Genomic DNA, 144,179 nt, shown 5'->3' on the forward strand with positions numbered 1-144,179 from the left:
TTGATACCAAAATGACATTAGAGGTGCACATTGTGGTTAATCAAATCAAAACAAAAACAATAAGGTTGTAATATGAACTCTGTAATAAGCTTATATATATTATTGGCAATACCAAGCTTAATTACGACTAGAGGAAATTTTAGTATCGAACAGTGGATGTTTATCGAGCCATGCCTCAACAGACGATACTCAAGAGTACTTATCTTGAATATACCGTGTGTGGGAATATACCAGTTAATGTCAAAAGAAGGTTTACCTGCATGTGCCATGGCACAAGACAGTAGTGCCCCGAGAAATGCGACGCGGATCATCATTTTGTATCTCGTTGATAAAAATTACATATGAAACCTGTATAAAAAAAAGAAAGAAGCCAAACAAAAATAAAATGCAGTTAAGCCTATTTGCAAACAATTGTAAGCTTATATTCAAAAGAACTAATGCTAAGAACTTGCACGAAATAAGTTCTGTTGTACATATGAGCGTCAACATAGCATACACGTACACAACTACACGAATGTTTGACAAATTTAATAAATTCCGATCACCGAACTGCCGGTCTCATATTTCAGAAAAATTAAGGTAAGTTTTACCATCAATGTTGCACACATTACAAAGTTAACAACGTACTACAGTGTACTCTTACCTGTCTAGTTGTTCAGTCCGTGTCTATTGATGTGATTGCAAAAAAATGAATCGAGTTATAAAGGACTGGGGGCTAAATTAAGATACCAAATATGATAATTTATGATCATAATTCACTGGTACTTAGATTTAATAATACTTTTATTTGCATTTTAAGAACTTGTTTGTCGTATACTTCACACACATCCCTTTCATGACCTTTACACGTTTGAGGGGTCATAAAATATCTTACGGGCTGGAAAACCTTACGTATTTTCCCTTACCTATGTATACACTACATTTCAGTACCTGTTTATAGCATTGAAAGGTTATCCAGTGCCATCTGTTCTATATTGATGTCTCTTTCTTTTCCGGTATCTATGCATCTGTTACATACCTCCAGTTTAATCATTTCAGTGCCTGTGTATTGTATTACAAAGGTTATTGCTAATTGAGAAGCATTGCTGAAATGTTACATAGCTATATCCCATACCTCAGACTCATGAAGTAAATGTTTATGTAAGTTTCTTAATATATTGGTGTTGCCATAGATTTCCATGTGATATTGAAACATTGATTTAAATCATTTGAAATTTGACATCTTGCATGTTTTGCCTAAATAATTCCCCTGACTTATTGTTTCTCATTGATGAGTGTACTCTTCGTGTGTGTGTTTTGTGTTTCCAGGGTGATGATTATCCTTTTACCTATTCCAGATATAGTATATTTTATGATTCTCAAACATTCAACTATATACGAATTATGAGTTTTGTTATGTACCAAATTATGTCGAATTTGATGTGTGCATTCTTATGATATGGTCAAATCACTAGGAATCATAAAGTATGCACATTACTTATTAATGTTCATTCGATGTTACCAAAATCTAATCAGTTCTTATGATCAGCATATGGAAGAATCGGTGCTGTAGTTTTGCGAATACTGTCAACAGACGGACAGACAGACAGACAGACAGACAGACAGAAAGACAGACAGACAGACAGACAGACAGACAGACAGACAGACAGACAGACAAAAGCATAACAAACCTTGCCCTTACGGGAGGTAATAACAAATAATTTCATGTATTTATTATACAATTAGTGCGTTAGACACACAAACTTGCTCTATGTTGTTTCTCATAAAAGAGAGTCAAGGAACATTAAACCCAAAATAGTTATTTCTCATCCATATGGCCACTTCAGCAGATACCACTTCTATTGTTATAATTCATTTCTTCCGGTGGCTATTACTCCAGTATATTTGTGATATACTTAGTTTATATTACCTAGCCTTTGATCCTTTCATATATAAATATATATATATATATATATATATATATATATATATATATATATATATATATATATATATGTGTGTGTGTGTGTGTGTGTGTGTGTGTGTGTGTGTGTGTGTGTGTAATATGTCTACCTTGTTTATATCATATTGATTTTGACATGGTGTGCATGAATGTCCTTTACATTTCAATGCAGTCTGGAATGCTGGTATAATTTCACTGGCATACCGTAGTTTACTGTGCACACATTGAATACATGGTGAATGCCTCCCCACCCAGTCTTGTTGCTAGGCACATTTACATACATTTTTTGAATATTTAGTCACTTGTCTATTAATCCCTGTTGTTATCTTTGCAATATGTGATCACTTGGCTGATGTCATGGGCGTGGTCTTGTTCCTGGGCATGTTTGCATACACTTTTTGAATGTTTGTTCAATTATTTAAGAATCCTTGTTTTTATAATTGTCAAATAAAGCACCATTTGGCTGTTGCCATGGGCGTGGTCATGGTTGCTAAGTATGTTTGCATACATACTTTGCCTACCAGATGATGTTAGTTGACCAAAATATACTGCCATTTGGTTGATAAAGGCATGGGTCATAGTTGCTGAGGCCAGTTGTGGCAAAAACCTTGAAGAAAATCTGCCGAAAAACACTTCCAGAAATATTTCACCAAGTGTCAGTCTCATTGACGAAGTACCTTTTGAGATGTAAGTTTTTGACCAAAATTCACATTTTGACACCTAATTTGCATATCACTGATGAGATCATTATATGCTTAATATTCATCTATACACCCAGATCCATCCCAATTAAATTTGAACCCAATCTGCTCAGAAATTTTGGAATGAAAGAATTTTGACCCAAAAAACACATGTTTAGCATTGATACTAATTTGCATATTACTGATGGAATCATCTTTATCTTGCGGGTATTTTCCCTTACCTACACATTAGTCATTCAGTTCAGTACCTATTTATTGCATTGAAAGGTTATCTGGGGTTAGCTATTCGATGTTGATGCTTCCTTTTCCTGCCTGGTATCCGTGCACATTTTACATACCTTCATTTTTAATCATTTCAGTGCCTGTGTATTGCATTACAAAGGTTATTGCTAATTGAGAAGCATTGCTGAAATGTTACATAGTTATAACCCATACCTCAGACTCATGAAGTAAATGTTTATACAAGATTCTTATTCAATTGTTGTTGTCGTAGATTTCCATGTGATATTTAAACATTGATTTAAATAATTTGAAATTTGACATCTTACACGTTTTGCCTAAATAATTGCTTTGTTTATCATTTCTCGTTGGTGACTTTATTGTTCGTGTGTGCTTCGCTTGTCCGGGGTTATGATTATCCTTTTACCTATCCCAGATTTGACTTAGTCTATTTTTAATTTGCATAATTAACTCTTTATAATCAGGACGCCGAAGTCCATAAGGTGGCTTAGAAAAATGTATAATTTTTGGCTATTGTTTGAACTTGAGATTAACTAATTTGACGTGACTTGATTGGTTATCTAAATTGCAGTTAGGAGCCTAAATCTGATTCAAGTTCGGTGTATATTCAAGCTCAGTGTATATTTCATTCCCGATACTTACTTACAAAGGTTTGTAACCAGGGCTATTATGGCCTGTGACTCGAAGTTAATATACTCAAAATGGTGTCGTCTCATGAATAATTCATATATCCATACCCCTTAAGCTTTATATACTAACCAGGTTCAAGACCGCTGAAGATTTGATAATCAGATCACAATTATAACCGATTTCTTTTTCCAGGTAACTTGAATAAAGTAATAAACTACAATTTAACGTAAACTTCAGTGTGTCAGGCTATATGTCTCATCTTGAAAACTACACAACATACATACCAAAATTTCCTCAAGAGACACGACAATATTCAAAATCTTCTCCATGATAGGAAATAACAAAAATGTTCGATTTTCCTCAATCTAATGAGGATTTTCCTAAGCATATGAAAAATGACTTTGGAAAGATAATGCATTTGAGATCGTTACCCTGCCACAGCACGGGGTAGTCATATTCAAAACAGGAAGGCGGTATAATTAGGAACAGTTTATGACTACCCCTTGCTGCGATAAATTTAACATGACAATTTCTAAAATTCATTATCTTTTCGAAGTCTACAGACATGCGATATGCACACTACTGACCCTAGCAGGTGGCGTCGCTGTCGTTCACCAATTTGACAACATTTTGATGACAGGTATATCAGGTTGTAATACATCACTACAGTCTCCGGTCCTGATCAGGGACACATAACTTTCCACGGGTAGATTTATGGTATTATTGTACCATGCAGGGTTTCCTAGATCACTAGTTACTGACTGTGTTTGATTGGGGACATATTTTTATCGTGCATGCGATGTGTTTATCTTGCCAGCCAGTGTCCATTACGGTACTGACTGCTGTATATGTAGGGATAGAGCTCGGCTGCATTTCCTATACTAATAATATTATCTCAGTCTACGAATGGTGGTGTGACAGACAGGGTCCATCAATCAGGTTCGTTGCTCGCTGTTCAGCCTGACTGTCGTAGTTCTCTTTGATCTAGCAACTTCACGAGCGCCTGTGGATATCGTCCAAGGAATTGTAGGATAACTTCACTTCTGCCGCCATTAAAATAAGTTTGCTGTGTGAAAAAAATATGTTGTCATGTCCAGAGAGAGTTTGTATACCTTCACAGAATAAATAGGCCAGTTGAAACTAAATTGCGCCCTCAGAGACAGAGTTGCACATATTGAAATTAAACGTAACTCATACCATCAAATTTAGTTTTGACTTGGAATTTCAAAAGTCTGTTCTTGGGATGTAAGATTTTTATACAAAGTATTTAAGTTTATCCTTGAAAAATAAAAGATTCCTTTAAAGAATTAAAAGTTTATTCTTGGAAAAAAAATTTGGGCCGCTAAGTAAAAGTCTTGTTATGCGAATAAATTTTCTGCTCTCAGTGGGAAAAAATGGGGCCTCACTAAGTAAAAATCTTGTTATGCGAATAGTTTTTTCTGCTCTGGGAGAAAAATTTGGGGCTCACTGAGTAAAAATCTTGTTATGCGAATTATTCTGCTCTGGGAAAAAAATTCGGGCCTCGATCATTAAGTAAAAATCTTGTTATGCGAATAAATTTTCTGCTCTGGAAAAATAAATTCCCAAATAGATCCCCTAGGAATTTGATTCTAATGGGCTACCGCTTTATATATAAACAACAACTCAGTCACCCACAACTACAATGCAGTCACCCACAACAACAACAACAACAACAACAACAACAACAACAACAACAACAACAACAACCATACAACCATCAACAGCTATGATCTTGTCACCAACAACCACAACCATGTCACCGACAACCACAACCCTACCACCCAGATTACCACCAACAATCACGACTTTCTCATCAACAACCACAATCCTACAACCCACAGTCGCAACTCTACCATCCCCACCACCACCAACTACAGCCCTATCACCCACAACCACGACTCTACCACATATAACCACAACCCTGTCACCAACAACATACATACATACATACATACATACATACATACATACATACATACATACATACATACATACATACGAGTGTTGTTATGCAGTGACTATATTCTCATGTTGAAATGACGAGGACCAATCAGGGGCATGAGGCAACAATTCTGGTGAAACCCGAAAATGATAATGATTGTTTAGGTAATAAAGGCCCAAGTTAGCTATGAGTCACATTTACATACTTACTTCTTTATTTGTAGTTTATTTTAATAAACTCATTATACACGTCTACACATATTTGTTATTTTGGGTATGTATTTGTACACTTTCTGGTCTTTTAAAAAATGAAACATTTTTTCATAATCACAGAAAAAGTTTATATAAATATGGAAGACTCCAAAAAAGAATAAAGGAAAAGAAAGTATACCGATAGATTTTGTCTGTAATGATTTAATGGAACATGATCATGGTGCATGCAAAATCGATGCTTAGTTCGCTCGCGACAGCTGACACGTCGATGCGTGACGCGCTGCTTGCCGTGCTGGAGCTCTTGCTTAAACTTGTAATACAGATAGAGGGGTAGGACACGGCATTGAATAAACCAATCAGGACGCTTCAGATCGAACATGTGACCCATGAATTTTCGCATGCGTGTAAAGTCTCTGAAAAGACGAGATGTGACTAGACTGTGTACTTCCAGCATGTGTTCGACGACGAAATGTGATGTGTCTCAGAGATGTCATAGTATCCTCTGATACTATCCATGAGAAGGGGGGAACGTTGTCATAAACTAGCGTAAGTGGTAAGAGTGCTCTCTCTATATATTTTTTATTATGCACATTTTACTGTATGTATGCTTGTAAATATTGCGATGCCTTTATAATGTACTCCACAGCAATGATGTAGAATCGCTATAAAATTAATAACCAAGAAATACGCCGTCCGTTCGCCACGCTAATACACTGTATGTTTAACATGTCCTTGAATTTGTATGTATTGTAACAATATCACATCACCGCTCTTGATTAATGTAGACATGGTGATAAGTTCGAAGACCTATGAATGCTGTGGACCAGCGACATGCATCCCGTACAATGGTACATCATTCATGGTATTATTTGGCAGTCGGCCAAAATATTACGTCATCAAGTAAGTTTTGATACTATATTTTTGCCGTCTGCGTTATTTGTATATTTTGGCTTAGGTTGAGTTCACTGGCGGGAACTCTTTTTTTTCTAAAATAGTTGAATTTTATATTGAACTGGACATCTTTTAGAGTGGTACTGGCAGAATTTTTTCATAGGTTATTATTTGGTAACGACTAACGTGTAGATTGTATTTCGCATAATCTATATTTTTAGGAAATGTAAGTTTTACAGTCAATATGTTTCCTTTGACAAAAGAACAGCAATCTGTTGTTAATCTGTGCAAATCATACAATATTTTCTTTACAGGCAGAGCTGGCACTGGTAAAACATTTTTACTCCGTTTTGTTATTGGCAATTTTGTTTCAATTTATGGTAGGAAGTTGCTGTAACTGCACCAACTGGAAAAGCAGTTTCACATATTAATGGCACCACTATTCATAGTTATTTTGATTTAGGTTCTGGCTCTCTGTCAGCATTTCACCTAGCAAGGGCAGCCTTTGCGAGAGCTGATGTAAGACAGAGACTCAATAATATTAAAAGTTTTAGTTATTGATGAAGTTTCTATGTTATCTATGTTTCAGAAAGTAGAATTTAATTGTAGGGAGTTTTAGCAGAATAAGTTTCCTTTTGGTGGTGTCCGTATTGTTGCATGTGGCGATTTTTTTTTCAGTTACCTCCAGTGAAAGGTGAGTTTGTTTTCAAATCTAATTTATGGAATGATGTGTTTGATTTATGTTTAAGATTAAGAAAAATTCACAGACAAGCGGATGTTAATTTAATTGATTTATTAGAGGATGCACGAATTGGGAACTTAAGTCAGAAATCAATGGATATTCTTCGATCTCTACAAAGACCTATCCAGGCTGAAAATCCAATACGGATATACACTAAACAAGATAGTGTAGCAATGCATAACAAAAAAATGATTAATGAGTTTCCAGGTGATAAGAAATTATTTAATGCCAATAATACTGGTTTAAATAAATCTGTCCATAGTGATTGTTCTGTCAGTAGCGTTTTGGAGTTCAAGTTGCATGCTCCTGTAGTTTTAGTAAGGAATTTATTTTTTAAGGATGAATCTTTAGTTAATGGGTTGTCTGGTTTTGTTAAGGGTTTTGTTGGGAATGAAAATTATCCTTTAGTTGATTTTGTAAATAGTAGGTATTTTGTTATTAAACCTTTCCTTTTCCAATACTATAATGAAAATGGGATAATGACTGCTTGTAGGCAACAAATTCAACTTCAGTTGGGTTTTTCAATCACAGCCCATAACTTAAGTTGGGTTTTTCAATCACAGCCCATAGATGTCAGGGGATGACACTAAAAGCCGTTGAATTATCCCTTAAGGAATTTTTTGCCCCAGGACAACTGTATGTTATGTTGTCCAGAGTCAAAGATTTTGATTCTCTCAGAGTGCTACCAGGGTATGCGGTAAGTGTTTTCCCTCTGTACCAGAAGAAGTCATTCTCTTTGATAGAGCAATTAAAGATGTATCTGTATGTACTGTACCAGAGTTATCAAAATCAACATCACAGATAACGAGTGCTAGTATACGTACTGGTACTGGAACTAGTGATGGAACAAGCGACATACACACACACATTGAAGACAATGATGAAATGAGTGAATTTTATTTTGTTTTTTCCACAGGATATACCACATCAAAGTTTACTTACATTTGCACAAGATGGTTGTCATGGAAATGTGAAAGATATCTTGTGTGATGTAAATAATGGTGAGAATACCAAGAGCAAGTACATTGCATTCTTGGGGTGGGTGCTAAGCAAGGTACACTCCTTTCTTATATGTACTACTCGCTCTGAAGAAACACGTATTGATAGGTCACCATGGCTAAAACAAAATTATGAGAGAACAAAACTTTTAAATGATGCAGACACCTTCAAAAGATGGAACTTTGTTGTAAATCATTACATAACTAAGTACAGCACTGAAAAGAGAAGAGTGTGTATGTTTTATATAATCAATATTGTTGATATGTTTATTTTACAATATCTTGTCAAACCAATCAGAGGTGACAGTGATGACAAAATAGATGAACTTCAAAATATAATTCCCGATGTTGACCTTGTGATTTCTAATCATGAATTGTCAGGTAATGTGAGATATGTGGCAGGTTGGGCTGTATTCAAGACCATATCACAGTCTAGTAGAGTTGTTAAACAGAAGAGTAAGAATGTCAATGACTTCATTTATGTTTGGGAAATTTTGAAATCTTTTGTTTGTCAGTTGCAGCATAATGTAAGTAGTTCATCATACCAATATTCACTCTCTCATATAGAACGTCAGAATGAAGGTGGTTTACTGCACATAAATGATAGTTTATTTGGTTTTTTTTTGCAAATGTTGAGAGTGTAGCAATGAATCTGTACCGTAAGGAATATTTGGAAATTTTCCAAGGAAAACTGACACAAATTGTGAGAAGTATTATGCTAAATCATCCATCTTTGCAATGTATGTGGTTTCAACTTGTTGAGCCTCTTGTAATTTCTCTTCCAGGTAATGGAGAGAGGGGTGGGGATGAGCAAGGTAAGTTGTGTGACAAGGTAAGTTGTGTCCAAGAAGGCAGTGAATTAGCCAGTGATCAGCCAAGTGTAAATGAATTAAATGACAATATTGACAGTGGTCTTCTTCAAGAACATGATAGTGATCTTGAAGAAAACCATAGTGATGATGATGGAGAGGGAGTCGACAACAAATTATTTTCGTACAGACTTTTAATTTCCCGGTATTTAAATATGAGAGATAAAGAGTTCAAGAAAGCTATACGACAACTACTTAATAAAAAGAAATCAATCCCACTAAGAAAAGAACTATCTGTTTCAGGGAAAAGAAAAGCGGCTGCCTGTAATGTGTCATATGTTTCCTTTCAGTCAATTATAGATGACAGTTCAACCAACAAAGAAGTGTCTCATTGTTTACTGAAAGCAGCTGCCCTGTCTGATATTAATAAATTACAGTCCCTTTCAAAGGTTGAGTTGCAACTCCTTGTTTTATCATTATGATACTCTTCAGAACAAAGATGTACGTATATCAATAATTAATTAACAAGGAAAAACTGTGTGTCTTGTTGAAGGCAAAGATTGTACATGAAGCAAAGATACATCACCCCTTTTTTAGCAGTTGAGCAAATTGAGCAAATCGAGCTCGTGTATATTGAATTTCGAAAATCCAGTACTTTTATGGACGGTTGCAAAGATTCGAATCATTCGCGATCGCGAGCGCGCGACAACACGGATAATTTATATGACCGTTGAGGGCGCTACTCAATCGGTACACTCCACACATGTTAGACTAGACACATGTGCATTACGCATGTTACGTCCCAGTCCGCCGTATTCTATTTATATTTCAGCGTGTTTCAAGTTACTGTATGTATTTTTCTGTGTATTTTAATTAAATATTGATTATTGATGAAAGATAATGAAGTAATAATAAACATAATTATTTATTCATGTTATTCAATTGTTGATAGACACCAGAATTGTTGCCTCATGCCCTTTGACCAATGTGACGACTGGTAGATAGACAGAATGTGATCAGGCAATAAGTGTTTTACAGCATATCACATTCTCAGACAGTTATGGATGGATAACATGTACAATTTCACAAATAAGTAGCTATTGAATAAGTGTTGAAAGTATTGAATCAATATTGAAATGAATGAATAAGAACAGGCAACACTGTATTAGGTATAATGACTTTCATTTTATTGAAGACAGTTGACTAACCCTTCACAATAAATGCACAAAAACGAAAGCAGAGTTGTTCAGCCAAATGACCTTAGATGGCGCTGTTGTCGTCGTTGTTGCTACTGCTAAACTGCTGCTGCTGCTGCTGTTGTTGTTGTTGTTATTTTTGTTGTTTTATGTTTTTTTTGTGTTTTTTAAAATGAATAACAATTAGAACCATAAATTAAACCTCATAGTCTGATTAGATTAACGGGTAATTTTTTATTGCACTGACAGAATTTTTGATTATTCATGATAATTCATCATTTCGAATAAATTTTTGATAATTCATCATTTCTTCAATAACCGACGTTGCCGTATTCACATCAAAATGGTAGAAGTCTAGACTCTATCCTGTGTGAAAGAAGATTGAAATATGTGTCATTTATGTAGGATATCTGACATAAGTAAACTATAGGAACACAATATGCCATGCCATGCCATGGTTTTGGGTGGTAGTAACCGTATTTTTAATTATCAAATTATCAAAACGCGCACAGTGAAAATAAGAATACTAACACCTATAGATGATTTTCAATGGTGTCATGAAACGCGTAGTTCAATTATGGGAAGGAATAGTCGCACAATGTCACACTCATTAACATGTTCGTTTGGGGGTGGAGGGGATCTGGTGCCAATGCAATTGCTGAACTTCATTTTTGCACGTCTAATGAAATTGCGAAATCTGTCACGCCTTCACACTGATAACAGGTTCTGTATTTACTAATGAGATGTTAGTAAGTTGATCAAAATTAACTTCTAAATGTGATGTACAATGCTGTGTTTTTAGTAATTTAATGTGTTTACAATCACGTTTTTTATATTATAGATCGATCGTAGTGGTGCGATTGCTAGAGTTGTCATCATGCTTTTCATCAATTCATATATAAACGTGTTGATGTCGCCCTTGTGAAAGTTTGTTTTGGGAAGGGGAGGGGGTTTGTCTTAAACTTAAACTTGTGCGACATTGTGCGATTGTCCCAAGGGGACTGGTGACATTACATTCTTGTGTATGCTATACAGTAGTTACATATCTAAACGCTGAAATTACGAATTTCTTCTCTTAGCTTTGAGAGATACACAAACCTGTGACGTGTATTCACTTGCTGGAGTAAAATTTAATTATTTGCAGCTCTAGAACTATTTGCAATGACTCTCACAAACGGATCTAAATAGAACTATTAACAACTGATAAAACTTTTAAGTCCCTCTCTCAGAAACGATTTACTACTTGAAAATAACCTTGCACTTGGAACCACATTTTTAGTTCCAAAGATCGTCAAGAGAAAATTGAATGAATTTCATAATATGAAATAATCCAGATAAGTATATTGCAATTAAGATCATGACATTTTCACCTGAAGTAAAACGGAACACAAAATTCCTTGTATTCAAATTTGTCAGGCCAAAAGTAGTGCCATTAGCCTTTACAACTGTTGACTCAAGTGTTCTGTAAGACTGCATTATCACACTATTAATTATCAATTAAAAGATTTGCTGTGCAATCAGTTTACAGCTTATTGTGTATTGGCATACAAACAACAATTATTTTTTAAATGCCTACCTTCACAAATAGCATTTTTACCATAACTACATGGGGTATCATCCATAAGCAAGTCTCTTGAGGCCCTTTGAAAAAAAAGACAATTTTATATTTCTCATCACCAAAACCTCATCTTCACCATGTATATCGAGTAATAGGTTGTTTGTGATATCATATTACGAATGCTTTGTATTATTCTTAATCATGTTATTTTGCTTGGCTTGAAGAAAGCTTCAATAAATATCTGGGCTAGGAAAAATGATAGATAATATTATATACCTTAATGTTACGTAATGTTAATGTCAGGTGACAACCTCTATCCAGGAACCCCATATTAAAACCCCGTATATGAATTACACTCGGTTACCCAGATTCTCGCCGCTGGGGACTCTGCCAACGATACTTCTTATCTGGGTGGTAGAAGAGACCCCAGTGGGGAGAGTCTGGGTAACCGAGACTATACAGGAATGAAAACTGCAATAAAACCGGTTGTTATTGCGCGCTTAAAACTGTTAGCATGCACAAGTGCTAATAGTAGTTTGAGACAAGGGTTACATGTATATTTAATTCCAATATATAGCTTAATTCTTGGTATCAATTTATTTCCCCGCTAAATGGGTCAGCAATGGGTCATTTTACATAGCTTGGACTCTAATTTTATTAAAGAGACACTTATTAAGATCATACACATTGGTAAAGGGAACATGGACAATTATAGCAGATACCCAAAATAATTAGATGTTTATGTCAGCACCAGTCGCTAGACGAGTAGTGACAACCCTTTGACAGGTCACGAGTAGTTTCCGGCTGAATGAAGCAAAATATTGGAGAATAAGATAATTATACCACCGCCTGTAATATCGCAGAAAAATCAGGGAAAGTAATGGCAATTTTGAAAATGTTGACTCATTTCGAACACAGCAGAACCAGTGACGTAGACACGTGTTTTTGTGACATAGTCATAGACGAGCATATATTGTCGTGACATAGAATGACCAGAGTATGTATTCCATGAACTTATCTTAAACCTGTAAGACCCAAAAGATTTATAAAAGCTAGGAAATTTGCGGACTGTATCTCATCTAACATTGTTGAACAAAGAGTTACTAACAACTCAAAGTGCTTTGAAATTGACAATTGTAAAACTGCTCAATACAAATAGTCATTCTTTGTGAAAACACTAGTAGACTGGAACCATCTGGACAATAGTACTGTGTGCGCTAAATCTTGTGACGCCTTTAAAATGGCAGTCACTGTCAAAAACCATTCTGACTAAATACTCTCCCCCGGTGTATTATTCCTTACCCAGGACCTATAGCTACACCGTAACTATGCAGATACATTTGTTGTTCAACTGGACTCGTGCATGATATCATCATCAACGATATGCTCGTAGATTTCAGTAAATCGTGATGTTTCCTTGAATAATTTTTTTACCAGACTAAACCAAAACAATTCAATGATTTAGTTTTAGTCTTGGACTCCAACGTCAGTAAAACAACACATTTCTGTAAATTATTTCAGCGGGAAACTGAAATGGTAGTAAAAACATTCATCACAAAGTTTCCTTTATTTCGATGGATGAGATGAATAAATTTTAGCATGCGCAGTGATAGGATACATACCACAGTTGGACGCATTGACCACTTCCATCAGGTTGACCACATACAAAGTTGTTGTATGGCAAAAGTGTCCCATCATTGGCCTCAAGGAAACCATTATCGCCTGTCTTTGCATCAATCCAGAATTCTTTCCCGGAAAGTCCCTGAGAATCAATGTATGCCAGCATGGAATCAAATTCACATCCCGTGGTTATTCTGGCAAGGGACAGTCCTTTATTTTGGCAGGCATCCACTGCATCAGCCATGTTAAAACCACCGGATATAATTGTGAAGTCTACAGGAAAAGCAATTAAAATAAGAATAGTAACTTGTACTTGTGCTATTGCGGGTAAGTTGCGGGTAGGTTTAAATACATGTATTGATTGGTTATTTTTTCAGATTTAATATATAGCCATACTCATTTAGTTGAGTTGATACCAAAATGACATTAGAGGTGCACATTGTGGTTAATCAAATCAAAACAAAAACAATAAGGTTGTAATATGAACTCTGTAATAAGCTTATATATATTATTGGCAATACCAAGCTTAATTACGACTAGAGGAAATTTTAGTATCGAACAGTGGATGTTTATCGAGCCATGCCTCAACAGACGATACTCAAGAGTACTTATCTTGAATATACCGTGTGTGGGAATATACCAGTTAATGTCAAAAGAAGGTTTACCTGCATGTGCCATGGCACAAGACAGTAGTGCCCCGAGAAATGCGACGCGGATCATCATTTTGTATCTCGTTGATAAAAATTACATATGAAACCTGTATAAAAAAAAGAAAGAAGCCAAACAAAAATAAAATGCAGTTAAGCCTATTTGCAAACAATTGTAAGCTTATATTCAAAAGAACTAATGCTAAGAACTTGCACGAAATAAGTTCTGTTGTACATATGAGCGTCAACATAGCATACACGTACACAACTACACGAATGTTTGACAAATTTAATAAATTCCGATCACCGAACTGCCGGTCTCATATTTCAGAAAAATTAAGGTAAGTTTTACCATCAATGTTGCACACATTACAAAGTTAACAACGTACTACAGTGTACTCTTACCTGTCTAGTTGTTCAGTCCGTGTCTATTGATGTGATTGCAAAAAAATGAATCGAGTTATAAAGGACTGGGGGCTAAATTAAGATACCAAATATGATAATTTATGATCATAATTCACTGGTACTTAGATTTAATAATACTTTTATTTGCATTTTAAGAACTTGTTTGTCGTATACTTCACACACATCCCTTTCATGACCTTTACACGTTTGAGGGGTCATAAAATATCTTACGGGCTGGAAAACCTTACGTATTTTCCCTTACCTATGTATACACTACATTTCAGTACCTGTTTATAGCATTGAAAGGTTATCCAGTGCCATCTGTTCTATATTGATGTCTCTTTCTTTTCCGGTATCTATGCATCTGTTACATACCTCCAGTTTAATCATTTCAGTGCCTGTGTATTGTATTACAAAGGTTATTGCTAATTGAGAAGCATTGCTGAAATGTTACATAGCTATATCCCATACCTCAGACTCATGAAGTAAATGTTTATGTAAGTTTCTTAATATATTGGTGTTGCCATAGATTTCCATGTGATATTGAAACATTGATTTAAATCATTTGAAATTTGACATCTTGCATGTTTTGCCTAAATAATTCCCCTGACTTATTGTTTCTCATTGATGAGTGTACTCTTCGTGTGTGTGTTTTGTGTTTCCAGGGTGATGATTATCCTTTTACCTATTCCAGATATAGTATATTTTATGATTCTCAAACATTCAACTATATACGAATTATGAGTTTTGTTATGTACCAAATTATGTCGAATTTGATGTGTGCATTCTTATGATATGGTCAAATCACTAGGAATCATAAAGTATGCACATTACTTATTAATGTTCATTCGATGTTACCAAAATCTAATCAGTTCTTATGATCAGCATATGGAAGAATCGGTGCTGTAGTTTTGCGAATACTGTCAACAGACGGACAGACAGACAGACAGACAGACAGACAGACAGAAAGACAGACAGACAGACAGACAGACAGACAGACAGACAAAAGCATAACAAACCTTGCCCTTACGGGAGGTAATAACAAATAATTTCATGTATTTATTATACAATTAGTGCGTTAGACACACAAACTTGCTCTATGTTGTTTCTCATAAAAGAGAGTCAAGGAACATTAAACCCAAAATAGTTATTTCTCATCCATATGGCCACTTCAGCAGATACCACTTCTATTGTTATAATTCATTTCTTCCGGTGGCTATTACTCCAGTATATTTGTGATATACTTAGTTTATATTACCTAGCCTTTGATCCTTTCATATATAAATATATATATATATATATATATATATATATATATATATATATATATATATATGTGTGTGTGTGTGTGTGTGTGTGTGTGTGTGTGTGTGTGTGTGTGTGTGTAATATGTCTACCTTGTTTATATCATATTGATTTTGACATGGTGTGCATGAATGTCCTTTACATTTCAATGCAGTCTGGAATGCTGGTATAATTTCACTGGCATACCGTAGTTTACTGTGCACACATTGAATACATGGTGAATGCCTCCCCACCCAGTCTTGTTGCTAGGCACATTTACATACATTTTTTGAATATTTAGTCACTTGTCTATTAATCCCTGTTGTTATCTTTGCAATATGTGATCACTTGGCTGATGTCATGGGCGTGGTCTTGTTCCTGGGCATGTTTGCATACACTTTTTGAATGTTTGTTCAATTATTTAAGAATCCTTGTTTTTATAATTGTCAAATAAAGCACCATTTGGCTGTTGCCATGGGCGTGGTCATGGTTGCTAAGTATGTTTGCATACATACTTTGCCTACCAGATGATGTTAGTTGACCAAAATATACTGCCATTTGGTTGATAAAGGCATGGGTCATAGTTGCTGAGGCCAGTTGTGGCAAAAACCTTGAAGAAAATCTGCCGAAAAACACTTCCAGAAATATTTCACCAAGTGTCAGTCTCATTGACGAAGTACCTTTTGAGATGTAAGTTTTTGACAAAAATTCACATTTTGACACCTAATTTGCATATCACTGATGAGATCATTATATGCTTAATATTCATCTATACACCCAGATCCATCCCAATTAAATTTGAACCCAATCTGCTCAGAAATTTTGGAATGAAAGAATTTTGACCCAAAAAACACATGTTTAGCATTGATACTAATTTGCATATTACTGATGGAATCATCTTTATCTTGCGGGTATTTTCCCTTACCTACACATTAGTCATTCAGTTCAGTACCTATTTATTGCATTGAAAGGTTATCTGGGGTTAGCTATTCGATGTTGATGCTTCCTTTTCCTGCCTGGTATCCGTGCACATTTTACATACCTTCATTTTTAATCATTTCAGTGCCTGTGTATTGCATTACAAAGGTTATTGCTAATTGAGAAGCATTGCTGAAATGTTACATAGTTATAACCCATACCTCAGACTCATGAAGTAAATGTTTATACAAGATTCTTATTCAATTGTTGTTGTCGTAGATTTCCATGTGATATTTAAACATTGATTTAAATAATTTGAAATTTGACATCTTACACGTTTTGCCTAAATAATTGCTTTGTTTATCATTTCTCGTTGGTGACTTTATTGTTCGTGTGTGCTTCGCTTGTCCGGGGTTATGATTATCCTTTTACCTATCCCAGATTTGACTTAGTCTATTTTTAATTTGCATAATTAACTCTTTATAATCAGGACGCCGAAGTCCATAAGGTGGCTTAGAAAAATGTATAATTTTTGGCTATTGTTTGAACTTGAGATTAACTAATTTGACGTGACTTGATTGGTTATCTAAATTGCAGTTAGGAGCCTAAATCTGATTCAAGTTCGGTGTATATTCAAGCTCAGTGTATATTTCATTCCCGATACTTACTTACAAAGGTTTGTAACCAGGGCTATTATGGCCTGTGACTCGAAGTTAATATATTCAAAATGGTGTCGTCTCATGAATAATTCATATATCCATACCCCTTAAGCTTTATATACTAACCAGGTTCAAGACCGCTGAAGATTTGATAATCAGATCACAATTATAACCGATTTCTTTTTCCAGGTAACTTGAATAAAGTAATAAACTACAATTTAACGTAAACTTCAGTGTGTCAGGCTATTATTCTCATCTTGAAAACTACACAACATACATACCAAAATTTCCTCAAGAGACACGACAATATTCAAAATCTTCTCCATGATAGGAAATGACAAAAATGTTCGATTTTCCTCAATCTAATGAGGATTTTCCTAAGCATATGAAAAATGACTTTGGAAAGATAATGCATTTGAGATCGTTACCCTGCCACAGCACGGGGTAGTCATATTAAAAACAGGAAGGCGGTATAATTAGGAACAGTTTATGACTACCCCTTGCTGCGATAAATTTAACATGACAATTTCTAAAATTCATTATCTTTTCGAAGTCTACAGACATGCGATATGCACACTACTGACCCTAGCAGGTGGCGTCGCTGTCGTTCACCAATTTGACAACATTTTGATGACAGGTGATATCAGGTTGTAATACATCACTACAGTCTCCGGTCCTGATCAGGGACACATAACTTTCCACGGGTAGATTTATGGTATTATTGTACCATGCAGGGTTTCCTAGATCACTAGTTACTGACTGTGTTTGATTGGGGACATATTTTTATCGTGCATGCGATGTGTTTATCTTGCCAGCCAGTGTCCATTACGGTACTGACTGCTGTATATGTAGGGATAGAGCTCGGCTGCATTTCCTATACTAATAATATTATCTCAGTCTACGAATGGTGGTGTGACAGACAGGGTCCATCAATCAGGTTCGTTGCTCGCTGTTCAGCCTGACTGTCGTAGTTCTCTTTGATCTAGCAACTTCACGAGCGCCTGTGGATATCGTCCAAGGAATTGTAGGATAACTTCACTTCTGCCGCCATTAAAATAAGTTTGCTGTGTGAAAAAAATATGTTGTCATGTCCAGAGAGAGTTTGTATACCTTCACAGAATAAATAGCCAGTTGAAACTAAATTGCGCCCTCAGAGACAGAGTTGCACATATTGAAATTAAACGTAACTCATACCATCAAATTTAGTTTTGACTTGGAATTTCAAAAGTCTGTTCTTGGGATGTAAGATTTTTATACAAAGTATTTAAGTTTATCCTTGAAAAATAAAAGATTCCTTTAAAGAATTAAAAGTTTATTCTTGGAAAAAAAATTTGGGCCGCTAAGTAAAAGTCTTGTTATGCGAATAAATTTTCTGCTCTCAGTGGGAAAAAATGGGGCCTCACTAAGTAAAAATCTTGTTATGCGAATAGTTTTTTCTGCTCTGGGAGAAAAATTTGGGGCTCACTGAGTAAAAATCTTGTTATGCGAATTATTCTGCTCTGGGAAAAAAATTCGGGCCTCGATCATTAAGTAAAAATCTTGTTATGCGAATAAATTTTCTGCTCTGGAAAAATAAATTCCCAAATAGATCCCCTAGGAATTTGATTCTAATGGGCTACCGCTTTATATATAAACAACAACTCAGTCACCCACAACTACAATGCAGTCACCCACAACAACAACAACAACAACAACAACAACAACAACAACAACAACCATACAACCATCAACAGCTATGATCTTGTCACCAACAACCACAACCATGTCACCGACAACCACAACCCTACCACCCAGATTACCACCAACAATCACGACTTTCTCATCAACAACCACAATCCTACAACCCACAGTCTCAACTCTACCATCCCCACCACCACCAACTACAGCCCTATCACCCACAACCACGACTCTACCACATATAACCACAACCCTGTCACCAACAACATACATACATACATACATACATACATACATACATACATACATACATACATACATACATACATACATACATACGAGTGTTGTTATGCAGTGACTATATTCTCATGTTGAAATGACGAGGACCAATCAGGGGCATGAGGCAACAATTCTGGTGAAACCCGAAAATGATAATGATTTTTTAGGTAATAAAGGCCCAAGTTAGCTATGAGTCACATTTACATACTTACTTCTTTATTTGTAGTTTATTTTAATAAACTCATTATACACGTCTACACATATTTGTTATTTTGGGTATGTATTTGTACACTTTCTGGTCTTTTAAAAAATGAAACATTTTTTCATAATCACAGAAAAATTTTATATAAATATGGAAGACTCCAAAAAAGAATAAAGGAAAAGAAAGTATACCGATAGATTTTGTCTGTAATGATTTAATGGAACATGATCATGGTGCATGCAAAATCGACGCTTAGTGAATTTTTGCTCGAAGCTCGATACCACCTGCTGCCCTCTTGTGGCAATTATTTGCGATCTCGAATACGTGTAAAGTCTCTGAAAAGACGAGATGTGACTAGACTGTGTACTTCCGGCATGTGTTCGACGACGAAATATGATGTGTCTCAGAGATGTCATAGTATCCTCTGATACTACCCATGAAAAGGGGAACATTTTACTGTATGTATGCTTGTAAATATTGCGATGCCTTTATAATGTACTCGACAGCAATGATGTAGAATCGCTATAAAATTAATACCCAAGAAATACGCCGTCCGTTCGCCACGCTAATACACTGTATGTTTAACATGTCCTTGAATTTGTATGTATTGTAACAATATCACATCACCGCTCTTGATTAATGTAGACATGGTGATAAGTTCGAAGACCTATGAATGCAGTGGACCAGCGACATGCATCCCGTACAATGGTACATCATTCATGGTATTATTTGGCAGTCGGCCAAAATATTACGTCATCAAGTAAGTTTTGATACTATATTTTGCCGTCTGCGTTATTTGTATATTTTGGCTTAGGCTGAGTTCACTGGCGGGAACTCTTTTTTTCTAAAACAGTTGAATTTTATATTGAAATGGACACCTTTTAGAGTGGTACTGGCATAATTTTTTCATAGGTTATTATTTGGTAACGACTAATGTGTTGATTTGTATTTCGCGTAATCTGTTTCTATATTTTCAGGTAAGGTAAGTTTTACAGTCAATATGTTTCCTTTGACAAAAGAACAGCAATCTGTTGTTAATCTGTGCAAATCATACAATATTTTCTTTACAGGCAGAGCTGGCACTGGTAAAACATTTTTGCTCCGTTCTGTTATTGGCAATTTTGTTTCAATTTATGGTAGGAAGTGTGTTGCTGTAACTGCACCAACTGGAAAAGCAGTTTCACATATTAATGGCACCACTATTCATAGTTATTTTGGTTTAGGTTCTGGCTCTCTGTCAGCATTTCACCTAGCAAGGGCAGCCTTTGCGAGAGCTGATGTAAGACAGAGACCCATTAATATTAAAGTTTTAGTTATTGATGAAGTTTCTATGTTATCTAAGGATTTGTTTCAGAAAGTAGAATTTAATTGTAGGGAGTTTAAGAAGAATAAGTTTCCTTTTGGTGGTGTCCGTATTGTTGCATGTGGCGATTTTTTTCAGTTACCTCCAGTGAAAGGTGAGTTTGTTTTCAAATCTAATTTATGGAATGATGTGTTTGATTTATGTTTAAGATTAAGAAAAATTCACAGACAAGCGGATGTTAATTTAATTGATTTATTAGAGGATGCACGAATTGGAAACTTAGGTCAGAAATCAATGGATATTCTTCGATCTCTAGAAAGACCTATCCAGACTGAAAATCCACTACGGATATACACTAAACAAGATAGTGTAGCAATGCATAACCAAAAAATGATTGATGAGTTTCCAGGTGATAAGAAATTATTTAATGCCAATGATACTGGTTTAAATAAATCTGTCCTTAGTGATTGTTCTGTCAGTAGTGTTTTAGAGTTGAAGTTGCATGCTCCTGTAGTTTTAGTAAGGAATTTATTTTTAAGGATGAATCTTTAGTTAATGGGTTGTCTGGTTTTGTTAGGGGTTTTGTTGGGAATGAAAATTATCCTTTAGTTGATTTTGAAAATGGTAAGTATTTTGTTATTAAACCTTTCCGTTTCCAATACTATAATGAAAATGGGATAATGACTGCTTGTAGGCAACAAATTCCACTTCAGTTGGGTTTTTCAATCACAGCCCATAGATGTCAGGGGATGACACTAAAAGCCGTTGAATTATCCCTTAAGGAAATTTTTGCCCCAGGACAACTGTATGTTATGTTGTCCAGAGTCAAAGATTTTGATACTCTCAGAGTGCTACCAGGGTATGTAAGTGTTTTCCCTCTGTACCAGGAGAAGTCATTCTCTTTGATAGAGCAATTAAAGATGTATCTGTATGTACTGTACCAGAGTTATCAAAATCAACATCACAGATAACGAGTGCTAGTATACGTACTGGAACTAGTGATGGAACAAGCGACATACACACACATTGAAGACAATGATGAAATGAGTGAATTTTATTTTGTTTTTTCCACAGGATATACCACATCAAAGTTTACTTACATTTGCACAAGATGGTTGTCATGGAAATGTGAAAGATATCTTGTGTGATGTAAATAATGATGAGAATACCAAGAGCAAGTACATTGCATTCTTGGGGTGGGTGCTAAGCAAGGTACGTTCCTTTCTTATATGTACTACTCGCTCTAAAGAAACACGTATTGATAGGTCATCATGGCTAAAACAAAAGTATGAGGGAACAAAACGTTTAAATGATGCAGACACCTTCAAAAGATGGAACTTTGTTGTAAATCATTACATAACTAAGTACAGCACTGAAAAGAGAAGAGTGTGTATGTTTTATATAATCAATGTTGTTGATATGTTTATTTTACAATATCTTGTTAAACCAATCAGAGGTGACAGTGATGACAAAATAGATGAACTTCAAAATATAATTCCCGATGTTGACCTTGTGATTTCTAATCATGAATTGTCAGGTAATGTGAGATATGTGGCAGGTTGGGCTGTATTCAAGACCATATCACAGTGTAGTAGAGTTGTTAAACAGAAAAGTAAGAATGTCAATGACTTCATTTATGTTTGGGAAATTTTGAAATCTTTTGTTTGTCAGTTGCAGCATAATGTATATAAATGATAGTTTATATGGCTTTTTTGCAAATGTAGAGAGTGTTGCAATGAATCTGTACCGTAAGGAATATTTGGAAATTTTCCAAGCAAAACTGACACAAATTGTGAGAAGTATTATGCTAAATCATCCATCTTTGCAATGCATGTGGTTTCAACTTGTTGAGCCTTTTGTAATTTCTCTTCCAGGTAATGGAGAGAGGGGTGGGGATGAGCAAGGTAAGTTGTGTGGCCGGGTAAGTTGTGTCCAAGAAGGCAGTGAATTAGCCAGTGGTCAGCCAAGTGTAAATGAATTAAATGACAATATTGACAGTGGTCTTCATCAAGAACATGATAGTGATCTTGAAGAAAATCATAGTGATGATGATGGAGAGGGAGTCGACAACAAATTATTTTCGTACAGACTTTTAATTTCCCGGTATTTAAATATGAGAGGTAAAGAGTTCAAGAAAGCCATGGGAAAGAAATTAATCCCACTTAGAAAAGAACTATCTGTTTCAGGGAAAAGAAACGCGGCTGCCTGTAATGTGTCATATGTTTCCTTTCAGTCAATTATGGATGACAGTTCAACCAACAAAGAAGTGTCTCATTGTCTACTGAAAGCAGCGACCCTGTCTGATATTAATAAATTAGAGTCCCTTTCAAAAGTTGAGTTGCAACTCCTTGTTTTATCATTATGATACTCTATTCAGAACAAAGATGTACGTATATCAATAATTAATTAACAAGGAAAAACTGTGTGTCTTGTTGAAGGCAAAGATTTTACATGAAGCAAAGATACATCGCCCCTTTTTTTAGCAATTAAGCAAATTGAGCAAATGTCGAGCTCGTGTATATTGAATTTCCAAAATCCAGTACTTTTATGGACGGTTGCAAAGATTCGAATCATTCGCGATCGCCAGCGCGCGACAAGACAGATAATGTATATGACCGTTGAGGGCGCTACTCAATCGGTACACTCCACACATGTTAGACTAGACACATGTGCATTACGCATGTTACGTCCCAGTCCGCCGTATTCTATTTATATTTCAGCGCGTTTCAAGTTACTGTATGTATTTTTCTGTGTATTTTAATTAAATATTAATTATTGATTAAAGATAATGAAATAATTATAAACATAATTATAAAATTGACGGAACTTTTTGATATTGTCTTTATTCATGGTATTGTTGCCTCATGCCCTTTGACCAATGTGACGACTGGTAGATAGACAGAATGTGACCAGGCAATAAGTGTTTTACAGCATATCACATTCTCAGACAGTTACTGATGGATAACATGTACAATTTCACAAACAAGTAGTTATTGAATAAGTGTTGAAAGTATTGATATTGAAATGAATGAATAAGAACAGACAACACTGTATTAGGTATAGTGACTTTCATTTTATTGAAGACAGTTGACTAACCCTTCACAATAAGGGCACAAAAACGAAAGCAGAGTTGTTCAGCCAAATGACCTTAGATGGCGCTGTTGTCGTCGTTGTTGCTACTGCTATACTGCTGCTGCTGCTGCTGTTGTTGTTGTTGTTGTTGTTTTATGTTTTTTGTGTGTTTTTTAAAATGAATAACAATTAGAGCCATCAATTAAACCTCATAGTCTGATTAGATTAACGGGTAATTTTTTATTGCACTGACAGAATCAAATTTTTGATTATTCATGATAATTCATCATCTCGAATAAATTTTTGACAATTCATCATTTCTTCAATAACCGACTTTGCCGTATTCACATCAAAATGGTAGAAGTATAGACTCTATCCTGTGTGAAAGAAGATTGAAATATGTGTCATTTATGTAGGATATCTGACATAAGTAAACTATAGGAAAACAATATATGTCATTTATGTAGGATATGGCATAAGTAAACTATAGGAACACAATATGCCATGCCATGGTTTTGGGTGGTAGTAACCGTATTTTTAATTATCAAATTATCAAAACGCGCACAGTGAAAATAAGAATACTAACACCTATAGATGATTTTCAATGGTGTCATGAAACGCGTAGTTCAATTATGGGAAGGAATAGTCGCACAATGTCACACTCATTAACATGTTCGTTTGGGGGTGGAGGGGATCTGGTGCCAATGCAATTGCTGAACTTCATTTTTGCACGTCTAATGAAATTGCGAAATCTGTCACGCCTTCACACTGATAACAGGTTCTGTATTTACTAATGAGATGTTAGTAAGTTGATCAAAATTAACTTCTAATGTGACATACAATGCTGTGTTTTTAGTAATTTAATGTGTTTACAATCACGTTTTTTATATTATAGATCGATCGTAGTGGTGCGATTGCTAGAGTTGTCATCATGGTTTTCATCACTTCATATATAAACGTGTTGATGTCGCCCTTGTGAAAGTTTGTTTTGGGAAGGGGGAGGGAGTCTGTCTAAAACTTAAACTTGTGAGACATTGTGCGACCGTCTCAAGAAATGGCAGTGCACGTGGACTTGGTTGCATTCTTTTGTATACTATATAGTATTAGTTACATAACTAAACTCTGAAATTACGAATTTTTTCTCTTAGCTTTGAGAGATACACAAACCTGTGACGTGTATTCACTTGCTGGAGTAAAATTTAATTATTTGCAGCTCTAGAACTATTTGCAATGACACTCACAAACGGATCTAAATAGAACTATTAACAACTGATAAAACTTTTAAGTCCCTCTCTCAGAAACGATTTACTACTTGAAAATAACCTTGCACTTGGAACCACATTTTTAGTTCCAAAGATCATCAAGAGAAAATTGAATGAATTTCATAATATGAAATAATCCAGATAAGTATATTGCAATTAAGATCATGACATTTTCACCTGAAGTAAAATTGAACACAAAATTCCTTGTATTCAAATTTGTCAGGAAGGCCAAAAGTAGTGCCATTAGCCTTTACAACTGTTGACTCAAGTAAGACTGCATTATCACACTATTAATTATCAATTAAAAGATTTGCTGTGCAATCAGTTTACAGCTTGTTGTGTATTGGCATACAAACAACAAATATTTTTTAAATGCCTACCTTCACAAATAGCATTTTTACCATAACTACATGGGGTATCATCCATAAGCAAGCCTCTCGCGGCCCTTTGAAAATAAAAGATAACATTATATTTCTTATTACCAAAACCTCATCTTCACCATGTATTTGAGTAATATGATGTTTGTGATGTCATATTACGAATGCTATGTATTATTCTTAATCGTGTTATTTTGCTTGGCTTGAAGAAAGCTTCCATAAAAATCAGGAAAGGTGATATGTAATACCTTAATGTTACGTAACGTTAATGTCAGGTGACAGCCTCTATCCAGGAACCCCATATTAAAACCCCGTATAAGAATTACACTCGGTTACCCAGATTCTCGTTGCCGGGGACTCTGCCAACGAGACTGGGTGGTCTCGTAGAAGAGACCCCAGCGGGGAGAGTCTGGGTAACCGAGACTATAGAGGAATGAAAACTGTAATAAAACCTGTTGTTATTGCGCGCTTACAACTGTTACCATGGACAAGTGCTAATAGTACATTTAATTCCAGTATATAGCTTAATTCCTGGTACAATTCATTTCCCCGCTAAATGTGTCAGCAATGGGTCATTTTTACATAGCTTGGACTCTAAATCCCTTTCATTTTTCTTAATAAAGAGGCACTTATTAAGATCATACACACGGGTAAAGGGAACGTGGACAATTATAGCAGGTACACAAAATATTTAGATGCTATTCCTAATGTATTTCTTCGTTCAACCAAGGAAAACATGTGTGACCTAAGGGACTTTTGTCAGCACGAGTTTGATAGGCCACGAGTAGTTTCCGGCTATATTGGAGAATAAAATAATTATACCGGCCAGTGCCTGTAATATCAAAGAAAATTCGGGGAAAGTAATGGCAATTTTGAAAATTTTGACTCATTTCGAACACAGCAAAACCAGTGACGTAGACACGTAATTTTGTGACATAGACGAGCATATATTGTCGTGACATAGAATGACCAGAGTATGTATTCCAAATTTTATGTTCAACTTGACTCGTGCATGATATCATCATCAATGATATACTCGTAGAGGTCACGTCGATTTCAGTGATGTTTCCTTGAATAATTTTTTCACCAGACTAAACCAAAACAATTCAGTGATTTAATTTTAGTCTTGGACTCCAACCTCAGTAAAACAACACATTTCTGTAAATTATTTCAGCGGGAAACTGAAACGGTAGTAAAAACATTCATCACAAAATTTCCTTTATTTCAGATGAATAAATTTTAGCAGTGATAGGATACATACCACAGTTGGACGCATGGACCACTTCCATCAGGTTGACCACAGTCAAAATTGTTGTATGGCAAAAGTGTCCCATCATTGGCCTCAAGGAAACCATTATCGCCTGTCTTTGCATCAATCCAGAATTCTTTCCCGGAAAGTCCCTGAGAATCAATGTATGCCAGCATGGAATCAAATTCACATCCTGTGGTTATTCTTGCAAGGGACAGTCCTTTACTTTGGCAGGCATCCACTGCACTAGCCATGTTAAAACCACCGGGTATGATTGTGAAGGCTACAGGAAAAGCAATTAAATAAGAATAGTGACTTTCACTTGTGGTATTGCAGGTTAATTTGCGGGTAGGTTTAAATATATGCATCAATTTCTTATTTTTTCAGACTTAGTATAGCCATACTCATTTAGTTGAGTTGATACCAAATGGGGTGGGCGTTAGAGGTGCACATTGTGGGCTGGTTAACCCAATCGAAACAAAAAAAGTAATAACAATTGTTTGATGCAGGGAAATAATTGGTTATCTCTCTGTGTCTCTGTCTGTCTATCTCTTTCTGTGTGTGTGCTCGCGCGCGCTGATATTGTCGAATACCAAAACTCATAATGGACAGCCAAACATGCACTCAGAAAGGCGAGTAAGCTATAAACCTAGCAAACTTAAATTTTACGGAATTTAACAATAATCAATGGTGTTTGCATTAAATGTTAACTATTCAAGACAAGGTCTATTATAACGTATTTGGCTCAACAAATATCACACCGATAAAGATTTAATGAACATTTAAAAATAACATCGTCTGCTAAAAAAATATCTCTTGATGCTTTCAAAATAAATCTCGCTAGATATTGATGATGAGCAAACATACAGACATGACGAATTATTATAACTTGTAAATTTACTTAGCAAAATATGAAAAACAACCAACGTTATCATCAACACCTGTGAGCAATTTTCAACTCGTAATTTCAAAGTCGCTGTGTGCCCATATTATTAAACCGTCTTGATAGGAGATATTCAAGTGTCATATTTTGAAAATCAAAAAAGTTAGAAATAGTTTACCTGCATTTGTCACTGCACAATACAGTACAACGGTGAGAACGACTATGCGAATCATATTGTACTTCGACTATTTAAATACAGATGAAAACTGCAAAGAAAAAATAAAAGTACAGGGCAGACACTATGAAAGACATTATCATTTCCAGTTAATGCTTAAAAGTGCACACCACTATATAGCTAGGAAATTGAGATCTTTTCATAAACGTTAGGTCCGGAAGAGTCATTACATGACTTCAAATCACATTACAGCTAAAAATGACTTAGTTTGGTGTTTCACTCATTCAGCATGACAGCATTACACGCCCTCAGACAACTTCTAATGCAAAAGAAACAATTACATAGGTTCCACACACAGTGGGGATGTAGAATAGTCAAATTTAAATGCTGATTATCAGTTATAAAATAAACAATCGAAGCCATTAAAATCACCAAATCCATGTGTAATATTTTCATTAGAAACCCGTTTTTACTGCATTGTGAGAGAATAACAATGCTTATCAGTGATTGGGCAAGTGATCCTGTTGTGTTTATTGTGCCTCTGTTATTGATAGTCTAGAGTTGAAATATGTCTAGCTCTGTGTCAAAACCGCCATGTCCCATCAGTGAAACACCAAGCCTACATCGTTTTAGCTGTAATTACATAGTCAGAAACACCAAACTGAACCTCCCTGTCAACTTCAATTTTCTAACATTGATTAATTGTTGCTTCATGGGACTCAGCAGACATACATTTAGTATTAGAGAAAATGAACATCCTGACTCCAAAAAGTATATATTGTTTGTATTACCTCCAGGTTGCTATAAAATGGACATGGAAAACATTTCCAATTTCTCTCATTTTTGGCAATCAAGCGCAATTTATCATGTAATGCGAAAATCATGTAATTTCTTTTCCTGAACCCTAAGTTTATTGAAATACGTTTATTTATATAGATGGACATCACTAGAGCAGACTACAAAGATTTGGACGATGGCAACTATCTACCTTGTCAATGTGAAATACTCCCTCAGAGTTAGTAACATGTACATTCGTGACACGATTCAAATCTTACCTTTCAAGTGTTGTCCAGTCAGTGTCAACAACGATTCTGTGAACGTGATTACAAAATGTTGAAACTACTTTAATATAAAGGATGACGTGTCTAATTTTAGGTTAACAGGTACATCAATGCAAAACATGCTGACTAATATTCAGCGGTACTTGATGGTATTAATATATTTATTAATAACTCGTTTCAAGGGTGCAGCATACACATGTCAATGACTTTGTGAGAATCTACCATTTTCCTAATCTTCTATACATATCTATACAAATCCCATACATGCATTTTTAATAATGTGTCCAGTGTTCACATTGTGTATTGCATTTGTATAACGGTCGACACATGACACACTTGTTTTGGTCAATGAAAAATTTAGTGGATCAGAAGAGCTGCTCAGTGCTTGCAGATATTTATATGTACACTCCCTGACAGTTTTTCCTAGAACGTATGCACCTGCTGCTAGGTGTGGAAGCCCCAATGTTGTAGGTAAAAGGGGTATGCAATCCGGTTAAGTTTCCCTTGGTAGGATTTAGATGGTAGGGCTTTAACTACCACATATTTTACCTATGTTTTAAACCATGTAAGATTCTATCATTCAATTCTATCCTTTACATCCATGTGTATCCTGTTTTACTTACTCTGCTGTGAACGACTTGATTAGTCCGCCAGACGTCCTCTGTTATTTTGCCTGGTACGATTATCATTCAGAAAAAAGGAGTCAATTAACTCATATTGGTGTGATTTTAAAGGCATAGGTACTTTGTTCATGTTCATATTGAGCCTTATAGCCATGATAATGAATATCCCAAACTACTCAATCAAATAATAGAGTAATCTGTCAACTTAGTCTCGACTCTTAAGTATTTTCGCTTTAACACCCCCCCCCCCCTCCAAATTATTTTTCCAAAAATGACGAAATCTATAAATCTTTTCAACAGTACTCATGGCCAGTAGTACTATAGACATAGCAATATGTGTGTCTGTTCGTTTATAGTTTGTAAATGTGAATATTTTAATGACCTAAACTTAGTTTTCCATGACATAAAGTTCACCCTTGTGATGTACATCTACCCGAGGCTTGTGTACAGTGTTTATCCCTTGTGTCTCACAATCATTCACCCTTATGTCCTAAAGTGTATCACTGTCGCACAAAGTTAGCCCTTTGACATAACCCCCATGTGGCACGACGTTGTGTCTTGCTTAAAAAGCATATCTAAACGTGTTCTAGTAGTAAAATAATTACAGTTTTAGGGCAAGCAATATTTACAAGTATGTCAAAGTTTGCCAAATCATCATTATGACAATTTACCAACCCGGTACTTTCTATTCCGTTTGCAAACAACACACAAATGGATATTTGAATAAAATATTCATAAATCATAATTGCAGGTTAACAACCTTTATTTAGGATCAGACGACGTTGCGTCGATTGATATTTGTGGGGGCTGGCTATATACTGGTAAAGGTTTACATACACTTTCTACAGTTCCCGTTGCTCTCAGTATTACGTAATAAGTCGGTGCCTGGCAGATGATTTACCAAGGCTATCCTTTGTATTCTGAAACATAAATTTAACCGTTTCACATTTTACACAACTTCCAGAGAGTTAACCGCAGTGCATCATGTTCTAGGATCACTCACTTTTAATTGGCGTCAATTTAATGTATACGCTGCTTGAACACGTAACGTGTTTCATAAAAATATTAACAATAGTTTTTTAATAGAATGCTTTCCAACACAGTGCCCCCCCCCCCCAAAAAAAAATGTACAAATATTACTCTTTGCATGGACGTGTATGGGCACCGCGACCGATTACACATACTCCGTGGGGAGCACACATTCCATTGCATGAAGCCTCTGTAAGCGCATATTGAATATAAACATTCACAAAAAACTTCTCTCCCACTTGCCCCCCCCCCCCCCCAATTAATCTGCTCCATTCATTTCAACAGTCAAAATCATCATTCAAATTTTGCCCTCGGGCTAATTAGCTATTTAGAAACAAAGGCAGTTGCGAACAAAGCAGGGCTCGAACCAGCAACTCGCAGTCGGCTACTAATTCCAATTATAACATACTAGTCTACAGAAGGAAATCAATATTGATATCGAAATCCAAGTGCCTGTACGACGGGTTGGTTAGCCAATCACCAGCTAAATCATCGTAAATAAATTTTCCTGAACGTCGGCCAATGACCTTGTCCGTCGCACTCACATTTCACGTGCGCCCAAACAACGTAGTCCCTAAACTTGCCTATACAGAGATACTTACACCCTCATAATTATACATTTTTGGTACTTAAAGCTTACAAAAGATTAAACTGAAAGGTATTTAATTAGCTTTTTTTTCAAAAAAGACACGCCACATTGCAGTGAATATAATAACCCAAAATCAATGGACGATGTGAAATGTCCAAACGTGAATTTGTCGTGAACTTGTGCAATGTGTTGATGGTCAACAGCTGCTGCACGTTCTTCTGGCGAATTTATACGCACATCTTTTAAGTGTAATGATTACCAACCACGTCAGTGAACGAAGAGCCTACTGAAAACATCGGGAATCTATTTTGGAAAGATTCTGACGCGGGAAAGCAAGTATGTCAGTGATCGAATGATTGGCGTTATGCTGAAAAGTTGTGTACGCTCCTGACCCCCAGTTCAGCCATCTTGTATTTTCTTGTTCAGCTTGGGCCACACATAATTCTCCCTTCTGTTTTGCTTATTCACTTGCTCCAAAATACACCAAACAGTTAGGAGACACCATCTCACATCAGTGTTATGTGACTCCCATCCCTGGCTATAGATTGAGAAAAAAAGACCCTGAACAATTAATACATTTTTGTTGCAGAATGGAGGTAACTATAACCAAGCTATAAGTATGCTGTCATCTGCTGTTTGAATTTTTTCCCAACGACCTTTCATATCATTTTGTGCACTTGTAGTGTAGAAAACACAAGTGTGGCAGGGTAAGTCGGTCACACAGGCACAATTTTATAATTTGGTTCATTTACATACATGAATGTTTTGGCATTTGGAGTTCGAGAGAATTATCAATAGCTATGCCCTACTGACCACTCTTTGTATATGTTGGTTAAGATGTTCCTTAATGGAAGTGGGCCTGGTTCTTTTCTTTCTGCTATGTTTGGGTGACTACGTCTACAGGACAAGTTTGGATACTAGTGCCTTTGTATTTATGTAGTAATGCGCAGCAAACCTGAGGCATCTTTGACACATTTGAGCTTGAGTTCACTCATCCATTAATGCATTTCTACAGTGTGATGTAAATGAATTTTTGTCTGGATTTACTTGGTTTTAGTTCCTCCATTTTACTCTTTACTTGTCCAAGGATTCATGCCCCACCCCACCCCCAATAAAAATTGTCAGTTTCTGTATATTAAAATTGTAAGCTGTACCTTTTCCTTTTTTTTCTGGCGTTTTTTTCAAGTGCCTTTATTTTCTGCTGTTGTTTTCAGTATTTTCATAGCAAGCAGTTGTTGCTGCTGGTGTCATTCTTGCCAAGAGGTCCCAAACTCAGGGATAGTGTTTGTCTATTTGTACATTTTTAGCGTGCTCATTGTTGGACTTATAGTATTTACTGCCAGGTAGTTGTTCTTTTGCCTGTCTATCAAGATTTATTTCCAACCCATGCATTGCCAGTTCTGAGGCTGTTTGTGTGTACACTAACACATCTATTTCGGCACCATGAGCTCCTGCAAAAAAATCCTCATACATAACACATATCATTCGAATCATTCGAGCTCGCGATCGCGAGCGCGCGACAAGACAGATAATTTATATGACCGTTGAGGGCGCTACTCAATCGGTACACTCCACACATGTTAGACTAGACACGTGTGCATTACGCATGTTACGTCCCAGTCCGCCGTATTCTATTTATATTTCAGCGCGTTTCAAGTTACTGTATGTATTTTTCTGTGTATTTTAATTAGATATTAATTATTGATTAAAGATAATGAAATAATTATAAACATAATTATAAAATTGACGGAACTTTTTGATATTGTCTGTATTCATGTTATTGTTGCCTCATGCCCTTATTCATGGTATTGTTGCCTCATGCCCTTTGACCAATGTGACGACTGGTAGATAGACAGAATGTGATCAGGCAATAAGTGTTTTACAGCATATCACATTCTCAGACAGTTATGGATGGATAACATGTACAATTTCACAAATAAGTAGCTATTGAATAAGTGTTGAAAGTATTGATATTAAAATGAATGAATAAGAACAGGCAACACTGTATTAGGTAGAGTGACTTTCATTTTATTGAAGACAGTTGACTAACCCTTCACAATAAACGCACAAAAACGAAAGCAGAGTTGTTCAGCCAAATGACCTTAGATGGCGCTGTTGTCGTCGTTGTTGCTACTGCTATACTGCTGTTGTTGTTGTTGTTGTTTTTGTTGTTTTATGTTTTTTGATCATTCATGATAATTCATCATTTCGAATAAATTTTTGATAATTCATCATTTCTTCAATAACCGGCTTTGCCGAATTCACATCAAAATGGTAGAAGTCTAGACTCTATCCTGTGTGAAAGAAGATTGAAATATGTGTCATTTATGTAGGATATCTGGCATAAGTAAACTATAGGAACACAATATGCCATGCCATGCCATGGTTTTGGGTGGTAGTAACCGTATTTTTAATTATCAAATTATCAAAACGCACACAGTGAAAATAAGAATACCAACACCTATAGATGATTTTCAATGGTGTCATGAAACGCGTAGTTCAATTATGGGAAGGAATAGTCGCACAATGTCACACTCATTAACATGTTCGTTTGGGGTGGAGGGGATCTGGTGCCAATGCAATTGCTGAACTTTATTTTTGCACTTCTAATGAAATTGCGAAATCTGTCACGCCTTCACTGATAACAGGTTCTGTATTTACTAATGAGATGTTAGTAAGTTGATCAAAATTAACTTCTAAATGTTTTGTACAATGCTGTGTTTTTAGTAATTTAATGTGTTTACAATCACGTTTTTTATATTATAGATCGATCGTAGTGGTGCGATTGCTAGAGTTGTCATCATGGTTTTCATTAATTCATATATAAACGTGTTGATGTCGCACTTGTGAACGTTTGTTTTGGGAAGGGGGAGGGGGTTTGTCTTAAACTTAAACTTGTGCGACATTGTGCGATTGTCCCAAGGGGACTTGGTGACATTACATTCTTGTGTATGCTATACAGTAGTTATATATCTAAACGCTGAAATTACGAATTTCTTCTCTTAGCTTTGAGAGATACACAAACCTGTGACGTGTATTCACTTGCTGGAGTAAAATCTAATTATTTGCAGCTCTAGAACTATTTGCAATGACACTCACAAACGGATCTAAATAGAACTATTAACAACTGATAAAACTTTGAAGTCCCTCTCTCAGAAATGATTTACTACTTGAAAATAACCTTGCACTTGGAACCACATTTTTAGTTCCAAAGATCACCAAGAGAAAATTGAATGAATTTCATAATATGAAATAATCCAGATAAGTATATTGCAATTAAGATCATGACATTTTCACCTGAAGTAAAATTGAACACAAAATTCCTTGTATTCAAATTTGTCAGGAAGGCCAAAAGTAGTGCCATTAGCCTTTACAACTGTTGACTCAAGTGTTCTGTAAGACTGCATTATCACACTATTAATTATCAATTAAAAGATTTGCTGTGCAATCAGTTTACGGCTTATTGTGTATTAGCATACAAACAACAATTATTTTTTAAATGCCTACCTTCACAAATAGCATTTTTACCATAACTACATGGGGTATCATCCATAAGCAAGCCTCTTGCAGCCCTTTGAAAATAAAAGATAACATTATATTTCTTATTACCAAAACCTCATCTTCACCATGTATTTGAGTAATATGATGTTTGTGATGTCATATTACGAATGCTATGTATTATTCTTAATCGTGTTATTTTGCTTGGCTTGAAGAAAGCTTCCATAAAAATCAGGAAAGGTGATATGTAATACCTTAATGTTACGTAACGTTAATGTCAGGTGACAGCCTCTATCCAGGAACCCCATATTAAAACCCCGTATAAGAATTACACTCGGTTACCCAGATTCTCGTTGCCAGGGACTCTGCCAACGAGACTGGGTGGTCTCGTAGAAGAGACCCCAGCGGGGAGAGTCTGGGTAACCGAGACTATAGAGGAATGAAAAATGTAATAAAACCTGTTGTTATTGCGCGCTTACAACTGTTACCATGGACAAGTGCTAATAGTACATTTAATTCCAGTATATAGCTTAATTCCTGGTACAATTCATTTCCCCGCTAAATGTGTCAGCATGCAATGGGTCATTTTTACATAGCTTGGACTCTAAATCCCTTTCATTTTTCTTAATAAAGAGGCACTTATTAAGATCATACACACGGGTAAAGGGAACGTGGACAATTATAGCAGGTACACAAAATATTTAGATGCTATTCCTAATGTATTTCTTCGTTCAACCAAGGAAAACATGTGTGACCTAAGGGACTTTTGTCAGCACGAGTTTGATCGGCCACGAGTAGTTTCCGGCTATATTGGAGAATAAAATAATTATACCAGTGCCTGTAATATCAAAGAAAATTCGGGGAAAGTAATGGCAATTTTGAAAATTTTGACTCATTTCGAACACAGCAAAACCAGTGACGTAGACACGTAATTTTGTGACATAGACGAGCATATATTGTCGTGACATAGAATGACCAGAGTATATATTCCAAATTTTATGTTCAACTTGACTCGTGCATGATATCATCATCAATGATATACTCGTAGAGGTCACGTCGATTTCAGTAAATCGTGATGTTTCCTTGAATAATTTTTTTACCAGACTAAAACAAAACAATTCAGTGATTTAATTTTAGTCTTGGACTCCAACCTCAGTAAAACAACACATTTCTGTAAATTATTTCAGCGGGAAACTGAAATGGTAGTAAAAACATTCATCACAAAGTTTCCTTTATTTCGATGGATGAGATGAATAAATTTTAGCATGCGCAGTGATAGGATACATACCACAGTTGGACGCATGGACCACTTCCATCAGGTTGACCACAGTCAAAGTTGTTGTATGGCAAAAGTGTCCCATCATTGGCCTCAAGGAAACCATTATCGCCTGTCTTTGCATCAATCCAGAATTCTTTCCCGGAAAGTCCCTGAGACTCAATGTATGCCAGCATGGAATCAAATTCACATCCTGTGGTTATTCTGGCAAGGGACAGTCCTTTACTTTGGCAGGCATCCACTGCACTAGCCATATTAAAACCACCGGGTATAATTGTGAAGGCTACAGGAAAAGCAATTAAATAAAAATAGTGACTTTCACTTGTGGTATTGCAGGTTAATTTGCGGGTAGGTTTAAATATATGCATCAATTTCTTATTTTTTCAGACTTAGTATAACCAAGGGCATGAGGCAACAATTCTGGTGTCTATCAACAATTGAATAACATGAATAAAGACAATATCAAAAAGTTCCGTCAAGTTTATAATTACTTCATTATCTTGAATCAATAATTAATATCTAATTAAAATACATACAGTAACTTGAAACGCGCTGAAATATAAATAGAATACGACGTAACATGCGTAATGCATGTCTAGTCTAACGTGTGTGTGGAGTGTACCGATTGTGTAGCGCCCCCAACGGTCATATAAATTATCTGTCTTGTCGCGCGCTCGCGATCGCGAGCTCGAATGATTCGAATCTTTGCAACCGTCCATAAAAGTACTGGATTTTGAAAATTCCATATGCACGAGCTCGACATTTTCTCAATTTGCTCAATTTGCTCAATTGCTAAAAAAAGGAAGGGTAGGACACTGTGGTGTTCTTTTTCCAGACATGTATCTCTTTTTCGTCGTAAGCGTGAAACCACATCGCCCTCGTTCACGGACGCTTTCTGTTTCGGGCAAACTTACGCGTTTTTGGTTACTCAGTCAAATGACGTTGTTACGTTTTCTCTTTCATTCAAAGGTATAGTTTGAAGAGACACAGATATGACGACTACTGTTTAATGATTATTTTTACGTAATTTTATGAAAATAATATAGACCGGAATCGACTGTGTGTTCGAGCCTACCGTAACTCTACGGCATCAAATATTGATTAAACCAAGATATTATCAATTGTATTTTTGTTTATATCCCTCGCAAAAGACGCACCGTTTCGGAGCTTCAGTTCATATAATATGCTGTTTCGGCAATCTGTTTTACTGTCCCGCAAACGCCACAATGTACTGAAACATGCGAAATATATACCTCACCACAAGAGGGCAGCAGGTGGTATCGAGCTTCGAGCGAAAATTCATGGGTCACATGTTCGAATTGAAGCGTCCTGATTGGTTTATTCGATTGCGTGTCCTACCCCTCTGTATTACAAGTTTAAGCAAGGAATGCGTTTGAGCTCGAGCTCGAGCACGGCAAGCAGCGCGTCACGCATCGGCGCGTCAGCTTTCGCGAGCGAACTAAGCGTCGATTTTGCATGCACCATGATCATGTTCCATTAAACCATTACAGACAAAATCTATCCATATAGTTTCTTTTCCTTTATTCTTTTTTGGAGTCTTCCATATTTATATAAACTTTTTCTGAGATTATTAAAAATGTTTCATTTTTTTAAAGACCGGAAAGTGTACAAATACATACCCAAAATAACAAATATGTGTAGACGTGTATAATGAGTTTATTAAAATAAACTACAAATAAAGAAGTAAGTATGTAAATGTGACTCATAGCTAACTTGGGCCTTTATTACCTGGATATCATTATCATGTTTGGGTTTCACCAGAATTGTTGCCTCATGCCCCTGGTATAACCATACTCATTTAGTTGAGTTGATACCAAATGGGGTGGGCGTTAGAGGTGCACATTGTGGGCTGGTTAACCCAATCGAAACAAAAAAAGTAATAACAATTGTTTGATGCAGGGAAATAATTGGTTATCTCTCTGTGTCTCTGTCTGTCTGTCTCTTTCTGTGTGTGTGTGTGTGTGTGTGTGTGTGTGTGTGTGTGTGTGTGTGCTCGCGCGCGCTGATATTGTCGAATACCAAAACTCATAATGGACAGCCAAACATGCACTCAGAAAGGCGAGTAAGCTATAAACCTAGCAAACTTAAATTTTACGGAATTTAACAATAATCAATGGTGTTTGCATTAAATGTTAACTATTCAAGACAAGGTCTATTATAACGTATTTGGCTCAACAAATATCACACCGATAAAGATTTAATGAACATTTAAAAATAACATCGTCTGCTAAAAAAATATCTCTTGATGCTTTCAAAATAAATCTCGTTAGATATTGATGATGAGCAAACATACAGACATGACGAATTATTATAACTTGTAAATTTACTTAGCAAAATATGAAAAACAACCAACGTTATCATCAACACCTGTGAGCAATTTTCAACTCGTAATTTCAAAGTCGCTGTGTGCCCATATTATTAAACCGTCTTGATAGGAGATATTCAAGGGTCATATTTTGAAAATCAAAAAAGTTAGAAATAGTTTACCTGCATTTGTCACTGCACAATACAGTACAACGGTGAGAACGACTATGCGAATCATATTGTACTTCGACTATTACAATACAGATGAAAACTGCAAAGAAAAAATATGGGGCAGACACTATGAAAGACTTTATGATTTCCAGTTAATGCTTAAAAGTGCACACCACTATATAGCTAGGAAATTGAGATATTTTCACAAACGTTTGGTCCGGAAGAGTCATTACATGACTTCAAATCACATTACAGCTAAAAATGACTTAGTTTGGTGTTTCACTCATGCAGCATAACACCATTACACGCCCTCAGACAACTTCTAATGCAAAAGAAACAATTACATAGGTTCCACACACCGTGGAGATGTAGAAATAGCCAAGTTTACATGTTGATTATCAGTTATAAAATAAACAATTGAAGCCATTAAAATCACCAAATCCATGTGTAATATTTTCATTAGAAACCCGTTTTTACTGCATTGTGAGAGAATAACAATGCTTATCAGTGTTCAATGTGATTGGGCAAAGGATCCTGCTGTGTTTATTGTGCCTCTGTTATTGATAGTCTAGCGTTGAAATATGTCTAGCTCTGTGCCAAAACCGCCATGTCTAATCAGTGAAACACCAAGCCTACATCGTTTTAGCTGTAATTACATAGTCAGAAACTCCAAACTGAACCTCCCTGTCAACTTCAATTTTCTAACATTGATTAATTGTTGCTTCATGGGACTCAGCAGACATACATTTAGTATTAGAGAAAATGAACATCCTGACTCCAAAAAGTATATATTGTTTGTATTACCTCCAGGTTGCTATAAAATGGACGTGGAAAACATTTCCAATTTCTCATTTTTGGCAATCAAGCGCAATTTATCATGTAATGCGAAAATCATGTAATAATTTCTTTTCCTGAACCCTAAGTTTATTGAAATACGTTTATTTATATAGATGGACATCACTAGAGCAGACTACAAAGATTTGAACGATGGCAACTATCTACCTTGTCAATGTGAAATACTCCCTCCAGAGTTAGTAACATGTACATTCGTCACACGATTCAAATCTTACCTTTCAAGTGTTGTCCAGTCAGTGTCAACAACGATTCTGTGAACGTGATTACAAAATGTTGAAACTACTTTAATATAAAGGATGACGTGTCTAATTTTAGGTTAACAGGTACATCAATGCAAAACACGCTGACTAATATTCAGCGGTACTTGATGGTATTAATATATTTATTAATAACTCGTTTCAAGGGTGCGGCATACACATGTCAATGACTTTGTGAGAATCCACCATTTTCCTAATCTTCTATACATATCTATACAACCGTTCCCATACATGCATTTTTAATAATGTGTCCAGTGTTCACAGTGTGTATTGCATTTGTATAACGGTCGACACATGACACACTTGTTTTGGTCAATGAAAAATTTAGTGGATCAGAAGAGCTGCTCAGTGCTTGCAGATATTTAAATGTACACTCCCTGACAGTTCTTCCTAGAACGTATGCACCTGCTGCTAGGTGTGGAAGCCCCAATGTTGTAGGTAAAAGGGGTATGCAATCCGGTTAAGTTTCCCTTGGTAGGATTTAGATGGTAGGGCTTTAACTACCACATATTTTACCTATGTTTTAAACCATGTAAGATTCTATCATTCTGTTCTATCCTTTACATCCATGTGTATCCTGTTTTACTTACTCTGCTGTGAACGACTTGATTAGCCCGCCAGACGTCCTCTGTTATTTTGCCTGGTACGGTTATCATTCAGAAAAAAAGGAGTCAATTAACTCATATTGGTGTGATTTTAAAGGCATAGGTACTTTGTTCATGTTCATATTGAGCCTTATAGCCATGATAATGAATATCCCAAACTACTCAATCAAATAATAGAGTAATCTGTCAACTTAGTCTCGACTCTTAAGTATTTTCGCTTTAACACCCCCCCCCCCTCCAAATTATTTTTCCAAAAATGACGAAATCTATAAATCTTTTCAACAGTACTCATGGCCAGTAGTACTATAGACATAGCAATATGTGTGTCTGTTCGTTTATAGTTTGTAAATGTGAATATTTTAATGACCTAAACTTAGTTTTCCATGACATAAAGTTCACCCTTGTGATGTACATTTACCCGAGGCTTGTGTACAGTGTTTATCCCTTGTGTCTCACAATCATTCACCCTTATGTCCTAAAGTGTATCACTGTCGCACAAAGTTAGCCCTTTGACATAACCCCCATGTGGCACGACGCTGTGTCTTGAATGTGTTCTAGTAGTAAAATAATTACAGTTTTAGGGCAAGCAATATTTACAAGTATGTCAAAGTTTGCCACATCATCATTATGACAATTTACCAACCCGGTACTTTCTATTCCGTTTTCAAACAACACACAAATGGATATTTGAATAAAATATTCATAAATCATAATTGGAGGTTAACAACCTTTATTTAGGATCAGACGACGTTGCGTCGATTGATATTTGTGGGGGTTGGCTATATACTGGTAAAAGTTTACATACACTTTCTACAGTTCCCGTTGCTCTCAGTATTACGTAATAAGTTGGTGCCTGGCAGATGATTTACCAAGGCTATCCTTTGTATTCTGAAACATAAATTTAACCGTTTCACATTTTACACAACTTCCAGAGAGTTAACCGCAGTGCATCATGTTCTAGGATCACTCACTTTTAATTGGCGTCAATTTAATGTATACCTTAAGCTGCTTGAACACGTAACGTGTTTCATAAAAATATTAACAATATTTTTTTAATAGAATGCTTTCCAACACAGTGCCCCCCCCCCAAAAAAAAAAATGTACAAATATTACTCTTTGCATGGACGTGTATGAGCACCACGACCGATTACACATACTCCGTGGGGAGCACACATTCCATTGCATGAAGCCTCTGTAAGCGCATATAGAATATAAACATTCACAAAAAACTTCTCTCCCAGATGCCCCCCCCCCCCCATTAAACTGCTCCATTCATTTTAACTGGCAAAATCATCGTTCAAATTTTGCCCTCGGGCTAATTAGCTATTTAGAAACAAAGACAGTTGCGAACAAAGCAGGGCTCGAACCAGCAACTCGCAGTCGGCTACTAATTCCAATTATAACATACTAGTCTACAGACGGAAATCAATATTGATATCGAAATCCAAGTGCCTGTACGACGGGTGGGTTAGCCAATCACCAGCTAAATCATCGTAAATAAATTTTCCTGAACGCGGCCAATGACCTTGTCCGTCGCACTCACATTTCACGTGCGCCCAAACAATGTAGTCCCTAAACTTGCATATACAGAGATACTTACACCCTCATAATTATACATTTTTGGTACTTAAAGCTTACAAAAGATTAAACTGAAAGGTATTTAATTTGCTTTTTTTTCAAAAAAGACACGCCACATTGCAGTGAATATAATAACCAAAAATCAATGGACGATGTGAAATGTCCAAACGTGAATTTGTCGTGAACTTGTGCAATGTGTTGATGGTCGACAGCTGCTAGCTGCTGCACGTTCTTCTGGCGAATTTATACGCACATCTTTTAAGTGTAATGATTACCAACCACGTCAGTGAACGAAGAGCCTACTGAAAACATCGGGAATCTATTTTGGAAAGATTCTGACGCGGGAAAGCAAGTATGTCAGTGATCGAATGATTGGCGTTATGCTGAAAAGTTGTGTACGCTCCTGACCCCCAGTTCAGCCATCTTGTATTTTCTTGTTCAGCTTGGGCCACACATAATTCTCCCTTCTGTTTTGCTTATTCACTTGCTCCAAAATACACCAAACAGTTAGGAGACACCATCTCACATCAGTGTTATGTGACCCCCATCCCTGGCTATAGATTGAGATAAAAAGACCCTGAACAATTAATACATTTTTGTTGCAGAATGGAGGTAACTATAACCAAGCTATAAGTATGCTGTCATCTGCTGTTTGAATTTTTTCCCAACGATCTTTCATATCATTTTGTGCAATTGTAGTGTAGAAAACACAAGTGTGGCAGGGTAAGTCGGTCACACAGGCACAATTTTATAATTTGGTTCATTTACATACATGAATGTTTTGGCATTTGGAGTTCGAGAGAATTATCAATAGCTATGCCCTACTGACCACTCTTTGTATAATAATTAATATGTTGGTTAAGATGTTCTTTAATGGAAGTGGGCGTGGCTCTTTTCTTTCTGCTATGTTTGGGTGACTACATGACAAGTTTGGATACTGGAGCCTCGGTATTTATGTAGTAAAGCGCAGCAAACCTGAGGCGTCTTTGACATATTTTCCATTTCAGCTTGAGTTCACTCATCCATTAATGCATTTCTACAGTGTGATGTAAATGAATTTTTGTCTGGATTTACTTGGTTTTAGTTCCTCCATTTTACTCTCTACTTGTTCACGGATTCATGCCCCACCCAACCCCCAATAAAAATTGTCAGTTTCTGTATATTAAAATTGTAAGCTGTACCTTTCCCCCCCTTTTTTTAGGCGTTTTTTTCAAGTGCCTTTATTTTCTGCTTTTGTTTTCAGTATTTTCATAGCAAGCAGTTGTTGCTGCTGGTGTCATTCTTGCCAAGAGGTCCCAAACTCATAGGATAGTGTTTGTCTTTTTGTACATTTTTAGTGTGCTCATTGTTGGACTTATAGTATTTACTGCCAGGTAGTTGTTCCTTTGCCTGTCTATCAAGATTTATTTCCAACCCATGCATTGCCAGTTCTGAGGCTGTTTGTGTGTACACTAGCACATCTATTTCAGCACTATGAGCTCCTGCAAAAAAATCCTCATACATAACACATTATGCATATCTATATCCATAAATAATGGATGTCATTCCATCAGGGGAGCTGCATATACAATCAGTTTAAAAATACCATGCAGCTTGTCTGTTTTATACTACTATGCAGAAACCAACAAGAAACTGCATATTCCACAAGTCAATGGCAAGATAACATTTTTGCTACATTTAGTCTAAATGAAATAAACCATTTAAATGTATTGCAAGTCCATGCAGACATTCAGGTACCACTGTTTTTCTTAGTATCAAACACCCATGAAGGGTGCATAATATGTCTTTTGTGGTATTCATTCGATATCTGTATGTTGGCATGTGTAGTTCATCTCACTTGGACAAAATGTAGCTAGAAACTGTACTCATTCAATATTGCGATATTAAAGTGTAGCATGTCCAGTTTCTTATTGGTCTCTGTGTGGTTGTATCAAACAGAATAGTTGCACAGTATTTTGAAATTGGCTATATGTAGTGTGATACAGTATATGGAGTGAGGTACAGTGAAGCGTCAAATGATGAGTGTGTATGTAGATCATACATACATTCATACATACAGACAGACACACATACATACATACATACATACATACATACATACATACATACAAATAGTGTTTGTGGTATCTTATTGGAGGAGATGTGGTCATGAAAACGACCATAGAACGAGTAAAAGAGGTATAGCTGGAACATTAACAATACTAACAATTCAGGTAGCGTTGAAGAGGGCTGTATCGAATGTACAACAATTAGTGCTAATGCTATTCTGAAAAAATACTACAAAAAGTGGTGGCCCTGGAAATGGTCAATTAGGTGTACCACTATTGCCAGCATTATACTTTCACACAGCAGGGCTGTTGATGAATGCTGGGTTGACATCACAGTATGTTTTCCACGTATGGTACAGTATACATGTATATCTCAAAACAAGGAACTACACACAAGGGAATTTCACATTTCTAGCACCAAGTACTGGTTTCAGACTTTCTTTTAATCGTTGTGTTTGTTGTTGTACTTTCTCTGAACAACACATTGATGCAGTGGATGTTAGTTCTTGCAACCTGGTCTTGGTGGAATTGGCGAAGGAACATGACATTCATCCAGACTTCTCAAGGGCTAGCAAAATTTTCGCTATTCTTTAGGGGCAGGTGTTGGAACAATATACACGTATATGTTGGCATAAAAAAAAACATTTCTCCAACAACACTGCTGAGCAACTTTGAGTGGCTCGTGATTTTCTCTCTAAACTTGTTATACAGATACAGAATGTAAGCATCAGTGAGAGTCATGGCTAGTATATGAAAAAAATTACTTCACACACATTTAGACAGTCTACAGTGTACACACAGGATCTGACCTTATTGATCAGTAACAGTACCACCCATGTGTTTGATAGATTACGCACGCTGGTTTTGCGATAAAATCACACCTCTTGAATAGATAAATTTTGGTCATTAAGCTGTTGATATCATAGTGACTTCACATTTGCACTGCCATTTTGTAACAACAACACCGTCTCTATCTTTAAATAACTGTACCCATGTTTAATTTCATCCTTTTGAAGGCATTGGGAATTTCATGGTGATTGGTACAGACTGTGCAACAACTACAGCTCATTTGTTAACTAAGGACTTGTAGTAGGTGTCAAAACACAGGTGGTACCACTTGCTTACAAAGTCAGCGTGTTTCATCAACCCCATAACAATATTGAATGTGTGGCCCTTCAATGACTCACCACATCTGGAGATCGTGTACAGTTCCAGCATATGTATTAAACAGAAGAGTATATCCACTCGATGATGACAATATAGTTTGACAATATGAAATGATAATTTAATTATACAAATCCATTGTGTCTTTTTGACACAGCAATTAACATCTATGATGTTTAACAATCATGGCTCTCTCCCCAATATTAGTTACTAAGTTGTGTCCAGTATTTGCACTGACATTGCAAATACACTAACAACAACAGAGGAAGAAGCAACAACAGTCGAGGAATTCATGTATGTGTTCAAAGTTACTTTGTTACGTCTAGTATGTGGACTGATATTACAAATACACTAACAACAACAGAGGAAGAAACAACAACAGCCTGCAAGAATGTATTTGTGAATTCAAATTTATTTCAAGTTTGTATTCAGTGTTTGTACTGACAGTGCAAGTCAACTAACAGCAATAACAACAACAACAACAACAACAACAACAGAGGAAGAAACAGCAATCTGTAAGAACTAGGTTACTAAGTTATGTCCAATATTTGGAGAAACATAGTACGTCCTCTAACAACAACAAGGACAACAACTTGAATAATAACGAATGAAACGAATACAAAAGGCTATAAAATGGCAAAAGCCAGAAGAACAAGAAGACTACAAAACTAGCTGTTTTCTAAAAGATGAAATTTACATTTACGTTTAAAAGCCAGAAGAGTTGTGCAGGATTTGACATCAACGCTTAATTAATTCCATATTTTAACACCATTATATATTGTTTGTTGTACATACTTGTATATAAATCCCATTCCAGGGTCAGATCATGTTTATGATTTGATTTTCATTGCACATGCTCTTCCATACCAATATTTACTCACAAATAACATAAAATATTCACTGAAATCTTACATTTCATTAATGTCATACCTGGATTATGTGGTTAACATTTAATGAAAATTATATTCATTGTTCAGACTTGGTAGTAAAATAATATTATTCAAACTGATAAAGAATTAATTCCAATCCATTAAAAAAAAGAATTATAATTAAAAAATAATGCAATTTATTGATATAAACCTTTCAGAAAGTGGCTGATATCACTTTGATATGTTATCATAGCACTGAATGATAAGAACAAAATAGCTCTGTCTTGCAATAAATTCTGGGCTTGTTCATTTTAATGGATTTTAATGGACATACATGTATATGTGTGTCATATACATTTGTGGTGTAGACACCCTTTGTGTTGTAAACCCACTAACAACAACAAAAACATGGTCAACAACCTTATTAGAGGTTGTCATGTTGTCACTCTATTGATGTAACCTAATCAATCAATCTTCAGTGTTTTTGCTAAGGGTGGAAACCCCAGTAACAGTATGATACAACTGGCATAGTTTACAGTACATTGTATCATGATTTTGGTGGGGGAACCCTAGTAAAATGCCAGAGGAAGTCAGGTAGATTTTACCTGCTTACCACCCTTAATAACACCACTGATCACTCACTACTCAATCAATAAACAGATGTGTACCATGCAGAACACAAAAACATTGTCCCATTCACTGGATCTGAAAGTTGTCAAACCATATTGCATGCTTGCTTGGATAGACATGTCAGTGTCTTCAGTTTGCCTTTTGAAATAATATACAAATGATGTGACTTATCATATGCTACGTGTATGTAACACATGTAACTGCATCTACACCTCTGTAATATCACATTCTCCTTTGATTTATGCCTGTTAAAAACTGCTGTGTTGCTCAGATCAAAAAATATATTAAAGATTAGAGCATACTTCCTCTTACAAAAGACAGCAAATCAAGACGATGAAGCTGCAAGTAGCTGAGTATCGTATTCCATGTGAAGTCGGCCGGCAAGCTCAAACTTACTCGCCAATACACCTTGTACGAGTCAGTGTTGAATCACAAACACTACACCTATCAAAACTAATCAGCAAGAACATTAATTTCTACGATGCGATGACCCTCAACCAACTTAAGAAGTTTTGATGTCAACTTGGAGTTGACAAGATATAATGTAAAAATAGAAAGTGTAAAGATTTCGGCAATCGCAAACCCACTAACAACAACAAGAACATGGTCAACAACCTCTAGAAAGTTAATGATTGTAATTACCATTAATAGTACTATAGCCACCAGTGTGCATCATTCAATTTGAATGCTCTTTGCCACATAGGTACATATGCTCTCTACAATCTTCTGTTTCTTGCCAAGTCTTGTAGAGTAAGCGTTGTAATATCATTGCTGTATTATTTGTATTGATGATTTCCACAAGATATTTCATAACCACAGAATGTGTAAAGTTTTTGGTCGTCATTGCAAATCCACTAACAACAACAAGAACATGGTCAACAACCTCTAGATAGTTGACAATTGTTACGTTAATTCTATGTTCCCTGCCAGTGTGCATCTTTCAATTTCAATTTTAGCTTTTTGCAATGTATTGAGTTACCAACACCTTGATCTCTTATATTGTATGAAGCCATGATGACATTGTTTTATAAATTAAAAATCAAAAATTAAAAATACCCAAACTTCATCCATATGACCTCTTTAAAATTCGTCACTTTGAAAATCAGTTTACTTCCTTCATTACAGGCAGGATTCAATGTATGCAAACAACTTATGCAAAAAAGTGTTTTCAAATTAGATATTTACAAAGTGGATTGATTAATACAGTGTCAAGGCTAAAGCAGTTGTTTTTCTTAAATAAAGAATTGTAAAAAAAATATATAAATGTGAATTGTAATTATCGGCTGGTGAAGGTTGAAGTGTCCTTAGCATTTCATTATTTTTTGAAAAAAATCCGTATTTCATTTACACAACTACAAAATATTACACAACAGCTTACAAAGCATTGACAAACTATAATGTCAACGTTGTTTACTTATCCAAATTGAAGTATAATATTTCTTGTTTGTTCCAGATCTCCTCTTTCTAATTTCTGGCTTTGTGTATGGTTAATAACGACACCGTCAAAATTAAGTTAATTACATCAGAAGTCTTGCATCCCATTCCATCATATACTACAATCTAGCCATTGACTTCCAATTCTAACCATAAGTACCAACGTTAACGACTAGTGTGAAAATCCAGCTTGACTGCAAGCTCACAAAAGAGTGACCAGCACATGTCAGTAGTAATCCATCACACAATGACAGGTGCTTTTACAAAGAATATAATAATTTATTCAAGAAAATAAGATCCCGGTATGCAAATTATGCTAACATCATAATGCTACCTTCATGTTTCAATGTAAGTCAGGCATTAATGTGATAACACCATTGGGCTCCAATTTGATAAAATACAATTCATATATTTATTTGTATTTTATTAATTTAGCATAGAATATCGTTATACATACAACCATTTGACTAGATGCTGAATGAGATTCAAAGTCGGTGGTTAGCTTCTTGACCAATTCTGTACACCTTATGCTGCCAGAGCAATTTTTACTTATTTGATACAATTTGTTTAAGGTACTAGTACTACATTTTCCACCAAAACCTTTCCACAACTTCCAAAGAAAGAGACGTTTAAAATCTTGAAACTTTTAAAGCATTTCACAAAATACTTAGTAGGTTTCTCCCAGTCGTCATTTTCCATTTTCGATAGATATCCAATATATTAAATACATCATTACATTGATAGCATATTATATCAAAAATATTTAAAGCGTAATTAGTTCATGGGTAATAGAATATGGGTGGCGAAAAAGTATACACTTGGGAGTTGTTTACCTTTGTGAATACTTTACTATTATTTTCGTGCCATGGAAACGCCGCCCAGGCAGACGGAATGATAAATGCACTATTCTCACCAAGATCAATTGTCTTGTTACCCAGTTCATCTACAAACCCAGCCTCGATGTGCAGCACTATGTTTGATGTGCTGATGACATGTAATTTGTGCATCACCAAGCACTAGCACTATGTTGTTCGCTAGGAACATAAATGTTGCTTCAAGGATATCCATGGTCTTATCAGTGAAAGTCTGTGTGGCTGCAGCACGCTGATTTACCTTATCAGATGATGACGTTAGTGATGCCGAACTGCTGCTAACAACATTGTCAATAACCGACAGAAATACTGTACATAAAGAAAATAATGGTCAGTCTTAAATGTACAGTACTGAATACAATGATCGTGACTTTTGTTTTATAAAGATTGTGTTTAAAGTTAAATGTTTGCCTTATGCTCTTACAAGTGCAATGTGTTGACTAATATGTCTAACTTCGTCTATCTAGATCCATTGCACGCTCTTTGTATGACTAAAGGAATAGTTAATCATGTTAATTTTCTATAGTGATACGATGGCCTTTAGATATGTAATTAATCAACTACAAAAATATTTAAGAAAATGTTACAGTAACATTGAAGCGCATTGACTATGAACTGAGGAAATGGAGTCTTGCTACTAGTCAAGTCCCCCCCCCCCCCACGCCCGTTTCATTTTATAAATTAGCATATTCTGAACAAAGCTGATCAATCTGAATACATACGAGCTTTGAAAGATGTTTTATGAACATACAAGAAAATATTACAGTAACATTGAAGCGCATTGACTATGAACTGAGGAAATGGAGTCTTGCTACTAGTCAAGTCCCCCCCCCCACTCCCGTTTCAATTTTATAAATTAGCATATTCTGAACAAAGCTGATCAATCTGAATACATACGAGCTTTGAAGGATGATGTTTTATGAACATACTTGTTTGTAATAATTGTAAGTTTATTCCTTTTTTGTGTGTGACGAATAAATAAAAAGTGGTTCCTATAGCAACCAAATGTGAAGTAATTCAGGATTTCGCGCCACTTCTCCTTATTTGAGCAATGTATGCAAATCCAAAGACTAATCCAATCATATTATTCTTACTTGGTGCAATCTGTTGTCATTTCTTTCAATGTTCCGGACAGTCCAGTCACATATCAATCATGGGACGTCATGATTCATGAGAAAGATACAAATACACCAGTACAGCAAAACATGTTATATAATGCATGATTGTGATAGTTTCAAACACCCTATTGTGTTTTTATATTAGGGCGGCCCTTTTTATTTTTCTGTTTCTCATCTCCCGACCGACCCTAATTTGCAGCTCCGACATCAGAAAAAAAAAGTTTTTTTTATTTCCGACCGACCCCTGAGCACAGCAAAATTGTAAGATTCCCCATGGCGTCTTAGGCCAGTTCTGGCGAGGCCACGACCTTGCGACATTGGCCCCCCTAAAATTACAAATGAAGCAATAATTTTCCCACCTTGCGTCGCTTTGGCGCATTCATTTTACGGCAGACATCAAAATTATCTACTAGTAAGTCCACGGCCGGACCAGGCCAGGCTCGGCTCTGACTCGACGTGAATCCCACAAGAAGTATACTGACTGCGTAAGGGAAAGTTTTGTTGACATCATATAAGATACAGTGACAACGCGCAGTTCTATTGTTAACATAAAAAATGCCACAAAAAGATCAACTTTGATAAACTTAATCTACAAATTAAAACATTAGAGGGATTATATTAGGTAAGACGTCGAAATGGATATGGACGGCTCTCGTCACATGTTTTGTCTACTGTCACTGTCGTGACCTCTGACCTAATCACTGACGTGTGCGAAACACTGAACTTGCTACCGGAACATCTATCTGCCATGCCACAGCTCAGAAGCCTTCGTGAACCAAATTTATGGGACAGGTTGTGATTTTCATTTGTTGATGGGTTAAATTAAATGAGTACATGTGTATTTTGATTCCGAAAAAGCTGTGTTAGGGGATCGTGTTGCATGATGTTGACAGTGCTAGTGACACATGTGAATGTTGGGCACTGAATCAATGCGTAATCACTGGCATGGCCACTATAGACGGCCGATGCATGTGCGCCCGGTCAGACATGAAGAACGAAATTGTTGTGCAAATCAGAAAACAATTAATGTAATATTTACAGAGCATCCCAACTTTGACTTTGTTGATAGTTTTAGTTAAAGATTCAAGTTCTGAGTTTCAAGGACACCTAATGTCAGCTTTCCGTATCATTGCAAGTTTACGGTACGTAACTATGCTGTCATTTGATATAGCAGGACCAAATCATGATACACAGCCAGTAACGGTTAATTAATAAAAAAATAAATTATTTTAAAGTTTGTTTGACTATTATTTGTAAGTTTTTCGTTCACATTTGGTACTTTTTAAAGTCAGGGATTTTTTTTCTTCAAAATGTTATGAATTTGAAGAGGGAATGATAAACACAGCAGTGTACTAACAATTTTAAAAATGAAACAAGTGGTTACAAGTTTAGGATTTCTCAAAGTTTTTATTCAATCATTATGTTCACTGTGACTTATTTTGAAGTTGTTCATTGTCCTTGTCTGAAAAAAGGGAATTATAAATTTTAGCACTGCTATTCATTGATATTCAGATTAAAAATTGTGACTACCTGGCTGTCCAATCTTTCTAAACAATATATCATATATATATATATATATATATATATATATATATATATATATATATATATATATATATATATATATATATATATATATATAATCAAAGTAGGTTGGTTGGAACTTGAGGTGCTTGGTTGTAACTCCGAGTTTCACGCTCAATGCGTTCATCAGACAGTTGTCTGATGAACGCATTGAGCGTGAAACTCGGAGTTACAACCAAGCACCTCAAGTTCCAACCAACCTACTTTGATTATTCCCGCCCTGCTTACCCAAGCATCGAGCACTCTATTCTACGAGTTTGATACTATTTACTATATATATATATATATATATATATATATATATATATATATATATATATATATGTATATATATATATGTATATATATATGTATGTATGTATATATGTGTGTATATATATATATATATATATATATATATATATATATATATATATATATATATATATATATATATATAGGAAGTCAGTGGTAAGATTTGTCCGTAGTACAGTGCTCGATACGTCTGCACGCAGAGCGGAGTATATATATATAAAATTTAAAATTACATAATCTTAATTGCCTTCTTTTTGTAAGGTGTAATGTGTAGTACACAATTTTCAAAAAATAGCTTACTGGGAACTGTTATTATGAATGGATTTTTTTTTATGTTGTTAGGTAATGGTCTATACGTAATGGAATATCTTAGACCACAGTATCTCTATAGTGGTCTGAGATAATTTATATGAATATTTCATAAACAATAATAATTGACCTCACTCCCTGTCAAATGACACCACTTTTTGGAACCAAGGGGCCTGTGTCCCCACTTGTTGGAAACCTTGGCAGAACACCGCCGTCTAACCCTCCCCCCCCCTCTCACCCACCCTCCCACCCAACCCCTTTGTTACGTCAGAGCAGCATGTGTCTTTCATCATGGCAGAAGCCGTTGAGCTTTGATGAGGGACAGGGCTCAAAATTAATACTGTCACGCGGTACATTTTGCTGCAATGTAATAATAGCTCAGAATATTTCCATCATTTTCAAAATTATGCTTAAAATTGGTAAAAGTCATACTGCATTCCTAATTTCTTGACCAGTTTTTAGCTTTAAATCAGTTGTATTATTAGGGAAATGACCGACTCCATAGCGTTTCATGACCCATGACATGCATGACCTTTGAAGACATTCCGATGTTTACATTATTACTTTTAATTACTTTTAAACAGTAAATCCCAAAGGGGTTCTGAGTTCTAGAAATGTTTGACATGTTATCTGGTGGATTATTTTGACAAGTTCACACTGAAGAAAAATGTTTCACAGAAGTAATGGTTTATATAAATGAAAATTCATCTAGCACACTGATGACAATCACGTAAGTGTTTCAAAAAGTTACATACTAAAGTTCAAATTGGATAACTTGAAAACAATGTTAGCGATGGCAATGCCTCTTTGATTACCGGGTAATACGACGAATGTATTAGTACTCCTGATAAAATCACACAATAGTTCATGGCTACAGATATACACCCATCAGGATGATAAGTATTTAATCATCTTCTTACAAAGTTGTTCTACAGACTTGTCAACCTTGCTAAAATGAAGGAAAGAGACTTGTAACAAGGAATTCAATAAAGAGAAGAGAAAAGAAGTTGTATAGAGACTAACAGGACAGAAAGGACAGAGAATGGAACTGAAAAAATACTTTTTTTTTTCTTGCCCCCTTTTTTTTTATTTCGCCCGCCCGACCCGCCTGACTATTCCATTGGAGATGAGAAACAAAAAAAAAAACCTCACCCTTACGTCAAGAGTAATATTTATAGTATTTATAGAAGCTTTATGAAACAGTCCAGTCAATTTCTGACTGCATTGTTGCAGGATGATTTAGACAGGGTTGTCTGTTGGTGTTCAACATGGAAGCTGAAACTAAATATTGAGAAATGTGGCTTTATCAGTTTCACGAATAAGACTAAGAAGTTCACTTTTAATTATTAAATGAATACAATTCCAATCACACGGTTCACATCAATTAAGGACCTTGGTGTCATCCTTTGTGGTTCCATTGATTTTTCAGAGCATATTGACACTTTAGTCAAGAAGGCAAAGCGCAATCTGGGATTCCTGAAGCGTCATTATCAAGATATTAATAATGTAAAGTCTGTAAAGACCCTGTATATATCCTTGGTACGGAGTGGCCTTGAGTTTTGTTACCTTGTATGGAACCCATGGCAAAATAATCTAGTGGATAAGATTGAGCGTGTCCAATAACTACCCTCTTTTCAATCGTAGGAGAGTTTCTGATTGCTGTTTTTATACAAATGTGTCCATTCTGTGGTTAACTGTTCTTATTTGACACAAATCCCTCTGAATGTTCAACGTAATTTAAGGTTTAATTTTCCTTTTCGGGTACCTGAAACCAGAATTAATGTTCGTAAGCATTCTTTCATTCCACAGGCTCTATCCACTATGAACGAAATTGCCAAATATAACTCGAGTATTGACATATTTGACAGGTTTAGTCATTTTAAAACTAACGTAGAGAATTATTTTTATACTTGATGCGCTTTTTATTGTTGCTTGTTAATGTATATTTTTTTGTATGTATGTATTTGTTTGTATTTTGTATGCTCTGTGGATCTTTTTAATGTATATATTGTTTTGTAACGTTTGTACGTATTTGTTTGTGTTTTGTATGTTCTGCGGAGCCTGTAATTGAGATTTCATTCCTGTTGGTTTACCAAATAAATAAATAAATAAAAAAAATATGGAATTTTAATTATCAATGTCCATTTCGCACAGATGTGTGGCTGTGGTGTGATTATCACATTTCTATGTGGTTTGTTTATGATCTTGTCAGATTCTGTAATAGATGGTCTAATTTCTAGCTGTTGGTAGTGGACTGATCGCTTTTAACTGGCCGGGTTGCTTTTGGCGGGGGTTATTTTGAAGGGAAAAATAACTCCTCTTGAAGTTGGGCGGAGGCTTTTTGGAAAACACCACTCAAATTTTGGGTTGGAAACAAACAGGTGTGTCTTGAAATGACCCGTAGAAAACTATAATTGCCAAGATATTCTACAATATCTATCTTCCATTACCATCCGCCATGGGCACTGTTTCTCAAATAAGCAAGTTAACTATTTAGTATTTGGTATAGCTAGTTGTGTCTTATTTCCTTTTCATCCAAGTCACACACATGTACACATCATGGTCCTAACACAACTGAATGTTTACTGAGCAACAAGGGATAAAAAAAGAGAGGCGACTTGGTAAAAGAACAAATCTCAAACTAACATCTGCCTGTACAGTGTGTTACTTGAAAAAAAAGCATGAAACGTTAATTTTAGTGTGTTCTTTTTAGAAATGAACATCCTAAAACATATAAGCATCGAGAGATGCGCAGCGTACCACATCTAAACTTGAATTCAATAATATATTGGCAGAGTTATTTTCTGAAACCAAGCCCACCGGTGTTTGTGGTCTTATCAATACTTTAAGCACCCTTAAGGTTGTCAAACATAGTCAGATTAAATACATAACATACAATGTTACAGTACTATACCTGTTGTTCGGGGACTGTAGGAGAATTACGAACATTCTCCTGCAATTCTTCTATTTGGAATAACAGATTAGCTGGAAGAGTTTCTAATGAGATGAGAAAGTAAATAATGAGAGTAAAATGGTTGTAAGATTTGGTAATAATACTGTACAACGTTCACGGATGAAAAACATAGCCACAAAAATAGAAACAAAACAATAAACACTGAGCTTGAATATACACTGAACTTGAGTCAAATTTAGGCTCCCGACTGCAATTTACATAACCAATCAAGTCAAGTCAAATTAGTTAATCTCAAGTTCAAACAATAGCCAAAAATTATACTTCAAACCATGTAAGGTAACATTCTTTAAAGTCACTTTTTGGACTTTGGCGTCCTGATTATAAAGAATTAATTATGCAAATTAAAAAAAGACTAACTGGGACAGGTAAAAGGATAATCATCACCCTGGACACGCGAAGCACACACTAACAGTAAACCCACCAACGAGAAATGATAGCCAAAGGAATTATTTAGGCAAAACGTGCAAGGTGTCAAATTTCAAATTATTTAAATCAATGCTTAAATATTACAATCTACGGCAACAACAATTGAATAAGAATCTTGTCTAAACATTTACTCCATGAGTCTGATGAGGTATGGGATATAGCTATGTAACATTTCAGCAATGCTTCTCAATTAGCAATAACCTTTGTAATACAATACACAGGCACTGAATTAAAATGAAGGTATAAAAAGATGTATAGATACCAGGCAGGAAAGGGAAGAGACATCAACATAGAATAGCTAACCCTGGATAACCTTTCAATGCAATAAACAAGTACTGAACTGAATGACTAATGTGTAGGTAAAACAAAATACGTAGCTGCTACCGAAAGAAATGAGTTATAGCAATAGAAGTGGTATCTGCTGAAGTGGCCATATGGATGAGAAATAACTATTTACTTTGGGTTTAATGTACCTTGACTGTCCTTTATGAGAAATAACATAGACCAAGTGTGTGTGTCTAGCGCACTAACTGTATTATAAACACATGAAATTATTTGTTATTACCTCCCATAAGGGCAAGGTATGTCATGCCTTTGTCAATCTGTCTGTCTGTTGAAAGTATTCGCAAAAACTACAGCACCGATTCTTCCATATGCTAATCATAAGAACTGATGAGATTGTGGTAAACATCTAATGAACATTATTTAGTAATGTGCATAATTTATGGTTACTAATGATTAGACCATATCATAGTAATGCACACTTCAAATTCGACATAATTTGGTGCATACGTAAATCATAATAAAACTCATAATTTGTATGTAGTTGAATGTTAGAGATTCTTAAAATAGACTGGAATAGGTAAAAGGATAATCATCACCCTGGAAACACAAAAACACACACACGAACAGTAAACTCACCAATGTGAAACAATAAACCAGGGGAACTATTTAGGCAAAACATGCAAGATGTCAAATTTCAAATTATTTAAATCCTTGTTTCAATATCACATGGAAATCTTTGGCAACACCGATATATTAAGAAACTTGCATAAAGATTTACATCATGAGTCTGAGGTATGGTATATAACTATGTAACATTTCAGCAATGCTTTTCAATTAGCATTAACCTTTGTAATACAATACACAGGCACTGAAATGATTAAACTGAAGGTATGTAAAAGATGGATAGATACCAGGCAGAAAAAGGAAGATACATCAGTATAGATGACACCGGATAACCTGTTTAATACAATAAACAGGTATTGAAAGTATACATAGGTAAGGGAAAATACGTAAAGTTTTCCTGCCCGCAAGATATTGGATGACCCCAGAAACGTGCAAAGATCATTAAAGGGTTGTGAAGTATACGACAAACAGGGTCTTAAAATGCAAATGAAAGTATTATTAGATCTAAGTACCAGTGAATTATGATCATAAATTATCATATCTGGTGTCTTAATTTAGCCACCAATCCTTTATAACTCGATTCATTATTTTGCAATCACATCAACAGAATCCTGGTTGACACAGACTGAACAACTAGACAGGTAAGAGTACACCGTGGTACGTTGTTAACTTTGTAAAGTGTGTAACATTGACGGTAAATCTTACCTTATTTTTTTCTCAATTATGAGATCGGTTCGATGATCTGAATATACTAAATCTGTCAAATTTCCATGTAGTTTTTTGTATGTGTTGTCGACGCTCACATGTACAACAGCACTTATTTCGTGCTAACGTTCTGAACTTTAATTCTTTTGAAAATAGGCTGAACTACATTTGATTTTGTTTTGCTTCTTTCATTTTTTTTTTTACAGATTTGCTCTATACTGTTCATCAGCGATATACAAAATGATGATTCGTATCGTATTTCTCGGTGTACTGTGTTGTGCCATGGCACATGCAGGTAAGCTTTTTGTTTACATTAACTGGTATATTCCCACACGGGGTATATATATACAAGATAAACACTCTTAATTATCGTCTGCTGAGGCGTGTCTTAACAAACATCCGCCGTTCGATAAAGATTAAAAAAATTCTTATAGTCGTAATTAAGCTTGCTTTTGCCAGTATTATTCGGAGGGGGGGGGGTCTTATTTTATGTCTTATACATATGGTGATAGTCATCTGATGTGTGGATAAACAAATTTCTGAAGTGTTAACCCAACATTATAAAAGGGTGTTTGTTTAGTTTCGGTTTGGACGTTTGGTGGCGAAATTTTTGTAACATAGTTTACAGAGTTCATATTTATACATATATTCACCATTGGCAGTTACGGCTGTGGACTTCGCAGTGAACGAATCGGGTCGCTTAACATAATGCATATAGTTATCATGTTAGTCTAACAGGCAGGGGGATCCTTATCATAGCAGGCAGTAATCAATCATTGTATCATCATGTGTATTTGATCTTGAGGCAAACTTTGGACTTGAAGGAAATGACACCATGTGTGTAAGAGTGTAGATCCAGCGAGAGAGTCAACTACTTATTTCATTACATTATTCTTACAGGGTTATGTGCATCCTAAACATTGATCTTTCATTTTCTGAGTGTCCTGCTGTTTGCAAAACATCCTGTCAAGTTTTATGAATGAAATCTACTTGTACAATCAATGTAGTCGAACTAGTTAACAAATGCGATTAATAATAGAACTCAGACAATTTGTAAAGATTCGATGAGACTTAATTTATTATACACGTGATCAAACACGTGTGGAGGAATTCCCTGCGAGAATATGATTTAATGTTACGAATAGGAAGCATGCGATGACGTTAACCGTATCATAGAATAGTTTCATCAACTTGGGTGTTGCCAATTTAAACGCACATGTAATATCCTTTGCGTTTGGTGCAAACTTCTTACAGGGGGACTACATATATATATTGTTTTCTTTTATCTCACCCCTAAGATCATATAATTTTAAAATATGTATATATTTGGTTGACTGCCGGTGCATGAGTGGTTAAATCACTGCCTATTGCCATTGCGGTCGATGTTTGAGCCCTGCTCAGAACTTAATTAAATTTGCCATCCTGCTCAATAGTAGGAAAGAAATCGTTCAATGTCCCACTCCTGTTTGCTCCTGCATGAGAGCTGAAGTATGTGGGTCGGCCATTACTGAACTTCTTGGGAGACAAGAAAAACCTCAAAAGAACTATCTACCATACAAAGCTGCTACATGGCATGACTTTGAATTTGATCTGCAGAGAAAAAGTCGTACATTTGAGTATGCATTTGAAACTACCCACATTCGATAAGTAACTTTTCTTATTTGTAGACTTCACGATAGTAAAGGGCAGTTTTAACATGGCGGATGCAGTGGCTGCATGCAAAAATGCAGGTTTGGCCCTTGCCAAAATAACCACAGGGTGTGAATTTAATAAGATGTTAGACCACATCAATGCGGAGGGATTATCCAGTCTACCATTCTGGATTGATGCCAAAGTAGGTGACGGTGGATTCGTCGAGTCAAATAAGGGAAAAAAACTGCCATATAACAATTTTGTTTGTGGTCAGCCAGATGGAAGTGGTGCTTGTGTCCAACTTTGGTAGGTATCCTATAGTTTCTATTGTACTTGTAATATAACGTCTGGGATGAGACGAGATAGCAAATTTCAGTAAGATTGGTCACAATATTGTAAGTTAAGATAAATACTCGATGTCGACTCTTCGTTAGTAGAATTGCCTTGAGCGAGTGTCATTTCGGCACGAATGGTGATACGACAATTAAAAGAAGGGGTGATTTCGGATAATGACCGATTTATCAACCTGTTTCAGTGAAGTTTTAAATTTAATGATATTCAACTGTCATCATATTTCTGAGTAAATTTTCATTACTTATTATTTCGAAATGCAACTTTGGTAGTAGTGTACATTCCCAAAACGTTTCAGAAAACAAAAGTTGATCTACACAGATGTATTATAGACAAGCCTGTGGGTGATGCTGCCACGATCTACGATTAGTTCTATGCATACTGATGCTGGTTACACCATGAACCAAATACACAACAGACACTGCTTGAAATCATTTTGTGCTGTCTCTATTTATTCATATATACCCATATGCCCAGATCAATCATTCTTAATGACGTTTGACGTGAAATATCACTTCTTATGTGGGACGTCAAACATCATGATAAATCGTCTTTCTACTTGGACGGCGATTACAAACACAAACAAACAAACAAAATGGTGTCAATTCTTATCCATCCATGTTATTGTGTATGTCACAAAATTGAGACATCTTTCAAAATCATAAAGAGGGAATGATTGTCAAGCACTTGGAATAAATCATTCGAGTCTGCAATGCTTGTCATAATTTATCTACATATATATTATTTTCATGCAAAAATGTCAAACAGTAGTTATGACTTTCATTGCACAATCTTATTTTCTGAAATTTCTCAGTGCCTTCCAATGTTATTTATTTTCGTATTTTTTTTTTTTTTTTACACATTTCCATTTCTTGCAATTTATTGCGTTTATCAACAGTTTTACTCTTTGTTTTTACACTATTTTTTAACAAAATTGAAAATTTGTTTTAAAATTTCCATTTCTTATCCATATAGCCCTTAAATGGGGAAGATAATGATGAGAAAAATATGACATTTTTTTTAAATTTAATTTCCCAAAGGGCTGGACAGGGATTACTCATGGACGATACTCCGTGTTCATATGGGAAAAATGCTGTCTGCCAATGTAAGCATTGTTTTAAAAATTATAGACAGCTAATGATAAGACGTGTCTTGTAAACTCATAAAGAAACAAGTAACTGCTATTCAGAGAGAGAGAGAGAGAGAGAGAGAGAGAGAGAGAGAGAGAGAGAGAGAGAGAGAGAGAGAGAGAGAGAGAGAGAGAGAGAGATTCTGCACACAACACATATCGCAGCCTTTCCTTACCTGTTATTGTTACTGAACAGCCTAATCACATTTTGGTCTAATTGAAATCAGAATCTGATATTTGTTTATGTATATTTTCTTTTAACAGCTGAATAGATGCTAGTTGTCTTCCATCGTGATACTAAAACAACGACCTCGATTAAAACAACAATGAATTATTCAAAACTCAAATCATTTAATGCATGCAAGAGAATATCTGAGTGTCAGTAGTGAAATACAATGGCTTTAGAAAACATCTATGGACTATATCTTCTCAACAACCTTGGTATGAAAATAACAGAATGCTTTCTTACTTCAAGGTAGAAAGAAAGCTTTGATTGATTGATTGTCAATTGTTAATATCAATACCGGTCTCCAAGGTCATTCCAGTGACAGATTTTTTGTTTCTATTTTTCTGTATTTATGGTGATGGGTCAGTAAAATGCAATAAAAACTAGTATGGCTAGAACAATTTTATCTGTCCTTAGTCTGTGTTCTGTTACAATTCAAGACAACGTCACGGTTAACATAAAAAATTTTAAAGTCAATATTGTAGAATACTTAATTTATTGGTCTACTTAATTTATTGGTCAACTTTGTTTAGAAGCCACTCTTTTTAAAATGTATATTTGGTTCGGTTAACTTAACATTCAAGTCCCCAAAGATTAAAGGGCAAATACATACTAACACTTCTCGCTCTAACCTATCCAGTAAGACCAAACTGGCCCAAAAGCAAAATCAATTGCTAATGGAAAGAACAACACAAATATGTTGCTGCCTAATACAAAACACTATACTCTCTCTTAATTTTCGTAGTAGCTCATATGCCCCTTACAAATTCAATGCACACTGAGGTCGCAAACACCAAGTACCGACTGGTTAGATAAATTTAACAGGTCTGTACTTAAATAGGATGTTGTTCTATTCAGCCCTACTGAACAGTTTCGCTTACATTTAAAACTAGAGCACCAGGATGCTACATGGTGGCTAGTTTGAATTTGGAAAAGCATTATCATCACCGTTTGTTTGTATGATCATTATTCGTAAAGCACAAATTGCTAAACATTGAACAAATAAATACATAGGACTCAAGAACCAAACATATATGATTTGACAAGCTACTTTTTTCATGAGACAAGTGGACGATTTTAAGAGTGCATTTTAATAGACATGGGACAGACGCAATATTGTGAGCAAAGTGCAATTATGCAATATAGATATCAACTTATATAAACAACCTGCAGAAAAAATCAATGTGCCCCCTGTCACCTTAAAAGGTTTGTTAATATGCATCAAACAGACACAATATTGCGAGCAAAGGGCAATTATGCAATACAGATAGATATCAACTTATATAAACAACCTGCAGAAACTATCAATGTGCCTCCTGTCACCTTAAAAGGTTTGTTAATATGCATCAAACAGACACAATATTGCGAGCAAAGGGCAATTATGCAATACAGATATCAACTTATATAAACAACCTGCAGAAACTATCAATGTGCCTCCTGTCACCTTAAAAGATTAGTTAATATGCATGGCAGAAAAAGGTGGACTGTCAGGCAAGCTTAGCAGTGACAGTACCAGAAAAGCATGTGTACAAACCACATTGTCTGTTCCACCAAACACAGCTACACATCTTAGTGGCCACAAGAGTATGTGTCTATTTTAAATTCATGTTACCATATATGAGGATGAATATTGGCAGATGAATGATAATCCAGACAGATAGATAAGATACAATACACCTGAGAGCCAAACCTGCTGATACCTGTACCCAGTTCAATCAACAAACACACAACAAATGCAACACAGTGATCACCACCATCAGCAAGACCTGTGAGTCTGTGACTACTGCCACCATTATTGTACCCAGTTCAAATGTCAACATATGACAACTGTAGCCAAAACATGATTTTGCAATTCATTGATCACCACCACCAGCGAGAGCTAAGACTGCCCCTACCAATATTGTACCTAGTTTAAATAATGTCAACATATGACAACTGTTGCCAAAATATGATTGTGCATCCCACTTATCACCAATATCAATCAGCCAGAATGCAGTGAATAAATTTCCATAGTTGCCCTGAATATTTTCCAGCACTTAAATTAGCTATGGGTCTTTAATTTCAAATTTCATATTGTTCAAATGATACTGGTGTCTTTGTCTGTACATCTGAAAGAGCTACAGTTAGTCTGTGCACCATTTCTTAGTGTTTCTTATCTTTTAAAACAGAAACGGGGGCAAAAGATAGGTGGACATAGAAATGTTGACGTTCAAAGGCCAAGATATCAGTTGAGATTTTAAACTTTTGTACAAAGTGTAAAAAGATTTGCTATTGGTATGTACAGTAGCAAACATTTTAGATATTTCAATCTTTTCAAAATGTATTGAGCTACAGATAAGGACTTGGCATTTCTTGTTCTACATTCATTTTTCAAGTAGGAAGCCATGATAAAAATTGTTTTATAAATTAAAATTCCAAAATTAAAACCCAATTCTCATCCATATGGTCGCTTTAACTATGTTGAAAATGTCTACGATTCTCTATATGTATCTATACAGAAAAATGTGCATATGGTCAGAACCCAGTCAAGTAAATATCCCCAATAGATATTTCAAATTTCGCTGGAAATAGCTCTCTTTCTCAAAGTTCAAGTTTTCAACCTGTCAAGTGGCACTGACCAACAATAATTTACTCTGACTCCGATGAAGACTGAGTGTTAAGTGAAACAGTTCAGAAGACTGTGTGTGTCTGGTGAGAGTGCAACATATCCAACATTTCCTGCTAAACTGTTGTTGAATTGGACATGATGTATACTTCCTGGACAATGTCGCACAAGCTCAACAAATGAACATCGCTCGTATAGGTCAAAACCCCCTTTCCCGTTAAATGAACATTCACAAGTGCGACACAAAATGGTCATATATGATGTAAACTATGATGAAAACTGTAGTGGTCACATCATTATGATCGATGTATGGTAAAAACATGATTGTAAACACAGTAAAATACTACCAGAATCCCAAGGCCACATCTCACATTAGAAGTAAATTTTTTTATTTTTTTTACCCACATCTCAGTAGTAAATACAATAGCTGTTATCACTGAGGGAGTGAAAATTTTCCGTCAAAATTTGGTTACAAGAAGTGTGAAAATGAAGTTCAGCAATCACCTTGATGCCAGACCCCCTCGCTCCCTAAATGAACAAAGTTCGCTTATTGAGCTTGTGTGACATTGTGCGATCGTCCTTAATGAATAATAGTTAAAAGATAATAAAGTATCTTTCATACAAATTTTGACGACTGTCTCTGTCATGCATGTATGTATTTATTTATTTTCTAATTAGTTTCGTGAATGAAGAATTCCAAATCAGCAGAAGGAAAGTAATTTGCATATCAATGTTCAAAGATAATCAATCACAGCTCACAAATACCAAGGCATACACAGCTGATAATAGAAAATGTACTGTTTCTTGCAATTTCCATTAAATGAATCAGTATGCCTACAATATTTTTGTTAAGGTTGTCGTGTGGGGAATTTATCAATAAAACCATGTAAATTCACTCAAACATTTTTATTTAGATGCACTGGAGTCGGAACTAGAGGGCACATCGGCCTCCCCAGCAAAATGTCAATTACTCTTAGTTGGTCAAAGTTTGTGGCTGTATTTACTTATTATTTATGGCATGCCCTTTGCTAGTTCTGACTCCAGTGCGTCTAAATAAAAATGTATGGGTGGTAGGCAGGTAAAATCTACCGCGGCTCTCCAGTAATTTTACCACAGTTCCCAAACAAAATTATCCTGGCTTGAACAGAAAACAATGCATCTTTTACTTGTTTCCCCCTTCCTGTTACTGGGGTTCCACCATCTTAGCAAAAACACTGGTCAAGGTGTACATATGTAATAACAGAACCAACAGCCTCTCAATGGATGGTGGGGAATACACACGTTATTTTCAAATTGATGCAGTGTACTGTAATGTATTTTCATGTGCTATTGCTGGCAGAAGTACAGCCACAGGATACACTTCATCACATGCAAAGTAATTTCTGCATTTTCAATCGTTGTCTGCCAAAAAGCAATGGCCATAAGATACACCTCATCACGTGCAAACATAAGAACCATATGCCCCACCATACACTGCGGGGCCATGGATTCTGTTATTGTTATTTCTATTCTGTGTTATCTTATGATGCATTCTTCCTTCACAAATCTATATCATGTTGACTTATCTGAAGCATCGCTATTCTGTGTGCGTGAAACTGATCATGGAGGAGATAATATATTTAATAATCTGATAGGTATACTAAATGGATTTAATGTTCCAAGACCTGTTGGTACCACATCTGCATTTGTAGCATCTTCTCTTTGTCTTGATGTGCTTGCCTCAGTTACAGTTGCTGTTACAAAACTTTCTGAAGTCGATTGTTGCACAGCAGTTGTCGATACTTCATCTTGTCGGGGGTTGCTGCAAATGAGCATTGTATTGGAAGGTGTCTCTACTGTTGTTGTTGCTGACATTGCTTCACCTACAATTCTCCTGTTTGATGCAGTAAGAGATTGTGTAATATGTTCTTGTGCTGCAGGAGTTGCAGTTTGTGATGCAGCAGTTGGGCCTTCAGTTGATGTATTCTTTGCTGTCACAGATAAAGGAGGTTGTGTTGTCCTCTGGTCTGCTTGGGGTGGTGTCGATAAAGCCAGCAATGCTGCAGCAGCTGCATGTGTTTGAGGTGTTGCTAATGACATCGCAGTTTTCGGTTGAACTACATTAGAACTCTCTGTTTGATTCACAGTACTCTTTGGAATAGTATGTATGTAGGAAGATGTTGCTGCTTGTGTTGCTGTCACTGTTGGATTGCAAACAGAGGTTGACAAAGGTGTAACAGGTGTTGTTGCTGAAGCTGCTTTTGTCGCCACTCTTCTTACGACTGGAAATTGAGTTACTGTTGCAGTTGTCGCAGTCATAGCTGCAGCGTTTGTAACAGACACTTCGCCTATACCAGTTACAGACTGCGGCACTGCTGGGGTTTCTCTAGTTAACACATCTGATGTTATAGTAGCACTTCTAGTTGCTGTAGATGTTCTCTGAACTGCTGCAGCAGGACCTTGGTTGCTGCTGGCTGGTGGTCTGATATATGTTGTACCTGGTAAGAGAATGCCTGTAGAAAGAAATGAGCAATATTTCTTTTTAAATAATTATGCAAATAATTCAAACAGAGACTATGTGCACCATAATATGTTAATTCATGAGTGCAAATTAAAGTTATTCATGATAGAGTCCCTAAAAAATGTAACTGATATTTCAATTGAAGACTTTTTTTTAAGGTGAAAGAATGATGACTGAGTATACAACAACAATCACTGTGTTACTGATATAACACAAAAAGATGAAGTCAGAAATAATTACAAAATAAGTATATTTAAAATATATTTATTCAGGACTAATTTTTTCTTTCATTGATATAACATAAGATGAAGTTGAAAATGAGTACAAAATAAGTATACTTCAATTGTACTTACAAGGGACTTTGTAGAAATTTTTATTTTCAATGTACTGACTTGAAATTGTCAAGTAAGAAATATGAATGAAATAAGTATACTTGAAATGTACTTATGTGTAACAAGTACAAAATAAGTATTTGCTTATTGCATTTCACAAAACATCATTTCACATTATAACCAAGTCTATTTTAAGTATACCTGAAATGTACTTGATATTGATAAAAAAGAGTACACTTTTTACTGTTTCATTTTGGTTTTATATCATTATTTTCAAAGTTTGCACTGTTAATCTTCCCTTGTTTATCACCATGTCTCTCAGCATACTTGAAATATACTAAATAGTATAATGTGTGTGTGTGTGTGTGTGTGTATGTATATATATACATGTATATATATATATATATATATATATATATATATATATATATATATATATATATATATATATATATATATATAGTTCCAGATCTTCTGGTGTACAGTGCTCAATATGGATGGAGAGCTTGACAAGTGAATGAAGAAATGGTTACTTGGTTACTTGTTTACATTCGATTCTCGACTTCAAAATTCTTTCACATGGCCAGTATAGCTGGTCACACTCGTCAGGTGGGTGAATGCATACATATATCATATAGCATTATATGGAATATTCTATTTTAATTAAATTATCATAAAGTTTGGCTATTTGTAGTATTTATCAAGTTACAATGGATTAAAAAGAAGCAGCATTCGTTAACAGCATTTCACCATTGGCTTTAGTATAGCGCCACCACAGGTAGGATACTATACTAACCTGTTAGTTCGTTTGTTAATTTTTTGTCCAATTCAAGGTTGGGGTCTCCTTTGTACAGTTTACACATTAACCAATGACATCTACTTTTCAGAAATTTTTCTTGTTCTTTAGTGTTAGATTGTTTGATTTCACACTCCAGGTTCTGCAGTATGTCATGGACAACCCACGAGTCTGTAGATAAATAACACAGAAAATGTAATGAAACATGCATTAGTCCAGAAATATTTTCAAAGAGCACAGGAAGCATAAAATCTTGTGCAATCAAGGGTTTATCAGTCCATTTATTTTCTTCATTCTTTAACACTGAAAGCATCTATGTGCAAAGTTTTAATAAATATATATAAATTTGAGGGGCCCAAAAAGTCACAATTTCATACCGTAGGAAAAAACACTTACATGAGACCATGAATTGACACAAGTGCTCTTTATGACCATTGCACTTCAAAAGGTAAGTTTGATGCATGGGTGTCATGGGGGTGGGGGGGGGGGGGGAGGGGGGGGTATGTTGTTGTTATGGGGAGTTAGTACTTTTTATTGCATATTTGAAAAAGTTTGATGAATGGGTGGCGTGGGGGGTTATGGCGAGTTAGTACTTTTTATTGCATATTTGATTAAAATGTTAGTACTCATGGCACAAGCATTTAAAGAGTTTTGAAGCATTTTGACAGTAGATGAACACCTCTTTATATTTGATTGTTGTGAAAGGTCCAGTCAAATGACATTGCAATTTCTATGATAATGCAAATGTGTGACAAGTGATTTATACCATTTTTTTGAACTCAATCATGTGTAGTATAGCTTAATAATGAGATTTTGTGCTCATTATAACAAGGTCATATATGTTGCCATTTTGCCCATGCCACACTGATTCAGTCTTTTTTCAGCACAATTGATGTCATAATGGTGAAGGCGAAGGAAGGAAAGTGGCTTGACTTTTGTGTGTGTATGTGTGTGTGTGTGTATATATATATATATATATATATATATATAATATAGCACGGAGTTCGGAAAATAGCAAGTGCTGGTTATTTGCAATGTCAATTAACTGGACCTTTCACAACAATCAAATATAAATAGGTGTTCACCTACTGTCAAAATGCTTCAAAACTCTTTAAATGCTTGTGCCATGAGTACTAACATTTTAATGAATACATATACAGTAACATAATTTCATACAATGAGAGCTTTCGATAGTGTCAGTCTTGTTCATGCTATGATAGATGGTGCTGTTCATTATGCTATGTTAGTGACAAACAAACCTGTGGCTGATAACTGACGAGGTTCTTTTCCGGCTAACAAGTCACTAAGATACTCATATATCTTTGGATAATTTGGTGCAGGCAGTGATGTCTTGCCCAGTGTATCTGCAGATCCAGGTGAGTCCTCCCCTAAGCACGCCAACTTCATCACCTAGAAACAAAAGTAAAACAGATTATGAGTTTCAACAGAGAGGGCGCTGTAATCGAAATCATTTTGAGAGATCACATGGCATAATTCTCTCAATGGCTACTTGTAGTTTGTTTAATTTTAGGCCTTGGGTGTTTGACATGTTGGTAGCATTTCACTGCATGTACATGTATACAGCAAAATATTGATGCAGTGTGCAAGAGTTTGTGTAATATGGTAGGGCACTTGCCTGGGAAAAAGGTGTAAGGGGAAGGGGTGTAAGGGGAAGGGGCAGTGGAACTCCCCAGTTAGTATTACCATCACAAGACAGAGGATACCTGAAAGATAAGCACTCATTATTACCTCTCCCCTATCAATAAATATGTTCATACTAAAACCTGCTGGCTGGATATAACAAGACAAGCCGATATCAACCACTTTCATGTGAGTTTGCATAAGAGATCATTTCATTCAATAAATGTAGTTATTGCAGTCACGGTTGTATGTGACAGAGTATTAATACTTTCTTGATGCTATCTAAGAGAGATCTAAACCTACGCCAAACACTACAAAGTGTATCTTGCAAATCTACTCATGCATACAGTATTTAGCAGAGTGTACTGCAGGACTGATTCTTGCGTCATACTATACTGCTCACTGTACCATGCACGAGCCAAGTTGAACCAAGAATATGGAATATATATTCTGGTCGTTCTACTTCACGACATTGCATGTCACTGCTTCTGCTGTGTTCGAAATATGAGTCAAAATATTCAATTGCCTTTCATTTCCCCGATTTTTCTTTGATATTACTGGCGATGGTATAATAATGTTATTCTCTCTATTTTTCTTCATTCAGCTGGAAAATAGTCGTGACTTGAGAGTTGTCAAATTAACCCATCTTGATAATTTATGGTACAATACCTTTCCTATTTCTTCTGTGTAGTCTGCACCTTTCAATTTACTGAGTTCACTGGCAAGATTTAACCATTTCTATTAGAAAAAGACAATTTTTTATTACTATTTCTGTTGTATAAATCAAATTCATTAGCATGAAGCTAGCCAAAACAATGTACTTGTACACTTAAAGTGGTCATACGGATGAGGATTGGTTATTTATTTTGGATTTTCAATTCATAAAACAATTTTATCATGGCTTTTTACTTGAAAAATCAATGTGAAACAACATATACCAAGTCCTTGTTTGTTTGTAACTCAATAATTGACAAATGATTCATAAATGTGTAAAATTTTTGTTATTGTAAGTGCAATAACAAACATTTTGTGATCTTTTTAAAGCTTTTTGCAATGTATTGAGCTACAAACACAGACTTCGTTTTATGTTGTCACATAAATGTTGCATGATTGTCAAAAAACACCAAATTCAAATTCTCTCTCATCTTCACTGTTCTCACAGTAGAGCACTGTGTTGTCTCATGAGACTTAGCAGATACACATATGTATGAGATGAACACTTAATATTCATGACTATTTTAATGTGAAATGAATAAGTACATGTACCTGCATAGGTATATTATTCTTCAATATTTTTGCTTCAATTGGTCAGAAAGTACTCTATTGAGCATTTCACAATTTCCAGTACATGTGTTTGACTTGAAGCAACAAGACCCCTTAGTCACTCATACTAGTATTTAACTTGAAGAACAAAGTCAAATACTAGAGAATAATAACTTTACTTTCTTACCTGCAAGGGTGGGACACTGAATATTTCGTCTTCAGTTGAAAGAGCTGACACTAAGAAAATGAGGATAAACATAAATAATAAATAATAATCAGATGAAGGTGAATGGCTAGACAAGTAAAATATTTCCCCTTAGGATAAAAAAAGAAAGAATTGTTTCTGGACTGGACAGTTTGTCTACAATGGTGCGACAATGCGATTTATTTATTTTTTTAAATTTCTCAACAAACCTGTCACTAAATGTAGTAATTATGAGGGTTACTGTTCTCTTTATTTAGTACTTTAGAGCAAGTGTTTATGTGGGGCAGATATCATTTGCTTGTTCATGATTGTCTCTGCAGTTGTCTTCACTGAAGTAGAGAGGGTTATTTTTGTGTTCCCCACAGATCTACAGACTGCATGGGCTGGACAAACACACACAAAAAAAGACTGATGTGAGGGTGTTTAAGTGATGCGCACACTGACCAGAAACAATTCTTTATTTTTATGGCTTTACAGCAGCGAGCCTTAATTATGATAGCCAAATTTGTTGTTTTGAGTCAAAATGAGAAAAACTTGTGAATCACCACATAGTAAGAGATAGGGGAACACCAAATTTTGGTGCGTCACTAGAAATTGTTTGCATCAGTGGTGTGCCAAATTAGCTTAGAGGGCACACTGACCTTATGTAGTACTGTAAAGTAATGCTAACATATTGTAGGCTATTTCAGTGCTTATTTCTCCTTAGCATGTGTTAGTGACTGGAAGGGTTAATTATTGATTTTTCGGCTCCAAGATACATTGTGTGAAGCATTTTGTAGCTTATGCTGTTACGTTTCGGAAATTCCATTGTGAAGCAAACAAAATGAAAAGATATGTTGACCTCTTTAATTGTGAGTGATTTTATAGAAGAAATACTAAATATCATCACATGACAGAGAAGGATTTTACTGATAAAACCCAGGGTATGGTCAAAGACTAATTTCACTAATTATCAGACTGGTACATTATTTTCATGTACAATAGGGCATTTTGGTCATTACTTATTGTTGCGTTTTTGTTTTCTAGTGAACTAAGCGAATGTATGTCTTAAGCAAAAAATTCCTGGTTTACACTTGCAGTAGGTCCCTCACAGCAGTGCCTGTTGGGGGGGCTAATAAAAGCATTGCACTGTTATGGAATGATCTAAACCATTGGTAAGTCAGACTGCTAAATGCTCACCAATGTATAAAATGACAGAACCCCATGAAACGTGAGTGCAAGCGTGTCATACTTGAGGATTTGCACAAGTGCTTGCAGTGTTCTCTTCACCCGTACTTTCACTCGCTATGCTCGTGAAAGTGTAACAGAAAACACTGCAAGCATGAGAGCAAATACCCTTGAGTACCAACAATGGATCTCACATGGCATGGGGTTCTCTGTTATTATTACATGTTTATCTGAAACGGCAAATTTCCATAAAAAATCATACAGCAAGATCACGAAGTTTCGCCGTGTGTAGCAAAAGTCTGCATCCTCATTTGCAAGATGGTATGCAATTATGTTTTCGGTATTGCACTGCCGTGAAAATACCACTAGCATGCATGCGCACCAGTGCAAGTAATCTCTGGTACATATGTAATACAGTACACTATAAAATATGTGTATGCAGATGTCATTGCAAACCATACAATGTATGTTAACTTAGATAGTTCATAGAGACCGAGCTCCTCTTCATCGACGCGGTGGGTCTCCAGTTCTGTCAAAGAAATCAAGTTCTATCACACTATAAATACCAAAGACAGCAGCTATCCTCATGTAATATACTATTGTATTGGTATGGTAAGTTCGGCCAGCTGTTGATACTGATGAATTGTTGGATTCTGGTTGCTACGTTACTGGAGACCCAACAACGAAGAGAATCTCAGACTCCTTGAAATATTTGGGTTAAAAATGTATGGTTCATGATAATATTTATTGGCAGAACTTCAGTGTACATTTGTATGTACATGTATTACACAAATTCTGACTGTAAAATATCATATTGCTCAGAGTAGGAGAGATAATTAGATGTTATCCCTAAATATTTTTGTTTGTTCAGCCAAGGAAAATACAAGTGACCTACAGGCCTTTGTCACCACTCATCTAGTGACTCGTAGTGACAACCCTTATATCATGAGAATTTTCTGGCTGAATAAAGAAAAATATTGGAGAACAACATCTAACACAGCAGAACCAGTGACGTAGACATGCGTTGTCGTGACGTAGCCATGCATTGTCATGACACAGACACATGGTGTCATGACGTAGAACAACCAGAGTATATATTCCATATTTTTTTGTTGAACCTTGCTTGTGCATGGTGCATGTATAATATATGCTGTTTGACATCATATACTTGAAAAGTGAGATATTTATGTGACAATGAGTCAAATTTCACAAGTCGAAATATTTTGCAGTCACAGTAGTTTTGCTTTTACGTCCACTAAATTTTCTGTTAACATGTGTCACTATTTTTTCCATCTGATAGTGTTAAACTATAACTTTATTTTGATTTACTTACTTCTTGCTTTTCTTTGTAAAAATTCCATGTAAGCCTTGACTTCTTGCGGTGTTTTGGTTCTGATAACTCTAGAAATGCGTACATAGTTCTCATGGTTTCCATTTCTGTAACAAATCAAAAAGGTGTGCAATATGAGTTTCAGTAGCAGGATATCCATTTGTTTATTTCTCTAATCGGAATATCAAACTTTGACATTATTCAGGAAGACCACAAGGGTGATTAACACCTACCCAGATGGACCCTGTGGGTTTAGTGTCAATGTAGAATGCCTGTGGATGGGGGTGGGGAGGTAGGAGTGGGGAGGTGGGGGTGTGAAAATGTTGTTCAGTAGAGTCAAACTTAATGACAGTCTTCTTATAGCATGGCAAATTAAATGAAACCCAGACTAGGGTTTGAACCCTGAATACAGTGACCATGACAACCAAGCACACTTAACGACCCTCTTCAGATTATGATTAAAATCTAGGTGTGAAAACAGAGGTATAGAAAAAGTTGGTTCAGATCATAGAATGATCCCTTATTAAGATACTGCAACACTAATGCGATGACCCAGGATTGAAACATAGCCCTTTAAAAACAGTCTCTGTAGTAACACTTCAAACGTACATTTACAGCAGGGAATACTCTTTGTCAATACTTACATAGCTGTGACAGCATTTGCAATAGGAAACTTGCAATCCAGACTGAGCATGCTCAGATGCAAAGGACTATGGGATTATCTGTGGTTATCGCAATCCCTAATCAGGAGCTACCGATAAAATAAACCTCCCACAATGGTCAGGGCAACTATGAATTCATCATTTGTGGTTTAAAACAATGTAATATTATTGTTTACAATACTATTTGATTAGTATTTATTATCGCATTTCCCATGATGCAACATTCAAAATGGCGAGTTTGCAAGTTCCCTATTGAACATCACCACATGGTCAATGCAGCACAGAACAGAGAAAACATACAACTCCCAAACATGATTCCAAGCATGCACCATAAATAGGGGTGATGGATAAACATAAAACAAATTGCGAGAATGGATGTTCATGGACTCTGGGTTCATGTTTAGTAATGAAAATTTCTACATCACACAGAGTCAAAATATTTCTTGGAAGCAAATCTCAAATTTTTGTTGACATACCCCTGATGATGCTGACGAGACGTTAGTGAAACTTTGTGATTCCCTTCCAAGAAATGTTCTGACTCTGTGTGAGTAGGAATTTTCATTTACTAAATAAAAGAACTTGTTGTAACTTACTTTTGGAGAGTATCTAATAGAGCCTGTTTTTCCTTCATGCTCCAGTTTGGTTGTTTTGTGAACATGTTGGCACTTCCCCGTGATTCTTCCCATGGTTTCCTTGATATTCGTTTGCGTTTGGAACGTCTTAGTCCAGTATCCATAATGTGCTTGAATAGTCTATAACTGGAAAAAATTAGGACAGTAGGAATTTAGGAAATTGTGACCACCACTAGACCATACATATGTAACCACCACTAGACTGTACATATATAACCACCACTAGACCATACATATGTAACCACCACTAGACCATACACATGTAACCACCACTAGACCATACATATATATCCACCACTAGACCATACACATGTAACCACCACTAGACCATACATATATATACACACCACTAGACCATACATATATATACACACCACTGGACCATACACATATGTAACCACCACTAGACCATACATGTAACCACCACTAGACCATACACATATGTAACCACCACTTGACCATACATGTAACCACCACTAGACCATACAATGATACATATATAACCACCCCTAGACTATACAATGTACATGTGACCACCACTAGACCATACACATATAACCACCACTAGACCATACATATGTAACCACCACTAGACCATACATGTAACCACCACTAGACCATACACATATGTAACCACCACTTGACCATACATGTAACCACCACTAGACCATACAATGATACATATATAACCATCACTAGACCATACAATGTACATGTGACCACCACTAGACCATACACATATAACCACCACTAGACCATACATATGTAACCACCACTAGACCATACATATATAACCACCACTAGACCATACACATATATACACCACTAGACCATACATATATAACCACCACTAGACCATACATGTAACCACCACTAGACCATACACATCTGTAACCACCACTAGACCATACATGTGACCACCACTAGACCATACACATGTAACCACCACGAGACCATACACATGTAACCACCACTAGACCATACACATATGTAACCACCACTAGACCATACATATGCAACCACTAGACCATACACATGTAACCACCACCACTAGTCCATACATATGTACAATGTCATACTAATGCATGAATGATATGTTGTATGTTGGGAAATGCTAGTATCAATTGTTTTACAGATATTGTTAATGAGAATACATCATTCTGTAAACCAATTGATACTAGCATTTCCCAACATACAACATATCATTCATGCATTAGTATGACATTGTACATATGTATGGACTAGACCTGTATGGGGGGTACTCCATGTAGTAGCGATAGTCTAAGGTCACATGAAAGCCTGTACTTTATGTTAGAACTGGTGATTACATAGGGGCATATTGTCTATTATTATATCTGTTATTGCGATGCCCAACCAATCACAATAACTGTTATTCACCACAATGAATGATCAGCCCCATGTAGTCAATGAGGGCTCACAGTACAAGGATATTCTAGTACATGTACAATTATGTGGTAGATATCGGTACATACAAAACAGCAATTTTAGCGATGCTCTCAAGGTCTGTGACGAGACTCTAACGCCCCACCCCTTCCCCATGACCATCCAGGCACTCAAGATTGTTGCTCCAACAATTTCCAACATGGCAATTATTACATGGTTTCTTTGGTATAATAAATACATCACATCCTATATGTCCTTGTTCATATCCATACCTGTGCAATGTGGTTTATTTAATAGACATTCTAGACTGTTACTGTCCGAAATTCTGTAAAAACAAGGAGAGAGACACAAAGTACTAATCATTAAATGTATTTATCAATGAAAGCCACAGGATAGATTATAATTTTTTTCTTAAATAACAAAATAATATTAATTATATTTTTTAAGTCATCAAAAAAAATGTGAAATCTCACATGACTCTCAGCACCACATGATGACTGCCAAAATGGGGGGTGGGGGGGTTATTGCAGACTGGCTTGTCGATACTGATTTTTAAAGTAGCCATATGGATGAGGATATTGTATTTATTTTGGATTTTTAATTTCTAAATATTGTTATCATGGCTCCTACTTGAAAAATCAGTCATATGAAACTTGAAAGAACATTGAGTCTTGACTAGTCTGTCTTTGTAACCCAATACATTGCAAAAAGGTAAAACAAATGTGTGAAAAGTGTGTTAGAGTACGTATAATAACAATAATTGTACACATTTATTAATCTTTTGCAATTTATTGAGTTACAAAAGATGATTTGGTATATGTTGTTTCACCAATATCATCATCATCTCTATATTTCCTAGTCTAGGTGTTATCCATGGCTTCCAATCTCGTGAGTCTAGCTCAATGAGGTGTTGGTATAAAATTTCAAATTCAACAAACCCACACTGTACTTACAGCATGTCTTTGTTAATCAATCACAGAATTCTGCTCAATAAAAATTTAGTGTTTATTCAGTTACTTGATAATGTCCAAATATGGTACATTTGCCATACCAGGATGCTACTACTTATAATACATTATTTACATCACGCTAATTATAATTTGGGTTTACTCATTTGCATAATCAACTTTTGGTTCATGATTTCTGAGCTAGACGGGGTAAAGAGAGATCTTGAGATTTGAAACCACAGATTCCACTGGGCTAGTATTTCCTTAGTAAGGCCTAACAAAATTATTGTTTGGTTCCGGTTACCCGACCCTACTTAGCTTTTCACTGCCGCAACCCTAATTTGGCCTAAACCTTTTTTATGTATTCAAGAAAAAAAATTAAATTGCAAACATTTTGAAGTCTCACAAGAAATAATGGATATGGAAACTGATATCAACTTGAAAAGACAATATAAAACTGTTCTTCCAATCTGTAATGGCTGGACATCTGATGAGAAGAAACCAATGACAGAGACCATATTGAAAACAGAAACATGTTAATAAAAGACCCTTATTAACATGTACAGTGTCTACTTTTGGTATTTTACTATTTTTAGTAAATATGTTGTTGGTTGTGAAGAATACTGAAGTTACATTCTGCCCCCCCCCCCCCATCAAAATTTATAAATACTGTGTACACATAAATTTACTACCCACAATGCAAATGGTCATGTGCGCACTGACTGCCATCCGTTTTTTGGTCCCCGTACGAGTTTGTTAAAATGAACATACTGAATATTTCATAATTTCTCGATATATACATCATTTCAACGTAACTGTTAGCCATAAAGTGTATGTAAAACTAGCAAGTACTTTAGCATAAACAATAAACAAGCTTAAAAGTAGAAAAATCTGCTTTCAAACATTGAATGGGAACGTACTCTTGACTGTGACTGTAGCATTCACCATTGCGTCGTTAAATTCTGTCGTTGACTCTCTGTGTCTGTGTTCGTCATCATCGATTTATGCCTAAACTCGTGACCCCATGATACCTGACGTCACCAACTTCGGTGTAGTTTACTGCTTCGCGGATCACTGTCGTTCCTCCGAGCAACCATCGTCAACGTCCGCCTTTGTTCGGAAGTTCATCCGTGCGTTTTCATTGGACGTTGAATTTTCCGATTGCTAGCCGAAAATAGTCGGATAAAATCGTCATACGAGTATTGTGCAGTAGGTTGACAGCGATTGGCAACGAGAAACTCAGTCCAAACAGGCAACAATACCGTGATTTCCTGGTCATAATATTCGAAGTTTTATTCCGATCTTTATAACACACCTCTGTAAGGATCACTAAGTATATAAACGTACCGTGTGAATACAAATTTAATCGTTTATGGTCCTATACGGGTGGATTTTTCCCTTTGGACCTCATTCAGTGAAACTGTGTGTTTGCCTTCCATCAAGGCGGAATCCGTGAAGACACCAGATCGAGCCTACGATGTAAGCTGTTGATCGCCAAAACGAAGCTGGAAAAATCAGAAAAAAATCGTGTATTACAGTATGAGTGGACGACCTAGGACCACGTCATTTGCCGAGGCTAATAAAGGATCATCATCGTCATTTGGGGGCATGAAAATTTCACGTAAGTAAATTGCGACGTCTGCAAATGACCTCTATAATGGAGGCCGCCATGATTGTGGCCTCTATCGTTTGTTGAAATACCACGGCCATTCAACGAAGCAGTGAAGCAATTTTTGGTCATTCATCGGGCCCGTTCAGTGAATCCATTCAGAAAATTTTAATCCCATGTGCGACATACCAATGGATGTATGTGAAATCAAGAACGGGCGCAGTTAAAATATGTATATGGGCAAATCGCCATGACAGGGAAGGGGGTTCCCGATTCGAGTTCATGCCATTTTTGTAAGCGATCCCACCTATTTTCAACGTCATATGTTTCCGCAGATTTTTGACCGTACAAAATGTAAATATTACCAAGTATAGTTTTTAGCAACCACTTTTCGGTATACAGACGTCACTGACAAGTATTTTCATGTTCATTTACACGTGGACCGAATTCTAATAAATCGAGGTGACCTCCATGTCTGTCGCGTCATGTGAAAAGGATCAGTTCATAGCGACGGACACAGTGACACTGAATGCGAAAAGTGCTGCCTTTGCTAAAGTGATTCAATTTCCCTCGTGGGTTAATGCATAAAATATCATTTACATAACGACGTTAACAAAATTATGTGAATTATTGAGTGTTGATGAATGTCTGCAGCGCAACGTGCCAATTTCTGTCAATACTGGGTGGACCCATTCAACAAAAAATGTTGCAAGGCCAGGGCTATTTTTAGATCAATTCGCTCAAACACAGTAGGTAAGAAATACTTGGATTTCTTTGAATTCACGAGAGGGCATATTTGTTTTCGAAAGTTATAGCAGTGTTTTTGAGAATTGATGAAAATTACACGTCTATCAAAGTCATTTTAAAAACATAATTTGTACAAACAGATGCATTGAATTGTGAATTCTAAATTCCAAAAAAATATAGAATGTACAATCAGTGGATAACACTTTTATCAAGGTTAGCTAGGAGAGTAGCATGTCATAACCCTCACATTTACTCTTTGCTAAATCAATTTATTGATACCATCACCCAAGTGATTCATATGTTATTGGCTTACTGGTGAGGGTAAGCATTGAACAGTGGCTATTTTTGATGGGTGAAACAAATCAGTTTTACAATAAGAGGGTCTAACCCTTTTCTTTTCCCATGTCGGTTATACTTCCATGGATATGTATACATACTAAGACAAGACTCTACTTTGACAGGTGTGGTCATCATTCTAGCCATGTGATCCACTGCTTTGTGAAGTGATTGTGGCTTTATGTAGGGTGAATGTACATATGTATGGCTTCTCAGACATGGTTGATCACTGCTTGTGTTGAACAAGTCTGTAGCTGGGACACATTCAAAACAAGAACGCAGCAGGCATGTGAATATACCATAGCCAGGGTTCTTTGCCATTGCGTTCTTGGTTCCTGTTTCAGTGATTTCTGTAGTACGACACATATTAACATGACAGTGTAATTTGCTCCACCTTGTCCAAGACTGTCGTCGCTATATGTGATAATGTCCCAGTGTTTTTGCAAGTTTTTGGAACCCAGGTAACAGCCAAACAGAGGAGGAAATATGGTGAACTTGATATTGTTTTCTGTACCACATATACATGTATGTCTTATAATTGTTATGGGTACATGTACACAGGTACATTTGCAACGGGGAAAATGTTGGGATGTACCATAATTTTGTTGGCTCCCTCCTAATAGCAAGAAGGGAGGCAAATGGTTACATGTGCTTTGATTTCTGTACCATGGACAATAATTTGGTACGTAATACTGTTAATGGAGGGAAGGGGATATGGTATCATTTAAATTTGCATTCGTATTATCATCCATGTTCCGTAATTTTATTAAATGATTTTGATAGAGAACCAAGTAAAATATAAAGGAAATCCTGTACTACACAATGTAAGTAGACCTACATATACTAGTACATACTAACTAGTCTATACTGTATACAGAAGAAAAAATCAAAATGATATCCCTTTTAGCAATTGATAACTGCTAAATATTCACAGAAGTTTGTGTCAACTACACATATCTATGCAAGTGAGTGATGTTTCGATTTTGAATTCACACCCAAGTTATGTAGTGTCATCACAAAGTGAAGGTACACATGTATACATGTATGTTTTATACAGTACATGTTTTGAGGATACAGCATGTAATATGCCATGTACCATATTTACAGACAACTTATTTACAGATGGTAAATATAGCCATGGGCAACAGAGATGATCTGTAGTTACATGTACAGTGTAGGAGGCATACTGTGCCTAACCATTTTTCTCAGATTTCTGTGGCATTCAAGCTTTTGATGACCTGAAATCAGATGTATATTTTGTACACTTGCCCCTGAGTAGTACATGTAGTATTTATCATATTTTGGTCTAGACAGTGATTTGCCTGTTCAGAGGTTGTGTTTGTGTTTTTATCAAGACATGGTCTGGACGTGCATAAGCAACTCTCCCTTGTCCTGAGATGAAGAAAACTTTGTTTTGTACACTGTCTCAGAAGCAGTGTTGTAGAAGGTGACATTTGCCAATATGCAGCATATAGACATCACCCCCCCCCCCCTTCCTAATAACCAGAAATTTATGTTTTTTGTAGACTTGCCCACCCAATATTATTGTTTTTATGTAGAAATTGTCATTTATATAGACATGTGCTTGCATCCCCTCCCCCCCACACACACACTTATTCTTTCATATGTATACTATATATGTTAATATTTTGACCTGCCAGTGTCCTGTACAAATCTGCTTGAAAGAGATCGTTTCTGCTCCATAAATATGATTCTAATTGTTAATTTACATACGAAAGAATTATTGATATTTTAATGATTTTGGTATTTAATTGTTGTCGAAAAATCATTAGATAGTCACAGAATCCAGTACTCTTAAACCGCCTAGAGGCCAATCAGAGGAAAATGCTACCAGGTACATGTGTATACATGTACATGTAGGTCAGTGATATTTAAACCAGTAGACAAAGTTACTATGATTAGACAGTGCAAATAAAGTTTTAAGGGTAATTCTGGCAAATGCGAGTTGGGAGATATTTGTCTTTGCGATACATGAAAGGGGAAAAAATTAAGATTTCATTATCCCATGGCATTCTCCAGTTAAATGATAACGAGATCAAGAATAAATGTGCTGAAGTAAACTTTGAAGGTGTACACAAAGAATTACTTAACCCATTCCTCCCCCCTCCCCCCTCCCACCTATTATCCCAGGCAGCCACATACATGTATGTTTCGTATTTACACAGGCTTGTCTACCAGAGAAATGATGAACACCCAGTGTTTTTTTTAACTTCCATACATGTATGCATGTTGTACATGTAACTCTAGAGTCTAGCGCCATTACCAGCATATAATACAATGAATATTAGTTTCCTTTTGAAAAGTCGTCTTTACATATACAGATATTAAACATATTTAAGTAAATATGTATTCCCCGGATCAAAGACCTTTGTGGAAAACAAAATAGCTACGTGTGGTATATTTAATGCATAGTTTTTGTAAAAAAAAAACAAAAAAAAAAAACCCTTGGCATGGGCCGCCATAAGACTATCCTGGATTGCAAATTTCAAAGAAAAATTATGTCCATGTTTTATATGTATGTAAGAAGAGATGAATGTGTGGATAAATTAGTGATACAAGATATTTGATATAACGAGTTTGTGTGTCCTTAATTTAACCCAAACTCCCTAACTTAATGATAATTCAATGTTTGTTGACCAAACAACAGTTTACAAGTGTAATGAGTGTAGACTACTGGGTGAGATTGTTAGATCTCTTTCTTGACCTCAACCTGTTAATTATTTTTGTCCATGGGAAGATATTTGTTATTGCTTGCTTGGTTGGTTGACATACTTACATATATATAGTTACAGTTAGAGGCACATGGTTGGCATGCAAATTACAGTGGTTATGATCACAGTAGCACATGTCAAGATCATGTACACTGTGTTCTGTTTACATAGACTTGAAGAATGTTAGGACAGAGATAGGTTCTCCTAATCCAATTATCTTGCCAAAAAGCTTTTAAAATCTAATGAGGGGGATTGGTGGGAAAGAGACAAATTTAAATACGTCATCTTAAAGTGGCCTTATCGATGGGGATTGGAATTTATTTTGGATTTTTAATTTTTTTTTGAAACAATTTTGTCATGGCTTTCTAGACATGTAGTTGTTATATACCAAACCAAATCTTGAATTCTGTACGAAGTACAACTGTGGACATCAGACTATAGACGAACAGAAACTGTTACAAACAGGGAAAATAAACAATTGAACTGGATTAATAACACTTGACACAGCATGTTGGAAGTACAGAGACTTGTATTACATTGTATCATGTGATAAGAACAGTTGTATGGCCTCTTTACTATATAATAGTTCACAAACAAATTTACAAAGTTCCCCAAGCATTTCATGTAACCATAAAGAAGCCATAAAACTGTTCTTATCAAACCATGAAATGTAATACAAGTCTCTCCTGTCCCAAAATGCTGTGCCAATCACTATCAATCCAATTCATTTGTTGACTTTCTGTGTTTGTAACAGGTTCCAGTCGTTCACAGTCTGATGTTGGCAGTTAGATGATATTCAATTCTTACCACCGTCCTCCAGGCATTTCTCTTTGTAAACATTAAGTTTTGATGTCATAATTGATATTATATTACTGTATCAGCTAATGTTTTGATGGCAAATAAAATGTGTAGACAAGTAATAAAGTATGTATCTATTATCTTGGTATGAATTTAATATCTGTATCTTGTTTAGTCAGGTTTAGCCAAGTCAACTGTCCTGGCTACAAATTTATATTGACTGCCATTAACAGACTACCTTGGTACAAATTTGTAGTCTTGATGCCATGTTTAGAACAATGTTTTAAAATTATGGAGAAAGATCAAGGTCAACTGCATGTGCAGGTAGTGGTGGACGTAGTAATAGGTACAGTGTACATGTAGAGCAGTGTAACCTACAATGTACATTTGTAGGTAACATGGGGAGGCGAGGGGGAGGGGCTTGTAATTTCAATACAGTGGGGAACGCCTGAAAAAGTGACTTGCATTTTTACAACATTTTTCATCGTAGCAAAAGTACTAAGATGCCATTCCCCAATGTTGTTCTTCGTTCAGCCAAGGAAAATGACCTAAGGGGTTTTTGTAGTGACTGGTTGTGACAAAACCCTTAGGTAACGAGTATTTTCCGGCTGAATGAAGAAAAATGTTGGAGAATAACATAATTATACCACCACCAGTAATATCAGACAGAAATTGTGGAAAGTAATGGCAATCGTGAACTTTTTGACCCGTGTTCTGAACATACAAAATGTAGCAGAACCAGTGATGTAGACTTGCACTGTTGTGACATAAACGTGTATTGTCATGACATAGAGCAACCAGGGTATTAATTCCATATTTTTGGCTTGTGCATGGTATAATTGTTGCTTTTTGTATGGTTTGGAGGCATTTAGTGTATTATAAATAAAGTCAGAGGATAACATCTCTTTGTAGATACATGACCCAAATTTTGCTGTGCTGTCAACACATTGATTCTGTATTCAAAACCTTCCAGTTATTAACTAGAATGGTTTGAGCAGTTTAAATTTTTGTTTGTGTGATAGACAATACTTTATTCTGTTATTCATATTTTGCATGTCTACACTGTACCAGTAACATGTAGGGAGGGGAGAATATGGTGTATATTTGTATTTGATATGGTGACATCTGATCAATGACCTTACCAGGAGGAATACTGTGACATACTTGCATATCCAGACATTGGTAGGGGTTATCCCCTGGAATGTATGAAATGATGGCAAAGGGTCACCAGATACTTTTGTATGCAATAGTTTCAACTAGATCATATGTTGATTTTTGCATATGAGTGAAATTTGTACACAAAGGTACATGTATTCAAATATATGTAAATGAATATGTAGAATACATGTACATGAACCATGGGAAGGGGGTCAAAAGTCATCAAGTACCCCAGATCATGTGATGATGTTCACAAAAGTGAGATTGACCTTACAATAGCACCCCAAGAACTGAGTCCCTTGATCAAATTTACCATCAATTATGTAGGCCACTGCAGTATTCTTGCATGGGGACTGCCAGTAACAGAAAGAGGTAAAAGGTGGCGCAGTTACTTATGCAATCTATGTGTTTGGGAACCCATCGAAATGACTGCCACATTTTGGAAGACTTAACCAACTTACTAACCTCAGCAAAAACCATGCAATATGAATCCATGAGTCTCCACAAATTATGACATGTCACATTGTGTGAATATTTCTCTAAGTTTTCACAATTGACAACTTTAAATTATTACTGTAATGACTGCAAACACTATGCTCAAGCACAGTGGTGGAATCTCCTACATGTATTTGTAATCTACATGAACCTCCTGAATGGAATTTCCTCTTGACAGTGTGTTAATATTTAGCTGTAGGTGAAATAACAGTTTACTGTACCCTACCACTGTATTACACACACGTACAGTGTACATGTGTACATGTACATGGCATGTACTGTATGAAGTACATGTACACTGTGCATACAGGGCTCAAAATTGATGAAAATGATGTTGACACTGGATATTCAGGGCTTAGGCTAGCTATTGGGATGGATATGTGCTAGTGACAACGTCATCTACAAGTGCAATCATTGAATGGTGTCTAGAATAATAATTACTGTGGTGTGACCTTAGAATGTGACTGGTTGCTGGGTTACATTGTAACATTGGTCCAAGGGTTACTGATAGAGTAGTGAATTCCAAGTTGGTGAGGACAGGAACTCAGTATTTTTGCTGGGTCATAACTTTTAGGACGCTTTGCTGGAGGGGGGGGGGGGGGTTAGTAGGGAGGGTTTCCATTGTAGCATACTTGAATGCCTAATGATAAAACCCTTAAAATTCATAACAGTATAATTTGTTGACAAAAAATTAGTTAAGTGACAATTCATTTTATAAGAAACATTGAACTGTTTTGAGTAAAAGTTTGATAGAATTTGCAACAGACAAGAAGACAGAAGATAGAGAGGGGTTGACCGATATGTGAGGACGTCCCGTCATGGCACATACCTTACAGAGTAAGAGAGTGATAAACTAACAGAAAATAGCAAAGTTACAACTGCTTCTGTTTGATCTACTACAACAAATCTGAAGTAACAAATAACGATTTGGGATTTCAAACATTCTATTAGACATAATCAGATTGAAAAACCCATGTACACGACTCGTCGACATGTATCATTACGGTGTTGCCAATTTTAGAATGACATCCTTGTAGAAGTCGTCGTCGTTAACAACAGCTTAACCAATTACTAACCAAGTTGACAGTAGGCCAAGGCAATTTCCTAATGCCGCTCAGGTGTGCTTGACAGCCGTATTACCCTCTGATCTGTTCTAAATATGGCATGTTGATGAAAATATAAGAGTTAGATGCCGATGTGTTTCCAGGAAAATATTCAAAACCCAGGTGCTGCAGAGCATGAGTATGGGTAGCTAGAATTTGTTTTGTGTTGTTTAATTAAAAGGCCAGAGTTTCAATCCCAGGTTCTCACATTACTGTTATCATATCAGTGGAGCCATGAGGATTACATAGGATTATTCTTTTGTTCTAGTCCAACTTTTTCTTTCGCTTTGTCAGACGACAGTTTTTCATATGTAATGTTTTAATCCTTTTTCAAAGTGGGTCTTTAAGAATGTTGAACGATATCCTCTTTGAAACCTAAGAATTTCTTCCTAATTACTATTCAAGATAAATCCCAATGTTCTCATCTCAGCAGAGAACTTCTCAGTGTATAATTGTGTTTGGCAGGTGCGTGAGTAAGGTACCAAACTAGCCAGACTCCCTACCCCACCCCTACCCCTGTATTTGGTCAATACTAAAAAAAAAATAACATTACCAGGCACCAAAAATACCTTCATCCACCCCCTAGATATTAAATATAAAATTTATGCACATTTCATTACATTGATTTCATTATATTTCCCAACTCCCCACATTATACCAAGGATCCAAAAACCTGAATTATGATAACATGTCAAGTTCAAATCCAGGCCCCTATGCAGCTTTTTTTCCATGACAACCAACTATGATGGAATGAATGCCAAGTCAAGAGAAGCAAACTATTGTAATATCCATGTATGCACTACTGTGATATGTACAATGTTCTCGTCTGCATTTTGTATTGACTTTGTTATGCTACTGTTCTGTGCACTGGTTAGAATTGATAAAATACATCATTATACTTATGAGTAGAGACGTACACAATAATGACTTGATCTAGTCCTGCGTATATACCGGGAATGGGATTGATATACCAAGGAACTTTGCACCCACCCAAAAAAAAATACTGGTGTTGCCCCCAAAGAGTAAATCAGCCTTAACACTTATATAATCAAAGTGGTTACTCTATATATTTTAGCTTTGTGGGTCTGATCATAGATTGAAGAGCAGTTGCATAAGTGGTCTGTAGACTGGGTAGTGAATTGTCTGCGATGTATGTACATCCCAAAGGTCAAAGTCCTTCCAATTGTCATGTAAATTGACAAGTGTCTGCAAACTGCACATGATCATTACTGCCATTCTGTCTGATTTCATAAGCTTGCAAGTGTTTGTTGCTTAATTTAGGGGATCCTAAGTACTAATGTACATACTAGTAGTTTGGCTTTGGTTTGGGAAGTCTGGTAACAGAAGAGGGTATGTAAGGTTAAACTTGTGTTACCGAAATTATGGTGGGAAACTTTGGTAAGAAACTTAGGGGACTCTTCAGAATGTACCTACTTAGCATACTAAAGAAAACCACTAATGTCACATTCTCCTTTACTTGTAAAAACATGCAGGTGTCTGATGGCAGGTGTATACATGTATATGCATACGTACGTACGTACGTACGTACGTACGTACGTACGTACATACACACACACTCACACACACACACACACACACACACACACACACACACATACATACATACATACATACATACATACATACATACATACATACATACACAGAAACCCTGGTAATGAGGAATGATATCTGGTAAAATCTGCCGAGCTTTTGTGGGGAAACCCCAGTAAAATGCCAAGGGAAATCAGATAGATTTGAACTGATTATCAACCTTAACAAAAATTCAGACCAGCTTTGAAATAAAGATTGAATACTTCAGAGATAATTATTAAAACAAGTATTTGGTTACATTAAAAATAGACAGTGTATAATTAGAAATTGTAGACTGCCTACAGAGTTTGTAAAAATTGATGTTTGAAAAGTAGGTCATAGGATGGGAAACACTGTAGACTGATCATGTAGAACTATTGCTAATAACAAATCATTTATTATGCACGTAATTAGGCTGGTTAGTGCAACACACCTAGCCAAGGCCCTGTAATTATGTGCCTACATGAAGCAATTTGTCACAGGTGATGAATTGCCTTGGCGTTAAGGGAACGCCACTCTGGGAAATGGAGACATTTTCATAAACTACATGTTTGGGTTCTGGAGAGCATTTCATGATTTTAGATTCACCTACAATTATTTGCGATTTCAAAGAAACATCAAGTTGATCTTGTTCATTTATAGGGTATTCTTTTGTATGGGCTATTGCATCATGGGAGATATCAGAAATACGTTATTAAATGATTGAACACTGAATATTCATGAGTACAAAATGCTATACTCTTCCTATGGTAGGAATAATGATACACTGTAGTTTTTTCCCCCAGGACTTTTGTTTTTACAATAACTCTCAAAAGAGTGGAATCAATAATTGCCCGACCATAGTTGGGAACGCCCATAGAGAATATATAGTAACATGTGACCTGAGGTGACATGACTACACCCACTGTGTTGTGCACAGGACTACAAGTTTGGTGGCCATGTTGATATGATGTGTACATGAAGTGACATGGAATATGATTGTCATGTCACAAGCAAGGTAATACTCAGTAAAGCACTAGAGGGGTTTAAAGGCCAGGGATTCAATCCCAGGTTCTCGCATTAGTGTTGTCATATCAGTGGAGTCATGGGGGATTACATACTAGCATAGGATTATTCTTGTCTTCTGGTCCATCATTTTCTATAGCTTTGTTTGTCAGACAACTATTTTTAGCACTTACAGTTTAAATCCCTTTTCAAGTTGGCCCTTTTTTAAATCCCTTGCTACCAGCTGTGTTCATGATATCTCTTTCAAATCTAATATCCTATTATATAAAAGGCCTGAGGAGAACACTGGAATGGTTTCATGAAAAGTCAATTTGAAAATTTTGCAAAATTTGGTGGAAATATTAGGTGACCACCCTTGAGTACTGAAACAGTTTGGCTATTTTGTGTAATTTCTCAACTATTATTATTTAAGATAAGTTTCATAGAAAAAAAATAGCACGGCATGTTGTCATTGTGCTGTGGCAGCATATGTCTCATTTTTGCAACAAATCAATTTTTCTTGGGTTTTCAGGTAATAACCAACACAATGGTTCAGAAATCAGTAGTTGAAATTATAACGTACACTAGAGAAATTAATGTATAAACCTGATAAATTCTGACTTGCACAGTAAGGACAATTTTCATTGGTTGTTTTGTGACATTTCAAATTAGGTCAGCACATGGATATGTATAAGAAGACCGAAAGATTTGTGCCTTGCGTTCCTGTGTCAGCTCACAAAATGAGTTTCGCAACTGTAACCACACTCTGAATGAACGGTTGCAGGAACGCAAGCAACGATGAATTGTTCAGTTATAATATAAACAAACAGTTGCAGTCATGGAGTTGTCATTTTCTGACTATCTTTCAGTTTATTCCACTGATAGCTAAAATAGTGTACATTACAGTTCAGTTTACTGAATCTGTTCCATATTCTCGCCATTCTCGCAAACCAGAGTTATTATTTCTACCACTACATTTCAAAATAAGTAGGGAGGCTCGTTAAGAACGTTGCCCAAGCCATGGTTTGCGACGATGTATTCTCGCTCTCTTGAAACAGTGCATGTACAGTGTTTGGGAACGCTTGTTTTTACTAAAGGTGGTAAATACATGAACAGAATGCAGGTAAAATGTACCAACGTTCCCATGTCATTTAACCTGGGTTCCCAAACAAAATTATAGAGTCTATGAGGAAACCCTGCCATTTCTAACCCTTTCTCCCTTTCTGTTACCGGGGTTCCCCAACCTCAGCAAAAAAAACATGGACTTGTAACAGGGGTGGTGAATGTGATCAAAGTTTGTACACATACTGGTGCAGTAAAACTGATCAACTGTAATTGTAATTGTGTGTACATAATACATTGTATACGTTGAGTTATATTGAGTACTTTGCTACATGAATTTCTGTATATAAATATGTGAGGGAACATGCCCAGACTAGCTTTTACGTGACTCCCCGTGTACCCACTGTTATATTTATTAGAGAATTGAACTGATTATATTTCCAATTTCTACCATTCCGTTATTAGTATTCCGATGCACTCAATTCACATGCAGAATTCAAAGAATAGAGAAGTGCAAGAAAAGGCGACATTGCAGGGAACAAAACTGATATGAAAAAGTGCACCTTTGAGAAAAGTGAAATGTAAAACAGAAACTCTTGATTCTAAAAATAAACCTATCTGAAGGCCATACATAGTATAGCAGACAGCTATCAGATAAAAAAAATCAATCTGGGTAGGTGATCAAAATTGTTTGAGTATTTATGGAAAAACTGCATGTTCTTAAAAAATGGCAACATAAAATAACGTAATCGTGAAATGCACATTGAACAGTGAGTATGAGCTACTGCATATTGAAAGGTCAAGGGTGAAGCTGAAGTAAAATGCCATTGTCAGATAAATGTCAGTGTATCGAAGTTTTCTATTGATTTGCTATCTTCTAAATCATTAGATGATGAAGGCTTGGGATGTCTCAATCTGATTAAAATCCGATGTAGTGGTAGGGTTGTTGTTGTTCGGGTTCAATTGAATGGACATGTGTTGGTCGTTTTATATGTTTGTATTTTTGTCGTATTCACCACCCGTACTATCTGACTAGTTCCCATCGCTGTTGACATTCAAATGTCGCACTTCTATTTAGCCAATCAAAACCGATGTTACAGTTAATATTGCAGTAAGACACCTTGTGATTGGTGAAATGGCACAGTGATCACGGTCATATTTGATTGTTTGTGGTTATGAGAATTAATCAGGTGTGGGGCAGAAACCAAAACCAAATTGTGAATGTGGAACTTGAGCAAACTTGGGAGTTTTGAGTTAGGTTTGTGAGCAGGGAAAGAAAACATTGCGCCAAATATTGAGACCACATTATAAGAGAAAATGTAATAAATTATTTGCTGTTAAAGATATTAGGGGCACAGCTATGGTTTCTAATTTTACTACCATTATGAAAAACCTGTGGAACACTTCATCTAAGGACTGCTTTTGTTGAGGGGGTGACGAGGTAAAAATCTGTCCGAGTTCTCTTGGTGTTGTATAGGGTTTCTCCTTCAAAATTATGGTACAGGATTTCCTATCTCTATGTAGTAGGGTTCGCAAAAAGACAAAGGGTATGTGTGTGGAGGGGGGGGGGGAAGTCATTATACCAGGAGGGAGGGGGCAGCAAGGAAGTCATTACACCAATGATGAGCGATGTCAACTGACCTTCATGTAAATCATGTTGACTTGTGTGTGTCACATTGTGTAATTTTAGAAAGTTTATTTTGAAAAACAAAAGCATATTTATTGATATTTGTCCATCTGTTGTATGTTGTGTCAATGACCAGATATTCAGTGCAACCACTTGTACCAATAGATATAATTTCCTAATATCTGTCATACCATAAATTAGTAAGAGATGTGAATGACATGCTCTCAACAGGATGTCTGTTACCCATTGTCATGCATTGTCATTTGTCACATCCTGTCCTGTTGTTCCTGGCAGTGTCAGACAAATGTCAAGGGTGAAAGGTCATCACCATGGCAGTGACAATGACATGTGCATGTATATTTCAGATACTTGCTTATATCTAGGACAAGGCGTTGATGTCACTGTCTGCTTGCCTTCACATACATGATCTTCTTTCTAACATGGCCGTATCATATATAAAAGTAGTCTAACTCCTACTTCTAGTAGAACTGGGGACCAAAGTTGTAACAAACATACATACTCATATTTGTAGCAGTCAGTGTGAACGTGACATACTTATGTACTATCAGACTTACATGGTGCACAGAATCAACATTTTATGACATGGCACATCAAATAATTTTGACATGCTACTGATTTGTGTCTGCGTTTTCAATTTGATGTACCACTGAGGCTTAGCAATTGCTTTTTATCCACCAAAGTACAGTGTTCCCATATCCTGTGAGTATGGTGACTCACAAGAAACCAGTTTTCATCATTTGGGCCCCCAACAACAAATTTTATCTTTTTAGATAATGTGAATATAAAGAGTGCATTGTGTCGTGACTCGCTAGGAGACTCTTGTGTTTATCATATACCCACGACGAAAAAACAAAATATCTGTTATTACTGAACACTGGTCATTAGACAATGGCATGTTTTGAAAAATAAGTACAACGGAAATCAAAAATAAGAACTTAAAAAGAAATCGTGACATTTACAAGGCAGTATACAATAGTGACAAAGCAGGAGGTAGTTAATGTCTAAAATGTTCATCCACGCAATAACATAGATACAGTAACGATGCTAAGTTTTAAACTTTTATGCCCTGTGCTGGCGATCAATAAAAACAATTTGTATTGGTTTATGGATGTACATGTAATCTTTTGTAGCATGGCTTCACAACACCAAATACAAAGCGTGTGAGTCACATGCTAGTACATAACATTTGACATCTCGGGCACATGTCCCTCATCAAATGTCATACATAAAGACCCCTTTATGGTTATTGTACGGGTATAGTGGAGATGATGAACAGAAGAAAATGCTAGTGAATATTTTATTTGTTGAGATTATCTGTGTGTTTGTTTGTTTGTTTGTTCACAGATCTTGTTTTCGCAATGATTCCTCATAAAACATTTGTTAGATTCCTGTAGACTTATTCTTGGGCTACATAACATGTAGGTGTTAAAGATGGAATAACGTAAATGAAATTTGAAATATTGAAAGTAAAGGTGTGAACCTTTCCAGTATCACTTTGCATCTAATTTGTAGACATTTATCATTTTATGGAGTTTCTATTTGTTTGCATGGTTTCCAAGAAGACACACACATACACATGCATGTACATGTGCATGTACACTAGCACAAACACACACTCACTCTCGTGCACATATGTACATGTATGATGTACACATACACACACACACACACACACTCTCTCTCTGTCTCTCTCTCTCTCTCTCTCTCTCTCTCTCTCTCTCTCTCTCTCTCTCTCACACACACACACATTACAAGCAATGTAATATACATGTGTTTGAGGTGAATAATTAAAAACATTTACATGTACGCATGTAATTTATTTATGTCAAGTCTTTTGAATTCATATGTACTTTCAAAAGTCAAAACAAAACAAAAGCCGTTATTTACGGTACCCATTGTTGTCACTAATTGTCATTACTTGTGTCTTCACAGAAAATATAATATAATGAATTCAGAATGTTTTAAACATATTTATGTGTAAGTAACAAGAATATATTGTTTGTTCATGAATCTGTATTATTAAAAAAAAAAGTAGTACTCGCCATTCTTAGACCTTCAGAAAACCCTGTCAATAGTTACAGGACAAACCCACTACTCTATAAAGGCATGGGTACAACCCAGTATATTATAGGGTTGAACACATTATTCTATAAAGAACTGGGGGGGGGGGGGTGCTAATTGTAGGGTGTAAACCACCACTCTATAAAGGCCTTGGGATGACCTTGTACATTGTAGGGTCAACCAACTACTCTATAAAGGCCTTGGGAGGACCTTGTAAATTGTAGGTTGGACCCACTACTCTATAAAGACCTTGGGAGAACTCTGTAAGTCAATGTGTGGACCACTCAAGAAAAGTCTTAGGAGAAATCTCCATGTTATTGTGACCTCAGCTGACAGTATTAGAAAAGACACATAGTAACAGCTCACCTAGGATAAAATATGCCTATAAAATGACCTACATGACACGATAAACATTGCTAATGAGTACGATAGGAGTGACTTGTCATTGCTGTATGACGTGGGACATAATAGACCCAGGATGAAACAACCCAGTAACTAAAATATGCCAGGGATAAAATTACACCACTTCTGACGTATAGAAAGAACTTACGTGACAAGTTATGCCAACTTAACATACAGTACCGGTATGCAAGGTTTCGTTAACCCAACCCTGTGGCTATGTAGATTTCACCCACTGACATTAACATTCTCAGACACTGAGAAAATTGTGATATAACTATTTTTTTTTAAATATCGTAATTAGCTCTCATGTAACTTGTAAGCTATTTGATAATTCGTCAATTATGAATATAGTTCATTTATTCTTTGAAAGTTTTTGAAATTATGATATCAGCCTTTGAAATTGTCGATGATAGACTAGAACCCGCTGTTGTGATTCATATTTTGGTAGTTTCTTTGTGAGATAAACTATGCAAACCTTCACTTGAAACTGATCATGCATTGAAAACTGAAAGAAAGTTATATGTCTTCAACCTAGATATGTTTGTATTTTCGCAACTCTAAAAAATGTTGTGATTTGGGAGTCTTCATCTAGTTCTCAAAGACTAATGTTTATTGGTTATCAGACTTATATATTGTGTTTAATGTATAAGAAAGTTGTTTAGTCACTACTTATTTTTGCGTCTTTGTTTTCCAGCAAAAGAAGTGAAAGTAAGTCTTTAGCGAAAATCTCCAAGTTTACAGCATTTGAACTCTGTGTGATGTCATGCAAACAGTATTATGTAGAATTTCATCCATTCTGTCTCTGTACAACTACACTTGTCATACTGCGGCTGAACTGTGAGACCTTGCGCTCTTTCCTTCATTTGTAGAGACATTTTTCAAATATTTGAAATTTGAACTGAATACAAATCAAATGAACACACAGGCACATACATATAGACAGACAGACTCGTACACAGTCACAGACATACACATACCCAGACAGACTGACACATACACATACATAGACACTCGCATACATACATACATACATACATACATACATACATACATACATACATACATACATACATACATACATACAAATGTACATACATACATACATACATACATACATACATACATACGTGTACATGTACATGTACATACAAAAAATGTACATTGTACATACATACATACATACATACAGACAGACAGACAGACGGACACACGCACACACACACACTCACGTCAGCATGCACATAATCAGACTCAACAGAGAAAAAAATAAACAACCTTTAGGTCACCTCTGTGATACCATACAAATTGTTGGTTCCACCCAACAAAAAAAATGGAAGGCATTGACCTACAGAACAATTTAGTACCAGTCTTAGTATAACAATAATCAATGAGTTGGCGAAAATTCCCATTGTATTAATCTGAAAAGACAACCTGTACCTCCCAATAAATAGTTAATGATAAATGAAATAATTTATTGGTGGTATCTGACAGTTGTCACGTATTGTACATTAACAATTTATAAGTCAGTGGCCTCTATACTGTTAGCTGTGTATACATTACACTGACCTTATTTCTACAAGGCTGATTGTGAGATGTAAAAGCCTATGAAAGGAAAGACCATGCATTGTTACACTTATTCACATAGATTCAATTGAAAAAAAAAGAATATGTTCGAGTTTGACAGGGGTATGCGTAGGTGTAATCAACTTGTTGCAAGTGTTCAATTTTTTTTTTTTTAAATGGTAACATAATTTTTACAGGATTAGTGGCCAGTCTTTCATAATATCACAGTTTTGTAGGGTTATTACCAGACCTCCATAACTTGTTCACAAATACATGTATTAATTTTTTTTTAAATAATATCACAGCATTTACAGAGTTATTGTCCATACCAACATATTGTGTAAAAAGTATCGAATTAAAAACCATATTGAATATTATAGTTTTTACACACACGGTTATATGGATGACTTTATAACTTGTTCCGAAATATTCAATTATGAAATGAAATATATCACAGCTTTAGGGTTATACCCAAGCCTTTAGAAGTTACTTGATTACCCCCCAAAAATATCACAGATTTTGCATGGTTATGCCCAACTTGCAGTGTGCCCTCCAATGATTTTGTTGTTGTGGGTATGATCAAAACTGGCATTTTGGGTCACCACATACATGTACATGTAGTAAGAGATAGGGGGAACACCAAATTTTGGTGCACCACTAGAAATTGTATGCGCTAGTTGCACGTCAGATTGGCTGAGAGGTCACACTGCGACCAAGCCTTTATAACTTGTTTCAAAAATTCAATTGTAAATTTAAAAAAAATATGTATCACATATGTTCTGTATCAATTAGTGGGGACCACTATATGAATGTCAACAATAGAAATAATTAACATAACAATATGTTCTTTTGTTATGTAAATGTATCAATGGTATCACCATATTCGCCAGAAATGTATTTCATTTTCAAAAATCTGGAGTATGTTCACGTGGTTTCCTTTCAAAATGACTGGCAAAATCATTAACCACAAAAAAAAAAAATAAATAAAGTGATCGAAAGTTGGCAGAGAGATTATTTTCTACGACTTTGTTTGTCAATTATCTTTTACTTTTAGTGAAATTGTACACTTGAAGGTGTGTCAGATATTTCTGTGAGATAAATATAAAATTATTGATATTACTGCAACAATGAAATGGCACTTTTTAAAATACGTCTCGTGTTAGTGTACATGAAAATAGTTATCATCATTTAAAAAGTAAGAGGAGCATTGATTGGTTGATCAGGTCTATCAATCTTAATTTGAACTAATCAAAATGCATGTAATAAAATCCCTTAGGATATAATTCATTTTGTGTTGGGAATGTTGCACCATACTGGTGAGTGTACCAGTGTACTAATTCTGTTCAATTTTACTCTGAAAACACTTTTAGTTAGTAGTTTGACATCGTACATCGCACGACGATGACAACATGTAATTTCCAAAATGGCGGGTGGTGACGTCACAAACTATCGCGATGTCTCATGTATCACGAGATTTCGTCTAAACGCAATGCGTATGTGTGGGTATACGCAACTTTTTAGAGTTTTGAAACTGCAATCGTCTTTGGATATTTAGTATGAAACAACTTTAGCTTTTCTGAGAAAACTAATCAAAAACTGTGATTTAAAAAAATCGATGTACAAAGATTGAGATTAGAGTTATAAATCTGTAGAGAAATAAAAGTTGGTTTTAACTTTTTTGTTAGCAACTTTGATCACACACCATGTACTTTGAGTGTACCATTAATTTATTCATGAATATTAATTATGCAAATTAGCATGAATATTAATTAGTGTCCGGGACTACTCTCAAGCTGGGGAGAACCCTGGTGTATAGATTTCTAGTCCTTCTAGTATAATTGCAATGGGGACTAAGTAAATATCTATGGAACTGGAGTCGATTGTACAAACATTTGCATATTCATGACTCCTAAGTGCTTATCACCTTCAGATAAAGTCATGAATATTCATTGTTCAACTAATACTCTGCTAAGTGCCATGATGCAATCATGGAGCACTATGAGAATAATGGCGATGAAATAGTGTTTCAGTGTGGTGTTTCTTGACAATTGGGCAAAATTGATATGATGTGAAATCATGAATTGATTCTCCATACACACACACACACCCCACACCCACACCCCACACACATACACACCACATACAAATACACACCACATACATACACACACACCACATACACAAATACAAACACACACACACACACACACACACACATATATATATAAATATATTAAGAGTATGTATGTACATGTATGTATGTTTATATACATACATGTACATACATACCCTTAATCCAAGAAAGTAGGTCATAAGCCATAAAAGTGTGGAACTCTTGAGGTCTGGCTTATAATCCATTTTCTTGGATTAAGTCTATTGTACTTGGCTACTAATTTTGCATTGAGCACTGATCTCCCCAGTGAGACACATCTATCACATACAAGTACATTATATATATACATGCATGCATACATCATTACATTCCTCCGTACGCACGACCCCACCCACACACACACACACACACACACACACACACACACACACACACACACACACACATAAAATAGGTCTATGTGACCACTGTAGAAGTATTCTGGATTCTGGTACCCAACTCCGAAATGTAGATTTCTGTGACCCTACATATACTAATAGGGTTACATTTTACAGGCATACTCCCATATGAACCTATTATATTGACATTCTATCTACCATATTGACTGATTTCTAGGGACTTCTTTCTCTGCTGGCCATATTTATTGATTTTTTGTTGGATCAATAATATCCCATAATGTACTCATACATTTTAAACCATTCAAATGTCACCGTAATGTGAACTGTCAACATATACATGTACTGATGTTGGTACAAGTCCAATTTTTACATGTAAGCATTCTAACAGCTACAGTCCCACACAAAAGTATCAGTACATGTACATTGTACTGTGCCTTAGGCATTTCACCTTCAGATTTGGAGGTTATTGACCTCACCTCAGACAGGTTACATGTACCACCTAATATGTATTTGGAAAAATATTGTATATTACTGTCCCAATATGGCATTTTGAGGATAGTAATAAAATATCTACCAATTACAGAATGCTATTCTAAATCTGCCCCTAATAACTTTTATATTGGAAGTTATAATTTCTAAAAGCTGCCCCAAAAATGATAAAAAAACATGTTTCTAGCAATAGACTCTTTGCCAGTGTGCCCTCTAATGATAGGCAAATTTTGTTGTTTTGAGTCAAAACGATAAAAACTGGCATTTCTTGTGAGTCACCACATAGTAAGAGATAGGGGAACACCAAATTTTGGTGCGTCACTAGAAAGTGTATGCGTCAGTGACACATCAAATTGGCCTAGAGGGCACACTGCGAGTCTTTACCAGTGTTTATAAGGCTGTGTACATGTAAGTGTTTGAAATGAACAAACCAAATGGTCAGAACAGATCAGACTTTCTACAACATGATACATAACGAACCAAGCATGCCCACAAGAGTACATAATGAATTAGCTAGGAATGATGTAAATTGGGGATTGATCCTGAATGGCTCTGATGTCCATAGGCAAAAATTATTTCCCAAGTTCCTGATTAGGCAAATCGGAGAGACTATGATCGTCAGTATATGTAAAGAGACTGGATAGTAATGCTTCCCTTGTCTTGTAGAGATACATTTGTATAATTAAGATGCTGTTTGATTTCTTCTGGTTAATAATGTCTTGTCTTGTGTACACACATAACTAATAACTATATTTGGTTTCTTCTACAGGTGATAAAGATGGCAGTAAAGTAACTACGGTGGTAGCAACTCAAGGTTCAGGTCCTGACGGGCCACAAGAAGTGTCATATACAGATACTAAAGCCATAGGCAATGGGTCATTTGGGGTGGTGTATCAAGCCAAACTATGTGAATCAGGGGAATTGGTAGCCATCAAGAAAGTCCTACAAGATAAACGATTCAAAGTAAGTCATATCTTCAAAAACTAGTACACTGTGAACTCTTTGTTAGATAACGACTTGGGTTTGTGAACATTCTTATGTCTAGTAACACCCACACAGTTCAAGATGCTTCGAACCACAGACGTAAATTACCAGTGGGACTCTCCAGTAACTTGCGTCAGTGGTGTCTGCAAGGTGTAATTGAAATAGCCAGACTACTGTCATCAACTACATATACTACAAGTAACACGAAGCGCAGAAATCCCGTGTTTGAAATTGAAATATTCCGAATTGTAGATTTTACTATTCAGGATGTTTTTCATTTGAAAATTGCCATTTTAGATCTTTACGTACTAGATATAGAGCTAGAAGAATAGAGCTATGAACAATAAAAGTGAAAAATATATTGCCCAAATGTTGGAACACCTGCGTTTAGAGACTCAAGTGTTTGCTTTTTACAAACAATTGTACCCAATTCGTAAAATGTACACACACACACACACACATACATTTTTTTGTCCTTGATATCAATGCTCAGTAGAGAAATTAGTGTGAACCAGGTAATGTAAATGATACTTAAAGTAAATTGCTTCAAAGCAAATTGTTGGAAAGTCGTTAAGCATAATCTTGATTTTGTGATTCTTTGAGTAACATATACTTTATTGACGCAGAATCTGAAAATATTACAGTGTGTAACGCTTACTAAACATAAATTTGTATTTCTTTTTTTCTTTTTCCAGAACCGTGAACTTCAGATCATGCGAAAACTGGATCATTGTAATATAGTTGGGCTAAGGTATTTCTTCTATTCTAGTGGGGAAAAGGTGAGTTACTGTATTATTGATTTATGATTAAAATAATGAATGAAATGTGAGTTTAGTTAAGGGCTGGAGTCACGTTTATGAGGGACATGTAACTGTAATTTTGTTGCAATGAACTGATTTAGTAAAATGTATAACGAGTGTGTACTTTTATTTGTGTGTTGTGAGAGGTAGCACAATGTGTGTGGAATTCTTGCGAAATTTGCATATGGGTATGGAATCTTTCATTGTGCACAAAACAACATTATTATCTTTACATTTATTCCTACATTTGCATGTTATCGAACAGTTATATTTCTTTGTCAACTTTTGTTTTCTCTTCGTCACACAGAAAGATGAGGTCTATTTGAACTTAGTATTGGACTACGTGCCAGAAACTGTATATCGTGTAGCCAGACATTATAGCAAAAATAAACAGACTATACCTATATTATATGTCAAGGTAAGTTGGACTTGTCAGTTGACATTGTCAGTGATTGGTAGCGTAGTGTGAATCTGGCTGTATATGCACTGGTAGGGCTTTATTCGTAGGTAGTCCGAGTAGCTACCAAATTCAGAAAGTGGTAGCTCAAGGGTGGTGACCAATACCTATATTCCTGAACTAAAAAGGGAGTTCCTCTGTTGGAAATGTGTGTGCTATTGAAATATTTTTATGTTCGTAAATCTTTTGCATAATCAGTGGTAACCTGGGTGGGCTACAGTATTCAACTATCATGACCATCACTTCTGTTTCAAAAGCTGGTTCTGAACAGCACCCCTAGTGGCCAAGTTATGCAATCTTTTGTCTTTCTTAAAACTTGCTTTATGCATGTAAACACAGATTCATGACAGGTGTATTTTTGCCTTGGACTACTGCAAATTTGGTAGTCGAGATACAATCTGTAGTAGTCTTGTGTACCCTGGACTACTGCTAATTTGGTAGTCTAGATACAATGTTTAGTAGTCTATGTGTCCTGGAGTACTGCTAATTTGGTAGTCTAGATACAATGTTTAGTAGTGTCTGTGCCTTGGACTACTGCTAATTTGGTAGTCTAGATACAATGTTTGGTAGTCAAGATACAATGTTTAGTAGTCTTGTGTGCCCAGGACTACTGCTAAATTCGAGCCCTGGCATATAAACCATGGTTATTAGTCAAATATTATGTCATTCATAACTATTGAAATTTGCACTTGAAAATAATGGTAACTCATTAACTGTTCTAACTATGCATACTTTATATTTTGCAGTTATACATGTATCAATTATTTCGGAGTTTAGCATACATACATTCATTAGGTATATGTCATCGAGACATCAAACCACAAAATCTACTACTGGATCCGGAATCAGCGGTACTTAAGCTTTGTGACTTTGGAAGGTAAGAACAATAGTCCATTCCAGACTGCAAACATGAAGTTGAGAATACAGCGCCCTCACATAAATCGAGGGTATCAGCACCTCCTAGTACTGTTTCTTACGAGCTTTGTTCCGTGGTATGCTGTAGAGGTGTAAATCAGGGATGTTTTTGGTATTGATCAGACATCAAGGAAATCAGCAGTGCTCTATGATTAACCGAGTAACCTATACCATACATGTATACCCCCAAGGTAACACAGACAGGAAGTAGAGTGCCATCATGGCAAATTTTGGAAGGGCCTATGTGTGTTTGTAATGAGATGGAATGTTAAACTATTATTTACTTACAAGGGCTTCCTAAAGGTGTCTGAACAAGAGCTGTAGTTTGTAATTTCATATTCAAAACACATTCCTGTGCTTATAGCTTGCATCTACCTTGACCTGGTGTGGAGGAGAACTTGGTGAGACTAAGATATTTGAACCCATGTTTGAAATTCTTCGTGCCTGTAATAATATTTCATATGGTACTAGAGGAACACGAAGGTTGACTTATTCTGACATGCGCCAACAATAATGTATACGTAGCTCGTGGGGTGAGTGTAATGGTATCAACCAAGAAATTGAACGATTGCTAATTTTGAGACGCGCCTATGAGGTAAAATTCTCTTGCAGGTACAGAGAATTGAAATCAAGTTACAGTCAATAGTTTGGTAGTATTTTTAAGAAGTATATATCCATGTTTGAAGAATTCTGATATGACTTTTGTTTTCTTGTAATTGCAGTGCCAAGCTACTAGTAAAGGGTGAACCTAATGTGTCTTATATATGTTCACGGTACTATCGTGCTCCAGAACTCATATTTGGTGCTACTGACTACACATCAAATATTGGTATGTATATATAGAATATACTACTATGGAAATCAAGTTATCGTCAAACTAAGATAGCCCCAGCTAAATCTGCTGTTTTTGTATGTAGTATCTATCGTATGTGTCGATTACACAGTGAGCGATCATGGTGTTACCTTGGGAGACTGGAAGGTCTGTCATGTGTAACCACTAGCGGAAACATCAACGGATCTTTCAATCTAGTGTCTTTGTTTTGTGGATATAATCGCCCTGTAGTCAGGATAGTGTTGAAATTGAATGGAGTTGAATGTGCAACCACTTGAGGATAACTACATGTAGTTACATGTATATCCGATAGGAGTACTTGAGCCTGATCGATGATGCTTGACAAAATCATCTTCCCTGTCTACTAGCTGGGTTCGTGACTTTGATGTGGTCATTGGTCTACAGCACATGATCATTTCAAAACAACCCCATTATAACTTTGGTAGTAGCATTCCATATTGGTGTATTGTCCAAGCCTTTTACAGATTCTCACACAAAAATTCTAATCAAACAAAAGAACATCCCTCTCTGTTACTTCCCAATAATTTTTCAGTCAAAAGTTGAGTAATTCTTGCAGGTTTACTGCTGTTTTTACTCTCAAAATATTGCATAATCTCGGGGCTAGTATTATTACTCCATACCTACTGAACAAAATGAACTGCTATGTATTTTACATATCACATACTTTTCAATGTTAAAAACATCATTTTTTTTTTCTTTTCTAAGATGTGTGGTCAGCAGGATGTGTTTTAGCGGAGCTGTTACTAGGGCAACCTATTTTCCCTGGTGACAGCGGAGTAGACCAATTGGTTGAAATAATCAAAGTTCTGGGCACACCATCACGGGAACAAATAAGAGAAATGAACCCAAATTATCAAGAATTTAAATTCCCACAGATTAAACCTCATCCATGGCCAAAGGTAAGTTACAAAATGGCTGAATGTATGAGCTACATAAGGGATTGTCACTCAAGCTCAATAAACAAACTTGGTTCATTTAGACCTATATTCACCCCCTCCCCCAAAAGGAGCACGCACAAGTGCAACATGGACATATTTATATATGATGTAAACCATGATGAAAGTTGTAGTGGTGACATTATTATGATCGATGCAATGTAACAGTAAGGTAAACACATTGAAATATTAATGTAAACCCAGTAGTGCATATCACATTAGAAGTAAATTTTAATATACTTAATAACATCTCAGTATTGAACATAGAACTTGTTATCATTGATGGCATTAAAGTTTTCTACATTTGTGTTAGTTTGTGCGAAAATGAAGTTCAGCAATCACATCAACGTCAGACCCCCTCCCTCCCTCCCTAAACAAATGAAGTTCATTTATTGAGCTTGTGTGACATTTTACAAACATCCCTAAGGGGCCTTGTCACTATGAGTCAAAGATGAGCAGTGGTAGAACTCGTATGTCATGAGTATTTTCCAACTGAATGGCAAGAAATATTTGAGATAATAAAATTATGCGCAAAATAAGAAATATAACGATAGTGCTCAAAGTTTTGATTCTCATTTGAACACCGAAGTACCAATGACATAGATATACATTGTCATGACATAAAACAACTATGTTATTAATCCCATATTTTTTGTGTGAATACCTTCAACTTGGCCTGCATGAGATATAAGATGGTTTGATTGTTGTGTTTTCAGACTGGATTATACTTTTGTCTTGCCAAGTGACAAACACATTGTCATCTTTTGGAGACTGCTTTTTAAGTGTTTACCATTTTTACCACCAATTAACTTGATCTTCTTCTCTCTATTTTCGAGGTCTTTCGTCCCCGTACACCGCCAGAAGCAATAGCTCTGTGCGGAAAACTCTTGGAATATACACCGTCAGCTCGGATAACGCCGATGGAGGCGTGTGCACATGCATTCTTTGATGAATTGAGGGATCCGAACACAAGATTACCAAATGGCAGAGATTTACCTCCTCTATTCAATTTCACACAGCAAGGTAAGATCATTTAATGTTTATATGGTCTGGAAAATTCTCGAAAGTCCTGAATTTTTGGAGTAGCTTTCCCGCAAGGTTCATTTTCAGTGGGGAAATAAATTACACAACCTACCTATGATTACAATTCAAAAATTTTGTGATGTACACTTTCCGTTCAGTTTGGACTCTTCCAAGGCTGGCCCAAAATTACCAACTCGGAACCATTTCGCTTCTGGAACAACATTTATGAGATGGTCAGCAATGAAGTTGACAATTGATGTGTGCATTGAAACATTGTATCTCATGATCATCATCGTTTGAATCGTGGCAGTGATGATGATACACGTTTTGACAGTGTGACACACTGTATCGATATGTGTTGACAGTGTGACACACTGTATCGATATGTGTTGACAGTGTGACACACTGTATCGATATGTGTTGACAGTGTGACACACTGTATCGATATGTGTTGACAGTGTGACACACTGTATCAATATGTGTTGGCAGTGTGACACACTATCGATATGTGTTGACAGTGACACTTTATCGATATGTGTTGACAGTGTGACACAGTGTATCAATATATGTTGACAGTGACACATTGTATCAATATGTGTTGACAGTGTGACTCACTGTATCGATATGTGTTGACAGTGTGACAGTGTATCAATATATGTTGACAGTGTGACACACTAGCGATAAGTGTTGACAGTGTGACACATTGTATCGATGTGAGACACAGTGCATCAATATATGTTGACAGTGACACATTGTATCGATATGTGTTGACAGTGTGACTCACTGTATCGATATGTGTTGACAGTGTATCAATATATGTTGACAGTGTGACACACTAGTGATAAGTGTTGACAGTGTGACACATTGTATCGATGTGTTGACAGTATATCGATATGTGTTGACAGTGACACATTGTATCAATATGTGTTGACAGTGTGACAGTGTATCGATGTGTTAATAGTGTGATAGTGTATTAGTATGCATTACATGTAACAGTGGGATGCAATGTATTTGTAAGTGTTGACTAACTGCATTGATGTCTTCATAATGTGGTACAAGGTATTAATGTGTGTGTTTGTAAAGTGATACAGTGTATCAGTGTGTGATACAATGTACCAATGTGTGATACAGTGTACCAGTGTGTGTGATACAGTGTACTAGTTTGTGATACAGTGTACCAATGTGTGATACAGTGTATCAGTGTGTGATACAGTGTACCACTGTGTGATACAATGTATCAGTGTGTTTACATTTTGATACACTGGACCTAGTGTGATGCAATAATATATTGATATTTGTTTACAGTACAATAGTGTATTGATATGCAGATACAGTGATATAATATCATTTTCAAGTCTCTCTACTGTCTTTGTATGTTGTTTGGTGTTCGTGATCACATTCCTTCATACCTGCCCAACATCTCTTTTTTCTTTTTTGGCTTTTCAGAATTGTCTATTCAGCCGTCGCTGAATTCAATCCTTATACCACAGCATGCACAACACCATGTCCAAGGGTCACTTCCAAGTAGCAGTTCTGGGCAAGATGGCGCCAATACCTCATCAGCAGGGGATGTATCAACAGGAGGCGCAACTGCCGCACCAACAGGGACAAATTAACCAAAAAATAAAGAGCCAATGAAAGTGACAGCAGATATTGTACAAGCTGCTCAACATCCACAGGGATTCAGTAACCGAAGAACTGGACTTTTTACAACAAAATGTGAACCTTTTTTTTTTGTTTGAATCACGTAGCACAAACTGTGAAAAAAGACTTGTGCAGATTGGAACAATGTACTACATATTTTCTGTGTTGAGAAATGATGATGATGACGATGAAGAATCCTACAAAAAAAACACTCCTTGGAGGAAAAACCAACATTGAAGAACACCTCTGTAGATAATAAATCCTAGTTAAAAAGAAAAGAAAAAAACGAACGAAAAAAAAAAACTTGTATTTTACTTGAACCATGAAACTTACTGAATGGCGTTGTTAGAGTGTAGATGACGGTACTCGCCAAAAGAGCTCAGTGCTATGTGAGTTATAAACTGTCCTGTTTTCTTATTTTTGTCACAATTGTTTCTTGTGTACAGTTATTCGTTTCTCCCCAGATGTTTGTGCATTTAGAATTTCTTTCCTCCACCTACCCTTCTGGTTAAATACAAGTTTTCTGAATCCTATTATTTTTTAAAGATTTTTTTTTTTAGATTTTTTGTCTCTTGTACGTGTCACCTTTCTTGACAAGTTGATGTCAAACTTTTTAAGAATAACTATGGCCAAGAATTTGATTCAACTTTCTTTAACCATTTTCTTTTCTTTTCGTGATTTTTTTTTTGCCGTATGATTTTACCTCTAAGCACAGTGGACTGTGGAATTTTTTTTTTCCTTTCATCATTTATGTTGGGAATTTTATTTGAAAAGTAACCAGGCAGTTACTATGGGTTACTAACATTACAGAAATACACGAAAGCATTTTTGTTCAGAATTGAAAGGGTTTTTCTTTCTTTCTTTTTTTTTTTTTGGCGTGTTTTAAAATATCGAAAGATTTCACAGTTCACAAATAACTAAAGGGGAGTGAAAGAGGTGGTTGCCTTTACAAATGCTGCAGATAAATCGCTCTCTTCAGTGTTGCAGCTTTATAAGTTTGTAGCTAACCACCGCTATATTTTCATGAATAGAACGTTCCTGCGTAAACATTCAGGCATGTTTTAGAACAAAATAGGGTGGGCATGTATAAATGGGATGGGGCTAGGATTTAGTGTAAAAGACTACCCACTCTTACAGTTTCACGAATGGACAATTTGCACAAATACATATTCAGGCCATTGTGATAGGAAACGATGGAGGGTAGATATAAACATATGGTTGGGGGGGGGGGATAATGTATATTGAAACCACCTGTAACTTTTCATAAATGGAACGTTCCCAGACTAGACATTCAGGCATGACTATTATGACAGTGGGAATGGGCAGGTGTAAATGGGAGGGGGAGGGGGAGGGGGGCGGTAATAATGTTGTAGATGTACATTTTGTGCTAGTTGAATGTGATCTCACTGTGATCAAGGCCTATTAAATGTATACAACGTAGATAATCCAGAATTCATTTTAATGTTTTCCTTATTTTGGGAAACATTCAGGGAATTTGTCTGTATCAAACAGACTTCGTATGTATTACTAGGGGTCCCAATTTCATTGTAAACAAATATCGCTGCCTGTCTTTTAAAACTGAAGAAGAGAGAGACATTGTCAACTCTTTTCTGTTGTTCCATATTTTTAGACAAAGATTGTGGGTTTTTAATGATTACTCTCTTTTAAATTGACTGTACAGTGAACAAATTACAATACCAAGAACTCTAGAGTCAGATATTTGCTGCTATCCATCCCCTGTAATATGAATCCTCCACCCCCATCTTCCTTCAAAGTTAGTATGGCCCTATTGTTTTCTCTGTAGTAAGTCAGACTTGATGACAGGAACATGGGGGTGGGTGCCTTAGTAGGGACAGAACACTTGTTGATATTTCTGTGTATTGCTCGGACCCTTTCTGTTGATTCACTGTATTTAGATTAGCAAGAAGATTCTTCTTTCCTGTCAAGTTTTATGTTGGAAGGAAAAACGTACAACAGTGCATTAAATAGTTGTAACCATGTAACATTAAAACTCTCAGTTTCTTTGTGTGTGTGCTGCAGCAGTACAAATAAGATGTTTGTGTGTGTGTGTGTGTGTGTGTGTGCCTACAAGTATGTGTGTGTGTGTGTGTGTGCCTACAAGTGTGTGTGTGTGTGTGTGTGTGTGTGTTTGTGTGTGTGTGTGTGTGATGACTTGTATCACAAACACATTACGAGTTAAGCTCATATTATGAGTTGACTTACAGGGCTAGAAATTAACAGTAGTCCGTGTGTCCACTAAGTACTAGTACCAGTTCTTTTCACGGGCCTCCCATAATTTGCAGGGTAGCCCAATCATCTGGCTACCACTGATGATGCAATGATTTAAGGGATGGAAGATTTACGGAAATGAAAGTATTATGCACATATTTCCAATAGAGGAATTCTGTTTTCAGTTCGGGAATATAGGACTACTGGTCACCATCCTTGGGCTACCACTTTCTGAAATTGACAAACAAAGAAAAATGACAGTCATACAACCCATGAAAAAACATCGGTGTGTTTGATTGAATGAATTGAGCTGTCATACAACCCACGAAAAAAACACCGATGTGTTTGCCGGAATGAAGTGAGCTGTCATACAACCCATGGAAAAACACCAATGTGTTTGCTTGAATGAAGTGAGCTGTCATACAACCCATGAAAAAACACTGATGTGTGTGTTTGCTTGAATGAAGTGAGCTGTCATACAACCCATGGAAAGACACCGGTGTGTTTGTTTGCTTGAATGAAGTGAGCTGTCATACAACCCATGAAAAAACGTGTGCTTGATTGAATGAAGTGAGCTGTCATACAACCTATGAAAAAACACTGGTGTGTGTGTGTTTGCTTGAATGAAGCTGCCTTCAGCCATTTTGTTTAGGTATTTTCTATGTCCAAAGCCATAACTCAGACATGCTCGAACAGCCCCCCCCCCCCATACCCGACCCATCCTTTATTGTTGAATGGTTTATTCCATCACGTCATCTTAAAGAGTAGGCATGTCCCATGTCCAATGAGGAGACACAACATGAGTAGGCATGTTCCATGTCCAACGAGAAGACACAACATATCTAAGTCTGTTTGATTTAGGTTCGCAAGTGTTGTTGCATGAGCAGAGTAGTGATTTCAAGAAAATGACAACATAAACTGCCAGTTTCTTATAACCCAATCATAGCGGGGACTATGTCATTCTCAATAACTTGTTGCATAAAGATGTTGACAGGGGCTACTAACTGGACTTTTAATCGAACCGTGGTGTGTCTATAAATGTTCATCATATACTTTGTGTTGAAATTAACAAAACAACTACATTTTTGCAAACATCGGTAATCTTTATAAATGTAGGCAAACTGAAAAGTATGGTTCAACCAATCACAAAGTCGCATTCATATACCCCAGTATTGTAGGCAAACTGAAAAGTATGTATCAACCAATCACAAAGTTGCATTCATGTATCCCAGTAATGTAGGCAAACTGGAAAGTATGGTTCAACCAATCACAAAGCTGTATTCATATATCCCAGTAATGTAGGCAAGTATGTATCAACCAATCATTAAGCTGTATTCCTCTATCCCAGTAATGTGGGCAAACTGTGAAAAGTATGAATCAACCAATCACAAAGCTGTATTCATATTCATTAAATGTACATGTAGGCAAGTATGGATCACCCAATCAGAAAGCCGTGTTCATGATTCACATATCCCAAAATTCCAATCAGATAAGCTGTTGACAGATAAGAGGATAAGCATCCTTAGTAAGAGGGTTATTACATGTGTACAAGTTTGAATAACAAGACCCGACAGTCTAGACGACTTTCCTCCGATCCTTAAAATGGCGCCCTCTATGACTAACTCAAAAAGATGTTTGTTTCTGTAAGACTGAAAAACCTCAAGTATGTACATATAGAAAAATCATTGTTTGTCACTGAACTTCGAGACGTGGTTCGTAATATCCTCCCAATTTCTAATGTATCAAGGCAGAAGTATAATTATCAAATGAAAGCATCAACAACATGTACATATGCTCGCATACTTTCTTTCAATTTAATTTTTGTTACATTTCCGTATATTTACATTCCAACCATTAGGTGTATGGTGCTGTTTACTGAATGTGTAATCACGCTGTATGGCGCCATCAACGGTCGGAATGCACATACATTGCTATCATGGCGAGATTCAGTTTTTGCAAGTACGTCATTGGTCATTTGTGTTGGATGCATGTTAAACAATTCTCTCGAGCAAGAGCACTAATACAGTCGAGGCGTCGGTGGGGGGGGGGGGGGGTGGTAGTTATACATGAGACCTGCTAGTTTTAAAATATTGATAAGTTATGTGTATTTCCCAGATAGCATAGTGCCAGTTTTCTGTTATGACATCACAGAGCATGATTCTTTCTGGCTTATTTTGGGAATATTTTCATACAACGTCTCTTGTGCTAGACTGCCTTACACGACAAAACTTGTGAAAGTCTCTGGTGATCAAAATTGAGTAAGAAACAAAAGGCCCACTAATTACTCTCGTTGATGGCGATAGACACTTATCATATGCGTTGCAGTGATAACACTGATGCAAAACATCATTGATGTAACCGGGCAAGCCCGCATCCAACATGAGGGCGCCTCCAACGGGCAGAAATAGCATTAAAGTGATTCAATTCAGGACTATCAAGACACCACCACCATCATCATAATTCCACCAGCAGACAACCAGAACCATATTCATACATTCGCTCAAAAGTCAAAACTTCTGTTCGTAAACCATAATTTAATAACGTGATAGATTGTGTTGTAATGCAAACAAGCTAACCGCCAACGACCCACCAAAAAGCGACTTTGATTTTTTAGTAGTGGCCAAAAAAAGACCATTGACATGATTGTTAAACTCTATGTGTTCATAGAGTGTCATCGACCAAGTTTATCTCACATCTTGAAAATAAAATTGACATATCAAGTTGGAAAAGGGAATTAGTTAAAAAATAAATACATTAGCAATAAAAAGAAAAAAAAATAACTTTAAACTCCTGGCTGGACCACAAAAATAATTAAAACTTGTGCAAAGTAGTCAGGTTTGTGACCCAAGGGAAACAAATACTGTAATATATACCTTTAACATAAAAAAGGGGGGAAAAAAGATATGCATTCAGTGTAATGTCTTAATGCAAATAATTACTGTAACACCTGTTGAATGTGTAAATGGGGGGTTTAAACGAGGGTTTATGACATTGTGTCAACAAAAGTTAACAACTAAATACTCCATTAATTGGGATTTAAAAGTAGATTTTGTACCTATTTTTTTTGAGATGGTCAGATAATGTGACTGAGTACTTTAAATTGTTTTGATTAACTTTAGGAATGTAGACGTTGTCTCCTGTTGGAATTCGCGTCATGGAATAATGTGGTATTATGTCAAGGTAGTCGTGCACTATCTGTGAGAAATTGATGTGTTGTTTTTTTCATATCAAAGATAAATAAACATGTATTAAATATACATAACTGATGGATGTCTAAGATGCTTATTTGGCTAAACAGAGGAGCACAGGGAGCATGAAAATCTGAAAATGTGATGAGTCAGAATACTTTCTTCTGTAGATTTAAGATGGGTTGGATGAGAAAGAACGTCTTATAGGAATTTCCCCATATCTCTATACAACTAGGTAAAGGAGGTAACATCTTTGAATTCTATAGTAGGAGGAGAATTGATTTTGCCCATATTATGTCGATTTTTTTTAGATAATTCCTATGATGGGGGAAATTGATCTTATTGCTACTAGTAATACATTAAATTGCTTCAGTAAGTACAATAACGTTATTATACAATCGACTCAGAAAAATTCCAAACCTGGTCACTGTTCCTTTAAAGGTAACAAGTAGAGTTTATACGGTTTGTATGTTTGTTTTGTTTTTGTCTGTGTCTGTCTGTCTGCCTGTCTGTTTGTATGTTTGTTTGTTTGTTTGTTTGTTTAAATGTTGTTTTTGTTGTTGTTTTGCTTTTGTTTGGTTTGGTTTTTTTCGGGGGGGGGGGGAATTTTTCCTGCATAATTCAAAAGCACTGACAGCATTCTACTTACTTAACCATCACTTACAATTGACTGAACTCAAATCTGGTATTACGATATAACTTATAAATCATTCAATGACGTCATTTATCATACGCATAAACAATGTGGAGAAAATCCTGCTATGCTATCAACTGTTCTAACAAAGCCAGAGACAATAGGAAACTTTCAAACCCGCCATGTTGAATGTTGCATCATGGGAAATGTGATAATAAATACTAATCAATTAGCATTGTATACAATGTTGATACATTGTTTGTAACCACAAATAATCAATTCATAGTTAACCTGACCATTGTGGGAGGTTTATTTTATCAGTAGCTCCAGATAAGGTATTACAATAACCACAATTAATCCCATAGTCCTTTGCGTCTGAGCATGCTCAGTCTGGATTGCAAGTTCCCTATTGTACTATGACATACATCAACATTGACATCATACTAACAGCTGTAAGTACTTTCAGCTTGTGACATTTTAAATGTATAATACTGATACACTTATTTCTTAACATATCCATTTCGATTGTCTTTCAAGCACCATGTGCACCATAGCCACGTCATCTGTATGTACTAATTTACAATAATCAGATTGCTCTTCCTGCTCACACTTTAGCCCCAGTTCTTCTTTCATTGAACGAAATTTAATGAGATCAGCTGTAAAGTCACCATCATAATGTCTTACTTTATCCCAAAAAGTATTGTTGAAGTGCTCATACAACTTGGTATCTGGACGCATCAACCGTTTCAAGATTTTCGACATTTCTGGTGTAACTGGCGGCTGTTCCTTTTTGTGGACTTTGAAAGCATGATAGAGAATATCTTCAAAGTCCCAGCACATCATTTTTTTCAGCAAAAGAAGCGATTCGTCATAGTAGTCCGTTAACAAGACTAAATCAAGTTCTTTGTCAAGTTGCTTAATTTTTGCATCAATGACGCTTGCGTTATCTGGATCGTGTATTCCAAATCTGTTCGTTTGTGTATTGAACTTATGTGGATAAACAAAGTTTGTATTGCTGGAATACCCCCTGGGATAAATGGCATCAACTTGCTTTAGGTATTCAAAGAAAGGGTTAGATACATTCACAAGTGTAGAATTAAACTGTTTATTGATTCGTGAATAGTATACTGACTTCATGTGAGATTCTGGAGATCGCAAAATAGTTATGTACTTGGCATTGTTCACAACATCATCCATTGCCTTGCGGTGATATACGATATGGTTGGCCATAAAATTATAGCCTGGAAAATCACTACATGTATATTGTAGAATATTATATTTATCTTCTGTTGAGTTATAAACAATTGCAAATATATGGTCTGCGTCTAACGCAGCAATAAGGTTTTTCTTAACACCGTATCTAAAGAAAATATTAGTCATAGTGCTTCCTCCCGTTTTAGAAGTTTTGATAAAGACAAAATTGTTCTCTGGCCTACATGTATCTTTAGGAACAGCCCTGGGCGTCGTCGTAAGTAACATGTCTTGGTTCTCTTTCAGCATATCATTTTCATCAACATTGTGATATTCCTCACGTCCGTCAAACAAGAATCTAAGAAAGACAATAGTATGTGAACAATTATTAGTGATGAAATAGTCGCTTCACTTGTTTAGACCAAATACAAAAAGGCTGTTTGGTTCCGGTTACCTGACCCCACCTAGTTTTTCAAGCCGACCCTGAATTTTTTTTTTACATATTCAAGAAAAAAAATCACGAAAATTGTGAAATCTTGCAAGAAATAGTGGATGCGGAAACTGATATCAACTGAAAAAAAAAAAAAAAAAAAAAAAAAAAAAAAAAAAAAAAAAATATATATATATATATATATATATATATATATATATATATATATATATATATATATATATATATATATATATATATATATATGAATGTTCTTCCAATCTGTAATGGTTGTACATCTGATGAGAAGAAGTCAATAACACATGTACAGAGACCATATAGAAAACAACAGAAAACATAACTACCTGAACTAGACACTCACTTATGAAAAAAAATAAAGATAAAATAAAAAATCTATCTACCCCACCTATTTTGAAATTAACAGACCTTATCAAGGTCAAGGTAGGAGCAGATACTTAAATGAAGTCTTCATGTGTGTGTGTGTGTGTGTGTGTGTGTGTGTGTGTGTGTGTGTGTGTGTGTGTGTGTGCTTTTGATTCTCTTTTCTTCTGCATACCATTATCGATTTGAAATGTAGAAAAATCTACGAGCCATGGACTAGTTCCGCTTAACTATTTCCATGGTCTACATCAGATAGCAATTGTCTATTTCTTTTGTATTCATTTTGTATATTTGTATCATATGTTTCTATGAAAGTGTAGCTTATTTTTTTTATCTGGTGAAATAAATTTCATTCATTCATTCATTCATTCATCCACCCATTCAACCATGATTCAATCACATCTTATGGCTCCGAAGCTGTTACACTAAAAAATCCATTTACTACACCAAATGTGGCAACCATTCATAATGATATCATATTTCATATTATTTATTTTCACCAGACACAAAGGCAAAGTGATACACAACTGAGTTTTAAAGGTTGAGATATGAGCAGCAAAATTAATGCGAGTGTGTATTGCTCTTATTTTTTTTATATATATTAATCATCCTAAGAGCTTACTTGGTTCACGTAATAGCCATAAATAATCAGTGTACATCTAATGAATAATCAGTGTGCATCTAATGAATATGAATAATCAGTGTGCATCTAATGAATAATCAGTGTGCATCTAATGAATAATCAGTGTGCATCTATTGAATAATCAGTGTGCATCTAATGAATAATCAGTGTACATCTAATGAATAATCATGTCTGATATAATCAGTGCAATGTTGGAAACAATAATGAAGGTGAAAAGAGTTGTAATTTTGTGTTTCTTGGCAACCAAATGAAAAATCATGTGATATTAAATCATGAAATGACTCTCCCTAAACCCGATGTTTGTAACAATTCCTTTATTTCCTGGAGTGGCGTTCCCCTTTACATGAATTTCTATTTATAAAAAATACTTTTTCGTTATCCAAAAAATATACTTACGGTGGTGGAAACTTGTTTTCAATCGGTTGAAAATAATCCCTACTAGAAACCCATCCAAAATACAGCAGGAATGGCATTGATATCAACATTATTGTAATGAATGTGATCAATCCGCGACAAGATATCATCTTTGGCCATGGAGTGAACCGATGGAAGGACCTCCAGTAGTTTACACCTGCAATAGAACATACGTATACAGCCCTTTTCGTGTTAGTGTTCACTGGCTCTGTTTTACCCAATCGTGCAAAACCAGTAAGAAACTTTTATTTAAAAGATAGCAAGGTTAAATGAATACATTATACATTGTCAAGTACAGTTTATTTAATATTTTGTCTAAGTGAAATAAAAGGAACTAGCTATATATTTAGCGTCACTTCTTTATGATATGTTGGCAACCCAATGTAAAACGTATCGTCATTAACTCAAATCATGAAGCAGAACAACAATAGCATGCACTGTTGCTAGAATTAATTAATATAAGATCAACTGATTTGCCTAAAATACTGTCTGCACAATATCATCGAACTAACGGTCGTTTTTCCCCCTTCAAAACTATGATCAGTGAGAGCCCCTTGGCGCCGATTTACATTACGCATTAGTCCATATTGTAAATATATCATATCATGAGTGTAACTGAAACCTTGTTGCAGTAATCACATACCAGACAAAACACTTTCAAAGCCGGAGACATTTGGCGCACGTTATCTCAGACAATTATCACAATGTCTGAGGCTTATTAATTCAAAACGAAACACACAAATCAAAACATGTTCGTAAGTGTTACAATGTAACATTCTGTCTGTACCAAATACAAATATCATGCAGACATTGCTACAAATACTTTCACTCAGGTTTCAACTCAGCGGCATAGCCAAAGTAAGAAAGATAAGGGTAGGTTCAATTATTGCATAGACAGTACGTTGAGATAAAGCAGCGTTCTTGGTAGTAAAATATAGAAAGTCTATATATACCATTCTTTAACCCCCTCCCCCCCCTTTCCCTATACCCACAAATTTCTACCACTGTAAACTTATCTAGAGGAAATGATCAACTACAGATTATCAAAACACAACAAGTAAACAATTACTTATCCTTTCTCTTCGCAATAGACTGATTTCAGAATTTATAACCGATGCATGGAAAGATCGTTTCCTAGGTAAAGAAAAAAGATAGAACTGGCTGCTATGACATACCTGTTGTTATCGTTGCCGACATTTTCATTTTGTCTGAATTAATGAAAGTTGGCGACAGGAAGCACTCGGACAATATGGTGTTCACATGTACGTGGCTGGTATTCAGAGTGATAGATTTACAACACTCGATAGCTGTAGCGGCTGGCATACTAATACATCCTAATGCTACTGTGTTCTCTTTGACAAGTGTATGATTTGTAATGGGATATGGATTTGCATAATTCCCATGAATAAAGAAGACATTTAATTTGATTGAACCATACCATTTATTATAATAATTTATTGTTTCTTTAACATTACCAAAACATTATCCCCATATATGCCGAGGGGACTTAGTTTTTGCGACCTGAGTATTCCATTTTTGTAACGCGTGTATTTCCAGTGTAAGACATTTCAATACTGACTGATCTTGAAGTTTTTCATCTGTGTTGTAGACAGCACCCCGCCACTACACACACACACACACGCGCGCGCGCGCGCGCGCAGTGAATGTATAGTGCTAATAGTAGCCTTGGCATTCCACGTTGTATTAGATAGAGGCAGTACGCGCGTTGTCGAGTTTGCAGACATGAGAGTTGCCAGTAACGCATGTGACTGGTAAACAACGCCTGTGTCTGGTTTAATACATATTCGGGTTTACGCCTGCGCATTTTGCACACGTTACAATTTGTTTGTGTATATAGTTATTCACATCATGCACATGTGTCACTTGTACTTCACGTGCAGTGCTAGTGCTCCTTCAAGTCACAGAATTGTCTGTGTTCCAGTCTAGATGTATACATCGCGAGAGCGTAGTGCAAGTGCGAACTTTCACGGTAAGTTGACCCCTGTTCTTTCATCGACAAAAATGTACATGTGTCACTATTATTAGAAAAACTATGCGTGTGTCTGGATCACAACAACTTGTAATTGTGTGCTAATAAGTATACACTATTCAATGATGGCAATATTCTACTCTATTTCGACCGTAATACAAAACAATCAATATTGGCAGCTGAATATTCCGGAGCAATCGCCGGCAACGATAACTTTGAATATTGTATATACCCAAATAACGTCATTATTTTGTATGATCATCATAGATAGCATTCTTGAATAGAATCTTAGCTCACGTCACAAGGGACTGATTCTCCATTGTCAGAAACGTTTCCCGTAATATCAAGCAGGACATGCAGTTTAGAAAGTAGTGTGTTTGTCGCTAGTATAGACCATGGATGTATTAGTGATACATCCATGTATGGACCCATCCCTATGCATTGTCTCACTCTGAGTTGTAACACATAAACACAGATAAAGATAAGATAACGAGGTGTAACATTTATTATGCGTACATGATTATGAATGCATCTTTATGCTCAAAATACAATGTACAAAGCAATTGACACAAGTACAATTAACATTCTGTGGGTTTAAAATGGGCCATATAATGAGTTTTGAATAAACACAGCTGTTGGAATGAACGATGTTTTGAAGAGAACCATGCAAGATTGTGTATACATAGACAGTTTTCTGAGCTTTCCTAGTGACTAGCATGAAGTTTAACAACAGACATTGATACTGGTAGTAGTACTGTATTCTCAGCTGTGTCTACAGTCAATCTTTACATGCATGGTAAAGCATACAAAAATAACATGCAGAAATAAAATGATTAAAATATATTCTTTTAACCAACTGATGGAGCACTGTTTACATCGACTAGAAAGTTTCCAAGAGGAAGTCTATCATCTGAGGTCAAAATATGCAGAAACTGAATGAAAATTTGAATTATCTAATGAAAAAGAAGAAGAATAAGTGCCTTTCTTTAATTTGTATAATGAGAATAAAGCATGAAATGATGAAATTCATCTTCTACCGCATAATTTGACAAAATTTAAAGATTCTTTCATCATGTACAGGAATCTTAGGAGTACACCATCTCCCCAACTCAATATAAATATTATAATCCAAAATTCTAAATTTAGTCACTAGTCTTCTACCAACTGGATTTTTAATTTGCAGAAGATGTTTCTCAAAACCAAAAGCTGTTTTAAATAATCTAAATGTTCTCATTTTGTTTTTATTAGTACTTTTTTCTTCTAATGTCATTATGTAATTCCCTGTACCATGATTACAAAATTCTAGACATAAGTCATAAAATTATGATGAACCTTCCTAGTATAATTAAACCTGCAAAGATTTGACCACACACTGTTCTCATTATATTTAACAAGTAAGTTTCTAATAATAAAATATAAATACCCCATGTTGAATAACACATAGAACAAATGTAGGCTGCTCACAATAAATTGTCCATCGACAATTAATCTATACCAATACTTTAACAGAAGTTTAATTACAGTGAAATTAGTGGGGAAATGACCTAATTCTCCAACAATACCACATCTTGATATCTTATAAGAAACCCAAAGTAGAAATCTATAAAAAGAAAAAAAAAACATCAACAAGAATCTGAAAATTTCTCAATTTCATAACCCCAAACTTCACATCTGTAAGTCACAATAGCAACAATTAAACAATCAAAGAGATCTAAAGCCACATCAATAGAAATACTCTAGTTAGAAGAAATAGTTATACATGAACTTAAGAGAGCTCTCGTGGATTTATTGAGGTTTTGTTTAAATTTACTGTTAGAAGAAATAATGATACCAAGAAAACAGTATTCTCTTAGGCTTACATTGTCGAGAGTAAAATTATAAAAAATAAAATTTGGATTTCCTGTATTTACATATGACCTTGATTTCTTAATGTTGATTATTATTTTCTACTTTGTACAAAATAATGTAATTTAAATAAACAACTTTGCAACTCAACTTTAATTTCTAGTGGTAGAGACTCATCAGCATATAAAAGACAATTCAGAGACACACTTGTAAGTTTCACAGGGCTATCATTCTTGACAAAACAAGCTCTTTCCAAACTGGTGGATTCTAAATCAACTCTTTCCTTGTTTTTGACCTTCCTTTACCAATCTTAGACTAAAGTACTAAAATTTATTACAAAAATGTTCGCAATTTTCGTTTTAAACATGTACAAATGTAACTACATTTTTGTATGAGGCCAGACACCAGAGTTATACCTAGCCTTGCAAACTATGCTCTATTCCAAATTCATTCATGCTACAACAACACTGTCACTGTTTCTCACCTACTTCTATCCATCTTAGTATAAACTATTAAAATTTATTACAAAAATGTCCGCCATTTTGATTTTTAGCATGTAACTAGGAGACCAGACACCAGAGTTACCTAGACTTACAAACTATGCTCTATTCCAAATTGATTCATGCTACAACAACAACACTGTCACTGTTTTTCACCTATTTCTATCCATCTTAGACTAAACTACTAAAATTTATTAGAAAAATGTCAGCCATTTTGATTTTTAGCATGTAACTAGGAGACCAGACACCAGAGTTACCTAACCTTACAAACTATGCTCCTTTCCAAATTGAATCATGCTACAACAACACTGTCACTGTTTCTCACCTACTTCTATCCATCTTAGACTAAACTACTAAAATTTATTAGAAAAATGTCCGCCATTTTGATTTTTAGCATGTAACTAGGAGACCAGACACCAGAGTTACCTAACCTTACAAACTATACTCCTTTCCAAATTCATTCATGCTACAATAACACTGTCAATGTTTTTCACCTATTTCTATCCATCTTAGACTAAACTACTAAAATTTGTTAGAAAAATGTCAGCCATTTTGATTTTTAGCATGTAACTAGGAGACCAGACACCAGAGTTACCTAGCCTTACAAACTATACTCTTTTCCAAATTGAATCATGCTACAATAACACTGTCACTGTTTTTCACCTATTTCTATCCATCTTAGACTAAACTACTAAAATTTGTTAGAAAAATGTCAGCCATTTTGATTTTTAGCATGTAACTAGGAGACCAGACACCAGAGTTACCTAGCCTTACAAACTATACTCTTTTCCAAATTCATTCATGCTACAATAACACTGTCACTGTTTTTTACCTATTTCTATCCATCTTAGACTAAACTACTAAAATTTGTTAGAAAAATGTCAGCCATTTTGATTTTTAGCATGTAACTAGGAGACCAGACACCAGAGTTACCTAGCCTTACAAACTATACTCCTTTCCAAATTCATTCATGCTACAATAACACTGTCACTGTTTTTCACCTATTTCTATCCATCTTAGACTAAACTACTAAAATTTGTTAGAAAAATGTCCGCCATTTTGATTTTTAGCATGTAACTAGGAGACCAGACACCAGAGTTACCTAACCTTACAAACTATACTCCTTTCCAAATTCATTCATGCTACAATAACACTGTCACTGTTTTTCACCTATTTCTATCCATCTTAGACTAAACTACTAAAATTTGTTAGAAAAATGTCCGCCATTTTGATTTTTAGCATGTAACTAGGAGACCAGACACCAGAGTTACCTAGCCTTACAAACTATACTCCTTTCCAAATTCATTCATGCTACAATAACACTGTCACTGTTTTTCACCTATTTCTATCCATCTTAGACTAAACTACTAAAATTTATTAGAAAAATGTCCGCCATTTTGATTTTTAGCATGTAACTAGGAGACCAGACACCAGAGTTACCTAACCTTACAAACTATACTCCTTTCCAAATTGAATCATGCTACAATAACACTGTCACTGTTTTTCACCTATTTCTATCCATCTTAGACTAAACTACTAAAATTTATTAGAAAAATGTCCGCCATTTTGATTTTTAGCATGTAACTAGGAGACCAGACACCAGAGTTACCTAACCTTACAAACTATACTCCTTTCCAAATTGAATCATGCTACAATAACATTGTCACTGTTTTTCACCTATTTCTATCCATCTTAGACTAAACTACTAAAATTTATTAGAAAAATGTCAGCCATTTTGATTTTTAGCATGTAACTAGGAGACCAGACACCAGAGTTACCTAGCCTTACAAACTATACTCTTTCCCAAATTCATTCATGCTACAATAACACTGTCACTGTTTTTTACCTATTTCTATCCATCTTAGACTAAACTACTAAAATTTATTAGAAAAATGTCCGCCATTTTGATTTTTAGCATGTAACTAGGAGACCAGACACCAGAGTTACCTAGCCTTACAAACTATACTCCTTTCCAAATTGAATCATGCTACAATAACACTGTCACTGTTTTTCACCTATTTCTATCCATCTTAGACTAAACTACTAAAATTTATTAGAAAAATGTCCGCCATTTTGATTTTTAGCATGTAACTAGGAGACCAGACACCAGAGTTACCTAACCTTACAAACTATACTCCTTTCCAAATTGAATCATGCTACAATAACACTGTCACTGTTTTTCACCTATTTCTATCCATCTTAGACTAAACTACTAAAATTTATTAGAAAAATGTCCGCCATTTTGATTTTTAGCATGTAACTAGGAGACCAGACACCAGAGTTACCTAGCCTTACAAACTATACTCCTTTCCAAATTCATTCATGCTACAATAACACTGTCACTGTTTTTCACCTATTTCTATCCATCTTAGACTAAACTACTAAAATTTATTAGAAAAATGTCTGCCATTTTGATTTTTAGCATGTAACTAGGAGACCAGACACCAGAGTTACCTAACCTTACAAACTATACTCCTTTCCAAATTGAATCATGCTACAATAACACTGTCACTGTTTTTCACCTATTTCTATCCATCTTAGACTAAACTACTAAAATTTATTAGAAAAATGTCCGCCATTTTGATTTTTAGCATGTAACTAGGAGACCAGACACCAGAGTTACCTAGCCTTACAAACTATACTCTTTTCCAAATTGAATCATGCTACAATAACACTGTCACTGTTTTTCACCTATTTCTATCCATCTTAGACTAAACTACTAAAATTTGTTAGAAAAATGTCAGCCATTTTGATTTTTAGCATGTAACTAGGAGACCAGACACCAGAGTTACCTAGCCTTACAAACTATACTCCTTTCCAAATTCATTCATGCTACAATAACACTGTCACTGTTTTTCACCTATTTCTATCCATCTTAGACTAAACTACTAAAATTTATTAGAAAAATGTCCGCCATTTTGATTTTTAGCATGTAACTAGGAGACCAGACACCAGAGTTACCTAACCTTACAAACTATACTCCTTTCCAAATTGAATCATGCTACAATAACACTGTCACTGTTTTTCACCTATTTCTATCCATCTTAGACTAAACTACTAAAATTTATTAGAAAAATGTCCGCCATTTTGATTTTTAGCATGTAACTAGGAGACCAGACACCAGAGTTACCTAACCTTACAAACTATACTCCTTTCCAAATTGAATCATGCTACAATAACACTGTCACTGTTTTTCACCTATTTCTATCCATCTTAGACTAAACTACTAAAATTTATTAGAAAAATGTCAGCCATTTTGATTTTTAGCATGTAACTAGGAGACCAGACACCAGAGTTACCTAGCCTTACAAACTATACTCTTTTCCAAATTCATTCATGCTACAATAACACTGTCACTGTTTTTTACCTATTTCTATCCATCTTAGACTAAACTACTAAAATTTGTTAGAAAAATGTCCGCCATTTTGATTTTTAGCATGTAACTAGGAGACCAGACACCAGAGTTACCTAGCCTTACAAACTATACTCCTTTCCAAATTGAATCATGCTACAATAACACTGTCACTGTTTTTCACCTATTTCTATCCATCTTAGACTAAACTACTAAAATTTATTAGAAAAATGTCCGCCATTTTGATTTTTAGCATGTAACTAGGAGACCAGACACCAGAGTTACCTAACCTTACAAACTATACTCCTTTCCAAATTGAATCATGCTACAATAACACTGTCACTGTTTTTCACCTATTTCTATCCATCTTAGACTAAACTACTAAAATTTATTAGAAAAATGTCCGCCATTTTGATTTTTAGCATGTAACTAGGAGACCAGACACCAGAGTTACCTAGCCTTACAAACTATACTCCTTTCCAAATTCATTCATGCTACAATAACACTGTCACTGTTTTTCACCTATTTCTATCCATCTTAGACTAAACTACTAAAATTTATTAGAAAAATGTCTGCCATTTTGATTTTTAGCATGTAACTAGGAGACCAGACACCAGAGTTACCTAACCTTACAAACTATACTCCTTTCCAAATTGAATCATGCTACAATAACACTGTCACTGTTTTTCACCTATTTCTATCCATCTTAGACTAAACTACTAAAATTTATTAGAAAAATGTCCGCCATTTTGATTTTTAGCATGTAACTAGGAGACCAGACACCAGAGTTACCTAACCTTACAAACTATACTCCTTTCCAAATTGAATCATGCTACAATAACACTGTCACTGTTTTTCACCTATTTCTATCCATCTTAGACTAAACTACTAAAATTTATTAGAAAAATGTCAGCCATTTTGATTTTTAGCATGTAACTAGGAGACCAGACACCAGAGTTACCTAGCCTTACAAACTATACTCTTTTCCAAATTCATTCATGCTACAATAACACTGTCACTGTTTTTTACCTATTTCTATCCATCTTAGACTAAACTACTAAAATTTGTTAGAAAAATGTCCGCCATTTTGATTTTTAGCATGTAACTAGGAGACCAGACACCAGAGTTACCTAGCCTTACAAACTATACTCCTTTCCAAATTGAATCATGCTACAATAACACTGTCACTGTTTTTCACCTATTTCTATCCATCTTAGACTAAACTACTAAAATTTATTAGAAAAATGTCCGCCATTTTGATTTTTAGCATGTAACTAGGAGACCAGACACCAGAGTTACCTAACCTTACAAACTATACTCCTTTCCAAATTGAATCATGCTACAATAACACTGTCACTGTTTTTCACCTATTTCTATCCATCTTAGACTAAACTACTAAAATTTATTAGAAAAATGTCCGCCATTTTGATTTTTAGCATGTAACTAGGAGACCAGACACCAGAGTTACCTAGCCTTACAAACTATACTCCTTTCCAAATTCATTCATGCTACAATAACACTGTCACTGTTTTTCACCTATTTCTATCCATCTTAGACTAAACTACTAAAATTTATTAGAAAAATGTCCGCCATTTTGATTTTTAGCATGTAACTAGGAGACCAGACACCAGAGTTACCTAACCTTACAAACTATACTCCTTTCCAAATTGAATCATGCTACAATAACACTGTCACTGTTTTTCACCTATTTCTATCCATCTTAGACTAAACTACTAAAATTTATTAGAAAAATGTCCGCCATTTTGATTTTTAGCATGTACATGTAACTGAGACCGGACACCAGAGTTACATGTACCTAGCCTTGCAAACTTTGCTCTTTTCCAAATCTCATTTAACAGAAACATAACTAGCAAAAGAAATCATGATCAAATACTACACCAATACTTTGACCATAAATATTTGCAAGTTTTAGAGTTGAACAATAAATGTATTAATCCTTTGTTAACTTTCTTATCTCTTACAGGTTTGTTACACAGTACATAACAGATGTCCTATTCAAAGAAGCTGTTGTTTTGCTCGTCTCTAAGAGAAAAAAAATAACTTCAGACTCTATGTGTAGTAAAACAGAAATTTAGATCTTAAATCAATTAGTTGTGCACAAGGACATGAGCTCTATTTTGAACATTTTTAATACAATTGAAATGAAGAGTGTGTGTGTGTGTGTGTGTGTGTGTGTGTGTGTGTGTGTAAACAACTTAGTCGAAAACTGCAGTCCGATTTCTTTGATACTTGGTGGTCATGTTATATTGGATGTCTAGTAGTGAAATTGTTCAAATGAAAATGATCACATCAGATATATGGGTTTTGGGTCAAAAATGTGATTTTTGTCAAAGAATTTAAACTACAAAACTACTGGGCAGATTGGCCTGAAATTTGGTGGGAACATTCTCAGGGGTGTGTAAATTAAGATTTGTTCATGACATGATGTTTCCATGTGTAATATGCAAAGTAGGGCTTTTTGGTTAAAAACCTACAATTCCAAAACTACTCAGTAGATTGGGCTGAACTTTTAACAGGGATGTATCTGCCGGTGTATAGATGAAGAAATATTAAGCATATAATGATCTCATCAGTAACATCCAAATTAGGTGTAAACATGTAAATTGGTCAAAAATTTATATCTCAAAAAGTACTTGGTCAGGGAAACTGAAATTTGGTGAGATGGTTCTAGAAGTGTTGTTCTGCAGATTTCCTTTAGAATAGTTTGACACAATTGGCCCTAGCAACCATGACCATGGCCTTAGCAACAACCAAATGGCAGTATATTTTGGTTAAATAAGAACACCATCTGGTAGGCAGTTAGTAAACATTCAAAAAATGTATGCAAATATCCCTAGCAACAGTGGCCCCGCCCATGGCAACAGCCCAATAATCACATATGTGACAAACATAACATGTTTGGATAGGCAACTGGATAGTCATTCAACAAATGAACACCTATTTTTAGAATGGACTAGCATATGGATAAATATTTTAAAAAACTACAGTTGTGCTACATCGCCATTGGCAGTATTTTGGAAAACAATAGTTGTGCTACAATGCCATTTTATATTTCTTTTTTTCTAAATATTTTTTTTCATATCTGAGGTAGTTATGTTTTTCATTGTTCTCCATATGCTCTCTGTTTTTGGTTTCTTCTCATCAGATGTACAGTCATTACATTTTGGAAGAAAAGTTTTATATTGTCTTTTTAAATTGATGTCAGTTTGTGCATCCACCAATTCTTGCGAGACTTCATAATTTTTGTGATGTTACAATTTTTTTCTTGAACTTGTTAATAAAAAGGTTAGGGTCGGCAGTGAAAAACTAGGCAGGGTCAGATAACCGGAATCAAACAATTATTTTTTTTTATTGCTTTAAGAATTATTCAGAACATGATGATTCCATTATTGATATGCAAATTATGGCTAAAATGTGTCTTTTTGGTAAAATAATCTTTAATTCCAAAAGTAATGAGCTGGAAATTAATTTGAATGGCTCTTGGGGTATATAGATGAAGAAGTGTTAAGCATATGATGATCTCATCAGTGACATGAAAATTAGGTATAAAAATGTGAATTTTGTTTAATCTTGTCTCTTGGCTCTCTTCGTTGGTGTAAACACACGTGTTTTTGTAATTTGTACTTCAAGCACTTGTTAAATGAGAATGTTAAAAGACACAATCTTTTGTCATTAGAAAAATTTTGGATATTGCAAAGAGATATAGTCATATAACTTAAATCATGGATAATATTAATAAGTAATAAAATGTAAAATGAACAGAAAACCAGTGTGGACTTCTATATATCTGACAATTTTACATGTTATACACAGAGTGAAGCTAGCATGTAAGTGGTGAATGATTTCATTTTATTTGATTCAGTTTTATTTTTTGTTGTTGAATGAGACTGATTTTAGGGAGCGATCAGATTTTACGCTGACTTTTTGTTCACCCCACCCCTGCTGACAAATAAAAAAACACTGCCCCCCCCCCCCCCCCACATCTGTTGACAAGAAATATTCTTGTTCTTTCTTGCAATATATAAAGCTCTTTAGGCAGGAACCCTATGAGAAGTATGATTGTCTGTTCATAGCTGTACAAAATATTCATGGTTTTAGTAACCAAAAGTGCTAGGATATCTCTTACATTGAGTGAACTATTATCATTATAGATTAATTCAGCTAATTATAAAGTACATTATTAGAAATGAAATTAACATAATTGTAAACCTAGGGGTTTCAGTAAGTTTCAAAGTAGGGAGAGAACTTGAAAAAGTGTCGGGAGAAGTGCATGCTATGCCCATGCGTGCATGCTATACAAGTGGGAGGGGGTGTCCCCCTCCCATGGTAAGATCTTTTGAAAAATGAACACCTTTTGGAGGCCATTTAGAGCACCATTCATAAGTAAAACACAACTTAGTTATATCATAAAAGTATCACTAATTTTAGGGTTTCAAAAGTTTAAATCATTCCAAGTCATATTGACACAAATGATAATGAAAAAAAGATCAAGTACAAAGTATAGTATAGTTTGTTTTATTTATTTACTTGCCCTATGTGGGCTTACCAAGTGAACATTTTGTTCTATACAAATACATCCACTGGGCTTATAATAGTGTATGGTACTATACTATAAACTATACAAGACTATATACTATATACTATGCTATGCTATATACTATATACTATATTATACTATACTATATACTGTACTATACAATATACTGTACAATACTATACTATAATATTCTATACCTATACTATATTATATAGTATATAGTCTAGTATGGTAGTCTAGTATAGTATAGTATAGTAGAGTATAGTAATGTATACTATATGGTATATAGTCGTGTAGTATAGTAGAGTATAGTATATGGTATATAGTATAGTGTAGTATAGTAGAGTATAGTATATGGTGAATAGTAGAGTATAGTATAGTATATGGTATATAGCATAGTATAGTATAGTATCGTATATAGTCAAGTATAGTATATAGTATAATATAGTATATTATATAATATAGTATAGTATATGGTGTATAGCATGATAGCATAGTATAATATAATATAGTATAGTGTGGTATAATATAGTAGAGTAGAGTATATGGAATATAGTATAGTGTAGTGTAGTGTAGTATAGTATAGTATTAAATCAAGTATAGTATAGTATATCATATAGTATGGTATATAGTAAATTATAGTGTATAGTATAGTATAGTATATGGTATATAGTATAGTATACTCTACTATATAGTATAGTATACTATATACCAGACTATACTATATACTGTACTATATAGTATACTATACTATATTATACTATACTATATAGTATACTATACTATACTGCATGTATATACTAAACTATACTATACTATACTGTACTATATACCAGACTATAATGCTATATTGCTATAATGCTATGTACTGTACTATATATTAAACTATACTATATACTATGTATTTTATTATGCTATATACTATATACTATACTTTACTATTCTGCACTATACTATACTGTACTATACTACACTATACTATACTATAATATACTACACTGTACTGTATAATGTACTATACTATATTATACTATACTATACTATGCTATGCTATATACCATAAACTATACTATTTTATACTATACTATATACTAGACTATGCTATATACTGTACTATATACTATACTATATTATACTGTATACTATACTATACCATACTATACTATACTATACTATACTATTCTATACTACTAGTATACTATATACTATACTATATACCATACTACATAGTATAGTATACTATATACTGTACAATACTATACTATATTATTCGATACCTATACTATAATATATAGTACATATTATATATAGTCTAGTATAGTACATTATATAGTATAATATATAGTATAGTATACTGGTAGTATGGTATAGTACATAGTATAGTATAGTAGAGTATATGTTATTTTGTGTAGTATAGTATAGTACATAGTATAGTGTAGTATATATTATAATATAGTATATTATATAGTATAGAATAGTATAGTATAGTATAATATAGTAGAGTATATAGTATAGTGTAGTGTAGTATAGTATAGCATAGTATATCATATAGTATGGTATATAGTAAAGTATAGTATATGGTATATAGTATAGCATATCATAGTATAGTATTGTATATTATAGTATATAATAGTATAGTATAGTATATTATGGTATAATATACTAGAGTATAGTAGAGTATGTGGAATATAGTATAGTGTAGTGTACATTGTAGTATAGTATAGCATAGTATATCATATAGTATGGTATATAGTAAAGTATAGTATATGGTATATAGTATAGCATAGCATAGTATAGTATTGTATATTATAGTATATAATAGTATAGTATAGTATAGTATAGTATATTATGGTATAATATACTAGAGTATAGTAGAGTATGTGGAATATAGTATAGTTTAGTGTATAGTATAGCATACTATACCATACCGTACTATACTATATACTGTACAATACAATACTATAATATTATTCTATACCTATACTATCATATATAGTCTAGCATAGTATAGTATAGTAGAGCATATGGTATATAGTATAGCATAGCAAAGTATAGTATAGTCTAGTATAGTATAGTATAATATACTAGAGTATAATAGAGTATATGGAATATAGTGTATAGTGTATATTATAGTGTACTGTATAGTATAGCATACTATACCATACAGTACTATATAATATACTCTACTATATACAGTACAATAATATACTATAATATTATTCTATACCTACACTATTGTATACAGTATAGAGTCTAGTATAGCATAGTATAGTATAGTATAGTATAGTGTAGTAGATTATAGTATAGTAGAATATATGGAATATAGTGTATAGTGTATATTATAGTGTAGTGTATAGTATAGCATACTATACCATACAGTACTGTATAATATACTCTACTATATACTGTACAATAATATACTATAATATTATTCTATTCCTACACTATCGTATATAGTATAGAGTCTAGTATAATCTAGTATAGTCTAGTCTAGTATAGTATAGTATAGTGTAGTAGATTATAGTATAGTAGAGTATGTGGTATATAGTATAGTATACAGTCCAGTATATTGATGGCGCAAATCGAGAGATCTGATTGATCTAGGCATCGAACTAGCGCGTCTAAACTGAGCGATAATGCACAGTTGGCACGTGTCAAAATTTTGATGTTCTCTCACTGTTCGTCTACGAACATTATAGTCCGCGCAGGGATGGGGGCACAAATGAAACCAGAAAATGTTGCGTCATATCTTGTTTCCGACAGTTTCAATATACTGGTATAATATAATAGCGATAAACCACCCCTGGGAATGGTATACCACTCGGTTTTGACCAGTGAACGAAATATATTGAGTTCACTGCTCAAAACCGAGTGGTATACCATCCCCAGGGTGTGGTTTATTGCTTAAGTATACTATAGTATAATAGAGTATAGTAGAGTATATGGTATATGGTATAGTGTCGTGTAGTATAGTATAGTATAGTATGGTATAATATACTAGTATATGGAATATAGTATAGCATAGAGTAGGTTATAGTATAGCATACTATAGCATACCTATACTATTGTATATAGTATATAGTCAAGCATAGTATCATATAAAATTAGTATAGTATAGTATAGTATAGTATAGTCAAGTATAGTATCGTATAAAATTAGTATAGTATAGTATAGTATAGTATAGTATAGTATAGTATAGTATAGTATAGTATAGTATAGTATAGGATAGTATATTCTAGTATAGTATAGTATGGTACAATATAGTAGTGTATAGTAGAGTATATTGAATATAGCATAGTGTAGTGTTGCTTAGTATAGTATATAGGCAAGTGTAGTATATAGTATAATATAGTATATTATATAGTAGAGTATATAGTATAGTATAGTGTATCGTATATATTATAGCATAGGATAGTATTGTATAGTATATGGTATATTATACTATACTGTACTATATAGTAGACTATGATATATACTATACACTGTACTATATAGTATACTACACTATATTATACTATATTATATACTATACTATACTATATACTATAGTATACTATACTATACTATATATTATACTATGCTATATACTATATATTAAACTATACTGTACTGTACTATATACTACACTATGCTATTAACTATGTATTTAACTATGCTATATACTATATACTATAATATACTAAACTAGACTATGCTATACTATATACTATACTAGACTGTACTATATACTATACTAGACTATACTATACTAGACTATACTATGCTATGCTATACTATACTATATACTACACTACGCTATACTATATACTCTACTCTAATATTCTATACTATACTATTCTATACTATACTATATACTAGACTATGCCATATACTGTACTATATACTACACTATACTATACTATTCTATACTATACTATACTATATACTACACTATGCTATATACTCGTGTACTAAATACTATACTATATACTGTACTATATACTTGTCTTTACTATAAAATATATACTATAATATACAATACTATACTATATACTAGACTATACTATGCTATACTGTACTATATACTAGACTATGCTATATACTGTATACTGTACTATATATTTTAATATACTATATATGATAAACTATATTATACTATACACTATACTATACAATATACACTGTACTATACTATACTATACTATGCTATATACTAGACTATACTATATACTATATTTTGTACTATATACTATACTATACTGTACTATGCTATACTATACTATGCTATACTATACTATATACTATACTATATTATACTATACACTATACTGTACAATATACACTGTACTTTACTATACTATACTATGATATATACTAGACTACGCTATATACTATATACTGTACTATATACTAGACTATACTATCTAATGTACTATATACTATGCTATACTATACTATATACTACACTGCACTATACTATATACTCTACTCTAATATACTATGCTATTCTATACTATACTATATACTAGACTATGCTATATACTGTACTATATACTACACTATACTTTACTATACTATACCATGCTATACTCTACTATATACTAAACTATGCTATATACTGTATACTGTACTATATATTATACTATACTATATACTATAAACTATATTATACTATACACTATACTATACAATGCTATAAACTAGACTATGCTATATACTATATACTGTACTATATACTATACTATACTCTACTGTACTATACTATATACCATACTATACTATATACTAGACTACACTATATACTATACTATGCTATATACTATATACTACACATTATACTATACTATACTATACTGTACTGTACTCTACTGTACTATACTATATTATACTATATTATACTGTACTATACTATACTATATAGTATAGTATACAATACTGTACTATACTATATACTAGACTATACTATATTCTGTACTATATATTATACTATACTATATTATACAATACTATGCTATACTATATTATGCTATACTATACTATACTAGACTATACTATACTATATACTATACTATACTATACTATACTATACTATACTGTATTATGCTATACTATACTATATACTAGACTATGCTATATAATATATTCTTTACTATATACTATACTATACTATACTATACTATAATATACTATACTATACTGCACTATATACTAGACTATGCTATATACTATACTATATACTACACTATACTATACTATTCTATACTATATTATACTATATACTAGACTATGCTATATACTGTACTATATACTGTACTATATACTTGTGTTTACTATATACTATACTATATACTATATACTAGACCATTCTATTCTGTACTGTACTATATACTATACTATACTATACTATACGATACTATACTAAATACTAGACTACACTATATACTATACTATGCTCTATACTATGTACCATACTATACTATACCATACTATATAGTATAGTATACAATACTATACTGTATTATACTATACTATACTAGACTATACTATATTCTGTACTGTATATTATACTATACTATATTATACTATACTATGCTATATTATATTATGCTATGCTATACTATACTATATACTATATACTATACTATACTATACTAGACTACACTATATACTATATTATGCTATATACTATATACTATACATTGTACTATACTATACTATACTGTACTGTACTGTACTCTACTGTACTATACTATATTATACTATATTATACTGTACTATACTATACTATACTATATAGTATAGTATACAATACTGTACTATACTATATACTAGACTATACTATATTCTGTACTATATATTATACTATACTATATTATACTATACTATACTATATTATGCTATACTATACTATACTAGACTATACTATACTATATACTATACTATACTATACTATACTATACTATACTATACTATACTATACTATACTGTATTATGCTATACTATACTATATACTAGACTATGCTATATAATATATTCTTTACGATATACTATATACTATACACTAGACTGTGCTATATACTATATATTGTACTATATACTATACTATACTATAATATACTATACTACACTGCACTATATACTAGACTATGTTATATACTATACTATATACTACACTATACTATACTATTCTATACTATATTATACTATATACTAGACTATGCTATATACTGTACTATATACTTTACTATATACTTGTCTTTACTATATACTATACTATATACTATATACTAGACCATTCTATACTGTACTGTACTATATACTATACTATACTATACTATTCTATACTATACTATACTATACTAAATACTAGACTACACTATATACTATACTATGCTCTATACTATGTACCATACTATACTATACTATACTAAGCTATATACTGTACTATATAGTATACTATGCTATATCATACTATACTATACTATACTCTACTATACTATGCTATTCTATACTATACTTTACTATATACTATACTATACTATATACTATACATTGTACTATACTATACTATACTGTACTGTACTGTACTGTACTGTACTATACTATACTATACTATATAGTATAGTATACAATACTGTACTATACTATATACTAGACTATACTATATTCTGTACTATACATTATACTATACTATATTATACTATACTATGCTATACTATATTATGCTATACTATACTATACTATACTAGACTATACTATATACTATACTAAACTATACTGTACTATATACTAGACTATGCTATATAAAATATTATGTACTATATACTATACTATACTATACTATACTGTACTATGCTATACTATACTATATACTAGACTATGCTATATAATATATTATGTACTATATACTATACTATTCTGTACTGTACTGTACTCTACTGTACTATACTATATTATACTGTACTATACTATACTATACTATACTATACTATACTATATAGTATAGTATACAATACTGTATTATACTATATACTAGACTATACTATATTCTGTACTATATATTATACTATTCTATATTATACTATACTATGCTATACTATATTATGCTATGCTATACTATACTAGACTATACTATATTATGCTATACTATACTATACTATACTAGACTATACTATATACTATATACTATATTATACTATACTATGCTATACTATATTATGCTATACTATACTATACTATACTAGACTATACTATATACTATACTAAACTATACTGTACTATATACTAGACTATGCTATATAAAATATTATGTACTATATACTATACTATACTATACTATACTATACTGTGCTATGCTATACTATACTATACTATACTATACTATATAGTATAGTATACAATACTGTATTATACTATATACTAGACTATACTATATTCTGTACTATATATTATACTATTCTATATTATACTATACTATGCTATACTATATTATGCTATGCTATACTATACTAGACTATACTATATTATGCTATACTATACTATACTATACTAGACTATACTATATACTATATACTATATTATACTATACTATGCTATACTATATTATGCTATACTATACTATACTATACTAGACTATACTATATACTATACTAAACTATACTGTACTATATACTAGACTATGCTATATAAAATATTATGTACTATATACTATACTATACTATACTATACTATACTGTGCTATGCTATACTATACTATATACTAGACTATGCTATATAATATATTATGTACTATATACTATACTATTCTGTACTGTACTGTACTCTACTGTACTATACTATATTATACTGTACTATACTATACTATACTATACTATACTATATAGTATAGTATACAATACTGTATTATACTATATACTAGACTATACTATATTCTGTACTATATATTATACTATTCTATATTATACTATACTATGCTATACTATATTATGCTATGCTATACTATACTAGACTATACTATACTATATACTATACTATACTATACTGCACTATATACTAGACTATGATATATAATATATTCTGTACTATATACTATACTATACTATACTATACTGCACTATATACTAGACTATGCTATATACTGGACTATATACTACACTATACTATACTATTCTATACTATATTATACTATATACTAGACTATGCTGTATACTGTACTATATATACTATACTATATACTGTACTATATACTTGTCTTTACTATATACTATATACTAAACTATATACTATATACTAGACTATTCTATACGATACTGTACTATATACTATAGTATAGTATACTATACTATACTATACTATACTATACAATACTATATACTAGACTACACTATATACTATACTATGCTCTATACTATGTACCATACTATACTATACTAAACTATATACTGTACTATATAGTATACTATGCTATATCATACTATACTATACTATACTCTACTATACTATACTATACTTTACTATATACTATACTATACTATATACTATACTATACTAGACTATACTATATACTAGACTATGCTGTATACTGTACTATATATACTATACTTTATACTGTACTATATACTTGTCTTTACTATATACTATATACTATACTATACTATATACTAGACTAGACTATACTATACTATACTGTACTATATACTATACTATACTATACTATACTATACTATACTATATACTAGACTCAGTATATACTATACTATGCTCTATACTATGTACCATACTATACTATAGTATACTAAGCTATATACTAGACTATGCTGTATACTGTATACTGTACTATATATTATACTATACTATATACTATAAACTATATTATACTATACACTATACTATACAATGCTATATACTAGACTATGTTATATACTATATTCTGTACTATATACTATACTATACTGTATTGTACTATACTATATACTATACTATACTATATACTAGACTACATTATATACTATACTATGCTATATACCATATACTATACATTGTACTATAATATACTATACTGTACTGTACTCTACTGTACTATACTATACTATATTATACTGTACTATACTATACTAGACTAGACTATACTATATAGTATAGTATACAATACTATACTGTATTATACTATACTATACTAGACTATACTATATTCTGTACTATATATTATACTATACTATATTATACTATACTATGCTATACTATATTATGCTATACTATACTATACTATATACTATATACTATACAATACTGTACTATACTATATACTAGACTATACTATATTCTGTACTATATATTATACTATACTATATTATACTATACTATGCTATAATATATTATGCTATACTATACTATACTATACTATATACTATACTATACTATACTATACTGCACTATATACTAGACTATGCTATATAATATATTCTGTACTATATACTATACTATACTATACTATACTATACTATACTATACTATACTATACTATACTATACTGCACTATACTGCACTATATACTAGACTATGCTATATCCTGTACTTTATACTATACTATACTATACTATTCTATACTATATTATACTATATACTAGACTATGCTACATACTGTACTATATACTGTACTATATACTTGTCTTTACTATATACTATACTATATACTATATTCTAGACTATTCTATACTATACTGTACTATATACTATACTATACTATACTATACTATACTATACTATACTATACTATACTATACTATACTATATACTAGACTACACTATACACTATACTATGCTCTAATGTACCATACTATACTATACTATACTATACTAAACTATATACTGTACTATATAGTATACTATACTATATCATACTATACTATACTATACTCTACTATACCATACTATACTATACTATACTTTACTATATACTATACTATACTATACTATATACTATACTATACTATAATATAATATATACTAGACTGTGCTATATACTATATATTGTACTATATACTATACCATACTATATTATAATATTATCTCGTTTTATTTCCGCTAGATTTTTAAAATTCGGAATGCTGCAATTGAGTGTTGACCTATTTGTCTTTTAAGTTTATGTTTCGCTTCTGTGCTATGATTGGTCTTTTTGGATATAATTGATTTCATATCTCATTGTCTGCTATTACGTCCCAGTGTTTAGTTATTGCATCTCGTAGATGAGATCCGTTAATATAGAGACTGTATGTTGTGTTGAAGACCAATGGGATCTCATTTGTGGGTGTCCAGCGAGATATGTCTCACACTTGCACAAAGTGTATCATCACATGGCATCAGAAGCTACTGTATGTAGTTCCTGAAAATTGGATACTAGTCACTTTACATGTGGTATGTACACACATACTTTGCAGTCTGGCGCAATGCAGTCAGTTGTCGAAGCACTTGACTCGCCAGTTACACAAACAATCGACTATAGCATTCCAAAACCACCACCTGTGCATCTCCTAAAACTATTATGTGATTCTCACGAAAAACACATTTAAATTTAAAGGAGAATTCTACACACAAACATGCATGTGCATTGGCTCTTGGGCATCACCCGAAATAGCCGACATTCCATGAACTGGAAAGTCGCATTATTGAAATCTACACGGATAAAATATCACTCTGGACACATTTCAGGGGTGGCGTTTTCATGATATTTTGTGGCACCCAAGTTGAACTAAATAATCTGAGTGAAAAAATAAACCAAATACATCCAACTTTCAAATTTTCGTTGGAAAGCTCAGATACGGAAGTAACATATCACAATCCACAAATGTCAACGGCACCAATAACGCAAAGTATTGGATATCAAAACTCATTCCAATATTTACACAGGTAATACTGCCGCCCGAACTCAGTCTTCAAAGGCAAACGACCAGATACATACGAACATGTAGTAACGGCAAACGATCAGATACATACGAACATGTAGTAACGAAAAAGAATTTCAAAAGAAAATTAAATTCTTCACCTGGAAACTGGCGAAAAGAGGCTATAATGAAACAGAAATAAATACTAGTAACCTGAGTCCACTATCATAATACTGGCATCTCTATTTGATGAACAATACAAGTAAACTCTGGGCAAACAAATACGGAAATACAACACTCCTCAATACTATACTACACTACACTACAATACACTACACTACACTATAATGCAGTATAGTATATAGTATAGTATAGTATAGTATAGTATAGTATAGTATAGTATAGTATAGTATAGTATAGTATAGTATAGTATAGTATAGTATAGTATAGTATAGTATAGTATAGTATAGTAAAGTATAGTATAGCAATGTATAGTATAGTATAGTATAGTATAGTATAGTATAGTATAGTATAGTATAGTATAGTATAGTATAGTATAGTATAGTATAGTATAGTATACTAGTAGTATAGTATAGTATAGTATAGTATAGTAAAGTATAGTATAGTATTGTATAGTATAGTATAGTATAGTATAGTATAGTATAGTATAGTATAGTATAGTATAGTATAGTATAGTATAGTATAGTATAGTATAGTAAAGTATAGTATAGTATAGTATAGTATAGTATAGTATAGTATAGTATAGTATAGTATAGTATAGTATAGTATAGTATAGTATAGTATAGTATAGGAGACCGATTTTTGAATTAGAAGACCGACACTTGAATTAGAAGACCAACACTTGAATTAGAAGACCGACACTTGAACTAGAAGACCAATTTTTGAATTAGAAAAATACGATCGGGTCGACAAAAACTCACTGACCTCCCCCCTTTGACCTCTGGCGCTGAGGGAGTCCTTGGGGGTTGTCGTCCTGACAGATCGGGAGGTTTTTTGTTTCTATTAAGGCAACTTTTAGGTTATTCATAACCTTTGAGGTAATATTTCCCAGCTTTGAAAAGCTAACGTAAATGTAAGTTTTAAATGAGTTTCCCATGTCACATAAAAATGGGCCCGTAAAATTGGTACAGGGACATTATTAATATTGCATGTATAGTATAGTCACCGGTATGTCAGAGAACTTTAGGTGGTCATACCTAGGGTATAACAGAAACTGGAATCTGATGAGATGTGGTGATTTGTAGTGTCAATAACATGACGAGTAGAACAATTTAGATTAATTTCATTTATAAACTATCTATGAAAATTGCCATTACGAAACCTTCAAGTTTGCCCCAAACTGCAATATAAGTAAAGCATTGATTGTGAAACAGCCAAGCATTTACATAACATGTTCTGTAACTAGTGTGGTAGCTAGGTAATACATGTATATGTATATGTATAGTTATGTTTGAAGTTATAAGTAATATTAAAGAATTCATGTAAGAAACAGGGACAAGAACAAATATTGACATGTACCACATTTCAGACAAGGCTATATGCCATTGTAGAAAGGATTTTTTTCTTCAATCACAATTTAAAACACAATGACCACACAAAAACACAATAAAACACAATATCCACCTAAAGTTCTCTAACATACCGGTGACTTTATTATACATATATTAATGCCCCTATACTAATGTTACATGTCTATTTTATGTGATATAGGAAACTCATTTAAAACGTACATTTACGTTAGCTTTTCGAAGCTTGGAAATATTACCTCAAAGGTTATGAATAACCTAAACATTGCCTTAGTATCTCAAGCAAAAAACTCCATATCTGCCAGGGGGAAAACCCCAAGGACTTCCTCACCCCCAGAGGTCACTCATGCATTCAACCAACAATCAGATGCACCAACAACCTTTTTACTGTCATAATGGTATTAAACTTTTCTTAAATATTTTCACCCTATTCTAATTTGAGATGATATTGTCTTTTCTAGATGTGAAATGTTTGCCAAGATAGTCTAAAATTGCCTTAATCTCCAAATCTCCCCTACCAATGATACTACCATTAGATGTGCTGACCTTTACTACATGTATATAATGATGCCATTTAACTTTTTAAGAACATATTTCAACCCTTAGTGTAAGTTATAAAGAATAGTTTCTGATACTTGCTGTCTTGTAAAGCATGGATTAAGTTATTGCTTGAAGGGTCTAAATAGTGTAAATATTGGCTATAAGAGTAAAATTCCTCCAGGGCTTCTAGAGGGAGACCCCCTCAGACCCCCCCCCCCCCGCATGAGGTGGACATATCCCAGTCTCAAGCTCTTCCGCTCTTACTGTCAAGATGCTATCAAAGTATATTTCAAAAGTATTTCAACCCTATGTAGTTGTTTTTTTACATGTTGGTGTTGTCTTGTAAGGCTTGGAAATTATTGTCTGAAAGGGTCTGAATAGTCTCAAAATTGAGGGAAAAAACCTCCAGGGGTTCTAGGGGGAGACCCCCTTGGAACCTTCCTCCCCCCCCCCATGAGGTGTACACATCCCAGTCTCAAGATCTCCCCCTACCTCTTACTGTCAAGATCCTATATTTCAAAAATATTTCAACCTTATGTAGTTGCTTTTTACATGTTGGTGCTGTCTTGTAAAGCTTGGAAATGATTTTCTAAAAATGTCTGAATAGTCTCAATATTGACTTTTCAGAGTTAAAAACCTCCTGGGCTTCTAGGGGGAGACCCCCTAGGACCCCCCATGACAGCTGTACATATTCCCTTCTCAAAGCTTTCCCCCTACCTTTCACTGTCAAGATGCTATTAAACTCCTTTTCAAATATATTTACCCTGGGTAGTCAATAATTATAATTATGATAGTGCTATATAAAAACCCGGGATCTTATAAAGTAGATGCAAGACAGTCAAGCAGTCCACACTGAGTCACGATCAAAAAATACCTGTCACTCATGCGAATATCATATATGGGGGGGGGGGTCATCATGTTTTAGAATTAAGTGATAGGGGGGTCAGCCTGTTTTGGGTTTTACAGATAGGGGGGGTCAGTGACTTTTTGTCGGCCCGATTTAAGAATCCACCGCCCCCCCCCCCCCCAGGCTGGAGAAACTGACCGGTCCCTAAGAAAAGCTGAGAAGGGCTTGTTTCTAGGAATCCAATGAAAAGATGATTGAAAGGAGGAAAAGGAGAGGCAAAGAAACATGAATTCAAAGATGATTTTTTATTTATATACTTTTTTAAATCGACCGACCGACCAAAATTTTCCATGGAAAAAAACAAAAACATTTTTAAACATTAGGATCACCCCTACACACCAACCTTGGTGACACCAGGTCGAATAAATAATAGTGGGTGTCTTTGCGATTTCTTAGCTTTATAATGTTATTCATGTTTTTATCAGATAACATCTCTAGTTGATAAAGTTTTAAATCAAATCTATCGTCTTCTCTGTCTCTTTGTAGCTTACCAACTTTGAATTAATTAGTGCACAGCTAATATCCTTGATCAAACTGGTAGGCTATTTGGCAAATTACTAGTAACATATTTCCATAACCAGTGTAAATATCTACTAACTGACAAATGGTAATACACCAACCGTTAGTCGGATTGGTAGATGTCAGTTAGTGAACTATAAGACTTTTTAAGCTAACGTGAATGTTGGTGGCGCTATACTACTGAGAACGCATGAACGTACGTATAAAACATCTTGGTAATATAATTTTGTGTACAATGTATCTGGATGCGTAATTACCAAGTTGCGGCAAACATTAAACGCAAGACGCACATAAAGACCACCATTCAAATAAACAATAAACAGAGGATACATTGCATTTATTAATCAAACGTTAATACATGTCAACACAATATACTAGGAAATTCCCTTTCCCTGTCTATCTTTCTGTGTAAAGACTTTTTAAGTTTTACTGTTCGTCACCGTGGTCTCTGCATGGACGTACGAGTGGGGTGGGGTGCACGGGGGTGGGGTGGCACAAACAATAATTACGTAATCAAACGCTATATACATAATATATAACTGTCAGTCAGTCGACGTAGGAAGATTACGCAGTGGGGTTTGACCTTTACTTGCACACGACAGCGCATGACAGAACTGGTAACGCTCATGACTGTACCAGACACAGGAGTTGCTAATGATACTCGCAACGCATAGATCTGGTACTCGAGTAGTACATGTCTGTTGTATTAAGCAAGGATATACTAGTAACTCCTCCGTGTAAGCCATGTATTAGCCCTGCGCATGCGTAAGTGAGTATTTCCTCTTTCCCTAGTATTATATACTTAGTGTAAGCGAGCTATTCATACTGTGTTAGTGGGTATTATTCATCCGGTGTAATTATGAGGCACCCTTCCTTCAACTGTATATCATGTATTAGCTCTCTGCTAGCGAGGTGTTCAACCTGTGCAAGCGAAGTATAACCATGGGGTAAGAGAGGTGATTTCACACGTGTTACAGAGGTATGCCCCTTTTGAAGAACACTAGTCCTAAAACACATGCACATGAACAGAACTGAGTAAGGAATATTACAATATTCACTCAGTGAATCAAACATTTCGAAACGTGTATACAGTACAGATGAGGTAACGTTGGCCTTCAGGTCAGGGGACATGACTTCGTTTTACACACACTTTGTCGTCATCTTCAAAACCCAATATAATAGACAATAATTACGTCATTCAGAGTTGCCATGCACATTCGAGATGTAGAAACTACTCTCGTTTTTATCAGTAGGAAAGTAAACAATTCAAGCCATTAAAACGATAAAAAGTCCACTTGCAATAGTTTCAGTAGGAGCTGTTTCTACAGCAATGTAAAAGAACAGCCATGATTTATCACTTTTCAATGTGATTACGTAAATGATTCTGCTGTGTGTGGCCATGGCGTATCTGTTATTGTTAGTCTGGAGTTGACATGTGTCTATCTTTAGGCGAAAAAGATCACGACCCATGAATGAAACGATCCCCGTTTGTACTGTAAAAATTCTTTTGATTTGTGCGAATAGTAAATACAAAGAATTTGGCGAGTAGAGACAGAATATGTAACCAAACAATCTAAATCTACATATTTCTGCATGCGATGTTGTGGATTGAATTTATAAATTTTGACATCAACAAATTTGTCCAGAATACTGTTTATAATCACCATGGTAGCCAATGACTCGGTTGAAATAAGAAGATAATTATTGTTAAATTATTCCAGTAACCAGAGATGCTGTTCTGTGCCATATTGTAACAGCTGCGAAAGGTGATAGATGTATCCACTCATAAGATCCGTAAATCACATTGGCAAATGTGCACCACAACGGATTGTATTTACTGTCGAGTAGAGTTTCGCTGAATATTCAGGTCGACAGCCGAACTTTCTCGATCAATCAATCCAGAGAGAGAGAGAGAGAGAGAGAGAGAGAGAGAGAGAGAGAGAGAGAGAGAGAGAGAGAGAGAGAGAGAGAGAGAGAGAGAGAGAGAGAGAGAGAGAGAGAGAGAGAGAGAGAGAGAGAGAGAGAGAGAGAGAGAGAGAGAGAGAGAGAGAGAGAGAGAGAGGGAGGGAGGGAGGGAGGGAGGGAGGGAGGGAGGGAGAGTGAGTGTGTGTGTGTGTGGGTGTGTGTGTGCGTATGGGTGTGTGTGTGTCAGGCGGGCGGAAGGACAGGCGGAAGGACGGACAGACGGAGGGAGGGAGGGAGGGATGGAGGAGGGAGGAGAAAGGGAGGGAGAGGGAGGGATAGAGAGAGTTACCTTTCACATAATTTAATATGTAAGTATATTTACTGTGAAAAGCTACAGCCACGATTTAAAATTTGGTACATATATGCAAATGAACTCCATCATGTAAATTATCATCTATCCATACGTATGCAGATTCATGCGATGAAAGAAGCTTATATGGTAGATTATGAATATGCATTGTTGAATAAGTAACAAATACAGAGTGTCAATGCTACAAAAATAACACAGTTGTTGATCTTAACACGACCACTTTCTTTATTTACTATAAAAAAGTACATAATACAAGATAACCATGGTAACCAAGGTGCGACAAATCCCCATACAATGGTTGAATATCCCATAACATTGAAAAAACAGGCAACTTGCCTGTAAAGACTGAGGAAAATACAGACTGGTATAGTACAAAATACAGCAAAATGTCATATTCTATATATATTAACAGTTAAAGGAAATATAGATTGTATAGAGCCTTAGTCTTAAAGTTTATCACAAAAACGACGATTAAAAATAAGTAGATAACATCCCTTGGTGAGAATACATCAGGTGGTCTTTTCAAAACATTGTACATTTTGGACGACCAGGAAATAAGGTTTAACATGACATGAAGTCGGCCTTGAAATTAATTGTTCACTTTTACTTTTCAAGTCGGCCATGAAATAAATTGTTCACTTTTACTTTTTGTTCAAGAAAACTCAAACCCCTTCTCAGTTCAAATCAAGAGAAAAAATGTGGGGTCACCATACAGATGATTTAACTAGAGCCCAAAACGATGTCACGATTAAGGCATTTGAGAATTCAATATGGCCGCCGATTACTTTTTTTTAACTCTATGAGTAAGTGAAAGATTGTCGATTTCTTTGCAAACAATACGATGAAACACAAATTCCTTATATTATTTTAAAAGTACGAGAGGCAAGTTTTCACATGGCAAAGTTTGGAAGACATTTCATTTTCAGAGAAATGTGTCCCTCAGGCGCACTCTGCTTTAAAGTAAGTCATACTGGAATTTAAAAAAACGCCAAAGCTAGAACCGTATGGAGATGTTACACATGTTTAGTTCACGTATTTGTCGATAAAAAGGAGATAAGCCACTTACACTTTTGAAAGTACTTGTAGGCCAAAACAAAACTCCTCTAAACGTATATCAATTTGATTTCCAGTTTGTGACATGCTGACCCCTCTTATTTTCCTAATTTGAACCAAGAATGGGAAAAAAGTTGTAAAAGTTTATTTCCTGGTTGCAACTAAATATTTTAACAAATTAACTAATAAACAAACAAGCTAAACAACCGAATCTATTCCCTGCATCTTCACAATAAAGTGTGCTTTGAAATGTACATTCGCGTTTTGAAACGCACAGATTTC

At 34.9% G+C, this 144,179-nt stretch overlaps 7 protein-coding genes across 7 annotated transcripts in view; 2 read left to right on the top strand and 5 right to left on the bottom strand.

The window, feature by feature from the left end:
- The window catches only part of LOC144439861 (C-type lectin domain family 18 member A-like), a 3,886-nt gene extending 3,221 nt beyond the window's left edge, over positions 1 to 665 (bottom strand). Inside the window, exons 1-2 of the mRNA XM_078129096.1 lie at positions 644 to 665; positions 257 to 348 (exon numbers count right to left, since the gene is read on the bottom strand). Of these exons, the coding sequence (XP_077985222.1) occupies positions 257 to 314 (58 nt within the window). The 5' untranslated portion in view covers positions 315 to 348; positions 644 to 665. The remainder of the gene's footprint in view (positions 1 to 256; positions 349 to 643) is intronic.
- A 10,020-nt stretch (positions 666 to 10,685) lies between these two features.
- Positions 10,686 to 14,576, bottom strand: LOC144439862 (C-type lectin domain family 18 member A-like). The gene is made up of 5 exons (XM_078129097.1): positions 14,555 to 14,576; positions 14,168 to 14,259; positions 13,505 to 13,775; positions 11,901 to 11,965; positions 10,686 to 10,690 (listed from the first exon to the last, which is right to left on the bottom strand). Exons 2-5 carry the CDS (start codon positions 14,223 to 14,225, stop codon positions 10,686 to 10,688), a joined length of 399 nt encoding a protein of 132 aa, XP_077985223.1. The 5' UTR covers positions 14,226 to 14,259; positions 14,555 to 14,576.
- An 11,343-nt stretch (positions 14,577 to 25,919) lies between these two features.
- On the bottom strand, positions 25,920 to 36,224 carry LOC144439863 (uncharacterized). Its single transcript, XM_078129098.1, has 5 exons — positions 35,983 to 36,224; positions 35,037 to 35,123; positions 34,704 to 34,768; positions 26,849 to 27,119; positions 25,920 to 26,010 (listed from the first exon to the last, which is right to left on the bottom strand). Exons 1-5 carry the CDS (start codon positions 36,222 to 36,224, stop codon positions 25,920 to 25,922), a joined length of 756 nt encoding a protein of 251 aa, XP_077985224.1.
- Positions 36,225 to 56,494: 20,270 nt separating this feature from the next.
- Positions 56,495 to 60,827, top strand: LOC144439864 (uncharacterized). The gene is made up of 6 exons (XM_078129100.1): positions 56,495 to 56,560; positions 56,951 to 57,033; positions 57,304 to 57,392; positions 58,765 to 59,035; positions 60,121 to 60,185; positions 60,474 to 60,827. The coding sequence occupies exons 1-6, from the start codon at positions 56,495 to 56,497 to the stop codon at positions 60,479 to 60,481; spliced, it is 582 nt and encodes a 193-aa protein (XP_077985226.1). The 3' UTR covers positions 60,482 to 60,827.
- Positions 60,828 to 63,472: 2,645 nt separating this feature from the next.
- On the bottom strand, positions 63,473 to 76,913 carry LOC144440245 (uncharacterized). The gene is made up of 9 exons (XM_078129570.1): positions 76,840 to 76,913; positions 75,245 to 75,297; positions 73,530 to 73,694; positions 72,278 to 72,381; positions 69,760 to 69,809; positions 68,979 to 69,047; positions 67,928 to 68,078; positions 66,669 to 66,839; positions 63,473 to 65,532 (listed from the first exon to the last, which is right to left on the bottom strand). The coding sequence occupies exons 3-9, from the start codon at positions 73,670 to 73,672 to the stop codon at positions 64,640 to 64,642; spliced, it is 1,581 nt and encodes a 526-aa protein (XP_077985696.1). The 5' UTR covers positions 73,673 to 73,694; positions 75,245 to 75,297; positions 76,840 to 76,913; the 3' UTR covers positions 63,473 to 64,639.
- Positions 76,914 to 77,029: 116 nt separating this feature from the next.
- LOC144439669 (glycogen synthase kinase-3 beta-like) lies at positions 77,030 to 106,815 on the top strand. The gene is made up of 9 exons (XM_078128903.1): positions 77,030 to 77,540; positions 97,980 to 98,173; positions 98,890 to 98,973; positions 99,302 to 99,412; positions 100,198 to 100,328; positions 101,089 to 101,195; positions 101,925 to 102,118; positions 102,991 to 103,177; positions 104,624 to 106,815. The coding sequence occupies exons 1-9, from the start codon at positions 77,459 to 77,461 to the stop codon at positions 104,791 to 104,793; spliced, it is 1,260 nt and encodes a 419-aa protein (XP_077985029.1). The 5' UTR covers positions 77,030 to 77,458; the 3' UTR covers positions 104,794 to 106,815.
- A 4,564-nt stretch (positions 106,816 to 111,379) lies between these two features.
- Positions 111,380 to 114,023, bottom strand: LOC144439866 (galactosylceramide sulfotransferase-like). Its single transcript, XM_078129101.1, has 2 exons — positions 113,935 to 114,023; positions 111,380 to 112,421 (listed from the first exon to the last, which is right to left on the bottom strand). Exons 1-2 carry the CDS (start codon positions 114,021 to 114,023, stop codon positions 111,380 to 111,382), a joined length of 1,131 nt encoding a protein of 376 aa, XP_077985227.1.
- Positions 114,024 to 144,179: the final 30,156 nt, after the last annotated feature.

Source organism: Glandiceps talaboti, chromosome 9 (genome assembly GCF_964340395.1).
Source record: "Glandiceps talaboti chromosome 9, keGlaTala1.1, whole genome shotgun sequence".
In the NCBI taxonomy this organism is placed as follows: domain Eukaryota; kingdom Metazoa; phylum Hemichordata; class Enteropneusta; family Spengelidae; genus Glandiceps; species Glandiceps talaboti.

Coding starts and splice junctions, on each gene's coding strand:
- LOC144439862 (XM_078129097.1), bottom strand. CDS start 14,225: ATGATGATCCGCGTCGCATTTCTCGGGGCACTACTGTCTTGTGCCATG. Junction 13,776..14,167: donor TTGTGCCATGGCACATGCAG/GTAAACCTTCTT, acceptor CTTTTCCTGTAG/ACTTCACAATTATATCCGGT. Junction 11,966..13,504: donor GGTCAATGCGTCCAACTGTG/GTATGTATCCTA, acceptor TTTTTTTCAAAG/GGCCTCAAGAGACTTGCTTA.
- LOC144439863 (XM_078129098.1), bottom strand. CDS start 36,224: ATGGCTAGTGCAGTGGATGCCTGCCAAAGTAAAGGACTGTCCCTTGCC. Junction 34,769..35,036: donor CCCTGGCAACGAGAATCTGG/GTAACCGAGTGT, acceptor TTATTTTCAAAG/GGCTGCAAGAGGCTTGCTTA. Junction 26,011..26,848: donor GGTCCATGCGTCCAACTGTG/GTATGTATCCTA, acceptor ATTCCTCTATAG/TCTCGGTTACCCAGACTCTC.
- LOC144439864 (XM_078129100.1), top strand. CDS start 56,495: ATGGAAATCTTTGGCAACACCGATATATTAAGAAACTTGCATAAAGAT. Junction 57,393..58,764: donor TTGTGCCATGGCACATGCAG/GTAAGCTTTTTG, acceptor TCTTATTTGTAG/ACTTCACGATAGTAAAGGGC. Junction 59,036..60,120: donor GGTGCTTGTGTCCAACTTTG/GTAGGTATCCTA, acceptor AATTTCCCAAAG/GGCTGGACAGGGATTACTCA.
- LOC144440245 (XM_078129570.1), bottom strand. CDS start 73,672: ATGGATACTGGACTAAGACGTTCCAAACGCAAACGAATATCAAGGAAA. Junction 69,810..72,277: donor TTTACAAAGAAAAGCAAGAA/GTAAGTAAATCA, acceptor TCATTTTCTTAG/TGTCAGCTCTTTCAACTGAA. Junction 66,840..67,927: donor TCGTCAGTTATCAGCCACAG/GTTTGTTTGTCA, acceptor ATTTATCTACAG/ACTCGTGGGTTGTCCATGAC.
- LOC144439669 (XM_078128903.1), top strand. CDS start 77,459: ATGAGTGGACGACCTAGGACCACGTCATTTGCCGAGGCTAATAAAGGA. Junction 101,196..101,924: donor TGACTACACATCAAATATTG/GTATGTATATAT, acceptor TTCTTTTCTAAG/ATGTGTGGTCAGCAGGATGT. Junction 103,178..104,623: donor ATTCAATTTCACACAGCAAG/GTAAGATCATTT, acceptor TTGGCTTTTCAG/AATTGTCTATTCAGCCGTCG.
- LOC144439866 (XM_078129101.1), bottom strand. CDS start 114,023: ATGTTGATATCAATGCCATTCCTGCTGTATTTTGGATGGGTTTCTAGT. Junction 112,422..113,934: donor GAAAACAAGTTTCCACCACC/GTAAGTATATTT, acceptor TGTCTTTCTTAG/ATTCTTGTTTGACGGACGTG.